Source organism: Ranitomeya variabilis, chromosome 4 (assembly GCF_051348905.1).
Source record: "Ranitomeya variabilis isolate aRanVar5 chromosome 4, aRanVar5.hap1, whole genome shotgun sequence".
NCBI lineage: Eukaryota > Metazoa > Chordata > Amphibia > Anura > Dendrobatidae > Ranitomeya > Ranitomeya variabilis.
Genome location: NC_135235.1, coordinates 628,910,167 through 629,014,609, shown reverse-complemented (window position 1 = coordinate 629,014,609; position 104,443 = coordinate 628,910,167). Strand labels below are relative to the sequence as shown.

At 45.4% G+C, this 104,443-nt stretch overlaps 2 protein-coding genes across 6 annotated transcripts; both read left to right on the top strand.

Annotated features, from left to right (window-relative positions):
- The first annotated feature begins 219 nt into the window (after window positions 1-219).
- Window positions 220-43,538, top strand: LOC143767282 (oocyte zinc finger protein XlCOF8.4-like). Of its 5 annotated transcripts, none has more exons than XM_077255497.1 (7): window positions 220-355; window positions 5,512-5,661; window positions 5,789-5,902; window positions 5,986-6,109; window positions 28,709-28,803; window positions 32,360-32,447; window positions 42,075-43,534. In XM_077255497.1, the coding sequence occupies exons 2-7, from the start codon at window positions 5,584-5,586 to the stop codon at window positions 43,025-43,027; spliced, it is 1,452 nt and encodes a 483-aa protein (XP_077111612.1). In that variant the 5' UTR covers window positions 220-355; window positions 5,512-5,583; the 3' UTR covers window positions 43,028-43,534. The 5 variants fall into 5 exon arrangements, with proteins under 5 accessions (XP_077111612.1, XP_077111608.1, XP_077111609.1 ...); XM_077255493.1 differs by lacking the exon at window positions 220-355 and adding an exon at window positions 389-636 and having other exon boundaries at window positions 28,709-28,818; window positions 42,075-43,538; XM_077255494.1 differs by lacking the exon at window positions 220-355 and adding an exon at window positions 391-636 and having other exon boundaries at window positions 42,075-43,535.
- Window positions 43,539-66,938: 23,400 nt separating this feature from the next.
- Window positions 66,939-95,332, top strand: LOC143767315 (uncharacterized). Its single transcript, XM_077255555.1, has 5 exons — window positions 66,939-67,594; window positions 67,724-67,837; window positions 67,923-68,046; window positions 68,128-68,225; window positions 94,559-95,332. The coding sequence occupies exons 1-5, from the start codon at window positions 67,406-67,408 to the stop codon at window positions 94,655-94,657; spliced, it is 624 nt and encodes a 207-aa protein (XP_077111670.1). The 5' UTR covers window positions 66,939-67,405; the 3' UTR covers window positions 94,658-95,332.
- The last annotated feature ends 9,111 nt before the right edge of the window (window positions 95,333-104,443 follow it).

The window sequence follows — 104,443 nt, the reverse complement described above, 5'->3', positions numbered from 1 at the left end:
ACACGCGGCTCCGCTCCGTACACCTTGTACACACATGGCTCCGCTCTGTACACCTCGTATACACACGGCTCTGCTACATCCATACTGTACACACTGTAAAATACCTCCAGACCCCACACAGAAACTTCCCCTCATCCAGCACCATGACAACCAGCACAGCAGAGTCCTGCATACACTGAGTCCCCTGATCATGTGACCCCTGACTCCTCCCCTCCATGTGACATCATCACAGGTCCTGGAAGGTTCAAGGTACATTTCACTCCTCTGAGGCTCCGCCCCTTCCCGTGACGTCACCCATCACCGAAAACGCGCCATTCAGACCGTATACCTGGTGTGTGCGTCTCTGCAGGTGGAGGTATGTGCCGGAGATTCCCCATTACTGCGCATTAACCCCCTCAGTGCTGAGGCTGTTTAGTTGCTCTTCCATCTCTGTAGTGTAACAGACATAACTTTCCTATACTTACTCGCTGACCTGTGAAGCGCAGGACACGTGTCCCCCACACAGTGTAATCCCCCCTCCCTCCACTATAGTGTGACTCCCGCGCTGAGAGCGGCAGCTGTACAGGCGGCTCCTGCACCTGGGGGGATGGTGACGTCATGGTGCGTGCTGCGCCCCCTCAGGTGCTGCAGATCCAGGTGATATCAGGGCGCCGACCGATACCCGGGATGGTGGCGGGTGAGGCCGCTCTCTGCACACTGTGATGGAGGCTCCTTGTCTTCTTAGGCCATGTTCACACTTTGCGGTGTGCTCTGCGGGTTCTCCCGCAGCGGAATTGATAAATCTAAAGGGCAAAACCGCTGCGGTTATCCCTGCAGATTTATCGCGGTTAGTTTTGCGATTTCCGCTGCGGGATTACTCCTGTACTATTGATGCTGCATATGCAGCAATATGCAGCATCAATAGTAATGTTAAAATAATAAAAAAAGGTTATATACTCACCCTCCGATGTCCGGATCTCCTCGGCACTGCACCCGGCGCTCCGTTCCAAAGATGCTGTGCCGAGAAGGACCTTCGTAACGTCACAGTCATGTGACCGCGGCGTCACCGCAGGTCCTGCTCGCACAGCAACTGAGTCCGGACGGCCGCGAGCAGCATCATTTTTTATTTTATTTCTTTTTTTTTTTTACACTATTTATGCTTCCCAGGGCCTGGAGGAGAGTCTCCTCTCCTCCACCCCGGGTACCACCCGCACATTATCCGCTTACTTCCCGCATCGTGGGCACAGCCACATGCGGGAAGTAAGCGGAACAATGCATTTCTATGGGTGCAGAATCGCAGCGATTCTGCACAAAGAAGTGACATGCTGCGGAATGTAAACCACTGCGTTTCTGCGCGGTTTTTCCCGCAGCATGTGCACTGCGGTTTGCCGTTTCCATAGGGTTTACATGTTAATGTAAACACAATGGAAACTGCTGCGGACCCGCAGCATCAAAATCACCGCGTATCCGCGGTAAAAACCGCAAAGTGTGAACATGGCCTTAGGCTACTTTCACACTAGCGTCGGGCCGAGGTTACCGACGCTAGCGTCTCCACCGCACAACGGGGGCAGCGGATGCATTTTTCCAGCGCATCCACCGCCTTATTGTGAGGTGCGGGGATGTGCGGGGAGGGGGGGTGGAGTTACAGCCGCCCATGCGCGGTCGGAAATGGCGGTCCATCGGCAGCAAAAAACGTTACATGTAACGTTTTTTGCGGCCGACGGTCCGCCACAACACGCGACGCGCGACGGGTGGCAATGCGTCGCTAATGTTAGTCAATGGTGAAAAAACGCAAACTGCAAGCACTTTTGCAGGATGCGTTTTTTAGCCAAAACGACGCATTGCGACGTATTGCAGTTAACGCTAGTGTGAAAGTAGCCTTAGGCTACTTTCACATTAGCGTTAACTGCAATCCGTCACAATGCGTCGTTTTTCAGAAAAAGCGCATCCTGCAAAAGTGCTTGCAGGATGCGTTTTTTCTCCATTGACTAACATTAGCGACGGATTGCCACCCGTCGCGCGTCGCGTGTTGTGGCGGACCGTCGGCCGCAAAAAACGTTGCATGCAACGTTTTTTGCTGCGTTGCGTCCGCCATTTCCGACCGCGCATGCGCGGCCGGAACTCCACCCCCCCTCCCCGCACCTCACAACAGGGCAGCGGATGCGCCGGAAAAATGCATCCGCTGCCCCCGTTGTGCGGCGGAGACAACGCTTGCGTCGGTAACCTCGGCCCGACGCACTGCGACGGGCCGAGCCCGACGCTAGTGTGAAAGACGCCTTAGGCTTCTTTCACACTTCAGTTGTTTGGCGTCAGTCTGCTCCGCCATAGTGACGGATCGACGGATCTGTCACAATTGTTGAGAAAACGGTTCTATTGGATCCGTTTGTTTGACGGATCAGTTACTTGTGGGTTGTCTGGGAAAAGTATCTACTTTTTGGAGCATGCACAATTGAAAAAGCGGATTGGGGCGACGGATCAGTCGAAATGACGGTCACGACGGATCCGTCGCCCATAGGCGCCCATTGTATGGAATGGCGGACGCGACAGATCCGTCGCGATCCGCCATTTCAGCGCAGACAAAAAACGTTGCAATGACCGTCAATGTCTAGATGACGTCCGCCAAATTTCGACGGATCCGTCGCATGAAGGATGGAACGGACGACCATCCGTCACAATCTGTCGCTAATGCAAGTCTATGGGGAAAATAACGGATCCGTCACAAAAAAATGACGGATCCGTTATTTGAGGAAAATGGCGGTTTTAGACTGACACCAAACAACTGAAGTGTGAAAGAGGCCTTAGGCTACTTTCACACTTGCGTCGTTTGGCCTCCGTCGCAATGCGTCGTTTTGGGAAAAAACGCATCCTGCAAATGTGCCCGCAGGATGCATTTTTTCCCATAGACTTGTATTGCCGACGGATCGTGACGTATGGCCATACGTCGCGTCCGTCGTGCACTGGATGCGTCGTGTTTTGGCGGACCGCCGTCACGAAAAAAAACGTTCAAGGGAACATTTTTTTGTATTTCTGGTCCGCCATTTCCTACTGCGCATGCGCGGCCGGAACTCCGCCCCCTCCTCCCCGGGACTTTACAATGGGCAGCGGATGCGTTGAAAAACTGCATCCGCTGCCCACGTTGTGCCGAATTTTCACAACGTCTGTCAGTATGTCGCGCCGACGCTTAGCGACAGCTCCATACCGACGCAAGTGTGAAAGTAGCCTAAGGCCTCTTTCACACTTCCATCTTTTTCCTCCCGTCGAAATCCGACGATTTTTGAAAAAACAGGATCCAGCAAATGTTTCCGCTGGATCCGTTTTTTCCCATAGACTTGTATTAGCGACGGATTATGATGGATGGCCATCCGTTTCATCTGTCGTGCACTGGATCAGTCGGAAAATTGCTGTCCGTCGGGCGGAGAAAACGTTCAGAAGAACTTTTTTTTCTGCACATCGGAAAATCGCTCACCGACGGACACTGACTGTGAAAAGCATGAATCCAGTGACCGGTCCCGTCTTTTCAAAGAGAGCATGCGCGGAAGAATTTCCCATCAGGGAAATGCTCTCTCGCGCTCTCTCTCTTTTTACTATTGATGCTGCTTATGCAGGATCAATAGTAACAAGATATAATGTTAAAAAAAAATCGCAATATTCTCACCTTCCGGCGTCCTGCGCAGCGTAAGGCTACGTTCACATTAGCATTGTTGTGTGTTGCATCGGCGACGCAACGCAAAACACATGCAAAACGCATTGTTTTGTGACGCATGCGTCCTTTTTTTGCTTGATTTTGGACGCACAAAAAATGCAGCTTGCTGCGTCCCCTGCGCCCTGACGCGTGCGCTGAAACAGACGCATGCGTCACAAAACGCACGACAACGCATGTCTATGCGCCCCCATGTTAAATATAGGGGCGCATGACGCATGCGTCGCTGCAGCAGCGCCCGACGCTGCGCCGCACAACGCTAATGTGAACGTTACCTTACCGATGTTCTCGGCAGCTAGGATTTAAGCCAGACAAGAGGTATTACAATTTATGGAGAGCATGGAGTGAAGACGGAAAGACCATGGGGACAAGTGTGAAGGGGTTAACCCTTATATAATAGTCTGCATGGGAGATACAACACAGGGAACAGCACAAAGGTTGCATGCAGAAAGGGAGGAAAGAGTTAATCCATTCACACAATGTTGAGAAACTATGAGGAGACAGTAAATTAATATTCAAGAGGGGAGCATAGAGAGAACAGTTTAGGGAGTAGAAGACAATAACGGTGGAGAAGGCAGGGTCTACAAGGAGACATTTTCTTTGCAGAGGACATGAGTGAGGGGCGCTTCACAACTGGGCCTTCACAACTGGGCTAAGTATTCACCAAGAACATTTAGCCCATACTTTGTAGTGCTCTTATTTTTCTGAGCCAACTGAAGTTGTAGGGAGACACAGCAGTGACAAATATAATTTATACTAATACAAATATATTTAATAGTATATATATATATATATATATATATATATATATATATATATATGTATATATTTGTATATAAAATATTCACTATGCAAAATAGGGGGTCAGTGACCTGTCAGAAGCCATAAAGATTAAACAACAACCGCAAGACGAATTTCATCAACCAAAGTATCATTTTATTTTAATGAGTATAACGGCATACACTATCTGTAGGTTACTCAGCACAATCCTGTTGACAGGTTCGCTTTAAAGGGAACCTGTCACGCCCCCCCCCAGGCGTTTGTAACTAAAAGAGCCATCTTGTGCAGCACTAATGCTGCATTTGGACAAGGTGGCTCTTTTAGTTATGCTCCTTGCACATGCTGAAGCAAACACTTATAAAATGAGCCCCCTCATACGCAAACCACGGCGATTAGGGATCAGCTGACACCGCACAGTCTGAAGAAGGCGGAGGAAGATGAGTGAGAGGCGAAGATATGCACTGCGCATGCCCATGAATCCCAGCCCCGCAGTGTGAATCAATCAGAAGACACTGCGGGGAGGGATCTCGGGCAGCGCAGCCGCACAGGCGCAGTAAGCCTGACATCAAATGATGTCATAAGATGGGCAGCGCTAACTAGTACGCATGCCCAAGGGATAACATAACAGCGCAGGCTCCAGGACAGTTTCAAACAACGCTGAGGAGGCGGCGCCAAGGGGACATGAATGACGGCTGTGCTGCGTCTAATTAGAGGGGAAAGGCCCGCCTCCCTGGCGATTTCGCGGTATGAGGGGGCACATTTTATAAGTGTTTATTTCAGCGTGTGCAAGGAGCGTAACTAAAAGAGCCACCTTGTCCAAATGCAGCATTAGTGCTGCACAAGCTGGCTCATTTAGTTACAAACGCCTGGGGGGGTGACAGGTTCCCTTTAATCTTTGTATTTCCTGCTCAGATGTGCATTAGCGATATTACTGATCTAAGCAGTTCCAGCCCTTATGAGAAGCGAGAATGCTCCTTCAACTTTGCCCTTATTTCCAGAAATTGTCTTCTTACAAGACGTTCTTCATGATTTTCCATCTTCACCTCATCCAGATTCCCATAATATCAGATGCTCTCAGTGGAAATCATCTACATAACAGAATTTTCCTAATTGACCCTTCAAAGATGGATAATGACAGGAACAAGATGGTGGAGAAGATATTAGATTTCACCCTAGAGATCCTCTTCCGGCTTACTGGAGAGGTGAGAGATTCTGATGACGTCACATTACATCATTCTTATCTATGGGAATAACATGGACAGAACTGGAGAGGTGAGGACTCTGGAAATGTCTGTAGTGAGATTTATTAATGTGTCTCTCCATAACCAGGATTACATAGTGGTGAACATGACTTCTAGTGAGCGCTGTCAGGCCCCTGTGTCTGAGGGGTGGGGAAGAATCCTAGAACTCACCCACAAGATGATTGAGCTGATGACTGAAGAGGTGACACTGCTGGGAATTCTGGGACATTATACAGTAACGCTACGAAGAGATCGGAGGGATGACTGCATTATTGTATTTGTCAGGTTCCTATAAGGTATCAGGATGTCGCCGTCTATTTCTCCATGGAGGAGTGGGAGTATTTACAAGGACACAAAAATCTGTACATGGACGTCATGATGGAGGTTCCCCAGCCCCTCATATCACCAGGTAATAGACAGGACTGATTACACATGGCCTATAATTATAGGTGCTTCTCACAAAATTAGAATATCATCAAAAAGTTAATTTATTTCAGTTCTTCAATACAAAAAGTGAAACTCATATTAGTCATTACAAACAGTGATGTATTTCAAGTGTTTATTTCTGTTAATGTTGATAATTATGGCTTACAGCCAATGAAAACCCCAAAGTCATTATCTCAGTAAATTAGAATACTTTATAACATCAATAAACGTGTGATGTAGCGGCGCTAATGTAAAAAAAGGGGGGGGGGGAGCATAAAGCAGCTGGTATAGCCCCTAAAACTACAAAGGGCAAAAAAGATAATCTATTACAGAAAAAATATATATAAGAGATATATATATATATATATATATATATATATATATATATATATATATATATATATATATATATATATATATATATATATATATACACCTGCGCTATGATATGCATACACAAAAAACCATAATAATTACCTATCAAAGGGGGGAGCGATGCTGAAAATGGTAAGATAATCCTCATATAAGTCCAGCTGGACCTCCAATTTCTGAGAACAAACAAGCATAGATTGGTAAGCAAGAATATGGAACTATTGCGACAGCTATAGTTTTAAAAAACAATTCAAGGTGATTTAAAAGCTGAGTTGCGGAACTAGATTGCACGCGATGGTAACCAAAGAAAAAAGAGAACGTGTTACATACTATTCGGCGTGCAGACACCTGATGTTGAAGAAAATCCAGTGGCGAAGACAAAGGTGCTTGAATGAGTTACTTTCCTTTCTGATGGTCAGCGATCTGACGAGATGGTAATCCCTCGGCGTACTGTCCCGGCCGGTGACAGCCGCCCGTGCAGGAAGAAGCAGATATGAAGTAAGCACTCGGTAACCAACGCGTTTCGGAATACCCTGAAGAAGGAATCCGTGTTTATTCCGAAACGCGTTGGTTAATTTTGGCTCCTATCGTGCTCCGTACCTTCAAACAAGGGCACCACGTGACGTGCTAGACACGTGACCCGAATATTCCGAAGGTCCTGTCAGCTGCAACGCTACCGAGCGCTTACTTCATATCTGCTTCTTCCTGCACGGGCGGCTGTCACCGGCCGGGACAGTACGCCGAGGGATTACCATCTCGTCAGATCGCTGACCATCAGAAAGGAAAGTAACTCATTCATCGTAATATTTTGATAAAAGCACCTTTGTCTTCGCCACTGGATTTTCTTCAACATCAGGTGTCTGCACGCCGAATAGTATGTAACACGTTCTCTTTTTTCTTTGGTTACCATCGCGTGCAATCTAGTTCCGCAACTCAGCTTTTAAATCACCTTGAATTGTTTTTTAAAACTATAGCTGTCGCAATAGTTCCATATTCTTGCTTACCAATCTATGCTTGTTTGTTCTCAGAAATTGGAGGTCCAGCTGGACTTATATGAGGATTATCTTACCATTGTCAGCATCGCTCCCCCCTTTGATAGGTAATTATTATGTTTTTTTGTGTATGCATATCATAGCGCAGGTATATATATATATATATATATCTTATATATATTTTTTCTGTAATACTTTATAACATCAGCTTGAAAAAATTATCAGTAATTGCACTCAATAATTGGTCGGGGCTCCTTTTGCATCAACTACTGCATCAATGTGGCGTGGCATGAAGGCAACACCTGCTGAGGTGTTGTGGAAGCCCAGGTTGCCTTGATAGCAGCCTTCAGCTCGTCTGCATTGTTGCGTCTGGTGTCTCCCATCTTCCTCTTGACAATACCCCATATATTCTCTATGGAGTTATGGACAGACACGTTTGCTGGACAATTAAGCGCTGTGATACTGTTGTTTTTAAACCAGCAATTGGTACTTTTGGCAGTGTGGACAGGTGCCAAGTCTTGCTGAAGAATGAAATTTCCATCTCCAAAAAGCTTGTCGGCAGAGAGAAGCATGAAGTGCACTAAAATTTACAGGTAGATGGCTGCTTGGTCTTGATAAAAAAGAGTGGACCTACACCAGCAGATGACATGACTCCTGAAACCATCATTGATTGTGGATACTTCACACTAGACCTTGGAAACCAAGGTGCCAGAGTCTGGAGGAAGAGTGGAGACAGACAATCCAAGCTGCTTGAGGTCTATTGTGAAGTGTCCACAATCAGTGATGGTTTGGGGAGCCATGTCATCTGCTGGTGTAGGTTCACTCTGTTTTATCAAGACCAAAGTCAGCGCAGGCATCTACCAGGAAATTTTAGAGCACTTCATACTTCCCTCTGCCGACAAGCTTTTTGGAGATGGAAATTTCATTCTCCAGCAGGACTCAGCACCTGTCCACACTGCCAAAAGTACCAATACCTGATTTAAAAACAACAATATCACTGTGCTTGACTGACCAGCAAACTCGCCTGACCTTAACCCCATAGAGAATCTATTGGGTATTGTCAAGAGGACGATGAGAGACACCAGAACCAACAATGCAGACGAGCTATCAAAGTCACCTGGGCTTCCATAACACCTCAACAGTGCCACAGGCCAATCGCCTCCATGCCACGCCGCATTGATGCAGTAATTGATGCCAAAGGAGCCGCAACCAAGTATTGAGTGCATTTACTGAATATACATTTCAGCAGGCCAACTTTTCGGATTTTAAAATCATTTTTTCTCTAGTAACCCCCCACTACAGCACACCTGGAGGATGTTACCCCTTTCCTAATAGGGACAGGAAATGACCAAGAGGTTAAATAACCCCTCCCTCATCCTCCCCCTCAGTGTTTTTTCCTTTACTAGGGATGAAGAGGTCATCCCAGGTGTACTGTGCCGGCAGCGGTCACCGGGGGATATAGGCATTATTGCCGGGCAGCTAGGGAGCGGACTTGCGTCTCTTCCCCGTGTGCTGCTCCCGTCTCCTCCGACTCGGGACTCTTTGCCACCATTCCGCACCTTCTAGGCAAGGTCTGGGGGCATTCTTCGGCTGGAGGCCTCTCAGCTCTTCAGCCCTTCTCCTCCTCCGGCGCGCGGCATGAGGACTTCCGGTCTGAAGCTGGCGGCAGGATGTGACGTCAGACGCCGGCCGGCTTCTGTGGATTGGAAGGTCCTTTAGCATTCCAAGCTGGAACGCAATGTGAACGGCATGGATTATGTCGGCGGTCTCCCCCCACATACATCCGGACATCGGAGGAGGAGGTCATCTATCCATGAGGACAGGTGCTGCGGTCCGGTCGCCTATATTAGGCCCCAGACAGGAAGACATCTCAGGTAGGACCACTGTGTGGTGAAGACCATGGAGATGTCCGCTACCTCGTGCTCTGCATCTGCAGATCCCAGCACCATCCCGGCCCCAGTGAGTAGTCTGGCCCAGGGTTTCCACTCTCTGATGCGGGTTGTAATCTTATGATTCCTTCTCCCCTTCTTTTTTAGGGGGACAAGGAACCCGCATCAGCAGGCAAATCTAAAACTACCCGCAAATGCGCAGTTTCTATGAAGAAGCTGTCATCTTCATACAAGAAAGCATTATGCAAAGAGTGCACAGAAAAAATTATCAGGGAAGAGCAGCCATCTCTGATGGAAGAGATCAAGGGCTTAATCCAGCACGAGATTAAAACCTCTCTGCCCACCCTTTCCCAACTTACACCTTCTCCTAGTGCCCCTCCTGAAACGAACCCCCAGAGGAAGGAGAATTATCCCTTGACTCAGAAACTTTCCAGCAAGAGAGATATTACCGTATATACTCGAGTATAAGCCGACCCCCCCTAATTTTGCCACAAAAAACTGGGAAAACTTATTGACTCGAGTATAAGCCTAGGGTGAAAAATGCAGCAGCTACCGGTGAATTTCAAAAATAAAAATAGATGCTCCATACCGTTCATTATGGCCCCATAGATGCTCCATATAAAGCTGTGCCACATATAATGCTCTGCACCGTTCATTATGGCCCGATAGATGCTCCACATAAAGCTATGCCACATATAATGCTCTGCACCGTTCATTATGGCCCCATATAAATTTGTGCAATATATAATGCTGCTGCAGTAAAAAAAAAAATGACATACTCACCTCTCTTGCTGCCCGCAGCTCCTCAGCGTCCCGTCTCGGCGTCTCTCCGCACTGACTGTTCAGGCAGAGGGTGGCGCGCAGATTAGTACGTCATCGCGCCCTCTGACCTGAACAGTCAGAGCAAGAGGACGGGAAGACGGAGCGGCGCCCGGCGTGTGGAACGCGGACAGGTAACTATGACATGCTTACCTGCTCCCGGCGTCCCTGGCTCCTTAAGCCGGCCAACTGGTCTCCGAGTGCCGCAGCCTCTTCCTCTGTCAGCGGTCACCGTTACCGCTTCATTAGAGGAATGAATATGCGGCTCCACCCCTATGGGAGTGGAGTCCATATTCATAACTTTAATGAGCGGTCCCACGTGACCGCTGAACAGGGAAAAGAGCTGCGGCACCGAAGACCGTGGGACGGGCAGGGGGAGCGCCGGGACTAGGTGAGTATGAGACAGTCCTCTCTCCCCCTCACCCTCCGACCCCACCGCCGATCATGACTCAAGTATAAGCCGAGAGGGGCACTTTCAGCCCAAAAATTTGGGCTGAAAATCTCGGCTTATACTCGAGTATATACGGTACTTCTCTTCGACTGACATAGAAAAACTCCGCACAGCAGTAAGGAAGACTATGGAAATTGAGGAAGAGAAAACGTCTGTCAGTACAGGAAGAGATTTTCGGGGGGCTTCGTTCTAAGAAAAGACAGGTGTTTCCCATTCATAAAAATATCTGTGATTTAGTTCTAGAAGAGTGGGAATCCCCAGAAAAAAGGCTGACTACTCCAGTAGAGATTAAGGACAGATTTCCGGTACATTGAAATTCAGAGAGTAGCTGACAGCACAACTGGCAATGGGATGCCCGTCCTAGTCCCACGGACCAAAGTGGAAGTGTACATACCCAAGAAAAATGAAGGACAGCATCCAATCCAGGTGAAATAACGCTTCTTTTATTGTGCCGAGTGCAACGTTTCAACCATCAAAGGTCTTTTTCGAGCATACAAAATGATTTAACCCCTTAACGACCGCCGATACGCCTTTTAACGGCGGTCGCTAAGGGTACTTAATCCACAGCGCCGTTAATTAACGGCGCTGTGGAAAAAGTGAATAGCGCCCCCCAGAGTCGGATTTTCTCTGGGGTCTCGGTTGCCGAGGGTAGCCGAGACCCCAGAGAACATGATTCGGGGGGTTTTTACCGACCCCCGAGTTGCGATCGCCGGTAATTAACCGTTTACCGGCGGTCGCAACAAAAAAAAAACAAAACGTGATTTGCCGTTTAATTTCTCTGTCCTCCGATGTGATCGCACATCGGAGGACAGAGAAATGTGGTCCCCGATGGCCCCCAATAGCCCCCCAATACTTACCTACCTCCCCCGGTGCTCCTCGTGTCTCCCCATGGGCGCCGCCATCTTTTTTCCGGGAAAAAATGGCGGGCGCACGCGCAGTGCGCCCGCCCCCCGGCACCCGGATGTTCTTTGGGGTCTCGGCTGCCGGGGGTAGCCGAGACCCCAAAGAACATGATCGGGGTCGGTTTGCACCGACCCCTGCTTTGCGATCGCCGGTAATTAACAGTTTACCGGCGACCGCAAAAAAAAAAAAAAAAAAAAAGCGATCAGTTATTTCTCTGTCCTCTGATGTGATCGCACATCAGAGGACAGAGAAATAGGGGGATTCGGGGACCCTATCATACTCACCCGGGGTCCCTGGGTCCTCTTCTGTCTTCTCCTGCCAGCCGGCTTTTTCATCATGGCGGGCGCATGCGCAGTGCGCCCGCCATCTGCTGCCATCTACCGGCCGGCAGGAGAAGACAAGTTGGGGCTAAAATTAGGGTTAGGGTTAGAGTTAGGGTTAGGGTTAGAGTTAGGGTTAGAGTTAGGGTTAGGGTTGGGGCTAAATTTAGGGCTAGGGTTAGGGCTAGGGTTAGGGTTAGGCTACTTTCACACTAGCGTTTTTTGGCTACCGTCGCAATGCGTCGTTGGAGAAAAAACGCATCCTGCAAAAGTGCTTGCAGGATGCGTTTTTTCTCCATTGGCTTGCATTAGCGACGCATTGCGACGGATTGCCACATGTCGCATCCGTCGTGCGACGGATGCGTCGTGCTTCGGCGGACCGTCGACACAAAAAAAACTACATGTAACTTTTTTGTGCGACGTGTCCGCCATTTCCGACCGCGCATGCGTGGCCGGAACTCCGCCCCCGCCTCCCCGCACCTCACAATGGGGCAGCGGATGCGTTGAAAAAACAGCATCCGCTGCACCCGTTGTGCGGCGCTTACAACGCTAGCGTCGGTACGTCGGCCCAACACACTGCGATGGGCCGAGTACGACGCTAGTGTGAAAGTACCCTTAGGCTTCTTTCACACTTGCGTCGGTACGGGGCGGTCGCAATGCGTCGGCCCGATGTACCGACGCACGTTGTGAAAATTGTGCACAACGTGGGCAGCGGATGCAGTTTTTCAACGCATCCGCTGCCCAGTCTATGTCCTGGGGAGGAGGGGGCAGAGTTACGGCCACGCATCCGCGGAAATGGCGGACGCGACGTACAAAAAAAAGGTTACATTGAACTTTTTTTGTGACGACGGGGGCTAAAGTTATGGTTAGGGTTGGGGCTAAAGTTAGGGTTGGGGCTAAAGTTAGGGTTAGAGTTGGGATTAGGGTTAGGGTTTGGATTAGGGTTGGGATTAGTGTTACGTTTGGGATTAGGGTTGGGATTAGGGTTAGGGTTGGGATTAGGGTTAGGGGTGTGTTGGATTTAGGGTTTTGATTAGGGTTATGGTTAGGGTTGAGATTAGGGCTGTTTTGGGGTTAGGGTTGTGATTATCGTTAGGGTTGTGATTAGGATTATGGATCGGGTTGAGATTAGGGTTAGGGCTGTGTTGGGGTTAGGGTTGGAGTTAGAATTGGGGGGTTTCTACTGTTTAGGTACATTAGGGGTCTGCAAACGCAACATAACGCCCGCAGACAATTCTATCAAAGTCTGCATTCCAAAATGGCGCTCCTTCCCTTCCGAGCTCTGCCGTGCGCCCAAACAGTGGTTTACCCCCACATATGGGGTACCAGCATACTCAGGACAAATTGGACAACAACTTTTGGGGTCCAATTTCTCTTGTTACCCTTGTGAAAATAAAAACTTGGGGGCTAAAAATCTTTTTTGTTGGAAAAAAATATATTTTTTTATTTTCACTACTCTGCATTATAAATTTCTGTGAAGCACTTGAGCTTTCAAAGTTCTCACCACATATCTAGATAAGTTCCTTAGGGGGTCTAGTTTCCAAAATTTGGTCACTTGTGGGGGTTTCTACTGTTTAGGTACATTAGGGGTCTGCAAACGCAACATAACGCCCGCAGACAATTCTATCAAAGTCTGCATTCCAAAATGGCGCTCCTTCCCTTCCGAGCTCTGCCGTGCGCCCAAACAGTGGTTTACCCCCACATATGGGGTACCAGCATACTCAGGACAAATTGGACAACAACTTTTGGGGTCCAATTTCTCTTGTTACCCTTGTGAAAATAAAAACTTGGGGGCTAAAAAATCTTTATTGTTAAAAAATATATATTTTTTATTTTCACGACTCTGCATTATAAACTTCTGTGATGCACTTGGGCATTCAAAGTTCTCACTACACATCTAGATAAGTTCCATGGGGGGTCTAGTTTCCAAAATGGGGTCACTTTTGGGGGGTTTCTGCTGTTTAGGCACATCAGGGGCTCTCCAAACGCGACATGGCGTCCGATCTCAATTCCAGTCAATTTTGCATTGAAAAGTCAAATGGCGCTCCTTTGCTTCCGAGCTCAGCCATGCGCCCAAACAGTGGTTTACCCCCACATATGGGGTGTCGACGTACTGAAGACAAATTGTACAACAGCTTCTGGGGTCCATTTTCTCCTGTTACCCTTGGTAAAATAACAATTTGGAGGCAAAAAGATCATTTTTGTAGAAAAAATGCGATTTTTTTATTTTCACGGCTCTACGTTATAAACTTCTGTGAAGCACCTGGGGGTTTAAAGTGCTCACCACACATCTAGATAAGTTCCTTAAGGGGTCTAGTTTCCAAAATGGTGTCATATGTGGGGGGTCTCTACTGTTTAGGCACATCAGCGGCTCTCCAAACGTGACATGGCGTCCGATCTCAATTCCAGCCAATTCTACATTGAAAAAGTAAAACGACACTCCTTCTCTTCCAAGCTCTGCGGTGCGCCCAAACAGTGGTTTACCCCCATATATGGGGTATCGACGTACTCAGGAGAAATTGCACAACAACTTTTGTGGTCTAATTTCTCTTGTTACCCTTGTGAAAATAAAAATTTGGGGGCAAAAAGATCATTTTTGTAGAAAAAATGAGATTTTTTATTTTCACGGCTCTACGTTATAAACTTCTGTGAAGCACTTGGGGGTTCAAAGTGCTCACCACACATCTAGATAAGTTCCTTAAGGGGTCTAGTTTCCAAAATGGTATCACTTTTGGGGGGTTTCTGCTGTTTAGGCACATCAGGGGCTCTCCAAACGCGACATGGCGTCCGATCTCAATTCCAGTCAATTTTGCATTGAAAAGTCAAATGGCGCTCCTTTGCTTCCGAGCTCAGCCATGCGCCCAAACAGTGGTTTACCCCCACATATGGGGTGTCGACGTACTGAAGACAAATTGTACAACAGCTTCTGGGGTCCATTTTCTCCTGTTACCCTTGGTAAAATAACAATTTGGAGGCAAAAAGATCATTTTTGTAGAAAAAATGCGATTTTTTTATTTTCACGGCTCTACGTTATAAACTTCTGTGAAGCACCTGGGGGTTTAAAGTGCTCACCACACATCTAGATAAGTTCCTTAAGGGGTCTAGTTTCCAAAATGGTGTCATATGTGGGGGGTCTCTACTGTTTAGGCACATCAGCGGCTCTCCAAACGTGACATGGCGTCCGATCTCAATTCCAGCCAATTCTACATTGAAAAAGTAAAACGACACTCCTTCTCTTCCAAGCTCTGCGGTGCGCCCAAACAGTGGTTTACCCCCATATATGGGGTATCGACGTACTCAGGAGAAATTGCACAACAACTTTTGTGGTCTAATTTCTCCTGTTACCCTTGTGAAAATAAAAATTTGGGGGCAAAAAGATCATTTTTGTAGAAAAAATGAGATTTTTTATTTTCACGGCTCTACGTTATAAACTTCTGTGAAGCACTTGGGGGTTCAAAGTGCTCACCACACATCTAGATAAGTTCCTTAAGGGGTCTAGTTTCCAAAATGGTATCACTTGTGGGGGGTTTCCACTGTTTAGGCACATCAGGGACTCTCCAAACGCGACATGGCATCCGATCTCAATTCCAGCCAATTCTGCATTGAAAAAGTCAAACGGTGCTCCTTCAATTCCAAGCTCTGCGGTGCGCCCAAACAGTGGTTTACCTCCACATATGGGGTATCGACGTACTCAGGAGAAATTGCACAACAACTTTTGTGGTCTAATTTCTCCTGTTACCCTTGTGAAAATAAGAATTTGTGGGCGAAAAAATCATTTTTGTGAAAACAAATGCGATTTTTTATTTTCACGGCTCTACGTTATAAACTTCTGTGAAGCACTTGGGGGTTCAAAGTGCTCACCACACATCTAGATAAGTTCCTTGGGGGGTCTAGTTTCCAAAATGGTGTCACTTGTGGGGGGTTTCCACTGTTTAGGCACATTAGGGGCTCTCCAAACGCGACATGGCGTCCGATCTCAATTCCAGCCAATTCTGCATTGAAACAGTCAAACGGTGCTCCTTCACTTCCAAGCTCTGCGGTGCGCCCAAACAGTGGTTTACCTCCACATATGGGGTATCGGTGTACTCAGGAAAAATTGCACAACAAAATTTGTGGTTAAATTTCTGTTTTTACACTTGTGAAAATTAAAAAAAATGGTTCTGAAGTAAAATGTTTGCAAAAAAAAGTAAAATGTTCATTTTTTTCTTCCACATTGTTTTAGTTCCTGTGAAGTACGTAAAGGGTTAATAAACTTCTTGAATGTGGTTTTGAGCAGCTTGAGGGGTGCAGTTTTTAGAATGGTGTCACACTTGGTTATTTTCTATCATATAGACCCCTCAAAATCACTTCAAAGGTGATGTGGTCCCTAAAAAAAACATGGTGTTGTAAAAATGAGAAATTGCTGGTCAACTTTTAACCCTTATAACTCCCTAACAAAAAAAAAAATTGTTTCCAAAATTGTGCTGATGTAAAGTAGACATGTGAGAAATGTTATTTATTAACTATTTTTTGTGACATATCTCTCTGATTTAAGGGCATAAAAATACAAAGTTTGAAAATTGCAAAATTTTAAAAATTTTCGCCATATTTCCATTTTTTTTCATAAATAATCGCAAGTAATATCGAAGAAATGTTACCACTAACTTGAAGTACAACATGTCACGAAAAAACAATCTCAGAATCAGCGGGATCCGATAAAGCATTCCAGAGTTATAACCTCATAAAGTGACACTGGTCAGAATTGTAAAAATTGGCTCGGTCATTAAGTACCAAATTGGCTCTGTCACTAAGGGGTTAAAAATGGCGGCTTTAAATAGAGAATGGTTGTAAATCCCACCAATCTCTTTACAAGAAACCGCCCATATAATTTAGATACAAATATATAATAAAGTGAACAATATATAAAAACACACATTAATACATCACATCTACCTAAATAAATGTGTCAATTCTTATTTATACGGAGCGATTCCTAATAAAAACGCCATAGATGTCCCTACTAGCACATGGAATACATCAAACGTAAATAAACAGAAACATGCTGTTGTATCTAAACCAATCGTTATATCAAACGGTGTTTTGGTCACTAATTCACTGCCAATAAGATGTAACATAACAAAGAGTGGTCACATGTCCAGTTTAACCCAATCAGAGCTCCAAATATATTAGCAAATCACAGCACTATCCCCAGCATGATCTGATACGAGGGCTGCCATTGGCTATCAACAAAAAGTGGTCACATGTCCAGTTTAACCCCTTAACGACCGCCGATACGCCTTTAACGGCGGCAGTTAAGGGTACTTAAACCACAGCGCCGTTAATTAGAGTTGGATTTTCTCTGGGGTCTCGGTTGCCGGGGGTAGCCGAGACCCCAGAGAACATGATTCGGGGGGGTTTTACCGACCCCCGAGTTGCGATAGCCGGTAATTAACCGTTTACCGGCGGTCGCAACAAAAAAAAACAAAACGCGATTTGCCATTTAATTTCTCTGTCCTCCGATGTGATTGCACATCGGAGGACAGAGAAATGGGGTCCCGGATCACCCCCGATAGCCCCCCAATACTCACCTGTCTCCCCTGGTGCTCCTCGTGGCTCCCGATGGGCGCCGCCATCTTTTTCCAGGGAAAAAATGGCGGGCGCATGCGCAGTGCGCCCGCTGTTCGGCACCCGGAAGATCTTTTGGGGTCTCGGCTGCCGGGGGTAGCCGAGACCCCAAAGAACATGATCGGGTCGGTTTTTACCAACCCCTGTTTTGCGATGGCCAGTAATTAACTGTTTACCGGCGACCGCAATAAATCCTGCGGATTTATCTTGGATGTACCGCGGTTTTTGTGCGGATTCCCCTGCGGTTTTACACCTGCGGTTTTCTATTATGGAGCAGGTGTAAAACCGCTGCGGAATCCGCAGAAAGAATTGACATGCTGCGGAATGTAAACCGCTGTGTTTCCACATGGACACAGCGTTTTATGTTTCCCATAGGTTTACATTGTACTGTAAACTCATGGGAAACTGCTGCGGACCCACAGCTGCGGAAACGCTGCGGATCCGCAGCAAAATCCGCAACGTGTGCACATAGGGTTAGGGTTAGAGCTAGGATTAGGGTTAGGGTTAGGGTTGGGGCTAAAGTTAGGGTTAGGGTTGGGGCTAGGTTTAGGGCTAAAGTTAGGGTTTGGGCTAAAGTTAGGGCTAGGGTTGGGGCTAAAGTTAGGGTTAGAGTTGGGATTAGGATTTGGATTAGGGTTGGCATTAGGGTTACATTTAGGATTAGGGTTAGGTTTGGGATTAGGGTTGGGATTAGGGATAGGGGTGTATTGGGACTAGGGTTAGGTTTTGAGGTTAGGGTTGAGATTAGGATTAGGGGTGTGTTGTGTTTAGCTTTTTGATTAGGGTTAGGGGTGTTTTGGGGGTTAGGGTTGTGATTAGGATTATGGATCGGGTTGGGATTAGGGTTAGGGTTGGAGTTAGAATTGGGGGGTTTCCACTGTTTAGGTACATCAGGGGGTCTCTAAACGCCACAGCCAATTTTGCGCTCAAAAAGTCAAATGGTGCTCCCTCCCTTCTGAGCTCTGCCGTGCGCCCAAACAGTGGTTTACCCCCACATATTGGGCATCAGCGTACTCGGGATGAATTGGACAACAATTTTTGGGGTCCAATTTCTCCTGTTACCCTTCTGAAAATAAAAACTTGGGGGCTGAAAAAAATTTTTTTGTGGCAAAAAAATATTTTTTATTTTCACGACTCTGCATTATAAACTTCTGTGAAGCACTTGGGCATTCAAAGTTCTCACCACACATCTAGATAAGTTCCTTGGGGGGTCTAGTTTCCAAAATGGGGTCACTTGTGGGGGGTTTCTACTGTTTAGGCACACCAGGGGCTCTGCAAATGCAACATAACAATTGGAAAACTGCTTACAAAAAAAAAATCACAAAATGAGGATGGAGACAACCATCAGGTCGCTGGACGCGTTTCATGCTGAAGTTTAAGAGCGCCTCTAGCGCTCGAAACGCGTCCAGCGACCTGATGGTTGGCTCCATCCTCATTTTGTGATTTTTTTGTTTTGTAAGCAGTTTTCCAATTTTTTAAGATGTTTGAATAAAATTTCTGATAATTTTACTCCTGGAGCTGGATTTTTTTTTCTCTTTTTGCTCACAAGCTGTAGCGTTGGACAGAAACACTTTCCGTGCTCGGATTACACTTGGACTATGAAAAATTCTGTTATGCGGGTGAGCTGAAATATAATGTTTTTTCTTTGAAATGCAACATAACGCCCGCAGACCATTCTATCAAAGTCTGCATTCCAAAACTGCACTTCTTCCCTTCCGAGCTCCGCCATGCACCCAAACAGTGGTCCCCCCCACACATGGGGTATCAGTGTACTCAGGACAAATTGGACAACAACTTTTGGGGTCCAATTTCTCTTGTTACCCTTGTGAAAATAAAAATTTGGGGGCTAAAAAAAAATATATTTTTTGTGGAAAAAATATTATTTTTTTATTTTCACGACTCTGCGTTATAAACTTCTGTGAAGCACTTGGGCATTCAAAGTTCTCACAACACATCTAGATAAGTTCCTTGGGGGGTCTAGTTTCCAAAATGAGGTCACTTGTGGGGGGTTTCTACTGTTTAGATACATCGGGGGCTCTGCAAACGCAACATAATGCCCGCAGACCATTCTATCAAAGTCTGCATTCCAAATCGGCGCTCCTTCCCTTCCGAGCTCTGCCATGCGCCCAAACAGTGGTTTATCCCCCACATATGGGGTATCAGCCTACTCAGCATAAATTGCACAATAAATTTTGGGGTCCAATTTCTCCTGTTACCCTTGTGAAAGTAAACATTTGGGGGTGAAAAGATCATTTTTGTGGAAAAAATATGATTTTTTTTATTTTCATGGCTCTACATTATAAACTTCTGTGAAGCAGTTGGGGGTTCATAGTGCTCACCACACATCTAGATAAGCTCTTTGGGGGGTCTAGTTTCCAAAATGGGGTCACTTGTGGGGGGTTTCTACTGTTTAGGTACATCAGGAGCTCTGCAAATGCAACATGACGCCCACAGACCATCCCATCAAAGTCTGCATGCCAAGCGGCGCTCCTTCCCTTCCGAGCCCTGATGGGTGCCCAAACAGTGCCCTCCCCCCACATATGGGGTATCAGCGTACTCAGGACAAACTGGTCAACAGATTTTGGGGTCCAATGTCTCCTGTTACCCTTGATAAAATAAAAAAATTGCAGGCTAAAAAATCATTTTTGAGGGAAAAAAAGGATTTTTTATTTTCACGGCTCTACCTTATAAACTTCTGTGAAGCACCTGGGGGTTTAAAGTGCTCACCACACATCTAGATAAGTTCCTTAAGGGGTCTAGTTTCCAAAATGGTGTCATTTGTGGGGGTTTTCCACTGTTTAGGCACATCAGGGGCTCTCCAAACGCGACATGGCATCCGATCTCAATTCCAGCCAATTCTACATTGAAAAAGTAAAACGGCACTCCTTCTCTTCCAAGCTCTGCAGTGCGCCCAAACAGTGGTTTACCCCCACATATGGGGTATCGACGTACTCCGGAGAGATTGCACAACAACTTTTGTGGTCTAATTTCTCCGGTTACCCTTGTGAAAATAAAAATTTGGGGGCAAAAAGATCATTTTTGTAGAAAAAATGTGATTTTTTTATTTTCAGGGCTCTACGTTATAAACTTCTGTGAAGCACTTGGGGGCTCAAAGTGCTCACCACACATCTAGTTAAGTTCCTTAAGGGGTCTAGTTTCCAAAATGGTGTCACTTGTGGGGGGTTTCCACTGTTTAGGCACATCAGGGGCTCTCTAAACATGACATGGCGTCCGATCTCAATTCCAGCCAATTCTGCATTGAAAAAGTAAAACGGTGCTCCTTCTCTTCCAAGCTCTGCGGTGCGCCCAAACAGTGGTTTACCCCCACATATGGGGTATCAGCGTATTCAAGAGAAATTGCACAACAAAATGTATGGTTAAATTTCTGTTTTTACGCTTGTGAAAATAAAAAAATATGGTTCTGAATTAAAATGTTTGCAAAAAAAGTTAAATGTTCATTTTTTTCCTTCCACATTGTTTCAGTTCCTGTGAAGCACATAAAGGGTTAATAAACTTCTTGAATATGGTTTTGAGTACCTTGAGGGGTGCAGTTTTTAGAATGGTGTCACACTTGGTTATTTTCTATCATATAGACCCCTTAAAATGACTTCAAATGTGATGTGGTCCCTAAAAAAAAAAATGGTGTTGTAAAAATGAGAAATTGCTGGTCAAATTTTAACCCTTATAACTCCCTAACAAAAAAAAATGTTGTTACCAAAATTGTGCTGATGTAAAGTAGACATGTCGGAAATGTTATTTATTAACTATTTTGTGTGATATATCTCTCTGATTTAAGGGCATAAAAATACAAAGTTTGAAAATGGCAAAATTTTAAACATTTTCGCCATATTTCCATTTTTTTTCATAAATAATCGCAAGTAATATCGAAGAAATGTTACCACTAACATGAAGTACAATATGTCAGGAAAAAACAATCTCAGAATCAGCAGGATCCGTTAAAGCGTTTCAGAGTTATAACCTCATAAAGTGACAGTGGTCAGAATTGTAAAAATTGCCCTGGTCATTAAGTATCAAATTGGCTCTGTCACTAAGGGGTTAACCCAATCAGAGGTCTAAATATATCAGCAAATCCCAGCGCTACCTCCAGCATGGTTTACTACAAGGACTGCCATTGGCTACCAACAAAGAGTGGTCACATGTCCAGTTTAACCCAATCAGAGCACTAAATATATCAGCAAATCACAGCGCTATCACCAGCATAGTCTGATACAAGGGCTGCCATTGGCTATCACGCCAGAATCTCAGGCCGACGCAGTGGAACCAACCCCACATCACCTGATCGGGGCCTCGCTCACCCGTCATATCCAGCAGAAATTCGGCCTCTCTCCAACGTGCGGTGCCAACTCCGGTATGCGAGTGCGCATGACACCCAGCTCCACATGAGCAGCGCCCATTGGACATGCCCAAGAGAGCCGTAAGACACGCCCACACACAAACACGGTGCCGGCTCTCGCACTGTAGGAGGACAAAGTTACATAATCATGGCATGTGATTTATATAAGTTTTCATACCCAGGATCGTAAATCTACTCCACCTAGGAAAATAAGGTATCACGCCAATACATCGAAGCGATATTAGCTTCGACAATGACTACAGGAGAATCACTATTTTAACTGGGCGTGTGCATACAACAAGAGGCTAATAAAAAGCCTCACCATTCAAAAAACCTATACCCCCTACTTACCTAACACACCATATCCATGGTTTCTTGAAAGGAAGGGGACCAATTTATCTTTATACACGCTATCCGGACAACCACCTGTTTTTTTCTAGTCAAAGGCCCCCAAGCCATCATACCGGGGATTCCCAGCCAGTCTCCCATACTGGTACTTGCTCAGCCTCAAGCTGCTTAGCATTTGCGATCTGACGAGGGCAGGCACATTTCGCTTAGAGTGGCCATTGCTATCTTATTAAAATAACAATGTAGGTAGTCTATGTTCAGACCCCACAATAATAAACCATAGGAAAACTCATATGATCAAGTTCAATTTTTGGACAGACTGGCTGGGAATCCCCGGTATGATGGCTTGGGTGCCTTTGACTAGAAAAAAAACAAAAAACAGGTGGTTGTCCGGGTAGCGTGTATAATTGCATATGAAGATAAATTGGTCCCCTTCCTTTCAAGAAACCATGGATATGGTGTATAAGTGTTAGGTAAGTAAGGGGTGAGGCTTTTTATTAGCCTCTTGTTGTATGCACATGCCCAGTTAAAATAATGGTTCTCCTGTAGTCATTGTCGAAGCTAATATCGCTTCGATGTATTGGCGTGATACCTTATTTTCCTAGGTGGAGTAGATTTACGATCCTGGGTATGAAAACTTATATAAATCACATGCCATGATTATGTAACTTTGTCCTCCTACAGTGCGAGAGCCGGCACCGTGTTTGTGTGTGGGCGTGTCTTACGGCTCTCCTGGGCGTGTCCAATGGGCGCTGCTCATGTGGAGCTGGGTGTCATGCGCACTCGCATACTGGAGTTGGCACCGCACGCTGGAGAGAGGCCGAATTTCTGCTGGATATGACGGGTGAGCGAGGCCCCGATCAGGTGAGGTGGAGTTTACTTTGGGTTGGTTGCACTGCGTCGGCCTGAGATTCTGGCACGATAGCCAATGGCAGCCCTTGTATCAGACTATGCTGGTGATAGCGCTGTGATTTGCTGATATATTTAGTGCTCTGATTGGGTTAAACTGGACATGTGACCACTCTTTGTTGGTAGCCAATGGCAGTCCTTGTAGTAAACCATGCTGGAGGTAGCGCTGGGATTTGCTGATATATTTAGAGCTCTGATTGGGTTAAACTGGACATGTGACCACTTTTTGTTGATAGCCAATGGCAGCCCTCGTATCAGATCATGCTGGGGATAGTGCTGTGATTTGCTGATATATTTGGAGCTCTGATTGGGTTAAACTGGACATGTGACCACTCTTTGTTATGTTACATCTTATTGGCAGTGAATTAGTGACCAAAACACTGTTTGATGTAACGATTGGTTTAGATACAACAGCATGTTTCTGTTTATTTACGTTTGATGTATTCCATGTGCTAGTAGGGGATATCTATGGCGTTTTTATTAGGAATCTCTCCGTATAAATAAGAATTGACACATTTATTTAGGTAGATGTGATGTATTAATGTGTGTTTTTATATATTGTTCACTTTATTATATATTTGTATGTAAATTATATGGGCGGTTTCTTGTAAAGAGATTGGTGGGATTTACAACCATTCCCTATTTAAAGCCGCCATTTTTAAATCATTTTGTATGCTTGAAAAAGACCTTTGATGGTTGAAACGTTGAACTTGGCACAATAAAAGAAGCGTTTTTTCACCTGGATTGGATGCTGTCCTTCATTTTTCTTAGATTTCCGGTAGATGACGAAACGGCTTCATGCTGGTCGGAGGTTCCAAAAGTGGACGTCCAGATTGCTAGGGTAGCCAAAAAAAACCACGCTACCATTCGAGGATGCCTCCCAATTGAGAGATCCTCTGGAACGTAAGATGGACGGAGTACTAAGGAAGTCGTGGGAAACGTCAACGTCCTTACTGAACATCTATTCCGTATCTACCTGTGTGGCTAGGTCAATGCATCGCTGGCTGGGGCAACTAGAAGAGCACTTGTCCTCAGGTACTCCCAGAGAGGATATTCTAGCCTCCTTACCTATCTTCCAGAAAGCAACAGGCTTTTTAGCGGAGGCCTCCGCAGAATCAGTGAGGGTGACAGCGAGATCATCTGCATTGTCAAACTCAGTAAGACGAGCACTCTGGCTAAGATCCTGGTCTGGTGATATGACTTCTAAGATGAGGCTGTGTTCTATTCCCTTCAAAGGAAAGTATATGTTTGGACCTGCCTTGGATGATCTTCTGGAGAAGGCCTCAGACAAAAAGAAAACTTTACCAGAACCTAGAAACCCTAGGAAAAGACCCTTCCGCACTCAGCAAGAGCATACTTCTCAATACAGGGGGAAGGGCAAGACGGGACGTTGGAGTTATCCAAAAGGGGGGAAAGACAGGAATCTTTTTCTTCCCCAACCCCAAAATCAAAGAAAGCAATGACACCATCACAGTGGGGGGTCGGATCTCGAACTTCCTCCCATACTGGCAAAAGATCTGCATTGATCAGTGGGCTTTAAGATTGGTCAGAGAGGGGATGAAGATAGAGTTTGTATCATATCCCAAAAAAAGGCTAAAGACAACAAATTTATCTACACCAAAGCTACAATCCACATTGATAGCGGGAGTACAGAATCTCTTAGTCAACAATGTGATCTCCACAGTCCTGGAGAACGAGAAGAACAAAGGTCATTATTCCAACCTACTCCTGATATAAAAAAAAACAAATGGAACCCATCGGATAATAATCAACCTGAAACCCCTGAATCAATATGTAACCTACAGAAGATTCAGGATGGAATCCGTCAGATCGACAGTACCCCTAATAGGACAAGATTTCATCATGGCGACTATACAGGATGCATATTATCACATCCCAATCCATCAAACTTATTGGAAATTCCTAAGAATTGCAGTCACCAGAGGGAAAGACATAGACCACTTGCAGTTCAATGTCCTCCCGTTTGGTCTATCCTCAGCCCCAAGGATCTTCACAAAGATCATGTCCGAGGTAATGGCCTACATCAGAGGTCGGCATATATGCATAATCCCGTACCTCGACGACCTCTTGGTAGTGGCTCCCACAGTTCCAATTCTACAGGAGCATCTTCAAACGACAGTCCAGATCTTGTCGTCTCTAGGCTGGGTAGTAAACCCCCAAAAATCGGATATGGTTCCGTCAACAACAAAGATCTTTTTAGGAGTCCTGTTAGACTCTCACAACCAAACATTTTTCTTGCCCGAACAAAAACGGACCCTGCTGACATCAAAGATAAGAATGTTGCGGGACAAAAAGATAGTATCTCTAAGATGCGCCATGTCAGTTCTGGGGACCATGACATCATGCATCCAGATGGCGGCATGGGCACAAGCCCACACCAGAATACTCCAAACTCATTCTGTCAGTCTGGGACGGATCCCCAGATTCTCTAGATAAAAAGATCCGAATACCACTGCGCGTAAAGTCCTCATTGACATGGTGGCTACAAAAGGAGAACTTAATCAGAGGAGTTCCCTGGTTGCAGGACCCAGCGGTGACTAAGAGTAGATGCCAGCGGAAAAGGTTGGGGAGCTATGGTAGACCAGCACATATTCCAGGGATACTGGCCAACCGAGATAAGCCAACGATCCTCGAACTTACGAGAACTAAAAGGTAGAGGAGGTTCTCAAAGCAGCAGTAACTCTTGTTCAGAATTCCATATAAAAATATACTCGAACATGTTCTCTCTCTATCTGCCCTACATATAAAAGGAGAAATAAATATACAGGCCGACTTCCTGAGCAGGACAAAGATCCATCCAGGAGAATGGAGCCTAGACCCGGAAGTCTTTCAGATACTGGCCAGAAGGTGGGGACAGCCAGAAGTGGACCTGTTCGGAAACGGTCAGAACACAAAGGTGGACCAGTTTTTCTCGCTAGATCCAACCAATCCGGGGCTAGGTGTGGACGCATTGGCCCAGCCATGGACATTTACACTGGCGTATGCTTTTCCTCCATTACCAATTCTACCAAGACTCCTACAGAAAATAAGAGCAGAGAAAGTCAGGGTGATCTTGGTGGCTCCATTTTGGCCCCAAAGAAGCTGGTTTGGGACCCTCATCAGCCTAAAAATAGATGGACCGATAACACTACCTCCGTTCAAGAACCTTCTCTACCAAGGGCCAATACTTCATCCAGATCCTGAGAGATTACACCTGAATGCCTGGCTTCTGAATTCTCAATTCTGAGGACCAGAGGGCTATCAAAGAACGTCATTAAAACACTACAAAATAGCCGAAAGACAGTAACCAATTCAATTTACCAAAAAATTTGGAAGACCTTTATCACATGGAGTGCTCCTGAACGGCCTAACCCAAATAGGCCGAACCTAGCCAGGATCCTGGATTTTTTACAGAATGGGCTGGAAAAAGGTCTCAGACCCAGCACCCTCAAGGTACAGGTGGCAGCCCTGAGCTTGTATTTTGACCAATCTTTAGCCGACCATAGATGGATAAGAATTTATGACGGCGGCATCCCGCATATCTCCAAGACCCATAAATATAGTCCCATCCTGGGACCTCAATATAGTCCTAAAGGGACTTACAATTCCACCTTTTGAGCCCTTGTCATCAATAAGTATGGATAAACTCACCTGGAAGACCACCTTCCTGGTAGCTATAACTACAGCCAGAAGAGTTGGTGAACTACAAGCCCTGTCAATCAATGAGCCCTACATGAAAATTCTACAAGACAGGCTTATCCTGCGATTGGATCCATCCTTTCTCCCAAAAGTCGTCTCGGATTTCCACAAGTCGCAGGAGATAATTCTTCCCTCCTTCTAACAGGAACCAAAGAATGAGGAAGAAGAACAATTCCATACTTTGGATGTTCGGAGAATGGTACTTTATTATCTTCAAGCTTCAGAGAAATTTAGGAAGGATCAGAATCTGTTTATTCATCTTCTCGGCCAGAATAGGGGGAAGAAGACTTCCAAATCTACAGTTGCGAATTGGATCAAAAGAGCAATCTTGGAGGCTTCTCAGATTCAGGGCCTTCCACTGCCAGAGAAATTCACAGCTCATTCTACTAGGGCAACAGCTGTCTCCTGGGCCGAGAAAGCCAGTGCTTCCATTGAGCAAATATGCAGATTTGCTACGTGGTCCTCGGTCCATACGTTTTCCAAACATTACAGACTAGACCTGATGTAAGAAGACTTAAGGTACCTTGACACTGAACAACTTAACAACGATAACGACAGCGATCCGTGACGTTGCAGCTTCCTGGATAGCGATATCGTTGTGTTTGACACGCAGCAGCGATCAGGATCCTGCTGTGACATCGTTGGTCGGAGCTAGAAGGCCAGCACCTTATTTCGTTGCTGGATCTCCCGCTGACATCGCTGGATCGGTGTGTGACGCGGATTCAGCGATGTCTTCACTGGTAACCAGGGTAAACATCGGGTTACTAAGCGCAGGGCCGCGCTTAGTAACCCGATGTTTACCCTGGTTACCAGTGTAAATGAAAAAAAAACAAACACTATATACTTACATTCCGGTGTCTGTCGAGTCCCCCGGCGTCCGCTTCCCTGCACTGTGTAAGCGCCGGCTGTAAAGTGAAAGCAGAGCACAGCGGTGACGTCACCGCTGTGCTCTGCTTTACGGCCGGCCGGCGCTGACACAGTGCAGGGAAGCGGACGCCGGGGGACACGACAGACACCGGAATGTAAGTGTGTAGTGTTTTTTTTTTTTTTTTTTACATTTACACTGGTAACCAGGGTAAACATCGGGTTACTAAGCGCGGCCCTGCGCTTAGTAACCCGATGTTTACGCTGGTTACCCAGGGACTTCGGCATCGTTGGTCGCTGGAGAGCTGTCTGTGTGACAGCTCTCCAGCGACCACACAACGACGAAACAGCGACGCTGCAGCAATCGGCATCGTTGTCTATATCGCTGCAGCGTCGTTTAATGTGACGGTACCCTTAGCCTTCGGAGAAAAAGTCCTTAGAGCTATTGTCCCTCCCTAAATGTTACTCTTGGGTACTGCTCCAGGTGTGCTGTCGTGGGGGGTTACTAGAGAAAATAGAATTATTCTTACCGTTAATTCGGTTTCTAGTAACCCACCACGACAGCAGGAGTAATCCCTCCCTTTGCTTGATATACGTTCTGGAAAGAATAAATATAATTTGAAGCATTCCTTCTCCTCTGGTCCTTTATAATAACACTGAGGGGGAGGATGTGGGAGGGGTTATTTAACCTCTTGGTCATTTCCTGTCCCTATTAGGAAAGGGGTAACATCCTCCAGGTATGCTGTCGTGGTGGGTTACTAGAAACCGAATTAACGGTAAGAATGATTCTATTTTCAAGCTGGTGTAAAGTATACTAATTTACTGTGACAATGACTTTGGGGTTTTCATTGGCTGTAAGCCATAATCATCAACATTAACAGAAATAAACACTTGAAATAGATCACACTGTTTGTAATGACTCTATATAATATACGAGTTTCACTTTTTATATTGAAAAACTGAAATAAATTAACTTTTTGATTATATTCTCATTTCATGAGATGCACCTATATATGTATATAAAGAGTGAATTCAGTCCCTGCATTTGTTTCCTTAAGTTATATCCAGTGAGAGAATAGCATCAGAGAGATGTCCCCGTCCTCTTCATCCACAGGATGGTCCAGATGAAAACCTCAATGTTCTTCAAGATCAGGTAGATGGAGAAAAGGTATCATAAAATGTTCCTGATGATGTGTAGAAGACTGTCAAGGTCTTATGTTCAGTCTTGTTTTGTCCACTACTATTAAGACCAATTTATTAGAGATACAATTGATTTCATGGAGCCTTCCTTTATGAACAGTAAACCTGTGACTTTGGACTGCAATACTGAAAACTGAAATTAAGTGTTTTCTAGGGTTCAGCTTTAGTGTGAATCCACGGTAGTGGAAAAATCTACTATTCTGAGCGACTTCAAATGAGACATTAATCATCAGTGCCAGATTAGCCAGGGCCAGTATTTAAAAAAAAAAAAAAAGCCTTTTAGGTTTTATATTTACAATCTTGTCAAGTGTTTACTGATTATATTGTGATGAAGGAAAAAGCATCTAATCAGAGTGGATTCTGTGGATGTAAACAACTCGTTAAAGGAAATTAAGAATCAATCTGTTGAGCATGAGGTCACCAACAAAGCTCTCCACAGTGCGGCACCCCCTTACATCTCCTCCCTCATTTCTGTCTATCGGCCTAGCCGACCATTGCGCTCTGCAAATGACTTTCGACTAACCTCTGCACTAATCCGTACCTCCCACTCCCGACTCCAAGACTTCTCCCGTGCTGCGCCAATCCTCTGGAATGCTCTACCCTAAGATATTAGGACCATCCACAACTTGCATAGTTTTAGGCGCTCGCTCAAAACACATTTGTTCAGAGCGGCCTATCACGTTCCCTAATCAAACTAATTTTATGTTTGTGTGTGTGTAGCCCATTCACTATCTCCATCTACCCCCCACTCGCTGAAGATGGCTGGACCATCATTGTATATACATCATTGTAAATACACACCTTTACTTTGTATCTCCCCACCTCATTGTAGATTGTAAGCTCTCACGAGCAGGGTCGTCTTATTTTGTCTTATTTTGCTTTATTACTGTATTGTTAACATTGTTACCTATGACTGTTGTTTGAAACTGTTAAACTGTAAAGCGCTGTGGAATATGTTGGCGCTATATAAATAAAGATTATTATTATTATTAGATGTACAAGTCATGCAACTGCAAATGAATAAAGCACTGGTGTCCAACGAATGTGTCTGAATACACTCATCCAGCATTCCTTATCACACATGGGCTACAACAGCAGACAGCCAGATCAAGTTACATTGATTCCTAAGGGAAACGGGGAAAATTTAATTGTGCAAAAGAGTGCAAAAATTACATAATTGAGCAGTGAAAAATATTAAATGGTCTCATGAATCCAGATTTCTGATGCATCTAGATTCCCTATCCATATTTATTAGCAGTGTGGGAGGAAACCAGAGTGCCCAGAGTAAACCTACGCCAACATGGGGAGAACATACTCCTTGCAGATGTTGTCTTTGGTTGGATTTGAACCCAGGATCCCAGTGCTGCTAGGCTGCCAGATTTCAACATTTCATTAGGTGCAGTAAGTGTGGGAGATGGTTTCTTTGTCCATTCTGTGACGTCTGTTAGCTGCAGATGATTGGACACCAGGACTTGCCAAAGTATCGTGCAAGACCAAGGTCATGCCTTCATGACAGCGGTTTACCCTATTGCAGAAGGACAATCAATGCACCCTGTCACAATGGTGGTATGACCACGGACTATTTCATCATGACAGTGCAGTGTTTTCTTTTTCTTGCTTCGCCGGCTGTTGTGAATTCTGCTCTTGGGCTCCCTCCGGTGGTTATAAGTGGTAGCGCTGCTGTCTTCGATCGCAGCATTTCATCAGGTGTGTCCACTTAATGCGGAATATGTTGGCGCTATATAAATAAAGATTATTATTATTATTAGATGTACAAGTCATGCAACTGCAAATGAATAAAGCACTGGTGTCCAACGAATGTGTCTGAATACACTGGGCTATTTAGCTTTGTTTCACCCTTTAGTCAGTGCCAGTTGTCCACTGTTCCTGGGGGATTCACATCTCTGTTTGGTCTCTCCTGCTTTGCTGTTTATTTCAACAAAGATAAGTTCTGGCTTTGTTTTTTGCAGTCCACATGCTGTGGGCTTTATAGTTCAGTGCATTTCTATGTTTTGTCTTGTCCAGCTTGGTCTGTATAAGGACTTGCTCATCCAAGCTGGTATCTCTGGAGATGCAGATATACCCTCCATACCTTTAGTTAGATGTGGAGATTTTGTATTTTCTGTGGTGGATATTTTCTAGTTTTTTAATACTGACCGCATAGTACTCTATCCTATCCTTTCTATCTCTTAGAATGGCCTCCTTTGCTAAATCCTGATTTCAGTCTGTGTATGTTAATTCCCTCTCCTCTCACAGTCAATATTTGTGGGGGGCTGTCTATCCTTTGGGGATTTTCTCTGAGGCAAGATAGTTTTCCGTTTCTATCTCTAGGGGTATTTAGTCCTCCGGCTGTGACGAGGTGTCTAGGGAGTGACAGGAACATCCCACGCCTACTTCTAGTTGCGGTGTTCAGGGTCCGCTGTCAGTACAGGTACCACCTTCTTCAGAGTACGTCTCATGCTGCTCCTAGGCCACCAGATCATAACAGCCGGCCTTCACAGTCCCTAGATCTTAATCCTGAGATGAGGTAATTGTGCGAAGAGCACGTCAGACCCATCTAATTTGGGGCATCTTCAGAAACCTATCCTGTCCGCATGGGCCATTATTCCTGCGGAATAATTTCACCACCTAAATGGAATCTATGACTCAATGAATTGCCAAGATTCTGAAGATCCAATGCACTACTAGTTGGGTGTCTGTCATGCACAGTGTGGGAAGACTGAGTGCAACACGAGGAGATGAGGGGGAGCCCAAACACTAGGGAAGTGAGGAGTGGAGACCCCTAGGGAGCTCTAACATCACCCCATCTGCCCTAAATGTCCTCCTATAGGTTCTGCACCTATCGCAGAGCAGGAACCTAATCTCTGACTGACCCTTAGCGATAGGCCCTAGTTAGGGAGAAGACGTGAGCACGAGTCAGTCCCCACTTCAACTAAAGACAGAGAGGATAGACGAACAAGGGGGGCACTTATCTTGAGCAGACTCAGAGAGGTAACATCAGACGTCCTCCAATAGCACCAGAGAGGAAGATAGCTGACAGCTATAGCTCCAAGCCTTCACAAGGGAGAAATGTGCATATCACTGACGATTCCCAGAAGCAGACTGGGAGTCTATAAAACCCAGGTCCAGGTGTGTCAATTAGTGCCGGAGGGAGGTTGCCACTTGATCCAAGAGTCAGAAGGATTAAGAAGGCATCTGCAAAGCCAAAGGCAGAGACCTTCTGCAGCCAGAGGCAGAGCGACTGTCTGCAGCATCTGACACACCCCTGACAGTGTCTCTAATTTAGTGGTTATTCAGTGCACGTTTTATTCTTGGTGGAGATGACAATGAATGAAACTTATCATAGACATTAGATGCTGTCTGGTTATGGAGACTGCTGGTTAGAATTAAGTCAAAAGGTTGGATTTATACATGAGACCTGTAGAGATTTACTGTCATGTTCATTTGTTATCTTTTGTTCTACGTTATCCTTCTCCATCTTTGAATAACTTTTGCAATATTTGTTTTAGGAAAAAAATCTGATCCTCATTAATACTACAGAGACATATGTCAGTGGTGATGAGCAGTGTAATGAGATTCCTACAGATAACCACACAGGTGAGCAGTACCCACTAAGTGCAGAGGAGTCAGTCTATTCATTTATTGGCTGCTATATTTATGTGTTGGCGTCTTTAAGGGTATGGTACATTATTTTTATGGTCATAGCTTGTTATAATAATAATAATAATAATTATCTCTTTATTTATTTTGGGTAGCTCTTTGTTTCCATGTCCCTGAACACTACAGAAAAGGGTACTTGACTGGGTGTGTGTTTTACCTCTTGTAGATGCAACTGTAAACCGCATACTGCTGCTTGACATGGCAGGCCAGGACCCTGTGAAATAGAGGTGATTGAGAGATACTGGAATAAGAAAATATACTTGATCAATCACCCATGACAGCACCACGAGAGAGGGAATCCACCCACCAAGGACAGGCAACCTATAGGCTAAAAAGGGTGGCACCTCTCCCTTGCATCAGTTGGTTTTCTTTCTTTGATGGGGGAACCTGGTGTAGGCTTACCTGTGATTTCTTAGAAGAAGAAGATGAGAGTTTCCTTCCCAGACCTGCAGGAATACTGGTAGTGCCACGGTGGGTCCAAGGGAGCTTTCACTTGTGTGTGGATGCAATGTGAGCAGAATCCCCTGACTGGTGATGGACAGCTCTGGCGTGACTCAGAGGGTCCGCGAGCGTTTGCAGTGTGCATGCCCTGCCCTGGATACCCTCCCCGCAACGATGTGTAGTGTGGCCGAAGCCAGAAGTGCCACACTCCTGGATGATTAGCCCGGGAGCAGGGCAGTATGACGAGGCTGGTGAGGCGGCCGGGGGGACGGCCAATGACGTGGCAAGTACACACCCATCTTCAGATAGTGTATCAGGTCTCCATTGTTTCCCACTAGAAGAAGTAGATAGACTGGAAAAATCAATCAGATCCACTATGGGCATTATGGACACTAAGCCTTAGAAATCAGTGCAAGAGATAATGTTCCGAAGCCTAAATCAGAGGAAACGAAGATCCTTCCCGTTGAATGAAATTATCCGGGCTCCAGTGCGTGGAAAATGGAAGAGGTCAGAAAGGAGATGCTCCCTACCCACTTCTTTCAAGAGAAAGTACCCCTTTGATGAACCATCTTTGTAATTATGCGACTTTGCAATAACCAAGTCTTTCAAAAGAGCTTCTTTACCCTTTGATGATATGAGGGCATTGAGAGATCCACTGGATAGGAAAGAAGACACATTTCTTAAGGAGATGTGGGAGACATCAGCTGGGGCCCTGAAACCGGCAGTAGCAGTAACGTGTACGGTCAGGTCCTTGATGATCTGGCTGGATAGTCTAATCCCAGTTAAAGGACTGGGTGGCAAGGGATCATATTTTGGCCACCATTCTGCTTACGCAGGGGGTAGCCAGATGCCTCAGCAGACTATAAGGTTTCCAACGCAGCTCGTAGAGCTTTGTGGCTGAAATGTTGGCCGGGGGACACCTAGGCCAGGTTGAGACTGTGTTCCATCCCTTGTGAGAGGGAGTATCTCTTTGGCCCTGACCTGGACTAGATTCTAGAGAAGGCCAAGAAGTGGTTCCCCAGTCTGTCTATGCCTAACTACAGAGATCCTTCTGAAGAAGGACTTTTGTCCGAAGCAAACCTTCCAGGGAGCAGGACAAATGGGAAGATCGGATAAGAAAAGGTAGAGGACTCATGTTGTGAACCTCTTCCCAGGAGGCCAGGAAATCGGGCCACTGACTCCCATCCCGAGTAGGGGGAAGGCTTTTGCCCTTCTTCCCTGCCTGGGAGTACATTTCGGCTAGTAACTGGATCCTCAACCTGATTAAATCAGGAGAGAGAATAGTCGTTTCCGCAAAAAAGATTTGTGTTGACCCCTCCTCGTTCTTCCTTGAGAGAGCAATTGGCACTAGAGACAGAAATCCTGGACCTAGTTTAGAAAGCGTCCTCCCGGAGTCTGAAAGAGGGAGGGGGTTCTACTCTCCTCTCTTTCTAATAACCAAATCAGAGTTCTGATTCAGAACTATAGTTAATCTGAAGGCTCTAAACAAGTTCCTGAAAGTGCAGACCTTTAAAATGGAATCCATTAAATTAGCAATAAAATTGCTTATTCTTGGTTGTTTCATGGCAGTCCTGGATTTGAAGGATGTGTATTATCATGTGCCCATACATATGGAACTCATTTGAAATCTTTGATGGAGGTGACAGAGCTTTATGTCAGTTAGCGGTGGGTCATCTCTCCCTGACAGCTCTGCTTATGAAAGGAAAGGGAAACACCAAAGCAGACTTCTTAAGCCACAATCCTCTAAGACAAGGGAAGAGGGAGCCGAATCAGAAAATCTTCAATCAGATAATTCTGATGTGCAGTCTCCCAGTCATAGACGTTTTTGCCAGCAGGCTAAACTGAAAAGTGATTGTGTTTTGTTCCCTGGACCCCAGGGAGGATCCCTTAGGGGTAAATGCATTTCTGGCCCCCTGGATTTTCAACCTGGAAATAACGCTAAATAATCAGGAAGGACAGATCGAGGATCCATGGTTTTCATGAGAATAATGTCAGTGTCCTATCCATGGGTTCTTCCAGAGGTGACGAATCTCCTTTATCAAGGTCCATTATTCCATCCACGAGCAGCCAGCCTACACTTGAAGGCGTGGAATTTGACAGGGTGCTGTTAAGGAGGGAGAGGACGAGTCTTTTGAAGCCATAGAATCTGCAACCCTTAAGGTTCTTTCACTCAAAACAGCCCTGTTGATAGCATTGACATCAGCTAGAAGAGTCAGTGATATTCAGGCTCTTTCTATAGCTCTACCCAGGGCCAGTTTTAGACAAATTGGGGCCCTGGGCAAAATTCAAAGTTGAACCCCCAATCCTGAAATATTCCACCAACAACACTGTTAGGCCCCCTTCACATGTCCATATAAAACACGTACGTGTTACACCGATATCGGTGTCACCAGTGTTTTCAATCAGTGTGCCGTCTGTGTGCCATCTGTGTTTTTCCGGTATGGATACTGGACATGAAATTACAAAGCTTCTCACATACTTTCCATGTTAAACTCGGACGGCAACGTACAGCACATGTACGGCACATGGATGGCATGTTTACACAGACCAATAGACTTGTCTTTTGTCCCTTGTCATCTTTGCTGCTGGGAAAACATGGACATAAGGGCAGCACCGTAGGTTAAATAGGGTACAAGTCGTGGCATCTGTGAAAAACATGATACACAGTTGTGTGAAGGGGCCATACAGTCAAATAATAGAAAACATTAGCAGAATTGCCGTCTTTTTCTACATCCTACCTCACAAACAGCAGAATAAAAAGCGATTAAAAAAAAAGTCCTACATGTCCCCCAAACTACTCTGCTAAATCCCCTCTGGCCCTGTGGCCGATGATTCGGGCCCCCTGATGGTTATTATTATTCACTTTGCAGCTATAATACAAGGTGCAGCTACAAGACCACTGCAGCCCAGTGCTGAGACTGGCAAAGACCCCCGCATCGTCGGTGTTAGAGCCGCAGGGGATTTATCATTTCATGCTAATTATTTTTACATTCTCAGAAAACCCCTGTAGTGTCTGTTCACACGCACCATTTTTGCTGTGGATTGACTGCATAATATATATATTATTCACTGCATAATTCATTGGGTTAAGTAGTAGGCACACTCAAACGCCTGGCACCTGCATCAAGCCGGCTGCTGCGACTAATAGCATGTCTGCTATTAAAAAGAAATTAATATTCCCTGCCCTCCGTGCCCATGGGCGTGGAATGGAGTAAATATTCATTTCTCATTAGCACTGGGTACAGGAGATAGCTGCAGCCATCGGGTCCTTCCTCTTGTGACCCGCTGCTACTAGGGAAAATAAGTATTTGATCCCTTGCTGATTTTGTAAGTTTGCTCACTGACAAAGACATGAACAGTTTGTAATTTTAAGGATATGCTAATTTTAACATTGAGAGATAGAATATCAAAAATAAAATCCGGAAAATCACTGTGTATAAATTATGTAAATTTATTTGCATTTTGCAGTGAGAAATAAGTATTTGATCCCCTACCAACCATTAAGAGTTCTGGCTTTTACAGACTAGTTAGACGCTCCTAATCAACTCATTACCTGTATTAAAGACAGCTGTCTTACATAGTCACTTTTATAAAAGACTCCTGTCCACAGACTCAATTAATCAGTCAGATTCTAACCTCTACAAGGTGGGCAAGACCAAAGAGCTTTCTAAGGATGTCAGGGATAAGATCATAGACGTGCACAAAGCTGGAATGGGCTACAAAACAATACGTAAGGCGCTGGGTGAGAAGGAGACAACTGTTGGTTCTATAGTAAGAAAACGGAAGAAATACAAAATGACTCAATCGACATCGATCTGGGGCACCATGCAAAATCTCACCTCATGGGGTATCCTTGATCATAAGGAAGGTGAGAGATCAGCCTGAAGCTACACGGGGGAACTTGTTAATGATCTCAAGGCAGCTGGGAACGCAGTCACCAAGAAAACTATTGGTAACACATTACACCGTAAAGGTTTAAAATCCTGCAGTGCCCGCAAGGTCTCCTGCTCAAGAAGGCACATGTGCAGGCCCATCTGACATTTGCCAATGAACACCTGGATGATTCTGTGAGTGATTGGGAGAACGTGCTGTGGTCAGATGAGACAAAAATTTAGGTCTTTGGCATTAACTCAATTTGCCATTTTTGGAGGAAGAGAAATGCTGCCTATGACCCAAAGAACACCATCCCCACTGTCAAACATGGATGTGGAAACATGTTTTGGGGTTGTTTCTCTGCCAAAGGCACTGGACTGCTTCACCACATCAATGGGAGAATGGATGAAGCCATGTACGGTAAAATCCTGAGTGACCACCTCCTTCCCTCCGCCAGGACACTAAAAATTGGTCGTGGCTGGGTCTTCCAGCAAGACAATGACCCAAAACATACAGCCAAGGCAACATAGAAGTGGCTCAAAAAGAAGTACAATAAGGTCATGGAGTGGCCTAGCCAGTCTCCAGAGCTTAATCCCAAAGAAAACTTATGGAGAAGTTGAAGCTCCAAGTTGCCAAGCGACAGCCTCAAAATCTTCATGATTTAGAGATGATGTGCAAAGAGGAGTGTACCAAAATTCCTTCTGACGTGTGCAAACCTCATAATCAACTACAAAAAACATCTGACTGCTGTGCTTGCCAACAAGGGTTTTGCCACCAAGTATTAAGTCTTGTTTGCCTGAGGGATCAAATACTTATTTCTCACTGCAAATGCAATTTATACACTGTGTTCCAAATTATTATGCAAATTGGATTTAAGTGTCATAAAGATTTAATCGTTTTGTTTTTCAAATAAACTCATGGATGGTATTGTGTCTCAGGGCTCAATGGATCACTGAAATCAAGCTTAAATACATGTGGTAATTAGTTTTCCAGGTGATTCTAATTAAAGGAAAACTACTTAAAAATTAAGAAGGCCACAGGTTTCAAGCAATATGGGAAATAAAAAGGATCTCTCTGCTGCTGAAAAGTGTTAAATAGTGCAATGCCTTGGACAAGGTTTGAAAACATTAGATATTTCACGAAAACTTAGGAGTGATCATCATACTATGAAGAGATTTATGACTGAAACAGAGTTCATGCAGATAAAGGCATATTGAGGAAGGTTTCTGCCAGACAAATTCATTGAATTAAGAGAGCAGCTGCCAAAATACCATTACAAAGCAGCAAAAAGTTATTTGAAGTTGCTGGTGCCTCTGGAGTCCCTCAAACCTCAAGGTGTAGGATCCTTCAAGGGCTTGCTTTGGTGCATAAACCTACTATTCGGCCACCCCTAAACAGTGATCACAAGCAGAAATGGTTGCAGTGGGCCCAGACATACATGAAGACTATTTTTCAAGCAGTCTTGTTTACTGATGAGTGTTGAGCAACCCTGGATGGTCCAGATGGATGGAGTAGTGGATGGTTGGTGGATGGCCACCATGTCCCAACAAGGCTGCGACGTCAGCAAGGAAGTTGAGGAGTCATGTTTTGGTCCAGAACAGCTGGTAGGGCCCTTTAAGGTTCCTGAAGGTGTGAAAATGACCTCTGCAAAGTGTATAGAGTTTCTGACTGTCAACTTTCTTCCATGGTATAAAAAGCAGAAACATGCCTTCAGGAGCAGAAGCATCTTCATGCTGACAATGCCCCATCTCATGCTGCAAAGAATACCTCTGAGTCATTGGCTGCTATGGGCATACAAGGAGATAAACTCATGGTGTGGCCACCATCTTCCCCTGACCTCAACCCTATCGAGAACCTTTGGATTATCATCAAGCAAAAGATCTATGAGGGTGGGAGGCAGTTCACATCAAAACAGCAGCTCTGGGAGGCTATTCTGACTTCATGCAAAGAAATACAAGCAGAAACTCTCCAAATATTCACAAGTTCAATGGATGCAAGACTTGTGAAGGTGATATCAAAGAAGGGCTCCTATGTTAACATGTAACTTGGCCTGTTAGGATGTTTTGGAGTTAAATAGCTTTTTTGCTCAGTGAATGTGACCTCCTAATGCTGCAAATTCTTCAAATGAGCATTTTCAGTTCTTTAAAACATATCAAATGTTTAGAAATTCTACTGTGCCTAATAATTTGGAACAGTGCATTTTGAGTTTTTATTCATTTTAGAGATTATACTGTTATCATTGGGAGGTTTCTTCAATAAAATTCGATGTATACTCTATCGGGTGATGACTTTTATTAGACTGATTGTCATTTGCACCAACCATTTACGAAAATCAGAGAAAAATGTCATTTGCATAATAATTTGGAACATAGTGTATAATTTATACAATGTGTTTTTCTGGATTTTATTTTTGATATTCTATCTTTCTGATTAAATTAAATTACCCTTAAAATTATAGACTGTTCATGTCTGTCAGTGAGCAAGTTTTCAAAATCAGCACTGGATCAAATAATTATTTCCCCCACTGTATGTGTGTGTGTGTGTGTGTTTATTAATATTGTATATCTGCAACTTTGTTGCCATAAAAGGAGTTGAGCCCAGACACCTTTCTTGCACAGGGGCCCCAAGCTGTCAGTGTCTGCCCCTGCTTGATCACGTGTTCATCTGGAAGTGGAAGCATAGAGACTGGTGGGACACCTAGCTAGCACTGCATGACAAGTATTAGGTCAGCTCTCTGCAAATTATTTTAAAATATCACAAAAAAGATCCTTTAACCACATAATGAGGGGGCAAGTTTTCTTTTTTTTTTATTTATTTTATAAGAGTTGTTGTCTTGTGGAACTAGATGTAGTTTTGAATTACACAATTTATTTGCCATATAATGTACTGGAAAATAGAAGCAAAAATATCAAATTTGCCAGTAAAATGTCCCCCCCAAAATATTTTACGGTTTTATATTTTGTTTTTTTTTTGTTACCACAGTTTGCAGTAAAGATTATTCCTTCAGTACGATTATGATGGTACCAGTGCTAAAAGTCGACAGTCGTGCAAATGTTTCCGTTAGCTTCCATCACATTAAAAAAAATACAAATGAACTTTTTTTGTTGTATTCACTGCTTAGTTAGCTTAAAGGGAACCTGTCACCCCCAGACTTGAAGGTGAGCTAAGCCCACTGGCATCAGGGGCTTATCAACAGCATTCTGTAATGCTGTAGATAAGCCCCCTGTGTATCCTGAAAGATGAGAAAAAGAGGTTAGATTATACTCACCCAAGGGCGGTCCTGCTGCGGTTTTGGTCCGATGAGCATCGCAGTCCGGTCCGGGGCCTCCCATCTTCTTACGATGACGTCCTCTTCTTGTCTTCACGCTGCGGCTCTGGCGCAGGCGTACTTTGCCTGCCCTGTTGAGGGCAGAGCAAAGTACTGCAGTGCACAGGCGCCGGGAAAGGTCAACAGGGCAGACAAAGTACGCCGGAGCCGCAGCGTGAAGACAAGAAGAGGACGTCATCGTAAGAAGATGGGAGGCCCCGGACCGGACCGCGACGCCCATCGGACCAGAACTGCAGCAGGACCGCCCCTGGGTGAGTATAAGCTAACCTCTTCTTCTCATCTTTCAGGATACATCGGTGCTTATGTACAGCATTACAGAATGTTGTAGATAAGCCCCTGATGCCGGTGGGCTTAGCTCACCTTCGATTTTGGGGGTGACAGGTTCCCTTTAAAGATAAAACAGAAAGAAACAAAACCAGTGCTTATTTGTACATAACCATACTGCAGATCCCATATTCCCAGCTCTGTGCTAAGCTACATGTAGCTGTCTCTTACAGTCTCCATTTAACATCTACGTCAAAACATTTGGTGACTCACAGTGGAGCATAAACCTATCGATAAGGAAACGATTGAAAGAGCACAAACTGGAAACATATCATCATCTACTATATAATTGTCTAAGGGCACTTCCGTCTTTCTGTCTGTCCTTCTGTCTGTCTGTCGCGGTTATTCGTTCGCTGATTGGCCTCGGCAGCTGCCTGTCATAGCTGCCGCGACCAATCAGCTACGCGCACAGTCCAGAAAAAAATAGCCGCTCCTTAGTCCCCGCACTCACTGCCCGGCGCTCGCATACACCCCTGCACTCACCGCTCACACAGGGTTAATGCCGGCAGTAACAGACCGCATTATGCCGCGGGTAACGCACTCCGTTACCGCCGCTATTAACCCTGTGTGACCAAGTATTTTACTATTGACGCAGCCTATGCAGCGCCAATAGTAAAAACATCTAATGTTAAAAATAATTTTAAAAATAAAAAATAATTATATACTCACCTTCCGCCGCCTTTCCCGCTCCTCGAGATGCAACCATCACTTTCCGGTAGCACGGATAGTCTGACAGAAGGACCTGTCATGACGTCACGGTCATGTGACCGCGACGTCATCACAAGTCCTGCGCGCCTGCGCTGAAAGGACCTGCCGAGACATCACGGTCACGTGACCGCGACGTCATCACACCCTGGGACCAGAAGCTGCCGGCTGCACGCGACACAGCTACAACGCGCCAGCGGAAGGTGAGTATGTTTATTTTTTAAACCTGTGTCATACGTGGCTCGGCAATATACTACATAGCTGGGCAATATACTACATGTGCTGTGCAATATACTACGTGGCTCTATGCTGTATACTACGTCACTGAGCAATATACTACGTCACTGAGCAATATACTACGTCACTGGGCAATATACTATGTAGCTCTGTGCTGTATACTACGTGGCTGGGCAATATACTACATAGCTGGGCAATATACTACATGTGCTGTGCAATATACTACGTGGCTCTATGCTGTATACTACGTCATTGGGCAATATACTACATAGCTGGGCAATATACTACGTGGCCTGTGCAATATTCTACGTGGCTCTGTGCTGTATACTACGTAACTGGGCAATATACTATGTCACTGGACAATATACTACGTCACTCGGCAATATACTACGTGGCTGGGCAATATACTACGTGGCTGGGCAATATATTACGTCACTGGGCAATATACTACGTGGACATACATATTCTAGAATACCCGATGCGTTAGATTCGGGCCACCATCTAGTAGATTATAAGTCTCATCTTTGTGGACTACGCTCTGTCAGCTGATAATTTATTGTATTACAGTTTTTATGGAAATGGTATATATTATAAATTTTAGCAATTGTAATGCAGTTTTATTTAAAAATGATCAAAATGTATTTTATTCTTGGCAGATGACTGTACAAGGAGCTCAGAGGGACATCTAATATTTTCAGATTTTGCAACAGATGAACGTGGTATCACACATACAAGTGAAGAACACGCCATTATCCCAGATATACTTCAGTTCCGTATCATAAAAAATCTGCCATCTGATCCTATTCAACAGGTCTTTTCTTCTGCTTCAGCAAAGAACAATATGCAAAACCAAAGTTGTGTAAGAGTTGATGAACACCCCATAACTCATATAGGGGAGAAACCGTGTTCTTGTTCAGAATGTGGGAAATGTTTTAAATCAAAATCGGTTTTACTTGTACAACAGATTAAAACAACAAGGGAAAAGCCATATTCATGTTCAGAATGTGGGCAATGTTTTAGTCGGAAAACAAATCTTGTTACACATAAGAAAATTCACACATGCAAAAAATCCAAACATATTACAAAACAGAGAATTGAAAAGCAAGCGAAGCTATTTTCGTGTTCAGACTGTGGGAAATGCTTTAAGACGAAATTAAAACTTGTTATACATCAGAGAACTCACACAGGGGAGAAGCCATTTTCATGTACAGAATGTGAAAAATGTTTTAGTCAGAAAGTAAACCTTGTTAGACATCAGAGAATTCACACAAGGAAAAACCAATTTTCATGTACGGAATGTGGAAAATGTTTTACTGACAAAGCAAGTCTTGTTAAACATCAAAGAATGTATACAGGAGAAAATCCATTTACATGTGAAAAATGTGCAAAATGTTTTAATTGGAAAGCATGTCTTCTTGTACATCAGAGAACTCACACAGGGAAGAAACTATTTTCCTGTGCAGAATGTGGGAAATGTTTTAATTGGAGATCAAATCTTATTAGACATAAAAAAATTCACACAGGGGAGAAGTTATTTTCACGTGCAGAATGTGGGAAAGGTTTTGGTGGGAAAACCAGACTTGTTACACATCAGAATTCACACAGGTGATAAACTTTTTCAAGTGCGTTGAAATTTCAAAAAAAAAGTGCAATACCACGATTGTTTTTTTTTTGTTTTTTCTTCCTAATTTAAAACCCCTTAGTGACCGGGCCAGTTTTGAAATCTGACCAGTGTCACTTTATGTGGCAATTTATGTGGCAATAACTCTAGAATTCTTCAATAAATCCCAGTGATTTTGAGATTGTTTTTTCATGGCACATTATACTTTATGATTCTGGTAATTTTAGGTCAATATGTTTTGTGTTTATTTATAAAAAAAAAAAATTGACAAATGTAAAAAAATTTGCAATTTTCAAACTTTGAATGATCCCAGATAGTCATACCACAGAAATGCATTAATAAATATTTCCCTCCCACATCTGCTTTACATCAGCGCCATTTGTAAAATGTTTTATTTCCATTACGTCCCTCAGGACAGCACCATGGAGGACGTCCTTCCTTGACCTATAGCGGGACAGGATCATAGAGAGGCTAAAAGGACCCTCCCACCTCCACCCTCCAGTGTTTTTCCTGTCCCTACAGGGACGGATGTATGAGAGGTTGCTCCTAGAGCGAAGATAGCCTGTGGATTCTCTTCTCCCTGTCAAGTGGTCCGTGGCCGACACCTCACTAGGTAGAGGACCCTCAGCTATCAGTGCTGTACCAGATGGACTCAGAGTTTGGGGGTCTCAACCTTCCCTTTTCCTGGTCAGATGGACTGTGGCCGACTCCTCTTTGAGAGGTTCCTCAGCCAACAGTCAGCCTGTGCAATGGGCTTAGGGGGATTGTGCGGCAGGTCAATCCTTCCCCCTGTCAAGTAGCCCAGGGTGGAAACTCCCCGGTGGGGAGTCCCTCAGCCCCAGAGACCAGTCGAGCGGACGGCCTCCTGGGTAGAGCCGCTTCCTCCCAGTGGGGGCTCTCGGCTCGGACGCCGACCAGCAAAACACCGCTACTTCCGAAAGTTGTGTGGTGTAGAAGGCCATTGCGCTTCCAGTGACATCAGAAAGGGGCGCCGGCACATAGGATCGGCGTGCGTTCCACGATGGAACACGGAAGGGGGCACAGGCAGTAATGCAGCATTCCTGACGGGACTCCGCTTCCTTCCACGGTAGGCTCTCCGCTTTACCAGCTCCCCCTGTCTTCTAACAGGTATGGAGCCAGCACAGGTGAGTGCATAGTTTAATGTTGCATTGATGGCCTGGGCCTCTGGGCTGACTCTAGTCTCATGCCTTTGTGCCAAAGCTGTACCTGGAACCCATTTGCAGCTAGGCCTTGGACCTCTAGGCTATGGTAGGGCCATATGTCCAGGCTACATCTCATGACTGGACTTCAGTTAGTTGCCGGTCTTGTCTGCATAGAGCCTTATGATTGGGCTTCAGAGTGACTTTTTGGAAGCATGCTTTCCATTTTCTGGTTCAATAAGCAAGTGTTTCACTTTTCTTTGCAACTTAACTACTCCATCCAGAGGAGGACACAAGGTGTTAATTCAGCACATTGTCTCCGTGAAGACTGCCCTCCAGCTGCTGCTCATTAATTAGCCCCTTCGGGTGGAGTTAGTCTGACAAATGAGATGTACTGTTCAGAGTGGAGATTTATCTGGAACTCTGATAGATGGCTCTTTTGCTTAAGGGATATATGGAAAAACAAAAAATGTGTCTAAGCACTAACAGGTTGATACTTCCTACCTACCTGCCTATAGTGCTTGGCACAGTTCGTCTCCGGCATAGAGGGATCACAGACGCTCCTGCCAAGGATTCCACTGCCTCTGCTGTCGCAACAGGGTGGGACTTCCGAGTCGATTTGATTGAGAGCCGGATCCCCCAGGCAGGGCCGTATTTGCCACTAGGCACTCGAGGGCACGTGCCTAGGGCGGGGACGATGCGGGGGGCGGTACCTGAGCAAGCGAGCAAGGTTTTTTTTTTTTTGTTTTGTTTTCCCACCTCCCGACCACCCCAAGCCCCCCCCCCCCCCCCGGGACCAGCCTCCCACCCACCCTCCGACCGCCGCCTCCCCCCGCCCTCCTTGAAGACGATACTCACCTTGCTCCAGCGATGCCTGGTCTCAGCTTCTGTAGCGCGTCCTGAGTGAGCGGTCATGTGGTACCGCTCATTAAGGCTCATGAATATGCGCATATTAATGAGCCTTAATGAGAGCGGTATCACGTGACCGCTCACGCAGGAAGAAGGAGCTGCGAGCTTGCGCCTGTGCAGAGAGCCGGAGGGATGTCGCCGTCGGCGCGCCCGCTTGGTGTGAGACAGCAGCAGCTGACAGGTGAGTATGAGGGACAGAGGACAAGGGGGATTGAAGGAGGACGGTAAGCTGCCCGTGCCATGGGAGAAGGAGCGGGGAGCGGAGGGGGGTGGTGGAGTGATGAGCCATACATGGAGGGGGGAGTGATGAGCCATACATACAAGAGGTGGGGGGGGTTATGAGCCATGCATACAGGGGGGGGGGGAATTATGAGCCATGCATACAGGAGGTGGGGGGGAATTATGAGCCATGCATAGGGGGATATGAGCCATGCATACGGGGGGGGGGGTGGAGAGATGAGCCATGCATAGGGGGGAATATGAGTCATGCATACAAGAGGTGGGGGGGATATGAGCCATGCATACAGGGGGCGGGGGTGGATATGAGCCATGCATACAGGGGGGGAATTATGAGCCATGCATATAGGAGGTGGGGAATTATGAGCCATGCATATGGGGATATGAGCCATGCATACAGGGGGGGGGAATTATGAGCCATGCATACGCGGGGGGATATGAGCCATGCATATGGGATGGGAGGAAGGTGAGCCATGCATACAAGATGGGAGGGGGGCATTATACACTATTGAGCATCATATGGGGTCATTATACAGTATGGAGCATCATGTGGGGTCATTATACAGTATGGAGCATCATGTGCGGTCATTATACAGTATGGAGCATCATGTGCGGTCATTATACAGTATGGAGCATCATGTGCGGTCATTATACAGTATGGAGCATCATGTGCGGTCATTATACAGTGTATGGAGCATCATGTGCGGTCATTATACAGTATGGAGCATCATGTGCGGTCATTATACAGTATGGAGCATCATGTGCGGTCATTATACAGTATGGAGCATCATGTGCGGTCATTATACAGTATGGAGCATCATGTGTGGCCATATTTTTTTGGTTATAATTATTGTATATGAAACAGTTGTGATCAGCAGTGCTAAATGGGTGTGGTTGGGACTTGGATATGGGTGTGACTAGTTGTGAAATGGGTGTGGTCAGAGGCGTGGCCTAAAATTTGCCGCAACGCACTACGTGCGCCGCAACCTTTATACCTCTTTCCCTTCAAGAGTTGGGAGGTATGGTACCGCATTTGCCAGATCACAGCAAGTGCCACAAATCCCATAGGGAATGAATGAAGCCAAACGCAGTGTTGCCGTAAGTGATCCGTTGTAAGTGATCCGTTACGCGGCAGATGCAAAAAAACTGCCCGATCTGCTGCAAAAGGCTATTTTCACAACAGCGATTCTTGCCAAAGTCACTGCCGATAGTGTCATACTCACCAATGGGGGAGGCAGCACTAAAAGTGCCTAGGGCAGCAGAAACTCTAAATACGGCCCTGCCCCCAGGTAAACAGCGGCAATAAGCATGACAGTCAGAAATGACATCGGCAGTCCCGCCCGGTCAATAGAGCTGAGCAGAAAAGAAGCCTCCACTCTGTAGACAAGACGTCAGCAGAGGCAGGTGAATATCTGGCAGGAGCGGTTCTGTGCAGGGGAACAATGACGCCAGGCACAACAGGCAGGTAAGTAGCCAAAAAGCTGGTATACCGTCAAAACACGCGTCGGGACACATGTCCTACAGCTAGAATTTATGTGAGGTAGTCAGGATCACTAATATGAGTCAATGGGGCATAGCGCAGCACTCGAGCTATATTACAGCCTGCTCTCAATTGAATCGCACCTTGTTGTAGCGGAGGATTCACGCAACAAACAGTATGTGCCTACTCCTGCTGCTAGCACTCCACATGTTACAGCATGACTGGGGAGAGATCGCGCTTGAAACATTAAGCAGCACATATACATTACCACTGCCGCAAGACAGCACTATCGGCAGCGCCTTTCAGGTAGTGATTACCTCCATCGGGTGTGCACCGCAAAATCAATATAATTCCCGGGTATAACTATGCAATGGGGTGTAATTGGCCCTTATTACTCCATAATGCATTAACCCAGTGCTGTATTCAATTGCTTGCTGCCTTATTGCAGGTTCAAACAGATGAGCACTGCACCGCTATACATGCGGACACATCTCTTACAGTTTGTATACCAAAGATCCTTCAGTGTTTGTGTCCTTTATATAATAAGCACTTAAAATTATACCTCTGTTTTTTTAGTGACCCTGACATATTTGTCATTGGGTCAGTCTGGGGACAACAGTCATAATCCGTTTGATTGTTAATACATCTCCCACATTCTTTCACCTATAGGAATCAGTGGGTCATTTCAACAAATTTTCTTTGTGATGCAATATACATCCCCATTGGATGTATGTACAGTAACTTTATACATATTACTTTAACACTTATGGAATGAAAGTTAAATTTTAGTTACACATTATCTTTTTTTTCTCTCTCTGTATTGTATCCATAATTTATCAGTGGTGCACACCAATGTGTAACTTTGTATCTGAGGATGCATCAATTATAAACCAGTAGTAGCAATTACCTGCCTGTTAGTGCTTAGGCCCTATTTTTTTCTCATAAAGTCCGGGATATCTCCTTTAACGATGGTTGAGAGAAAGCAGCGGCCACTTAGTGCATTTTTTTAAATTAATAAAGTTCATTTTTTTGATTATTGCTTTTTGTAATTAAAAAAACATTGCACAGATCTCTGATTGCTCAGTTTTGATAGAATTCAAATTTTCCTGTATGTGCATAAGTCTCTGCCAGTGACGGAGCGCAGCCGACAGAATCATCAGAATTTACATCACAAAAATGGTGAAAATTACAAGAAAAATGTTCTCCAGTGACCCTGGACATTTCTGTAATAATTTATTTCACTTCTGTGTTGTAGATTGTGATGACTGTCGGTTGCGCTCTTTCATGACTGTCGGCTGCACTCTGTCATGACTGTCGGCTGCACTCTGTCATGACTGTTGGTACCGCTCTTTTATGATGACTCGGTTGCGCTCTTTTATGATGTCTGTCAGTTACGCTCTTTTACGATGATTGTCGGTTGCGCTCTTTCATGATGACTGTCGGTTGCGCTCTTTTATGATGACTGTCGGTCGCTCTCTTTTATTATGACTGTCGGTCGCTCTCTTTTATTATGACTGTCAGTTTCGCTCTTTTATGTCTGACCATTGCGCTCTGTTATGATGACTGTCGGTTGCGCTTTCATGATGCCTGTCGGCTGCACTCTGTTATGAAGACTGTCGGTACCGCTCTTTTAGGATGACTGTCGGTCGCGCTCATTTATGATGATTGTCGTTCGCGCTCTTTTATGACAGTCGGTTGTGCTTTTATGATGATAGTTGGTTGCGCTCTTTTATCCCTCTCCCCGTAAAGAGCCACCCACTCCTCACAATGTTGCTGCTGAGGACAGGACAGACGGTAAAAGTCACATTCTGGTGACACCTAGCAATCAGCGCTGAGCGAAATTATTTATATTACCAAAAGCGACAATAAAAATGTACATTTTATAAATCAGGAAAAAAATGAATTTTGCCCAAATACATAAAATATAGAACAGTGTAAAAAAAAAATGTTCCTATCTGACCTGTGAGGTTTGCTCCATTAAAACATTGAGAAACTCTATAAAAAAAGCATTAAAAAGCCAGAAGAGGGGACTATAATGAAGTCTGTATGAGGAGCTCCAGGAGCCAACTCCGATCTGGTCGTTTCAGTGCTGAGCTGACTACATAGGAGGGGATTTTTTGAGGTCCTCCCTCCAGAAACTCCGATCTAGTGTCCAGGTCCCTCAGCTCTGAACTGTCTAGAGCGGACTTGTTAAAACGAGGTCCACAAAAAATCACCTCCGATCTGGACACAAGCATCACACACGTGCACTGCCGCTTCCTGGAGAGAGCTCCGCCCCTTCGTGTGACGTCATCATCACTGTTGCCGCTTTATTCAGTCAGGGGTACCAGCGTGCGGCTCTGCAGGTGGAGGTATGTTCTGTGGAGATTCCCCATTACTGGGCGCAGGGGACATTAACCCTCAGTGCTGAGACTGTTTAGGTGCACTTGCATCTCTGCATTGTAATAACTATAACTTTTTTTTAAATCTAATCTCATATGTATAACTAAGCATCCGGGATGGTGGGGAGGAATGGTGGATGTGTGAGGAGCCGTGCTCTGCACATTATGATGGAAGCATTGAGCCTAAATATAAATTGCTCTATGTTACTATTTTTTATTTTTTTTTGCTCTGCGCACCTGTGGTAAAAACGGCTGAGTGCCCCCTTCTGGCTGTGCTCACCTGGAATAAAAATGGCGGAGTGCCCCCTTCTGACTGTGCTCGCCTGAGGTTAAAACGGCTGAGTGCCCCCCTTCTGGCTGTGCTCTCCTGGGGTAAAAGCGGCAGAGTGCCCCCCTTCTGACTGTGCTCGCCTGAGGCAAAAACGGCAGAGTGCCCCGTTTCTGACTGTGCTCTCCTGAGGCAAAAACGGCGGAGTGCCCCACTTCTGACTGTGCTCGCCTGAGGTAAAAACGGTGTAGTCACCCCCTACCGTCTGTGCTCGCCTGTGGTAAAAACGGACGAGTGCCCCCTTCTGATTGTGCTTGCCTGAGGCAAAAACGGAATGCCTCCTTCTGGCTGTGCGCACCTGAAGTAAAAACGGCAGAGTGCCCCCCTACTGACTGCTTGCCTGAGGTAAAAACGGCGTAGTGCCCCCCTACTGACTGTGCCTGTCTGAGATAAAAATGGCAGAGTGTCCCCCTACTGAGAGTGCTCGCCTGAGGTTAAAAAGGAGGAGTGCCCCCTTTCTGACTGCTTGCCTGATGTAAAAATGGAGGAGTGCCCCCCTTCTGACTGTGCTCTCCTGAGATAAAAATGAAGGAGTGCTCCCCTTCTGACTGCTCGTCTGAGGTGAAAATGAAGGAGTGCACCCCTTCTGATTGTGCTCACCTGAGGTAAAAATGGAGGAGTGCCCCCTTCTGACTGGGCGCACCTGAAGTAAAAATGGCAGAGGGCCCATTCTGACTGCGCACCTGAAGTAAAAACTGCGGAGCACCCCCCTTCTGGCTCTGTGCGCCTGAGGTGAGAACAACTGAAAAGTCCCACACCCTCTGGCTCTGCTCGCCTGAGGTAAAACTGAGGCGGTCCCCCTCACTCTGTGCACGATCATTCGGTAGTCTGTGTATCACGATCTGAGTACGGACTGCAATTAGTGCTGAGGCGTTCAGAAACGATCCGGTACAAAGAGCCGCCTCCCTGCTGTGAACCATTGGAGCTGGCAACCCAGTGAGATCCACTAAATTCTTTGGCTCTCGTTGGGCGTAAAATTCTGGTGTTCGGCTGATGTATCTCCCCACACTCATCCATTTAATTGTTTACCAGCAAGTGGCCGGAATTTTAGCCATGGGTGGACGGGGTTTTGGCCTCATTAATGTCAAGTTAAACATTTGTTCACCTTTTGTGAACACATATTTAATAGGAATCATCACTAACTGCAATACAAATACTGGCCGTAGTTCCCCTCACCTTAACTTGACAGTCTCATGGATATATTTGAGGCAACCAAGTCCAGGTCATGAGACATGCAGCCAGTCCGTGCATCGCGGTTTGTACTCAGACTGCAATACGTACATACTCATACCTCCCAACTTTTGAAGAACAGAAAGAGGGACAGAAAATTGCACGTAGCGCGACCTGTCAAATTTTGGCCACACCCCAATCCACGCTCATTTACCATTTCTTTCTACCTTGGCAGGAGGAGATGTCAGAGGGGTGGTGGTAGTAAGGGAAATTCAGCAGACGCTTGAGACTGCAGGTCATAGACCGAAATTCGGGGCTGTCCACTGTATCCAGGACAATTGGGACTAGAGATGAGCTGATCGATTCACGGTACTGTGGTCCAGCATCCAGGTCAGTGGTGACTGATCGGGAGGCCGAAATCTCTTGCTTTCCGGCGTGTTCAGCATGGCGATTGATCACCCAGGGCCGGTGGGACATCATCTGTGCATCCTGCTCATCTCTAGTTGGGACCTGTGGATTATTTTTTGTTCCTTCATTCACAGTCTGAGACACCAGAACTTTCTCATCTTTATGTAGCTTCACTATACATCAGGCTTTTTTGTGTCTGTAAGACTGTGTTCACTCTTTGCAGAATTACTGTGTGTTTTGTTTTCTGCAGGATCCGCACCAAACTACACAATAACAATCTTCTCCCCCTTAGGCTACTTTCACACATCAGGTTTTTTGTTTCAGGCACACTCCGGCAAGTTTTGAAAAAAAAGGGATCCGTGTTTTTTTTCCCAGAGTTGTATTATCACCGGATTGCACGTGATGGCCAGATGTTTCATCCGTTTTTTGCCGGATCCGTCCAAATAGTTGTTTCTGGCGGACAGAGAAAACGTCCAGATGAACGTTTTTTCGTCCGGCGAAAAAAGCGCACAGTGACGGAACCGGACAAAAATGTGTGAAACGGACATGTCAAAAGATGAATCCGGCCTCCGAATCTGGTTTTGCAAGCATTTTCCATTGAAATCATGCAGATTTTCCATTCCGTTCTGAGGTCTCTCTCTTTGTGCAGCACTATATGGGGCAAATATATCTATGGAGCATCTTATGGGGCCATGATCAACGTTTGTGCAGCATTATATGGGGACAGATATCTCTGGAGCATCTTATGGGGCCATAATCAACATTTGTGCAGCATTATATGGGGCAAATATCTCTATGATGCATCTTATGGGGCCATAACCAACATTTGTGCAGCATTATATTGGGCAAATGTCTCTATGGAGCATCTTATGGGGCCATTATTAACTTTTGTGCAGCATTATGGGCATATTTTATGTGGAGCATCTTATGGGGCCCACCATGAACTGTATGGAGCATTATATGGGGCTCCTGATTCAATATGGATATTCAAAAACGGGTTGTCCACTACTTTCAATTAACCCCCCCAATGTATCCCCCCGGGGCCCCTGATGAATTGTGTAATTACCTTCCGTTACCATTTTCGCCTGTGAGCGGCGCTATTCCGGCGGCTGAGTCCGAGTCACGTGACCCCCAGGCTGCAGCCGCCGCTTATTTCTGCCGACGTCACGTCAATTTCCAGACTCTGGAAATTGACGTGACGTCAGTAGCAGGCGTGAGCCAGCCTCACAGTCAGCAGTCACTCATCAAGAATGACTGGGCTGTGGGCGGGGCTGCTGGCTGCAGGGCTGTGCTGGGGGCGGGCGGGGCTAGGCAGGGATGTGCGGGCGGGGCTAGGCAGGGATTTTATGTGCGGGCGCTGGTGCTGTGCGGTCCGGCGCTGTGCGGGCCGGCGCTGTGCGGGCCGGCGCTGTGCAGGCCGGCGCTCTGCGGTATGTGCTGGGGGGTGGTCTTTGGGGGTGTGTGTGTGTGTGTGTGTGTGTGTGTGTTTGTGTGTGCGTGTGTAGGCATCGTCCGATGGGACTACAAGTCCCATCGGGCTCTGCCTGCTACAGTGACAGTGAGTGACACATTAGCCAATGATGGGACAGTAGTAGTCCCATCATCCGGCTAATGTGTTGAATGTAAAAAATAAATAAATAAATAAATAAATACACATATACAGTACATACATACGTACAACACACACCATGTGACAACATGCACCATGCGATATGCGAAAACATGCAACATACGACATGCACCATGCGACGACATGCACCATGCGACGACATGCACCATGCGACGACATGCACCATGCGATGACATGCACCATGCGACGACATGCAGCATGCGGCAGACATGCACCATGCGTCGTAATGCGACATGCACCATGCGTCGACATGCACCATGCGACGACATGCACCATGCGACGACCTGCACCATGCGATGACATGCAACATGTGACATGCGACATGAAACATGCCACATACAGTACGTACATACATACAACATACAACAGACATACAGTACATGTAACATACAGTACATACTCACCATCACTTGTCACTTTGTTCCCTGAAGCCATTGTCATCTGTAAAAAATATTAAAATAATAAACAACCAATATACTCCCTGATCCGCAGAAATCCAATTAAAACGAGTGTCCCTCGACGATCTCCCGTGGAGAGCAGGAGCATCTGCTGATGCGACTGCTCTACAGGGGCACCAGGAACACAATGAGGGGAGGAAGGTATCCTTCCGCACTGTATTCCCCACAATGTATTCCTACGCCCCTGTGAGAAAATAGTCCCTAGTCTCACTTTATGCCATTGCTGTTGAGAAATTTTCACAGGCAGCAATTGCCATAAAGTGAGATTTGTCCTAAGGTAACCTCTCAGTGATGCACTGCAGGAGCCATTGTCTCCTGTCAGTGTGTAACTGAGGGTCCTATAGAGCAGTGACATCACCCGATGTCACTGTTCTATAGGGGAGATCGTCGTGGGACACTCATTATTAATTGGACTACGGCGGACAGGTAGTATACGGTTTATTATTTTACGTTTTTTGCAGGCTCTGAAATATGGTAAGTATGGTTAAATGAAGAATATTAAAATACTTTTTTCCTAATGTGTGTGTGTTTTATTAACCCTTTATTAATATTGGATTAGTAATGGATAGGCGTTTTATTGACGCCTCTCCGTTATTAACCCGGCTTAATGTCACCTTACAATAGCAAGGTGACATTAACCCCTTATTACCCCATATCCCACCGCTACACGGGAGTGGGAAGAGAGGGGCTAAGTGCTGGAATTGGCGCATCTTACTTATCTTGCGCCATTTCCGGAGCAGCTGCGGACTGGTATTTGTAGCCGGGGGGGGGGGGGGGGGGGGACACCAATATCCATGGCCCCTCTCTAGGCTGGGGGACCCCACGTCATTTTTTTTTGGGGGGTCCCCCTATATTAATAGCCAGTAAAGGCTACGCAGACAGCTGCAGGCTGATATTCATAGCAGGCTACAAATATTGGCCCCCGGCCGTCGGCTTTCCCCCTCTGGCGCCGAAAATTGCGCGGGAGCCCACGCCGTTTTTTTTTTTTTTTAAATTACATAAACATTGTTAACCCCTTTCTGCCAGCTGACGGAATAGTACGTCAGCTGGCAGTATCCCCCACTTTGAGGTGGGCTTCGCGGTGAGCCCACTTCAAAGCTGCAACATGTCAGCTGTTTTCAATACAAAAATAAAAAATGTACTTGATCGCTAAACGGCATAGTGAGAAAAAAAAAATCAAAAGCCAAAATTATGTTTTTTTTGGTCGCCGCGACATTACATTAAAATGTAATAATGGGCGATTAAAAGAACGTATCTGCACAAAAGTGGTATCATTAAAAACGTCAGTTCGGCGCGCAAAACCCTCACCCGACACGATATCTCAGAAAACATAGACGCTACAGGTATCAGAAAATGGCGCAATTATTTTATTTCTTTTTAGCAAAGTTTTGAAATTTTTTTTTACCACTTAGATAAAAAACAACCTAGACATGTTTGGTGTCTATGAACTCGTAACGACCTGGAGAATCATAATGGCAGGTCAGTTTTATGCTGTATGCACACGTTGCAGATTTGGGTGCAGAATTGTCTGCACAAAATCTGCATCTCCTTGCAGAAAACGGAGCTGCGTTTTGGATGCATTTTTTTTCATGTTTTTGCGCGGTTTTGATGCGGCTTTTTTTGTGTGGTTTTGATGCTGTTCTTGGTGCGGTTTTTGGTGTAGTTTTTGCGCTGTTTTGATTCAGTTTTTGCTGCAGTATTTGGTGCGTTTTTTTGCGTGGTTTTGATTCAGGTTTTTTATGCTTTTTTATGCAGTTTTTGGTGAAGATTTGATGCAGTTTTTGGTGCGGTTTTGATACAGTTTGGTGCGGTTTTTGCGTGTTTTTTGTGCGTTTTTGTATGCGTTTTTGAAAGCTAAAGATGTATTATTGAACATTATTGAGTGTCATTTCTGTCCAACCTCCTCTTTTACATTTGTCCAACCCACACTCAACACACACAGATAGATAGACATATAGATGATAGATGAAATGGATAGACAGAGCTACATATAGATAGATCTATAGATGCATACATCTATCTATTCCTATATCTATCTATAGATATATGTGGATAGATATATCTATTGATAGATGTATGGATAGTGTAGGGTGCGTGTCCACTGTCAGGATTACATCCGAATTAGCTGCAGATTGGATGCTGCGTACTTGTAGTCCTATTGGATGATCCCCGCACACACCCGAACAGTCCCACACACACCCGAACAGTCCCCCACAGCGTCACACACACCCGAACAGTCCCACACACACCCGAACAGTCCCGCACACACCCGAACAGTCCTGCACAGCGCCACACACATCCAAACAGTGCCCCACAAACATCCGAACAGCCCGCAGACCCCGCACATACCTGAACAGTCCCGCACAGCGCCGCACACATCCGAACAGCCCACAGACCCAGCACACACATACACGCACACCGTCACTGCCCACATTCCACCCACCAGGGCCGGACTGGCCATCGGGCACTTCTGGCAAATGCCAGAAGGGCCGGTGCCAGTCGTGGGCCGCTCGATCCGCCTCCCCCTGCCGCCGCCGACTCACCCCCCTGCCGTCGCATTCAACTATACCGGCGTCTATGACGCCGGTACAGTTGAATGCAATGATGGAGGAGAGAGCGTCTACAGATGCTCCCTCTCCCATCATTCCCCGCTCTGCCTCTGACACTGCGGGTGCGCGATGACGTCATATCATCGCGCACCTGCTGTGTCCCGGGCAGACTGCAGCCGCCGAGACAGGAGCAGGAAGCAACACGGGCAAGAGGAAAGGTGAGGAGTGTTGTGTTTTGTTTTTTTTTTTTTACTGGAGTGTGGGGACATTCTCGGTGGGGGGAGGAGGAGGAGAGATGCGGGCTGTGCTGTATATACCACTGTGCGGGCTGTGCTGTATATACCACTGTGCGGGCTGTGCTGTATATACCACTGTGCGGGCTGTGCTGTATATACCACTGTGCGGGCTGTGCTGTATATACCACTGTGCGGGCTGTGCTGTATATACCACTGTGCGGGCTGTGCTGTATATACCACTGTGCGGGCTGTGCTGTATATACCACTGTGCGGGCTGTGCTGTATATACCACTGTGCGGGCTGTGCTGTATATACCACTGTGCGGGCTGTGCTGTATATACCACTGTGCGGGCTGTGCTGTATATTCCACTGTGCGGGCTGTGCTGTATATACCACTGTGCGGGCTGTGCTGGATATACCACTGTGCGGGCTGTGCTGGATATACCACTGTGCGGGCTGTGCTGGATATACCACTGTGCGGGCTGTGCTGGATATACCACTGTGTGGGCTGTGCTGGATATACCACTGTGCGGGCTGTGCTGGATATACCACTGTGCGGGCTGTGCTGGATATACCACTGTGCGGGCTGTGCTGGATATACCACTGTGCGGGCTGTGCTGGATATACCACTGTGCGGGCTGTGCTGTATATACTACTGTGCGGGCTGTGCTGTATATACTACTGTGTGGGCTGTGCTGTATATACTACTGTGCGGGCTGTGCTGTATATACTACTGTGCGGGCTGTGCTGTATATACTACTGTGCGGGCTGTGCTGTATATACTACTGTGCGGGCTGTGCTGTATATACTACTGTGCGGGCTGTGCTGTATATACTACTGTGTGGGCTGTGTTATCTACTATGCGGGCTGTGCTATATACTATGTGGGCTTTGCTATATACTATGGGGAGTATATTATCTTCTATGGGGAGGCCATGTTATGTACTATGTGGCTGTGGTATATACTATTGTAGGGGTATATTATATTCTATGGGGGAGGTTGGGTTATATACCATGGGGGAGGTTGTGTTATGTACTATGGGGGGCTGCATTATATTCTATGAGGGCTACATTATATATTATGGGGAGGTGGGCTGTATTATATTCTATGGGGTTACATTATACTCTGTGGGGTGGCTGCATTATACTCTGTGGGGTGGCTGCATTATACTCTGTGGGGTGGTTGCATTATACTGTGGGGTGGCTGCATTATACTCTGTGGTTGCCGCATTATATTCTGTAGGGTGGTGGCTACATTATACTGTATGTGGGCTGCATTATACTGTATCGAGGACTATGGGGAATATGTTATACTATATGAAGGACTATGGGGTGCATTATACTATGGGATGTGAATTGTACTACATGGATGACTATGGCGGTGCATTATACTATATGGAGCACTATGAGGAGTGTATTATGCTATATGGAGGACTATGAGGAGTGTATTATACTATGTGGAGGACTGAGCAGTGTATTTTAATATATGGAGGACTATAGGGAGTGTATTATACTATATGGAGGACTGTGGAGCACATTATAATATATGGAGGACTATGGGGTGTATTTTACTAAACAAGTAAAATGCTGCATATTCAGATTGTTTTTGCCGGAACAAAAATCCTTGTTCTCAGCAGCACATCGCCGCTGTAAACTGTAGATGTGCTGCTGATAACATGATACTGTATGGGGATCGGTTAGTGATCTGTTAGTGATCGTTCTGTCCCATCATTCTTTCTCAGACGGTGGAAAGAGGAAACAAGAGTTGAACAACTTCAGTACTGTCGATCAAACTCATTTAGCGTCCTGAGATCAGCGCATGTAAATACAACCGAAATGCTTTTGTGGGATGTGCAATATGTTAGCATTTGGGGCCCCATTTTAAACTTTGCCTAGGCGTAGGGCCCCACTTTGCCTAAAACCGGCCCTGCCTACAAGTGTACAAAGATATTATACAGTCACCATGTGACAAGTGGGCCTGTGTAACTTCAAATGCCATTGCTGAATTTTAGTCCCAGTCCGGCCCTGCCGCCCACACACTTCCCTCCTCCCAAACTGCAGCATTTCTCGGACCCACATCCGCATCTAAACTGCAGATCTTTTTTACATCTGCGGTTTTGCTGCGGATGTGCCCGACTCCATAAAAGTCTATGGGTGCAGAAATGCTGCAGTTCGGCACAAAAGAAGTGACATGCTGCAGAGAAAAAAAACGCTGCGTTTCGGTGCGGCCTTTTCCGCAGCATGTGCACAACAAGTCTGCGTCTCCCATAGACTTACATTGGTTGTTGTGCTCTACACTGCGGATTTGATGCAATTCTGTGCAGCAAAAAACCCTGCGGATCTGCAATCAAATCCACAACGTGTGCACAGCATTAGCATTTAGTGAACCTAGCAAAAAAGCCAAGCAAAAAACAAGTGTCGGATTGCACTTTTTTTGCAATTTCATTGCACTTTGCCTTTTTTTGCACATTTTCTGTTACACGACATGCTAAAACCAATGGTGTCGTTCAAAAGTAGATCTTGTCCCGCAAAAAATAAGCCCTCACATGGCCATATTGATGGAAAAATTATGGCTCTGCAAAGAAGGGGAGCGATAAACGAAAACAAAAAAGCTCCAGGGGTGAAGGAGTTTAGAAACATGGATATGGACATATCTATGGAAATAGACATAGATATATCTGTATGTATCTATCTATCTATCCGTCCGTCCGTCCGTAAGTAATGGAGTGTGGGTTGGACAGAAATGACATCACAAATCTTTTTGAAGCTAGAGGAGGGAGGGGTTTGGGTGTGTTTTGGAGTGGGTGTGGTAGGTTCCTGCTTAGTAGCAGTGCAATGCATCATGGAACTTGTAGTATTAGAGCACAATAACTCAGGAGAAAGGAAGTTGTCGATTAACCCCATGAGAGCTGGATCCAGCACTGAAAATGTGCTGCTACAGCATGATAAAAGGTAATATTGCTAAAATAAAGACAGTGGATGTTTTCAGTGGCACATAATAGCAAGATTTATGGAAAAAAAAAAGTTTATTGTAGTGGACAACTTCTTTAACCTACTGATGTCTCAATTAATTTTACTTTTATTGGTACCTATTTTTATTTTTGAAATTTACCGGTAGCTGCTGAATTTTCCACCCTAGGCTTATACTCGAGTCATTAAGTTTTCCCAGTTTTTTGTGGCAAAATTAGGGGGTCGGCTTATACTTGGGTCGGCTTATACTCGAGTATATACGGTAATTGGGATAAAGAAAAAGGGGTAGACATATAAATGCACAGTAATATAGACGCAAACAAGAACAAAATAAAAGCAAAAAAGCTAAATTTAATCCCTTCCCGACATGTGCTGTACTAGTACTGCGCTGCGTGAACTGCTTTCCTGCAAACGGCAGTACTAGTACAGCGCACCTCACGCTCTGCGGCGGTCGCGTGCGGGTGTCGCTGCGGGGTGTCGGCTGTCACATACAGCTAACACCCACGATTGGTGCTTGCATTGATCGTTGGCATCTCTGATGCCGCTGTCAGTAGACATAAAGGGGCATCGTGCAGGGAGTGGGCTCTCATCAGGACAACCCGATGCGATCATGTCCTGATGGTCTCCATGGAGACCCCCGGTGCAAAGATGGCCACGGGATTCTTCCAGGTCCTGCAAGGAAGGTGGCTTGTGAGCGCCTCCTGTGAGCAGTTGCTGCCGTGCCTCCTTCCCTGCCTGTCAGATCCTGATGTGATACTCTGCGGTGGCAGCCCTACTGTTCTGGATGCCTCCCCCCAGCCTGCTGTCATATCCCGCCGTGGGCAACGAAGGCGAGAGATCCCTGCCTCTGATACCATGAGGCATGTTGACATGAGGGTTCTCAATTACCTGTCCAGGGCTGCCCAGGATGAGGGTGTGGTGGCATATTCCCGCAGTCTAGCCCAGTAATTCCGTCCTCTACCCTGTGAGGTGAGGCTACGTGTGCCCCATAACCTGCTCCGAGTTAACAGATCAGCGATCTAACACAATACAGTGATGTCCCATCCTGGGACAATGTAAGAAAAAAAATAAAAATTGTAAAAATATTTTTTTTTAAAATCCCTAAATAAAGAAAAAAAGAAATATTTTTCCAATAAATACATTTATTTATGTAAATAAAAATAAAATAAAAGTACACATATTTGGTATCGCCGCGTCCGTAATGTCCCGCTCTATAAAACTGTCCCACTAGTTAAGCCCTTCAGTGAATACCGTAAAAAAAAGAGGCATAAAACCATTCTTTGTAATCATACTGCTGAATAAAAAGTGCAATAAAACGCTATCAAAAAGACAGATGTAAATAAATCGGTACCACTAAAAACGCATCTTCTCTCGCAAAAAAAACAAGCCGCCATACAGCTCCATTAGCATAAAAATAAAAAAGTTATAGCTCTCAGAATAAAGCGTTACAAAAATAATTATTTTTTCTATAAAATAGTTTTTATTGTGTAAAAGCACCAAAACATAAAAAAAACATTTTTAATGTTTGACTGTTGCATGATCTGTGGACTGATCAGTTTGATGGATTTTTTCATTACCTTTATTTTGCGACTTCTGTGCAGCTTCCAATTCTTTATAATGGCATTGTGTTATATCAACACATGACAGCTGCAGCAATCACACATGATAACACGTTTTTCAGAAGTCCAGGATACAGAGATAGTCAATAAGTTTTGCAGCAAAAAAAAGTTTATCACGTTACATGGCCTGTAACGTTTTTTATTTCTTTATCGCTTCATTGGGGGACACAGGACAACCATGGGTGTATGCTGCTGCTGCTAGGAGGCTGACACTATGCAAAAAAGGAAAAGGCGTAGCTCCTCCCCGGCAGTATACACCCACCGACAGGCACCAAGCACCTCAGTTTGTGCTTAGTGTCTGTAGGAGGCGGACCTGGATCTTCAGATCCGCTGCTAATCTTGATTCCTTTACAGGTTTTGTTGTTTTTATTAACGATTTTGGCTTTCTTTTTCAGATACAGCATTCAGGGATTCAGGGTGCAATCTTCCACCCTGCCTCCCCAGGAGGGCGGCTGAGCGAGCATTGTGGTGTCGTCCGCATCGCAGCTCTCAGACCGCCGGCAGGACATTATCACCTGTCACCCTCCCAGGTGCTCCAGGGTCTTTATGGTGGCGGTCCTTGCCAAACAGTCCCCCTCACCCCTCTCCTCGGAGAGGGCTGAGAGGAAGACGGTGGTCACCAGCGGTGACCCTCCCCCTTGTTTTGGGGTCGAGGCCGTCTTCTGGAGGAAGGATTCTGTTTCCAGCGACCCCTCTCTCATTGGGCCCCTGGTCGATCCTCTCTCCCTCTACCTGTGGAACCGGAACATGCAGGTACCAGCGCTTCAGCAGCCGCTCCCCCGCAGCAGTATTTCCCTGTCTGAATGTACAGTGCTTTCACACAGAGTCACGGCCGTTTTTTTTAACTTTTACTTTCACTTTCACCGCGGCGGCAGGCCACGCCCCCTCCGATAGGCCACGCCCCCTAATCGGGTGCGCTTTTTCGGCGCTCTTTTTCTCCTCCACTCAGAGGGGCTTTTACATCCCGGGCACACCCTTCCCTTTCGGTGCGGCCCTATCAGGAGCCTTGGCTTATTCCTCTCATTACAGCACCGCCCTTTCTTCTCCGCTGGCACTTCCTGCTTCAGCAGCTCCGTGCACAGGAGACATCGTGTGTTGGGGGACACAGACAACTCTGCTCTGCGGTGTGGTAGGATTGCAACGCTATATTGGCCACTCCCTGGTATTATCCATACCACTGTAGGCCCTTTAGTCTTTTCTGTAGTATAGTGCTGCAGAATATCCTTATGTCCAACTCTTCTGTAGCCTTCCTTACCAAACCTACCATAACTCACTACGCCTGTGCTCCTTGTAAGATAAAGTGGTCTGTAGGCCAATCGTCACCTCTCTGCCAGTCCTGCAGTCCTCCTGCCATGTCTGCCCCGCAGGAAGCTTCTGACTCTCGGGATGGGGGGCGCTTCCCCTCCCCCTGAGTGGGCTGTTGCTATCTCGCAGTCGGTCTCTGATTTGACTAAGGTATCTTAGTCCCTGGTCCATGCACTTGAACGTCTTCCACAACCTCCTTCAGCCACCAGCGCTCCGACTGTCTTCCATGGCGAGTCAGCCGCACCTGACCCTGAACCACAGGGAGACAAATCTGCCAGCCACTCTAGAAAAAGGACTCTGTCTGGCTCTTCGTCTGGTTCTCCAGGTCCCTCCACAGCGCTCAAGCTGCTCTCCTCCTCCCAATTCCCCTCTTCGGAGGACATTGGGTCTGATGTGGATTCCCAGTCCGGTTCTGACTCCGATTCAGACCAGGCTTCTAGCATGCAGGCTGTCGTAGATAGTCTTATTTCGGCTATATCGCTAACCCTCAAACTAAAACAAGACGAGGTTTCCGCCCAGGATTCCTCTGTCTCCTTTAAGCGGGTGAAGCGTCCCTCTTGCTCCTTTCCTACCCATGAGGAGTTTGAGTCTACCCTGTCTAAACACTGGGAACATCCTGAAAAACGTTTTTCGGGTAGAAAACATCTGGACGTGCTCTATCCCTTTAGCGCCGATCTTCTCTCCAAGTGGGCTGAATCTCCCAAGGTCGATCCACCGATCTCCCGTTTTTCCTCCAAGACTGTTCTCTCCTTACCGGACGGCGCGTCGCTTAAGGACACATCGGACAGACAAATTGAGGCGCTGGCCAAATCAGATTTTGAGGCAACGGGTGCTTCCCTCTGCCCCAGCTTTGCTTCCACCTGGGTGGCTAAGGCCATATCTGCCTGGGCCAAGATTCTCCGCCGGGGCATTTTGGCTTCAGCCTCCCCTACCGAGCTGGCTGACCTCGCAGACCAGATTAACCACGCAGGGAAATACCTTCTCACTGCCTCCTTAGATGCAGCAGCCTGTTCAGCCAGGGCAAGCAGCAACATTGTCGCTATTCGCCGCATTCTTTGGCTCAAAGCATGGAATGCAGATGCTACTTCCAAAAAGTCTCTCACCAGCTTGGCGTTTCAAGGTTCCAGGCTTTTTGGCGCTCGTCTGGATCAAATTATCTCAGACGCAACTAGGGGCAAGAGTACCTCTCTCCCCCAGTCCAAGCCAAAACGCTTCTTTAACCCAAAGGGTCCTCGAACATTTTGCCCCTTTCGTCCGTTTGCAGCCTCAGATTCCTCTTCGCAACAAGAGCGACCCGCTACCACGGGTGAACGTAGAAAACCCTCTTACAAGCCAGATCCCAGATCCAGGGCTCCACCTCCCAGGTCTTCCGGACCTCATTCCAACAGATACCATTCCAAGTGACGGGTCGCCCCCACCTGGGACTCTTTCCAGGGTGGGAGGCAGGCTTCTTCTCTTCAAAGACACCTGGCTGTCAGTGATCAGCGACACCTGGGTCAGAGAGATCATCACCTCCGGGTACAAGATCGAATTTTCTACCCTCCCGGAAAATCGCTTCTTTCTCTCTCGCCCGCCAAAGCAACCGTCCCATTTACACGCCTTGCTTCAAGCCGTAACGTCTCTGGTCGCCGCCGGAGTCGTAGTTCCCGTTCCTTCCGAAGAACGTTTTTCCGGATTCTATTCGAACCTTTTTGTAGTCCCAAAGTAGGACGGGTCTCTTCGCCCTATCCTGGATTTGAAGCTTCTGAACCGCCACGTCTGACCTCGCCACTTCAGAATGGAATCCCTGCGGTCAGTGATCGCCGCCATGGAACCCGGGGAGTTCCTCTGCTCGGTCGACATCCAAGATGCGTACCTTCATGTCCCCATCTGCATACGGCATCAGAGATTCCTTCGGTTTGCTGTCGGGGACAATCACTACCAGTTCACGGCTCTCCCCTTCGGTTTAGCGTCTGCCCCCAGGGTCTTCACCAAAATCATGGCGGCGGTCATGGCCCTCCTTCGTTCCAGGGGGATCCTCGTTATCCCCTACCTGGACGATCTGTTGATCAAGGGGTCCTCTCGTCTAGACTGTGCCCACAGTCTCCAGGTCTCCCTGGACACCCTGACCCGTCTCGGCTGGATTATCAACCGGACCAAGTCCTTCCTGGGCATGGTGTTCGACACGAACTTAGCTCGGGTCTTCCTCCCAGAGGACAAGTTCTCAGTACTCCTCAAGGCGGTCTGCCTTCTCAAACGCCCAGTCCCTCAGTCACTTCGTTTCTGCATGGGAGTCCTGGGAAAGATGGTGGCCTCCATGGAGGATGTTCCTTTTGCCCAGTTCCACACCCGCCCCCTCCAACTATTCCTCCTATCCACCTGGAACAGGTCCTTGGACTCCCGGGACCGTCCCGTCCACCTTCCTCTCCAGGTCCGTCAGTCCCAAACCTGGTGGACGCTGTCCTCCTCTCTCCTGAGAGGAAGATCATTTCTTCCCCTTCAGTGGCAGGTCATCACCACCGATTCCAGCCTTCTCGGGTGGGGAGCAGTCTTCCGACAACACACGGCTCAGGGCCGTTGGACCACCCAGGAAGCTCTCCTTCCCATCAACCTTCTGGAGATCAGGGCAGTCTTCCTTGTGTAAACTGTAGGCCTCTATTCACACAGCATGCATATTGTAGCACTGGGCAGCCCGCATATATGTGCGTCAGTAATAGGCTGTAAACCAGATGCTTTGCATTGCCTGTGTGAACAATGCCACATACAGACTATTATCGCTTATCTTTTTTTGTGCACTAATGCCAAACAACCAATACTGGATTGAAAGTGGTTGTTTCATCGGTATTTTTTGCACTTGTGTTGTTGCCATCATTAATCGGGTCCGATGCGCCCTGCTGGTGCATTTGTTTTGAGGCTTCAGCAGGTAACATCTCTGCTTTTCTCTCTGTGATTTTTTTCGTTAATCCGCTGGCAGTCTCTTCTGTCGAATCTTCCTGTCCGCATCCAGTCGGACAACGCCACGGCCGTGGCGTACTTAAACCACCAGTGCGGGACTCGCAGCGGCCAAGTAATGGCAGAAGTGGCAAAGATTGTTCGGTGGGCGGAACGCCACGTTCCGGCCATATCAGCCGTTCATATCCCCGGGGTCGAAAACTGGGCAGCCGACTTTCTCAGTCGCCAGGGCCTAGCAGCGGGCGAGTGGTCTCTCCACCCCACAGTCTTCAATCAAATTTACCTCCGCTGGGGTACGCCAGACGTCGATCTTATGGCGTCTCAGATGAACCACAAGGTCTCTCAGTTTGTCGCCAGGTCCCGGGATCCTCTTGCCGTCGGCCACGATGCCCTGGTAATTCCATGGTCCCAGTTTCAGTTTCCCTACCTGTTCCCACCCCTCCCCTTGATTCCAAAGGTGGTAAAGAAGATCAAGTTGGAAGGGATTCCAGTCATACTGATAGAGCCGGCCTGGCCAAGGCAGCCATGGTACGCCGAGCTCGTAAACATGCTCGCGGACACTCCTTGGAGACTCCCAGATCGGCCAGACCTCCTCTCGCAGGGACCTCTCTACCACCAGAGTTCTCAGTCGCTGAGTTTAATGGCATGGCCATTGAGGCCGCAGTCTTGAAAAACTCTGGTCTCTCTTCCCAGGTCATACAGACCATGATCAGAGCCAGAAAACCGGCTTCTTCCCGTATCTACCACAGGTACTGGAAAGCGTTCTTTCGGTGGTGCGAAACCTATTAAGTTTTTCCTATGTCCTTTTCTCTTCCGGATCTTCTCGGTTTCCTCCAGTCTGGTCTCGATTCGGGCTTATCCCTCAGCACACTCAAGGGACAAGTGTCCGCTCTGTCGATTCTCTTCCAGAGTGACCTTTCCTCCATTCACCAGGTTCGGACTTTTCTACAGGGAGTTGCGCATATCGCCCCTCCTTTCCATCCTCCCTTGGAACCTTGGGACCTTAACCTGGTCCTTGGCGCTCCTCAGGCTGCTCCCTTTGAGCCTCTTCATGACGTGCCCTTTTCCCTTCTCTCTTGGAAGGTCGCCTTCCTCATTGCCATTACATCCATCAGGAGGGTCTCCGAGTTGGCAGCCCTGTCATGTCGTTCCCCTTTCCTGATTCTTCATCAGGATAAGGTCGTTCTTCGACCGGTTCCCGAATTCCTTCCCAAGGTGGTCTCTGCTTTCCACATCAACGAAGACATTGTCCTTCCATCATTTTGCCCTTCTCCGGCTCATCCTTTGGAGAAGTCCCTTCACAAGCTTGATGTGGTCAGGGCCATTCGGGTCTATCTTTCTAGAACCGATCCTTTCCGTCAATCCGATTCTCTCCTTGTGGTTTCTGAGGGTCGTCGCAAGGGCTTTCAAGCCTCTAAATCCACCATTTCGCGCTGGATTCGCTCGGCAATTTCAGGATCGTACCGTGTTCATGGGGCACGTACTCCTCCGGGGGTGTGAGCTCACTCCACCAGAGCTGTCGGAGCTTCTTGGGCTGTTCGCCACCAGGCCTCCGCCTTACAAGTTTGCAAGGCCGCAACCTGGTCGCCTTTGCACACGTTTACGAGGTTCTATCGAGTTCATACCCAAGCCTCGTCCAATGCAGGTCTTGGTAGGAAGGTACTGCAGGCGGCGGTCGCACACCGGCCGACCTGAGACCTTTTCTCATTTCCTTTCTACCCACCCTTTTCCAGGACTGCTTTTGGACATCCCATGGTTGTCCTGTGTCCCCCAATCAAGCGATAAAGAAAAGAGGGATTTTTGGTACTTACCGTAAAATCTCTTTCATGGAGCCTTCATTGGGGGACACAGGACAACCATGGGTGTATGCTGCTGCTAGGAGGCTGACACTATGCAAAAAAGGAAAAGGCGTAGCTCCTCCCTGGCAGTATACACCCACCGACAGGCACCAAGCACCTCAGTTAGTGCAAAAAGCAGTAGGAGAAGAAACAGAACTCATAACAGTAAAAGTACCAACTCAACTAGGGTCTCCAGGCCCCAAACACGGTACCAGAAGAAACCAGTAGGGAGGGTGCTGTGTCCCCCAATGAAGGCTCCAAGAAAGAGATTTTACGGTAAGTACCAAAAATCCCTCTTTTCTTCCAACTGAGCTTTGTGAGGGCTTGTATTTCTTGAGCGCATGGTTTTATTGATACCAATTTGGGGCACATGTGACATTTTGATTGTTTTATTAAACGTGTTTTTTAGAGAGGACTGTGTAATGACTGAAAAATACAATTCTGTGATTTGTGTTTTTTTTTTATTTATAGCATTTACCAGAAGTTATTAATTTTATATTTTGATAGGCTGAACTTTAATGGCCACAGCAATGCCAAATGTTTTAGTTTTTTTTAAGGAAAAAGACTGGTGATTTGAATTTTTATATATTTATTTGGTGATGATCTTATTCCAATTCTGCCTCAGTCTTGTGTTAATATTTTGTATTTTCTGCTCGAACATGTATTAGCGACATTAGTAGCCTAAGCAGTTACAGTCCTTACGAGAAGTGAGAGTGCTTCTTCATATTTGCTCTTATCTCCAGAAATTGTATTCTTACATGGTGTTTTTCATGATTTTCCATCTTCACCCCATCCAGATTCCCATAATATCAGGTGCGCTCAGTGGAGTTCATCTATGTAACAGAATTTTCCTGATTGACCCGTTAAGGATGGGTGATGACAGGGACAAGATGGTGGATAAGATATTAGACCTCGCCCTAGAGATCATCTTCCAGCTTACTGGAGAGGTGAGAGATTCTGATAACGTCACATTACATAATTTTTATCTGTGTGAATAACAGATGGACAGAGCTGGAGAGGTGAGGACTCTGGAAATGTCTGTAGTGAGATTTATTAATGTATCTCTCCATAAACAGGATTACATATTAGTGGAGAAGTCCTCTAATGACCGCTGTCAGGCCCCTGTGTTTGAGAGATGGGGAAGAATCCTAGAACTCAGCCACAAGATGATTGAGCTGATGACTGGAGAGGTGACACTTCTGGGATATTATAGGGACATTATACAATAATGTTATGAAGAGATTGGGGTTATTACTGTATTATTGTTTGTGCCAGGTTTCTATAAGGTGTCAGGATGTCACCGTCTATTTCTCCATGGAGGAGTGGGAGTACTTAGGACGACATAAAGATCTGTACAAGGACGTCATGATGGAGGTTCCCCATTCCCTCACATCACCAGGTAATAGACAGAACTAAATACACACGGCCTAATCTGTATGTAAAGAATGAATTCAGTCGTCCCTGTATGTGTTTCCTCCAGTGCTATCCAGTGAGAAGACATCACCAGAGAGATGTCCCCGTCCTCTTCTTCAACAAGACTGTAAACAAGAAGATCCCAATGTTTCTCAGGATCATCAGGTAGATTGAGAGGTTTCTTAAAATCTTCCCTATCATGTGTAGAAGGCTGTGATGGTCTTGTGTTCAGTCTTGTTTTATCCACCAGTATTATTGCCAATTTATTAGAGATATCACCCATTTCCATAAACGGCAAAATACATGAACCATGGTCACATGGATTGCATAGATAGTGCATGATTATTTCTCAGATAGAGAGACACATGTATAAATAATTCCCCTATGTATACAGATGAACCAATATTGTAACCTATTGGAAAACCAAGACGTGTGGCAAACCAAATAATATTGAAGCTGAGTAATGCATATGCATATGATAAGATAATATCAAAATATACAATATTTACACCAGAGTATGTCACCTCAGCTGGTGGCAGAAGAATATAGAGAATGCTAAAGCAGATCACAGCCACATGTAATTTGTTAAAGAGCAGAATGTCAAGATGAGGAGAAAGCTGCTAATGGAGGCTCGAGGTCCGAACTCATGGTAGAGAAAGGACCGATATACCTGCTGACACCTATACAGAGTGACCCATGGGGACTGTAAGGGTATGTTCACACGATCCTGATTTCAATCCTTTTTTTTCAGGACAAAAACCGCAGCTCTTGGCAGAAAACGCAGGTGCGTTTTTGGTGCGTTTTTGATGCGGTTTTTAGTGCGGTTTTTTATGCAGTTTTCTCTGCAGATTGTCTGTATTTGACACAAATAAAGCTTTAACTGCAGTGGGGGAAAAAAAAAAATGATGTCATTTCCTTGTCCAACCCTTTTCTTCTTCCATCCTCCATTTTGGGACTAAACACCAAAATGAGTGGACGTGTTTTGAATGACAGCGCTCCGCAGAGTGCTGAGCGTAGGCCAGATCACAGCCCGCGGATCCAGCTCTATCCAGCTATTTAAGTCTACGTTCACATTTGCGGTCTGCGCCGCAGCGTCGGGCGCCGCATGCGTCATGCGCCCCTATATTTAACATGGGGGCGCATGGACATGCGTCGCACTTGCGTTTTGCGCCGCATGCGTCACTGCAGCGCACGCATCCGGGCGCAGAGGACGCAGCAAGTTGCATTTTTGCTGCGTCCAAAATCAATCAAAAAAAGGACGCATGCGGCGCACAACGCAAATGTGAACATAGCCTAAGTGCCACGTATCAAAGTGCCACGTATCACGTATTTCAGTGCCACGTATTTCAGTGCCATGTGCCACGTATTTAAGTGACACGTGCCACGTATCAACGTGCCACGTATCACGTATTTCAGTGCCACGTGCCACGTATTTCAGTGCCACGTATTTCAGTGCCACGTGCCACGTATCAAAGTGCCACGTATCACGTATTTCAGTGCCACGTATTTAAGTGACACGTATCACGTATAAGTGCCACGTGTCACGTATTTAATTGCCACGTATTTAAGTGCCACGTATCCCACGAAGATTTTCCATGGAGAACAGACACATCCAGAGATATGTCTGCTCTCCACGGCTGCAGCAACACACTGACAGGAGCCATAGTTCCTGTCGGTGTGTCACTGCGCATGCGCGAGCGAGTTTACCGGCGGTCATTGACCCCGGCACTCTCGCTTAACGGCAGTGCTGCGTGGGAAAGTTCAACGCAGCTGTACTGCTGTTAACCGAGACGCCGGAGTCATTGAACTCCGGGACAGTACGCGATACACTGCTAGGAGCTTCGCTCCTGGCAGTGTATTGCCGGAGAGCAGGGGATCGGCGTGGGACACTCGTTTTATGGATTCTGCGGACAGGGAGTATGAATTTGATTTTTTATTTTGTGATTTTTCCCTGGAGGATCGAGGGCTTCGCCTACAAGTGTGCTGTTGGTGAGTATATACTCTGTGTTATGTGTTGTATGTACTGTACTGTGTGTCATGTATGTGTATTGTGTGTAGGTGTTTTGTGTAACTTTACAACTGTGCTAAGTCGCCGGACACAGGGACAACTCTCCCATCCTAATACCGGATGGGAGTAGTAGTCCCATACGGCGACTTAGCACAATGGTGGCACTAGCGTTGCATGGGGACACGCACACACACACACACACACACACACACACACACACACACACACACACACACACACACACACACACACACATACCAAATCAATCACGATCCCCATGCGACGCTATGCCTCCATGTCTCTCCGCCCAAGCACTTCCGCCCACGCACTTCCGGCCGCTTCCCCGCACTTCCGGCTGCAGCGGTTCTGCACCACAAACAGCAATAAAACCCGCAGATATATTTTTGATCTGCGGGTTTTACTGCGGGTTTGACCTCACAATGGAGGTCTATGGGTGCAGAACCGCTGCTGTTTCGGGCAAAGAAGTGACATGCTCCTTCTTTTTTCCCGCAGCTATTCAGCGCGGCTTTTTTTTTTTTAATTCAGGATCATGTGCACAGCGGTTCCTGTTTTCCATAGGGTACAATGTACTGTACCCTGCATGGAAAAAAGCTGCAGTAAAAAACGCACTGTGTGAACATGGCCTAAGAGTAGAGGGAATGCAGAGAGGATCCCACGCGTATCGCTGTGACACGCACACCTTTGTCAGGGGAATACGGTTTATGAGTCACTCATCAAACATATATACGTTTATGCAAATTAACTAAGTACATACCGTGGTGAATCATGTGGTTGGGATCCATTGGAGCGACAGGAGACGCCGTATACGCCCTATAGGTGTTTGATGTTCATTTCTGGACAATATGCAGTGTGTGCCGTGCAGGAGGAGGAGATGGGTAATTTGTTTCTAAGCATTACCTGTGTGAAGGGGCAGGGCTGTATGCCATGCCAAGACAGCGGTGGTACGCTTGCGCAGTCATGGAGAGACTGAGGCCTCCCCACTCATAGACATCATAGATCCATGCGTGTGCATATCAATAACATCAGCCTGTAGGTGGCCACCATAGATAAATGACAGATATATGACAAGGAGAGTGTGAACGGTATATGACCAGGGGAGGAAGAGTGTGTGTATGTGTGTGCGCTATATACAGTGGATACGGAAAGTATTCAGACCCCTTTACATTTTTCACTTTGTTTCATTGCAGCATTTGGTAAATTCAAAAAAGTTCATTTTTTTTTCTCATTAACCCTTTCATGACCCAGCCTATTTTGACCTTAATGACCTTGCCATTTTTTGCAATTCTGATCAGTGTCCCTTTGAGGTAATAACTCAAGAACGCTCCAACGGATCCTAGCGATTCTGAGTTTGTTTTTTCGTGACATATTGGGATTCATGTTAGTAGTAAATTTAGGTCGATAATTTTTGCGTTTATTTGTAAAAAATTGGAAATTTGGCGAAAATTTTGAAAATTTTGCAATTTTCAAATTTTGAATTTTTATTCTGTTAAACCAGAGAGTTATGTGACACAAAATAGTTAATAAATAAATAACATTAACCACATGTCTACTTTACATCAGCACAATTTTGTAAACAAAATTTTTTTTTTTGGCTAGGAAGTTATAAGGGTTAAAATTTGACCAGCGATTTCTCATTTTTACAACAAAATTTACAAAACCATTTTTTTAGGGACCACCTCACATTTGAGTTTGAGGGGTCTATATGGCTGAAAATACCTAAAAGTGACACCATTCTAAAAATTGCACCCCTCAAGGTGCTCAAAACCACATACAAGAAGTTTATTAACCCTTCAGGTGCTTCACAGCAGCAGAAGCAACATGGAAGGAAAAAATGAACATTTCACTTTTTAGTCACAAAAATGATCTTTTAGCAACAATTTTTTTAATTTCCCAAGGGTAGAAGGAGAAACTGGACCCCTAAAGTTATTGTACAATTTGTCCTGAGTACGCCGATACCCCATATGTGGGGGGGAACCACTGTTTGGGCGCACGACAGGGCTCGGAAGGGAAGGAGCGCCATTTGACTTTTTGAATGAAAAATTGGCTCCAATCTTTAGCGGACACCATGTCGCGTTTGGAGAGCCCCCGTGTGCCTAAACATTGGAGCTCCCCCACAAGTGACCCCATTTTGGAAACTAGACCCCCCCAAGGAACTTATCTAGAAGCATAGTGAGCACTTTAAACCCCCAGGTACTTCACAAATTGATCCGCAAAAATGAAAAAGTACTTTTTTTTCACACAAAATTTCTTTTAGCCTCAATTCTTTCATTTTCACATGGGCAACAGGATAAAATGGATCCTAAAATTTGTTGGGCAATTTCTCCTGAGTACGCCGATACCTCATATGTGGGGGTAAACCACTGTTTGGGTGCACGGCAAGGCTCGGAAGGGGAGGCGTGCCATTTGACTTTTTGAATGGAAAATTAGCTCCAATCGTTAGCGGACACCATGTCGCGTTTGGAGAGCCCCTGTGTGCCTAAACATTGGAGCTCCCCTACAAGTGACCCCATTTTGGAAACTAGACCCCCCAAGGAACTTATCTAGATGCATAGTGAGCACTTATAACCCCAAGGTGCTTCACAGAAGTTTATAACGCAGAGCCGTGAAAATAAAAAATAATTTTTCTTTCCTCAAAAATGATTTTTAGCCCAGAATTTTTTATTTTCCCAAGGGTAATAGGAGAAATTGGACCCCAAATGTAGTTGTCCAGTTTCTCCTGAGTATGCCGATACCCCATATGTGGGGGTAAACCACTGTTTGGGCGCACGGCAGGGCTCGGAAGGGAAGGCACGCCATTTGGCTTTTTGAATGGAAAATTAGCTCCAATCATTAGCGGACACCATGTCGCGTTTGGAGAGCCCCTGTGTGCCTAAACATTGGAGCTCCCGCACAAGTGACCCCATTTTGGAAACTAGACCTCCCAAGGAACTAATCTAGATGTGTGGTGAGCACTTTGAACCCCCAAGTGCTTCACAGAAGTTTATAACGCAGAGCCATGAAAATAAAAAATAATTTTTCTTTTCTCAAAAATGATTTTTTAGCCCACAATTTTTTATTTTCCCAAGGGTAACAGGAGAAATTGGACCCCAAAAGTTGTTGTCCAGTTTCTCCTGAGTATGCTGATACCCCATATGTGGGGGTAAACCACTGTTTTGGCACACATCGGGGTTCCGAAGGGAAGTAGTGACGTTTTGAAATGCAGACTTTGATGGAATGCTCTGCGGGCGTCAGGTTGCGTTTCCAGCGCACCTGATGTGCCTAAACAGTAGGAACTCCCCACAAGTGACTCCACTTTGGAAACTAGACCCCCAAGGGAACTTATCTAGATGTGTGGTGAGCACTTTGAACCCCCAAGTGCTTCACAGAAGTTTATAACGCAGAGCCGTGAAAATAATAAATGTGTTTCCTTTCCTCAAAAATATTTTTTAGCCCAGAATTTTTTATTTTTGCAAGAGTAACAGGAGAAATTGGACCCCAAAAGTTGTTGTCCAGTTTCTCCTGAGTACACTGATACCCCATATGTGGGGGTAAACCACTGTTTGGGCATATGCCGGGGCTCGGAAGGGAAGTAGTGGCATTTGAAATGCAGACTTTGATGGAATGGTCTGCGGGCGTCACGTTGCATTTGCAGAGCCCCTGATATGCCTAAACAGTAGAAACACCCCACAAGTGACCCCATTTTGGAAACTAGACCCCCCAAGGAACTTATCTAGTTGTGTGGTGAGCACTTTCAACCCCCAAGTGCTTCACAGAAGTTTATAACGCAGAGCCGTGAAAATAAAAAATAATTGTTCTTTCCTCAAAAATTATGTTTTAGCAAGTAATTTTTTATTTTTGCAAGGGTAACAGGAGAAATTGGACCCCAACAGTTGTTGCCCAGTTTGTCCTGAGTACGCTGGTACCCCAAATGTGGGGGTAAACCACTGTTTGGGCGCACGTTGGGGCTTGGAAGGGAGGGAGCACCATTTGACTTTTTGAACGCAAGATTGGCTGGAATCAATGGTGGCGCCATGTTGCGTTTGGAGACCCCTGATGTGCCTAAACAGTGGAAACCCCTCAATTCTAACTTCAACACTAACCCCAACACACCCCTAATCCTAATCCCAACTGTAGCCATAACCCTAATCACAACCCTATCCCCAACACACCCCTAACCACAACCCTAACCGCAACACACCCGTAACCCTAATTCCAACCCTAACCCTAATCCCAACCCTAACCACAACTGTAACCCCAACACACCCCTAACCCTATCCGTATGTTATGACCCCAATGGCGAGGGTCTCAGAGGAACGTGGAAGTCTGCAGAATACAAAAATCCAGCTCATAGGGCAGTGGTAGCTGGGTTGACCATATATCTACTCCTAACGCCAACACTAGAAGTAGCCGGGGATCATTCCTACGTTGATTCTAGATGACACGCTCCAGCCGGAGAATCTAGCTACCCCTAGTAGAGGAAAACAAAAGACCTTTCTTGCCTCCAGAGAAGGGGACCCCAAAGCTGGATAGAAGCCCCCCACAAATAATAACGGTGAGGTAAGAGGAAATGACAAACACAGAAATGAACCAGGTTTAGCACAGAGAGGCCCGCTAACTAATAGCAGAATAAAGAAAGGTAACTTATATGGTCAACAAAAACCCTATCAAAATCCACACTGGAAATTCAAGAACCCCCGAACCGTCTAACGGTCCGGGGGGAGAACACCAGCCCCCTAGAGCTTCCAGCAAAGGTCAGGATATATATTTGGAACAAGCTGGACAAAAATACAAAACCAAAACAAAATAGCAAAAAGCGGACTTAGCTGATATAACTGGAACCAGGATCAGTAGACAAGAGCACAGCAGACTAGCTCTGATAACTACGTTGCCAGGCATTGAACTGAAGGTCCAGGGAGCTTAAATAGCAACACCCTTAACTAACGACCCAGGTGCGGATAAAAGGAATGACAGAAAAACCAGAGTCAAAAAACTAGTAACCACTAGAGGGAGCAAAAAGTAAATTCACAACAGTACCCCCCCCTTAGTGAGGGGTCACCGAACCCTCACCACGACCACCAGGGCGATCAGGATGAGCGGCATGAAAGGCACGAACTAAATCGGCCGCATGAACATCAGAGGCGACCACCCAGGAATTATCCTCCTGACCATAGCCCTTCCACTTGACCAGGTACTGAAGCCTCCGCCTGGAGAGGCGAGAATCCAAGATCTTCTCCACCACGTACTCCAACTCGCCCTCAACCAACACCGGAGCAGGAGGCTCAGCAGAAGGAACTATAGGCACAATGTACCGCCGCAACAAGGACCTATGAAATACATTGTGAATAGCAAACGACACAGGAAGATCCAGACGAAAAGATACAGGATTAAGGATTTCCAATATCTTGTAAGGCCCAATAAAACGAGGTTTAAATTTGGGAGAGGAGACCTTCATAGGAACAAAGCGGGAAGAAAGCCATACCAAATCCCCAACGCGTAGTCGGGGACCCACACCGCGGCGGCGGTTGGCAAAGCGCTGAGCCCTCTCCTGTGACAACTTCAAGTTGTCCACCACATGATTCCAGATCCGCTGCAACCTATCCACCACAGAATCCACCCCAGGACAGTCAGAAGGCTCCACATGACCCGAAGAAAAGCGAGGATGGAAACCAGAGTTGCAGAAAAAAGGCGAAACCAAGGTGGCGGAACTAGCCCGATTATTAAGGGCAAACTCAGCCAACGGCAAGAATGTCACCCAATCGTCCTGATCAGCAGAGACAAAACATCTCAAATAAGCCTCCAAAGTCTGATTGGTTCGCTCCGTCTGTCCATTAGTCTGAGGATGGAAAGCAGACGAAAACGACAAATCAATGCCCATCCTACTACAAAAGGATCGCCAGAATCTGGAAACGAACTGGGATCCTCTGTCTGACACAATATTCTCAGGGATGCCGTGCAAACGAACCACGTTCTGGAAAAACACAGGAACCAGATCGGAAGAGGAAGGCAGCTTAGGCAAAGGAACCAAATGGACCATCTTTGAGAAGCGATCACATATCACCCAGATAACGGACATGCCCTGGGATAGCGGAAGATCAGAAATGAAATCCATGGAGATATGTGTCCAAGGTCTCTTCGGGACAGGCAAGGGCAAGAGCAAACCGCTGGCACGAGAACAGCAAGGCTTAGCTCGAGCACAAGTCCCACAGGACTGCACAAATGACCGCACATCCCTTGACAAGGAAGGCCACCAAAAGGACCTGGCCACCAGATCTCTGGTGCCAAAAATTCCCGGGTGACCTGCCAACACCGAGGAATGAACCTCGGAAATGACTCTGCTGGTCCACTTATCCGGGACAAACAGTCTGTCAGGTGGACAAGACTCAGGCCTATCAGCCTGAAATCTCTGCAACACACGTCGCAGATCCGGAGAAATAGCTGACAAGATAACTCCATCTTTAAGAATACCAACAGGATCAGCGACTCCAGGAGCATCAGGCACAAAGCTCCTAGAAAGAGCATCGGCCTTCACATTCTTTGAACCTGGTAAATACGAGACAACAAAATCAAAGCGGGAGAAAAACAATGACCAGCGGGCCTGTCTCGGATTAAGGCGTTTAGCAGACTCGAGATACATCAGATTTTTGTGATCAGTCAAGACCACCACACGATGCTTAGCACCCTCGAGCCAATGACGCCACTCCTCAAATGCCCATTTCATGGCCAACAACTCCCGATTGCCCACATCATAATTTCGCTCGGCAGGCGAAAACTTCCTAGAGAAAAAGGCACAAGGTTTCATAACAGAGCAACCAGGGCCTCTCTGCGACAAAACGGCCCCTGCTCCAATCTCTGAAGCATCCACCTCAACCTGAAAGGGAAGTGAGACATCGGGCTGGCACAAAACAGGCGCCGAAGTAAACCGGCGTTTCAACTCCTGGAAAGCCTCCACGGCAGCAGGAGCCCAGTTAGCTACATCGGAGCCCTTCTTGGTCATATCCGTCAAAGGTTTCACAATGCTAGAAAAATTAGCGATAAAACGACGGTAGAAGTTAGCGAAACCCAAGAACTTCTGTAGACTCTTAACTGACGAGGGCTGAGTCCAATCAAGAATAGCTCGGACCTTGACTGGGTCCATCTCCACAGCAGAAGGGGAAAAAATGAACCCCAAAAAGGGAACCTTCTGTACACCAAAGAGACACTTTGAGCCCTTGACAAACAAAGAATTTTCACGCAAAATTTTAAAGACCAACCTGACCTGCTCCACATGCGAATCCCAATTATCAGAAAAAACCAAAATATCATCCAGATAAACAATCAAAAATTTATCCAGATACTTCCGGAAAATGTCATGCATAAAGGACTGAAAAACTGAAGGCGCATTGGAGAGCCCAAAAGGCATCACCAAGTACTCAAAATGACCTTCGGGCGTATTGAATGCGGTTTTCCATTCATCACCTTGCTTAATGCGCACAAGGTTGTACGCACCACGAAGATCTATCTTGGTGAACCACTTGGCACCTTTAATCCGGGCAAACAAGTCAGACAACAGCGGTAAAGGATACTGAAATTTGACAGTGATCTTATTTAAAAGCCGATAATCAATACAAGGTCTCAAAGATCCGTCCTTTTTTGCCACAAAAAAGAATCCCGCACCAAGAGGGGAAGAAGACGGACGAATATGTCCTTTCTCTAGAGACTCCTTGATATATGAACGCATAGCGGTATGTTCAGGTACCGACAGATTAAACAGTCTTCCCTTAGGAAATTTACTGCCTGGGATCAAATCTATAGCACAGTCACAGTCCCTATGAGGAGGCAGTGCACTGGACTCAGACTCACTGAAGACATCCTGATAATCAGACAAATACTCCGGAACTTCCGAAGGCGTAGAAGAAGCAATAGACACAGGCAGGGAATCCCCATGAATACCACGACAGCCCCAACTTGAGACTGACATAGCCTTCCAGTCCAGGACTGGATTATGGGTCTGTAACCATGGCAGCCCTAAAACAACCAAATCATGCATTTTATGTAAAACCAGGAAACGTATCACCTCGCGGTGTTCAGGAGTCATGCACATGGTAACCTGTGTCCAATACTGCGGTTTATTTGCTGCCAATGGCGTAGCATCAATACCCCTAAGAGGAATAGGATTTTCTAATGGTTCAAGAGTAAAACCACAGTGCTTAGCAAATGACAGATCCATAAGACTCAGGGCAGCACCTGAATCTACAAACGCCATGACAGGAAAAGACGACAGTGAGCAAATCAAAGTTACAGACAGAATAAATTTAGGTTGCAAATTACCAACGGTGACAGGACTAACAACCTTAGCTATACGTTTAGAGCATGCTGAGATAACATGTGTAGAATCACCACAGTAGTAGCACAAGCCATTCCGGCGTCTATGAATTTTCCGCTCATTTCTAGTCAGGATTCTATCACATTGCATTAAATCAGGTGTCTGTTCAGACAACACCATGAGGGAATTTGCGATTTTTCTATCACATTGCACCGAATTAGGTGTCTGTTCAGACAACACCATGAGGGAATTTGCGGTTTTGCGCTCCCGCAACCGCCGGTCAATTTGAATAGCCAGTGCCATAGTATCATTCAGACCTGTGGGAATGGGAAAACCCACCATAACATTCTTAATGGCTTCAGAAAGGCCATTTCTAAAATTAGCGGCCAGTGCACACTCGTTCCAATGTGTCAGCACGGACCATTTCCGAAATTTTTGGCAGTACACTTCAGCCTCGTCCTGCCCCTGAGACATAGCCAGCAAGGCCTTTTCTGCCTGAATCTCAAGATTGGGTTCCTCATAAAGTAAACCGAGCGCCAGAAAAAACGCATTAATATCAGCCAATGCCGGATCTCCTGGCGCCAGCGAAAAAGCCCAATCCTGAGGGTCGCCCCGTAAGAACGAAATAACAATTTTTACTTGCTGAGCAGAGTCTCCAGATGAACAGGGTCTCAGGGACAAAAACAATTTACAATTATTCACAAAATTCCTAAACTTAAACCTGTCTCCGGAAAACAGTTCAGGAATCGGTATTTTAGGTTCTGACCTAGGATTACTGATAACATAGTCTTGTATGCCCTGCACACGAGTAGCCAGCTGGTCCACACTTGTAATCAAGGTCTGGACATTCATGTCTGCAGCAAGCATAGCCACCCTGAGGTAAAGGGGAAGAAAAAAAAAAAAAAAAAACTCAGAATCTTCTTTCTTATAATCCCTCTTCTGCAATGCATTAAACATTTAATACTGGCCTGGCAAACTGTTATGACCCCAATGGCGAGGGTCTCAGAGGAACGTGGAAGTCTGCAGAATACAAAAATCCAGCTCATAGGGCAGTGGTAGCTGGGTTGACCATATATCTACTCCTAACGCCAACACTAGAAGTAGCCGGGGATCATTCCTACGTTGATTCTAGATGACACGCTCCAGCCGGAGAATCTAGCTACCCCTAGTAGAGGAAAACAAAAGACCTTTCTTGCCTCCAGAGAAGGGGACCCCAAAGCTGGATAGAAGCCCCCCACAAATAATAACGGTGAGGTAAGAGGAAATGACAAACACAGAAATGAACCAGGTTTAGCACAGAGAGGCCCGCTAACTAATAGCAGAATAAAGAAAGGTAACTTATATGGTCAACAAAAACCCTATCAAAATCCACACTGGAAATTCAAGAACCCCCGAACCGTCTAACGGTCCGGGGGGAGAACACCAGCCCCCTAGAGCTTCCAGCAAAGGTCAGGATATATATTTGGAACAAGCTGGACAAAAATACAAAACCAAAACAAAATAGCAAAAAGCGGACTTAGCTGATATAACTGGAACCAGGATCAGTAGACAAGAGCACAGCAGACTAGCTCTGATAACTACGTTGCCAGGCATTGAACTGAAGGTCCAGGGAGCTTAAATAGCAACACCCTTAACTAACGACCCAGGTGCGGATAAAAGGAATGACAGAAAAACCAGAGTCAAAAAACTAGTAACCACTAGAGGGAGCAAAAAGTAAATTCACAACACCGTAACCCTAACCACAAGCCTAATCTTAACCCTATTTCCAACCCTAGCCCTATTTCCAACCCTAACTCTAATTCCAACCCTAACCCTAAGGCTATGTGCCCACGTTGCGGATTCGTGTGAGATTTTTCCGCACGATTTTTTAAAAATCTGCAGGTAAAAGGCACTACGTTTTACCTGCAGACTTACAGCAGATTTCCAGTGTTTTTTTGTGCGGATTTCACCTGCGGATTCCTATTGAGGAACAGGTGTAAAACGCTGCGGAATCCGCACAAAGAATTGACATGCTGCGGAAAATACAACGCAGCGTTTCTGCACGGAATTTTCCGCACCATGGGCACAGTGGATTTGGTTTTCCATAGGTGTACATGGTACTGTAAACCTGATGGAAAACTGCTACGAATTCGCAGCGGCGAATTCGCAGCGGCTAATCCGCTGCGGATCCGCGGCCAATCCGCTGCGGATCCGCGGCCAATCCGCTGCGGATCCGCGGCCAATCCGCTGCGGATCCGCGGCCAATCCGCTGCGGATCCGCGGCAATCCGCTGCGGATCCGCAGCCAAATCCGCACTGTGTGCACATGCCATAACCCTAACCCTACCCCTAACCCTAACCCTACCCCTAGTTCTAACCCTAGTTCTAACCCTAACCCTAGTGGAAAACGAAAAAAAAAAAAAAAAATTTCTTTATTTTATTATTGTCCCTATGGGGGTGATAAAGGGGGGGGGGTTTATTTATTATTTTTTTTATTTTGATCGCTGTGATAGAACCTACCACAGTGATCAAAATGTACCTGTAAGGAATCTGCCGCCTGGCAGATTCGGCGGGCGCACTGAGCATGCGCCCGCCATTTTGGAAGATGGCGGCGCCCAGCGAGGAGACGTACGGACACCGGGAGGATCGGTAAGTATGAAGGGGTGGTGGGGGGGGTGGATCGGAGCACAGGGGGGGTAATCGGAGCACAGGGGGGGTGAATACAAACAAGGAGGGAGCGGACAGGAGGACGGGGGAGCCGGCAGGCGGACGGAGGGGACCGGACCCCATAACGGAGGACTGGGGGGGCGATCGGTGGGTGTGGGGGGGGGGTCACTTGAGTATTTCCAGCCATGGCCGATGATATTGCAGCATCGGCCATGGCTGGATTGTAATATTTCACCAGTTTTTTAGGTGAAATATTACAATTCGCTCTGATTGGCAGTTTCACTTTCAACAGCCAATCAGAGCGATCGTAGCCACGGGGGGGGTGAAGCCACCCCCCCTGGGCTGAAGCACCACTCCCCCTGTCTCTGCAGATCGGGTAAAATCGGAGTTAACCCTTTCACCTGATCTGCAGGGACGCGATCATTCCATGACGCATACGCTGCGTCATAGGTCGGATTGGCACAGACTTTCATGACACAGCGTATGCGTCAAAGGTCGGGAAGGGGTTAAAGAGGTCTGAACACTTTCCGTACCCACTGTATATATTAGTGTCATGTTACATGAAATGCAAAGGGACATGAATAGATAGCCAAATAACATCAGCTTGCACCATATTGCCACAATTCATTCCGTATTGAAAGACTTGGTCCCTGATATTAACCCCTTTCTGACCACGGACAGGATAGTACATCCGAGGTCAGAACTCCAGCTCTGATGTGGGCTCCGGCGGTGAGCCTGCATCAAAGCCGGGACATGTCAGTAGTTTTGAACAGCTGACATGTGCCCGCAATAGCGGCGGGTGGAATCGTGATTCACCTGCCGCTATTAACTAGTTAAATGCTGTTGTCAAATGCTGACAGCTGCATTTAACTAGCGCTTCCGGCCATCGGGCCGGAAATGTGCGCATCGCTGACCCCCGTCATGTGATCGGGGGTCAGCGATGCGTCGGCATGACAACCAGAGGTCTATTGAAGACCTCAATGGTTGTTGATGCCGGATTGCTGTGAGCGCCACCCTGTGGTTGGCGCTCATAGCAATGCTGTAATTCAGCTACATAGGAGCGATCTGAGCATCGCTCCTATGTAGCAGAGGCGATCAAGCTATGCCAGCTTCTAGCCTCCCATGAAGGCTATTGAAGCATGGCAAAAGTTAAAAAAAAAAAAAAAAAAATGTTTAAAAAAAAAATATTAAAAAAATATAAGTTTAAATCACCCCCTTTCGCCCCATTCAAAATAAAACAATAAAAAAAAATCAAACCTACACATATTTGGTATCGCTGCGTTCAGAATCGCCTGGTCTATCAATAAAAAAAAAAAAAAAGATTAACCTGATCGCTAAACAGTGTAGCGAGAAAAAATTTTGAAACCCCAGAATTAAGTTTTTTGGTCGCTGCGACATTGCATTAAAATGCAATAACGGGCGATCAAAAGAAGGTATCTGCACCAAAATGCTATCCTTAACCCCTTCACCCCCAAGGGTGGTTTGCACGTTAATGACCGGGCCAATTTTTACAATTCTGACCACTGTCCCTTTATGAGGCTATAACTCTGGAACGCTTTGACGGATCTTGGCGATTCTGACATTGTTTTCTCGTGACATATTGTACTTCATGTTAGTGGTAAAATTTATTCGATATAACTTGCGTTTATTTGTGAAAAAAATGGAAATTTGGCGAAAATTTTGAAAATTTTGCAATTTTCCAACTTTGAATTTTTATGCCCTTAAATCACAGACATATGTCACGCAAAATACTTAATAAGTAACATTTCCCACATGTCTACTTTACATCAGTACAATTTTGGAACCAAAATTTTTTTTTGTGACGGAGTTATAAGGGTTAAAAGTTGACCAGCAATTTCTCATTTTTACAACACCATTTTTTTTTAGGGACCACATCTCATTTGAAGTCATTTTGAGGGGTCTATATGATAGAAAATACCCAAGTGTGACACCATTCTAAAAACTGCACCCCTCAAGGTGCTCAAAACCACATTCAAGAAGTTTATTAACCCTTCAGGTGTTTCACAGGAATTTTTGGAATGTTTAAATAAAAATGAACATTTAACTTTTTTTCACACAAAATTTATTTCAGCTCCAATTTGTTTTATTTTACCAAGGGTAACAGGAGAAAATGGACCCCCAAAGTTGTTGTACAATTTGTCCTGAGTACGCTGATACCCCATATGTGGGGGTAAACCACTGTTTGGGCGTATGGCAGAGCTCGGAAGGAAAGGAGCGCCATTTGACTTTTCAATGCAAAATTGACTGGAATTGAGATGGGACGCCATGTTGCGTTTGGAGAGCCCCTGATGTGCCTAAACACTGAAACCCCCTACAAGTGACACCATTTTGGAAAGTAGACCCCCTAAGGAACTTATCTTGATGTGTGGTGAGCACTTTGACCCACCAAGTGCTTCACAGAAGTTTATAATGCAGAGCCGTAAAAATAAAAAATCATATTGTTTCACAAAAATGATCTTTTCGCCCCCAATTTTTTATTTTCCCAAGGGTAAGAGAAGAAATTGGACCCCAAAAAATGTTGTGCAATTTGTCCTGAGTACGATGATACCCCATATGTGGGTGTAAACCATTGTTTGGGCGCATGGCAGAGCTTGGAAGGGAAGGAGCGCCATTTGACTTTTCAATGCAAAATTGACTGGAATTGAGATGGGACGCCATGTTGCGTTTGGAGAGCCCCTGATGTGCCTAAACATTGAAACTCCCTACAAGTGACACCATTTTGGAAAGTAGACCCCCTAAGGAACTTATCTAGATGTGTGGTGAGCACTTTGACTCACCAAGTGCTTCACAGAAGTTTATAATGCAGAGCCGTAAAAATAAAAAATCATATTTTTTCACAAAAATGATCTTTTCGCCCCCAATTTTTTATTTTCCCAAGGGTAAGAGAAGAAATTGGACCCCAAAAAATGTTGGCCAATTTGTCCTGAGTACGATGATACCCCATATGTGGGTGTAAACCATTGTTTGGGCGCATGGCAGAGCTTGGAAGGGAAGGAGCGCCATTTGACTTTTCAATGCAAAATTGACTGGAATTGAGATGGGACGCCATGTTGCGTTTGGAGAGCCCCTGATGTGCCTAAACATTGAAACTCCCTACAAGTGACACCATTTTGGAAAGTAGACCCCCTAAGGAACTTATCTAGATGTGTGGTGAGCACTTTGACCCACCAAGTGCTTCACAGAAGTTTATAATGCAGAGCCGTAAAAATAAAAAATCATATTTTTTCACAAAAATGATCTTTTCGCCCCCAATTTTTTATTTTCCCAAGGGTAAGAGAAGAAATTGGACCCCAAAAAATGTTGGCCAATTTGTCCTGAGTACGATGATACCCCATATGTGGGTGTAAACCATTGTTTGGGCGCATGGCAGAGCTTGGAAGGGAAGGAGCGCCATTTGACTTTTCAATGCAAAATTGACTGGAATTGAGATGGGACGCCATGTTGCGTTTGGAGAGCCCCTGATGTGCCTAAACATTGAAACTCCCTACAAGTGACACCATTTTGGAAAGTAGACCCCCTAAGGAACTTATCTAGATGTGTGGTGAGCACTTTGACCCACCAAGTGCTTCACAGAAGTTTATAATGCAGAGCCGTAAAAATAAAAAATCATATTTTTTCACAAAAATGATCTTTTCGCCCCCAATTTTTTATTTTCCCAAGGGTAAGAGAAGAAATTGGACCCCAAAAAATGTTGGCCAATTTGTCCTGAGTACGCTGATACCCCATATGTGGGTGTAAACCATTGTTTGGGCGCATGGCAGAGCTTGGAAGGGAAGGAGCGCCATTTGACTTTTCAATGCAAAATTGACTGGAATTGAGATGGGACGCCATGTTGCGTTTGGAGAGCCCCTGATGTGCCTAAACATTGAAACTCCCTACAAGTGACACCATTTTGGAAAGTAGACCCCCTAAGGATCTTATCTAGATGTGTTTTGAGAGCTTTGAACCCCCAAGTGTTTCACTACAGATTATAACGCAGAGCCGTGAAAATAATTTTTATTTTTTTTCTCAAAAATGATTTTTTAGCACCCAGCTTTGTATTTTTACAAGGGTAACAGAATAAATTGGACCCCAAAATTTGTTTTCCAATTTGTCCTGAGTACGCTGATACCCCATATGTGGGGGGGAACCACTGTTTGGGCGCATGACAGAGCTCGGAAGGGAAGGAGCGCCATTTGGAATGCAGACTTAAATGGATTGGTCAGCAGCCGTCACGTTGCATTTGCAGAGCCCCTGATGTACCCAAACAGTACAAACCCCCCACAAGTGACCCCATATTGGAAACTAGACCTCCCAAGGAACTTATCTAGATGTGTTTTGAGAACTTTGAACCCCCAAGTGTTTCACTAAAGTTTATAGCGCAAAGCCGTGAAAATAAAAATTCTTTTTTTTTTTCACAAAAATGATTTTTTAGCCCCCAGTTTTGTATTTTTACAAGGGTAACAGGATAAATTAGACCCCAAAAGTTGTTGTCCAATTTGTCCTGAGTACGCTGATACCCCATATGTGGGGGGGAACCACTGTTTGGGTGCATGACAGAGCTCGGAAGGGAAGGAGCGCCATTTGGAATGCAGCCTTAAATGGATTGGTCTGCAGGCGTCACGTTGCATTTGCAGAGCCCCTGATGTACCCAAACAGTACAAACCCCCCACAAGTGACCCCATATTGGAAACTAGACCTCCCAAGGAACTTATCTAGATGTGTTGTGAGAACTTTGAACCCCCAAGTGTTTCACTACAGTTTATAACGCAGAGCCGTGAAAATAAAACATCTTTTTTTTCCCACAAAAATGATTTTTAGCCCCCCAAATTTTTATTTTCCTAAGGATAACAAGAGAACTTGGACCCCAGAAGTTGTTGTTCAATTTGTCCCGAGTACGCTGATAACACATATGTTGGGGTAAACCCCTTTTTGGGCGCACGGGAGAGCTCGGAAGGGAAGGAGCACTGTTTTACTTTTTCAACGCAGAATTGGCTGGAATTGAGATTGGACGCCATGTCGCGCTTGGAGAGCCCCTGATGTGCCTGGACAGTGGAAACTCCCCAATTCTACCTGAAACCCTAACCCAAACACACCCCTAACCCTAATCCCAACGGTAACCCTAACCACACCCCTAGCCCTGACACACCCATAATTCTAATCCCAACCCTAATCCAAACGTAAATGTAATCCAAACCCTAACCCTAACTTTACCTCCAACCCTAGCCCTAACCCTAACCCTACCCCTCACCCTAACCCTAAACGTGACTGAAATACGTGTCACTAAAATACGTGTCACTAAAATACGTGGCACTGAAATACGTGGCACTGAAATACGTGGCACTGAAATACGTGGCACTGAAATACGTGGCACTGAAATACGTGATACGTGGCACTTAAATACGTGGCACTGAAACACGTGGCACTGAAATACGTGATACGTGGCACTGAAATACGTGGCACTGAAATACGTGGCACTGAAATACGTGGCACTTAAATACGTGGCACTGAAACACGTGGCACTGAAACACGTGGCACTGAAACACGTGGCACTGAAACACGTGGCACTGAAATACGTGGCACTGAAATACGTGGCCCTAAAATACGTGGCACTGAAATACGTGGCACTGAAATATGTGGCACTGAAATACGTGGCACTGAAATACGTGGCACTGAAACACGTGGCACTGAAATACGTGATACGTGGCACTGAAATATGTGGCACTGAAATACGTGGCACTTAAATACGTGGCACTGAAATATGTGATACGTGGCACTGAAATACGTGGCACTGAAATACGTGGCACTGAAATACGTGGCACTGAAATACGTGGCACTGAAATATGTGGCACTGAAATATGTGATACGTGGCACTTAAATACGTGGCACTGAAACACGTGGCACTGAAACACGTGGCACTGAAATACGTGGCACTGAAATACGTGGTACTAAAATATGTGGCACTGAAATACGTGATACGTGGCACTGAAATACGTGGCACTGAAACACGTGGCACTGAAATACGTGATACGTGGCACAGAAATACGTGGCACAGAAATACGTGGCACTGAAATACGTGGCACTGAAATACGTGGCACTGAAATACGTGGCACTGAAATACGTGGCACTATGACTGTCAGAAAATGTTCATTAAACGGTTAGGGGTGAGGTTAGGGGTAGAGTTAGGGTTAGGGTTTGGATCCCTTTATCACCTTGATGGTGGTGGGTGGCTTTTCAGTGTGTTTTCTGTTTTTTTTTCGATAAAAATGCATGCGTTTTTAACGCAAACAAACGCATGTGCTTAAAAACACAAGAAAATACTGCAGGTTGTATTTCTGAAAATGAACGCATGCAGAAAAAAAACGCATGCGTTTGAAAACGCGACCAAACGCGTACAAAAAAAACGCATGCGTTTTCAATGTTAAATATAGGGAAAAAACGCATGCGTTTTTTTGTGCAAAAAACGCTGCAGACAAAAACGCAAGTGTGAAACCAGCGACGCTTTTTATAGCAAAAAAGTTTTTGCGTCTCCACATTTTGAGACCTATAATTTTTCCACATTTTGCTCCACAGAGTCATGTGAGGTCTTGTTTTTTGCGGGACGAGTTGACGTTTTTATTGGTAACATTTTCGGACACGTGACCGTTTTTGATCGCTTTTTATTCCGATTTTTGTGAGGCAGAATGACCAAAAACCAGCTATTCATGAATTTCTTTTGGGAGAGGCGTTTATACCGTTCCGCGTTTGGTAAAATTGATAAAGCAGTTTTATTCTTCGGGTCAGTACAATTACAGCGATATCTCATTTATATCATTTTTTTTATGTTTTGGCGCTTTTATACGATAAAAACTATTTTATAGAAAAAATAATTATTTTGGTATCGCTTTATTCTCAGGACTATAACTTTTTTATTTTTTTGCTGATGATGCTGTATGGCGGCTTGTTTTTTGCGGGACAAGATGACGTTTTCAGCGGTACCATGGATATTTATATCAGTCTTTTTGATCGCGTGTTATTCCACTTTTTGTTCGGCGGTATGGTAATAAAGCGTTGTTTTTTGCCTCGTTTTTTTTTTTTTTTTCTTACGGTGTTTACTGAAGGGGTTAACTAGTGGGGCAGTTTTATAGGTTGGGTCGTTACGGACGCGGCGATACTAAATATGTGTACTTTTATTGTTTTGTTTTTTTTTATTTAGATAAAGAAATGTATTTATAAGAATAATATATATTTTTCTTTTATTATTTATTTAGGAATTTTTTTTCTTTTTTTTTTTACACATGTGGAAAATTTTTTTTAAAACTTTTTTACTTTGTCCCAGGGGGGGACATCACAGATCATTGATCTGGCAGTGTGCACAGCACTCTGCCAGATCGACGATCTGCTGTGCAGGGCTGCAGGCTTACCAAGTGTCTGCTCTGAGCAGACACTCGGTAAGCCACCTCCTTCCCTGCAGGACCCGGATGCCGCGGCCATCTTGGATCCGGGACCTGCGGCGAGGAGGGAGGTAGGAGACCCTCGGAGCAACGCGATCACATCGCGTTGCTCCGGGGGTCTCAGGGAAGCCCGCAGGGAGCCCCCTCCCTGCGCGATGCTTCCCTATACCGCCGGTACACTGCGATCATGTTTGATCGCGGTGTGCCGGGGGTTAATGTGCCGGGGGCGGTCCGTGACCGCTCCTGGCACATAGTGCCGGATGTCAGCTGCGATATGCAGCTGACACCCGGCCGCGATCGGCCGCGCTCCCCCCGTGAGCGCCGCTGATCGATGATGACGTACTATCCCGTCGGCGGTCATACGGGCCCACCCCACCTCGACGGGATAGTACGTCAAATGTCGGGAAGGGGTTAAAAACTCCAGCTTGGCACGCAAAATATAAGCCCTCTCCCAACCCCAGATCACGAAAAATGGAGACGCTACGGGTATCGGAAAATTGCGCAATTTTTTTTTTTTATAGCAAAGTTTTGCATTTTTTTTTTTACCACTTAGATAAAAAAGAACCTAGACATGTTAGGTATCTATGAACTCGTAATGGCCTGGAGAATCAAAATGGCAGGTCAGTTTTAGCATTTAGTGAACCTAGCACAAAAGCTAAACAAAAAACAGTGTGGGATTGCACTTTTTTTGCAATTTCACTGCACTTGGAATTTTTTTCCCGTTTTCTAGTTCATGACATGCTGAAACCAATGCTGTCGTTCAAAAGTACAACTCGTCCCGCACAAAATAAGCCCTCACATGGCCATATTGACGGAAAACTAAAAAAGTTATGGCTCTGAGAAGGAGGGGAACGAAAAACGAAAATACCCTGGGTCATGAAGGGGTTAAACCTCCAAATTATATCAGATATCGTCATAGGCCATGATTTTGTTTGTCGTAAAAAAAAAAGGTGCGAACCTAAGTATCCTAATAACATTAGTTTACGTCCTACATCATAATTCATTCATTGTTAGCAAGTATGTATCGAGATACTGAATATCCCAGCTGCAATAATGACTATTCAATAACAGTGCACAGTGTTCTAACCACCATTATATACACAGTTACACCCACTAATTAACAAAACACCAATAGGATATACACATAATTGTGAACACAATCCCATCACATTAAAAAAACACATCTAATATATAAAGCTGAATGTGTGTGTGTGTGTATGTATGTATGTATGTATGTATGTCCGGGATTGGCATCTGAACCGTAGCAGCTACAGCCACAAAATTTTGCACAGTCACACGTCTGGACCCCGAGAGCGTCATAGGCTATGTTGTGAGGTGAAATTTTAACCCCGCGCTTTCCAATTCACCAAACAATTTTGCCCCTATCTACATAATGGGGAAAAAGTGAAAGGAAAAGTGTTGGAGGCGTCGCAGCTACAGGCACAAAATTTTGCACAGTCACACGTCTGGACCCTGAGAGCGTCAAAGCTATATTGTGAGGTGAAATTTTAACCCCGCGCTTTCCAAGTCACCAAACAATTTTGCCCCTATCTACATAATGGGGAAAAAATGAAAGGAAAAGTGTTGGAGGCAAATTAACAGCTGCCAGATGTGAACAAGGGGGACTTAAAGAATGACAGCGATGGCACCAAAGAGTATATACTGTACAGTTGCTAAGGTGGGGCCCCAACATGGGATAATCACACCACCACGGGGATATGAACACACACACAAAATGCGCCACACACTACCACGTGCTCGAACACATATACCACCCTCAGTGCACATTTCACCACACATACACCAACCTCGCCACATAAAAGTAGAAACACAAAAGTCGCCGCTCAAAACTCGCCACGCGCAAAACTCTCCACATGCAAAACTCGCCACACGTGCAAAACTCGCCACACGCAAAACTTGCACACGCAGAAAAATTGCCACACGCAGAAAAATTGCCACATGCACAAAAGTTGCAACACATGCAAAAGTTGCCTCACACAAAACTTGCACATACTCAAAAGGCACCACACATAAAACTCGCCACGCGCAAAACTCGCCATGCGCAAAACTTGCTGCACACAACTTGCTACACTAACCTGTCACATGCAACTCGACACACAAAAAGTTGCTACACGCATGTCGCCACACAAAACTCATCTCACAAAAGTCCCTACATGCATGTCGCCACACGCAACTCAACACACACAACTTGACACACGAAACTCGCCCTAAAACACACACAAGTCTGGTATCCTTCAAAAATAAAAATCTGATTAATAAGCAGACAAACTACAAGAGCAACAAATGTACCATATAGGAATCCGGCAGCTGTCAGTCACATGACCAGTCTATTATGTGTATGTGTGAGCTAATATATACTGCCAGGGGGTGGGCTTACTGTTGGCTGGGGATTTATCAGGCTGCCATTTTAGCTTACAAATACTGAGGTAAAAATACTGACCAAATAACGTGTGAACGAGGGCTAATACAGGAGGAGATGGCATACAGCTATATACTATATACAGGAGATGACACACAGGTATATACTATTTACAGGGGAGATGACACACAGGTATATACTATATACAGGAGGAGATGACACACAGATATATACTATATACAGGAGAGATGACACACAGGTATATACTATATAGAGGAGGAGATGACATACAGGTACATACTACATACAGGAGGAGATGACATACAGGTATATACTATATACAGGAGGAGATGACACACAGGTATATACTATATACAGGAGCAGATTACCTACAGGTATATAGTATATACAGGAGGAGATGACACAGGTATATGCTATGTATAGGAGGAGATGACATACAGGTATATACTATATACAGGAGATGACACACAGATATATACTATATATAGGTGAGATGACACACAGGTATATACTATATACAGGAGATTACATACAGGTATATCTAATATATAAAGCTGAATGTGTGTATGTATGTATGTGTGTATGTCCGGGATTGGCATCTGTACCGTCGCAGCTACAGCCACAAAATTTTGCACAGTCACACGTCTGGACCCCGAGAGCGTCATAGGCTATGTTGTGAGGTGAAATTTTAACCCCGCGCGTTCCAATTCACCAAACAATTTTGCTCCTATCTACATAATGGGGAAAAAGTGAAGGGAAAAGTGTTGGAGGAAAATTGACAGCTGCCAGATGTGAACAATGAGGACTTAAAGAATGAGAGCGATGGCGACAAAGAGTATATACCGTACAGTTGCTAAGGTGGGGCCCCGACATGGGATACTCACCACACACGGGGATATGAACACAAACACAAAATGCGCCACACACTACCACGTGCTTGAACACATATACCACCCTCAGCACACATTTCACCACACACACACACCAACCTCACCACATAAAAGTCGAAACACAAAAGTCACCACTCAAAACTCGCTACATGCAAAACTCGCCATATGCAAAACTAGGCTCACGCAAAACTCGCCACACGTGCAAAACTCACCTCATGCAAAACTCACCTCATGCAAAACTTGCACACACAGAAAAATTGCCACATGTACAAAAGTTGCACCACATGCAAAAGTTGCCTCACACAAAACTTGCACATACTCAAAATGCACCACACATAAAACTCGCCACGCGCAAAACTCGCCATGCACAAATCTTGCTGCACACAACTTGCTACACTAACCTGTCACATGCAACTCAACACACAAAATGTTGCTACACGCATGTCGCCACACAAAACTCATCTCACAAAAGTCGCTACATGCATGTCGCCACACGCAACTCAACACACACAACTTGACACATAAAACTCGCCCTAAAACACACACAAGTCTGGTATTGTCCTTCAAAAATAAAAATCTGATTAATAAGCAAACTACAAGAGCAACAAATGTACCATATAGGAAATACGGCAGCTGTCAGTCACATGACCTGTCTATTATGTGTATGTGTGAGCTAATATATACTGCCAGGGGGGAGGGCTTCCTGTTGGCTGGGGATTTATCAGGCTGCCAATAGCAACCAATCACAGCTCAGCTTCTATTTTGCTACAGTTAATTAACCTGAGCTCTGATTGGTTAATATAGGCAACAAAGACATTCTCAGTATAACAAAGCTAATATATGTTGTGAAATGCTTCTATTTGCTTAGTTTTTGCCTTTTAATAATTACATTTCTATCTATTTGTTTTGTGGTTTTTGTGTGCAGAATACATTTTTGTTAACACATTCTATTTTGCTAACAGCAGTCATTAACCCGGGCGAAGCCGGGTAGTACAGCTAGTATACAGATAAAAGCAATCCCACCGGAGCATCTACTATATTATCGCCTGATCTAACATCAAACCGCTATCTCTGATCGTTCTTATGCACATAATTTAAAGCATAACAGCACAAAAAGAGTCCCGTTGGTAAAATGTAAACAAACAATCCCCCACCTATCACTGCAAAGCATTTCCAGTAGTCATAGCTACAGCCACCCCACAATCATAGTGAAGCACAGTACGTCACATGACAGTGCTCTCCAGATACACAGAGCTGTGCATGTCATAGTTCTCCTGCAGCTTCTACAGGGGTCGCAAGGTTCCATGCTGCGTCGTCCATCCCCACTGCGCAAATCAATGTCCAGCACCCATCCTTACTGCGCAGGTCATAATGTCCAGCATCCATCCTTACTGCGCAGGTCATAATGTCCAGCATCCATCCTTACTGCGCAGGTCATAATGTCCAGCATCCATCCTTACTGCGCAGGTCATAATGTCCAGCATCCATCCTTACTGCGCAGGTCATAATGTCCAGCATCCATCCTTACTGCGCAGGTCATAATGTCCAGCATCCATCCTTACTGCGCAGGTCATAATGTCCAGCATCCATCCTTACTGCGCAGGTCATAATGTCCGGCATCCATCCTTACTGCGCAGGTCATAATGTCCGGCATCCATCCTTACTGCGCAGGTCATAATGTCCGGCATCCATCCTTACTGTGCAGGTCATAATGTCTGGCATCCATCCTTACTGCGCAGGTCATAATGTCCGGCATCCATCCTTACTGCGCAGGTCATAATGTCCGGCATCCATCCTTACTGCGCAGGTCATAATGTCCGACATCCATCCTTACTGCGCAGGTCATAATGTCCGACATCCATCCTTATTGCGCAGGTCTTAATGTCCGACATCCATCCTCACTGCGCAGGTCAATGTCTGGCAATAGTAGTTCTCGATTATTTCTCTCTTACTCCATCCTGAGTGTTATCAGGATTATGCAGATCCAGGTATCATGTGATACTCCCGGAACCCTCTCTGTTATCGCATAGATTATATCAAACTCCAACCATTAACGTTACCACTTCCATGTGCCATAATCCAGACACTATATTATGACTGTGCAGGCAGAGACATCATTACAGGGGACAGCAGAAAAATGACCTAATATACAAACAGGGAGGGTATCTGTGGAGGATATACAAATCTGAAACAGACCATTAGAAAGGATGCAAAAATATACATACACTTCATCCTTAACATTGCTACCCATGGGACTCCACAAAATATATATTGCTATACAATACTAGCACTGAACATGCCCAACACAGACACAATCCCTGGCTAATACAGGGGACATAAGCTCTTTTTAGGGGGCTAAGGGCATAATCAATACCCAAAAAAATAGGGAAGATTTCTCAATGATTACTGGTTTTGACGTGCGCCTCTTGGTCTTTAAAGACTTGGACACTTCAGGGTACAAAAACTTTTTTTGTTTGGATATTCAATAACAGTGTCATTAAATTATTTTAAATGTTCTTTTACGTGTTACTCAATAAACTTTTGTATATTATATAGGTGTGCACATCCATATGTGCTGTCTTTTCTCCTTTATGCCGTTATAAATTTTCTACACATGATGTAGCACCCTCTCTCTCTCATCTTATTGACTGGTGGTGCACTCTCTCTTCTTTGTTTGACATGTTGGATATTATACAAGACCTTTATCTGTTATAACAACTGCTGTCATGTAGTTTTTGGTTGTCATGTTCATTTATGATCTTTTCTGTTCTGCGATATCTTTCTCCATCTTTTGATAACTTTTACAATATTTGTTTTAGAGAACAAATCTGACTCTCATTAATACTACAGAGACATATGTCAGTGGTGATGAGCTGTGTAATGAGGAGATTCCCACATATAACCACACAGGTGAGTAGTAACCACTAAATGCAGAGAGGTCAGTCTTTTTGTTCATTGACCGCTGTCATTATGTGTTTGAGATTTTTAGGGTATGGTACTTTTTTTTTTTTTTTTTTTTTAACCCCTTAAGCCCCGAGGGTGGTTTGCACGTTAATGACCGGGCCAATTTTTACAATTCTGACCACTGTCCCTTTATGAGGTTATAACTCTGGAACGCTTCAACGGATCTTGGCGATTCTGACATTGTTTTCTCGTGACATATTGTACTTCATGTTAGTGGTAAAATTTCTTCGATATAACTTGCGTTTATTTGTGAAAAAAACGAATATTTGGCGAAAATTTTGAAAATTTCGCAATTTTCCAACTTTTAATTTTTATGCCCTTAAATCACAGACATATGTCACACAAAATACTTAATAAATAACATTTCCCACATGTCTACTTTACATCAGCACAATTTTGGAACCAAAATTTTTTTTTGTGACGGAGTTATAAGGGTTAAAAGTTGACCAGCAATTTCTCATTTTTACAACACCATTTTTTTTTAGGGACCACATCTCATTTGAAGTCATTTTGACGGGTCTATATGATAGAAAATACCCAAGTGTGACACCATTCTAAAAACTGCACCCCTCAAGGTACTCAAAACCACTTTCAAGAAGTTTATTAACCCTTCAGGTGTTTCACAGGAATTTTTGGAATGTTTAAATAAAAATGAACATTTAACTTTTTTTCACACAAAATTTATTTCAGCTCCAATTTGTTTTATTTTACCAAGGGTAACAGGAGAAAATAGACCCCAAAAGTTGTTGTACAATTTGTCCTGAGTACGCTGATACCCCATATGTGGGGGTAAACCACAGTTTGGGCGCATGGCAGAGCTTGGAAGCAAAGGAGCGCCATTTGACTTTTCAATGCAAAATTGACTGGAATTGAGATGGGACGCCATGTTGCATTTGGAGAGCCCCTGATGTGCCTAAACATTGAAACCCCCCACAAGTGACACCATTTTGGAAAGTAGACCCCCTAAGGAACTTATCTAGATGTGTGGTGAGCACTTTGACCCAACAAGTGCTTTACAGAAGTTTATAATGCAGAGCCGTAAAAATAAAAAATCATATTTTTTCACAAAAATTATCTTTTCACCCCCAATTTTTTATTTTCCCAAGGGTGAGAGAAGAAATTGGACCCCAAAAATTGTTGTTTAATTTGTCCTGAGTACGCTGATACCCCATATGTGGGTGTAAACCATTGTTTGGGCGCAGGGCAGAGCTCGGAAGGGAAGGAGCGCCATTTGACTTTTCAATGCAAAATTGACTGGAATTGAGATGGGACGCCATGTTGCATTTAGAGAGCCCTTGATGTGCCTAAACATTGAAACCCCTAACAAGTGACACCATTTTGGAAAGTAGACCCCCTAAGGAACTTATCTAGATGTGTGGTGAGCACTTTGACCCAACAAGTGCTTTACAGAAGTTTATAATGCAGAGCCGTAAAAATAAAAAATCATATTTTTTCACAAAAATGATCTTTTCACCCCCAATTTTTTATTTTCCCAAGGGTAAGAGAAGAAATTGGACCCAAAAAATTGTTGTGCAATTTGTCCTGAGTACACTGATACCCCATATGTGGGTGTAAACCATTGTTTGGGCGCAGGGCAGAGCTCAGAAGGGAAGGAGCGCCATTTGACTTTTCAATGCAAAATTGACTGGAATTGAGATGGGACGCCATGTTGCGTTTGGAGAGCCCCTAATGTGCCTAAACATTGAAACCCCCCACGAGTGACACCATTTTGGAAAGTAGACCCCTTAAGGAACTTATCTAGATGTGTGTTGAGCACTTTGACCCAACAAGTGCTTCACAGAAGTTTATAATGCAGAGCCGTAAAAATAAAAAATCATATTTTTTCACAAAAATGATCTTTTCACCCCCATTTTTTTATTTCCCCAAGGGTAAGAGAAGAAATTAGACCACAAAAGTTGTTGTGCAATTTGTCCTGAGTACGACGATACCCCATATGTGGGTGTAAACCATTGTTTGGGCGCATAGCAGAGCTCAGAAGGGAAGAAGCGCTATTTTACTTTTCAATGCAAAATTGACTGGAATTAAGATGGGATGCCATGTTGCGTTTGGAGAGCCCCTGATGTGCCTAAACATTAAACCCCCCCACAAGTGACACCATTTTGGAAAGTAGACCCCCTAAGGAACTTATCTAGATGTGTTTTGAGAGCTTTGAACCCCCAAGTGTTTCACTACAGTTTATAACGCAGAGCCGTGAAAATAAAAATTATTTTTTTTTTTCACAAAAATGATTTTTTTAGCCCCCAGTTTTGTATTTTCACAAGGGTATCAGGATAAATTGGACCCCAAAAGTTGTTGTCCAATTTGTCTGGAGTACGCTGATACCCCATTTGTGGGGAGGGACCACTGTTTGGGCGCATGACAGAGCTCGGAAGGGAAGGAGCGCCATTTGGAATGCAGACTTAAATGGATTGGTCTGCAGGCGTCACGTTGCATTTGCAGAGCCCCTGATGTACCCAAACAGTACAAACCCCCCACAAGTGACCCCATATTGGAAACTAGACCCCCCAAGGAACTTATCTAGATGTGTTGTGAGAACTTTGAACCCCCAAGTGTTTCACTACAGTTTATAACGCAGAGCCGTGAAAATAAAAATTATTTTTCTTTTTCACAAAAAATGATTTTTTAGCCCCCAGTTTTGTATTTTCACAAGGGTATCAGGATAAATTGGACCCTAAAAGTTGTTGTCCAATTTGTCCTGAGTACGCTGATACCCCCTATGTGGGGGAGAACCACTGTTTGGGCGCATGACAGAGCTCGGAAGGGAAGGAGCGCCATATGGAATGCTGACTTAAATGGATTGGTCTGCAGGCGTCACGTTGCATTTGCAGAGCCCCTGATGTACCCAAATAGTACAAACCCCCCACAAGTGACCCCATATTGGAAACTAGACCTCCCAAGGAACTTATCTAGATGTGTTGTGAGAACTTTGAACCCCCAAGTGTTTCACTACAGTTTACAACGCAGAGCCGTGAAAATAAAACATATTTTTTTTCCCACAAAAATGATTTTTAGCCCCCCAAATTTTTATTTTCCCAAGGATAACAAGAGAACTTGGACCCCAGAAGTTGTTGTTCAATTTGTCCCTAGTACGCTGATACCCCATATGTTGGGGTAAACCCCTTTTTGGACGCACGGGAGAGCTCGGAAGGGAAGGAGCACTGTTTTACTTTTTCAACGCAGAATTGGCTGGAATTGAGATTGGACGCCATGTCGCGTTTGGAGAGCCCCTGATGTGCCTGAACAGTGGAAACTCCCCAATTCTACCTGAAACCCTACCCCTAACCGTTTACTGAACATTTTCTGACAGTCATAAGTGCCACGTATATAAGTGCCACGTATATAAGTGACACGTATATAAGTGCCACGTATATAAGTGCCACGTATATAAGTGCCACGTATATAAGTGCCACGTATTTAAGTGCCACGTATTTAAGTGCCACGTATTTAAGTGCCACGTATTTAAGTGCCACGTATTTAAGTGCCACGTATTTAAGTGCCACGTATTTAAGTGCCACGTATTTAAGTGCCACGTATTTAAGTGCCACGTATTTAAGTGCCACGTATTTAAGTGCCACGATATTTCAGTGCCACAATATTTCAGTGCCACGTATTTCAGTGCCACGTATTTCAGTGCCACGTATTTCAGGCACTGAAAAATACGTGGCACGTAAATACTTCAGTGCCACGATATTTCAGTGCCACGATATTTCAGTGCCACGTATTTCAGTGCCACGTATTTCAGGCACTGAAAAATACGTGGCACGTAAATACGTGGCACGTAAATACGTGGCACGTAAATACGTGGCACTTAAATACGTGGCACTTAAATACGTGGCACTTAAATACGTGGCACTTATATACGTGGCCACTGAAATATCGTGGCACTTATATACGTATATACGTATATAAACGTATATTTTAGTGCCACGTATTTCAGTGCCACGTATTTCAGGTTAGGGGTAGGGTTAGGGTTTTTTGTTTTTTTCTTGTTTTCTTGTGTTTTTCTATAAAAACGCGTTTTACCGCGTTTACATGCATTTTTTCACACATGCGGTTTTTTTAAAAAACGCATGCAGATAAAAACGCAAGTGTGAAACCAGACTAAAAGACGCTTTTTATAGCAAAAAAGTTTTTGCGTCTCCACATTTTGAGACCTATAATTTTTCCACATTTTGGTCCACAGAGTCATGTGAGGTCTTGTTTTTTGCGGGACGAGTTGACGTTTTTATTGGTAACCTTTTCGGACACGTGACCATTTTTTATCACTTTTTATTCCGATTTTTGTGAGGCAGAATAACCAAAAACCAGCTATTCATGAATTTCTTTTGGGAGAGGCGTTTATACCGTTCTGCGCTTGGTAAAATTGATAAAGCAGTTTTATTCGTCGGGTCAGTACGATTACAGCGATACCTCATTTATATCATTTTTTTATGTTTTGGCGCTTTTATACGATAAAAACTATTTTATAGAAAAAATAATTATTTTGGCATCGCTTTATTCTGAGGACTATAACTTTTTTATTTTTTTGCTGATGATGCTGTATGGCGGCTCGTTTTTTGCGGGACAAGATGACGTTTTCAGCGGTAACATGGTTATTTATATCCGTCTTTTTGATCGCGTGTTATTCCACTTTTTGTTCGGCGGTATGGTAATAAAGCGTTGTTTTTTGCCTCGTTTTTTTTTTTTTTTTCTTACGGTGTTTACTGAAGGGGTTAACTAGTGGGCCAGTTTTATAGGTTGGGTCGTTACGGACGCGGCGATACTAAATATGTGTACTTTTATTGTTTTTGTTTGTTTTTTTTAGATAAAGAAATGTATTTATGGGAATAATATTTTTTTTTTTATTATTATTTATTTAGGAATTTTTTATTTTTTTTTTTTACACATGTGGAAATTTTTTTTTTTACTTTTTTACTTTGTCCCAGGGGGGGACATCACAGATCGCAGGTCTGATAGTGTGCACAGCACTCTATCAGATCTGCGATCATACTTTCATCGGAGCAGGCTGCAGCTTTCATCTGCAGCCTGCTCCGACCCGGAAGTGCTCCCTGCAGGACCCGGATACAGCCCCTCGGCCATTTTGGATCCGGGGCCTGCAGGGAGAAGACGTTCGGTACGAGGTGAGTACATCACCTTGTACCGATCGTCTCAGGGAAGCACGCAGGGAGCCCCCTCCCTGCGCGATGCTTCCCTGTACCGCCGGTACACCGCGATCATGTTTGATCGCGGTGTGCCGGGGGTTAATGTGCCGGGGGCGGTCCGTGACCGCTCCTGGCACATAGTGCCGGATGTCAGCTGCGATATGCAGCCGACACCCGGCCGCGATCGGCCGCGCTCCCCCCGTGAGCGCGGCCGATCGCGTATGACGTACTATACCGTCACCGGGAATTAAGGCCCACCCCACCTCGACGGTATAGTACGTCATATGGGATTAAGGGGTTAAATATATGTGTATGTGTTTAACAGAGCCAATTTGCTACTTAATGACCAGGCCAATTTTTACAATTCTGACCGCTGTCACTTTATGAGGTTATAACTCTGGAACGCTTTAACGAATCCCGCTGATTGTGAGATTGTTTTTTTTGTGACATTGTATTTCATGTTAGTGGTAAAATTTCTTCAATATGACCTGCGTTTATTTATGAAAAAAACGGAAATATGGCGAAAATTTTTAAAATTTCACAATTTTCAAACTTTTAATTTTTATCGATAACCAGAAGGAAAAATAGGTAGCACTCACCGATCCTTTAAAACAGTATTTCCTTTATTCAGTCACAGTAAAAACTCTTTATAGCCCGGGAGTGTGAGGGCAGGAGTGTGCAGGTGCTGACGACGGCCGTTTCGCGCTAGTATAGCACTTCCACGGGTCAACCCTAACTTTAGCCCAAACCCTAGCCCTAACTTTAGCTCAACTCACTCTAGCCCAACTCTAACCCTAATGGGAAAATGGAAATAAATACATTTTTCTCTCTCCCCCCATGACGGCACCACGGAGAGAGGGGTTCCGCCCGGTCGGGACAGGAAACCTACAGTTAAAAACGGTACCCCTCTTCCGCATCAGTTGGCTTCCTGTCCCGAGGGAACCATACAGCTACCAGACGTACCTCTGTCACCATGATACCGGGGCCGGTCAGTTTGGTGCAGGCAGGGAAGTTCCCTGCCTCTACTGGGGCGGCTTCCGAAGCGCTACCGCCAGGGTCAGCGGGCCCTTGAGGGGTGTGCAGGGAGAGGTTGGCAGAAGAAGGAACAGGAGACCACCTCTCCCGGCGCTTGTGCGGCGTCCCTCATGGCTGCAGTTTCCGGAGCTCCGGAACAAGAGGGCGCACGCGTGAGTTAGGCAGCCACTATGCATTGCTGAGTACGCTGTAATGAGGCATGCAGCTTTCCCCTATCGAAACGGAGGCTGGGGGAGGTCCGGAAGCAGCTTTGTAAATCATTCAGCAGGTGCTTCTTAGAGAGTCGACATCCCTCTTGGGTATGAGCGACCAGAAGCTCCCAGTAGAGCAGGCCCCTGTGGGACACTCTCCCAGCCAGGATTTCGCTTGGCCAAGCCTTCAGCAGCAGCCACGACAGCAGAAGAAACTGACTGAGAAGGATCCTTCCCATAGACGCTGCAGCAGCAACCGTTCAGGCTTTTAACGCAGTAAGAGCCCTATCGTGGTCGTCAGCGGGAAGACAATCCATCTTCGAATAAAGGATCCTCGTATCCGGTATCCTTCCGTTCTCTGCTGGGTGGTAAGTGGACTTCGTGAAAGTCACTTTGTAATTAGGGCCTATTCCTCTTGTTTTCTAGTGGAAAAAATGTGCCACCAAGACTAAACATAGCATATGTGCATTATGTGCTGAGGATCTACCCACTACTTGGGCGAAGAGGCTTTGTAACTCCTGTATTCAGCAAACAGTTTCTGAATAAGCGCCAAACTTCACCTCAAACCTTACGTCCCTAATTAAAGATCAGGTGGAGGACTCTCTTAAGTCCTTTAAAAAGAAGGGGAAAAACGGCAAAAAACTAAGTACATGTTCCCTGTTTCTGAATCCGGTAGTTCAGAAAGCAGGAGTGAGTCAGATTCTGATAGGTCACCGTCTTCTGCCTCGTCATCTTCTTCCGAGGATGATCGGTGCTGTTTTCCAATAGGGGAAACAGGTAACTTAATTAAAGTAATTAGATTCACCATGGGTCTTGTAGATTCCCGGCCAAATAAAACCATTCAAGATAAAATGTTTAGCGGGCTTGAACAAAAAAACAGAAGTTCTTTTCCATTGAACGAAAAAGTCCATGACTTGGTTGAAAAAATGGAAAAAAACAGAAAAAAAGGGCCTTTTCACCCCCCCAAAAAAATACCCCTTTGAGGACCCTATGTGTTCCTTCTGGGGAAAAGCCCCAAAATTAGATGTGGCTATCGCCAAAGCCTCCAAAAAATTTGCACTTCCATTTGAAGATATGGGAACATTAAAAGACTCCATGGAAAATGGCTGATTTTTTTTTTTCTTAAAAGGTTCTTGGAATGCCGCTGGGGGTGGACTAAAGTCTGCAGTTGCAGCCACCTGTACGGCTAGAGCTTTAATGATATGGCTTGATCAACTTGAAACACAGCTGAAGGAAAAGACCTCTAGGGAGAGAACTTTAAACACTGTTCCTATAATGAGGGGCGGCGGCTTTTTTGGCAGACGCCTCCGTGGATTCTGTCAGACTAGCCGCTAGGTCAGGTTCTTTTTCAAATGCAGCGAGGCGGGCATTGTGGCTTAAAACTTGGCCGGGGATCTCCAAACTAAATAAAAATTATGTTCTATCCCCTGCGAAGGTGAATTCCTGTTTGGGCTCAATTTGGATGATATTTTAGATAAAGCAGGAGACAAAAAGAAATCTTTCCCTAATCTCTTTTGGGTACCCCTACAAACGGCCCTTTCGGGGTAGGTAATTCGGGAACAGGAAGCCTCCCAAAAAGTGGGTGGAGAGTTCCTGGGAAGGATGGGGGGATAAAAAGAACAAATCCAAGCGGTTCATGTTCAATAAACCCAGCAACCCCAAAACTCAGTCCCAGTGAGGTGTTCCCCTGGTGGGGGGAAGTTTAGCTTTCTTTCTCCCGGTTTGGGAAAAGATTTCCAACAGCACATGGATTATAAATATAATAAGATTAGGACTAAAACTAAAATTCCTTTACCCTCCTCCGCCATCTCTCATAGTGACCCCCCCAAAGACCCTCAAAAGAGGAACAGCTGGCCCTTCAACAAGAAATACTAGGCCTAGTGGAAAAAAATGTTCTCCAGGAGGTTCCCCATCAAGAAAAAGGCAAAAAGTTTTACTCTGCACTTTTTCTAAGAAAATAGCTAGATGGAACTTTAAGGACTATCGTAAACCTAAAAAAATGTAACAAATTGAGACAATAAAATCTGCAGTAAAAATGCTGTTTCCTTCCTGTTTTATGACCGTGTTAGACCTGAAGGATGCGTATTATCACGTCCCCATCCAGAGGATTACCGAGAATGCCTCAGGGGGGCACTCATGATTCAGGGGGATGTAAAGCACTTTCAGTTTGCGGCTCTTCCATTCTGGTTAGCCATCGCCCCAAGAGTCTTCACCAAGATAATGGCGGAAGTGATGGCCCACCTAAGGGAACAAAATATTTTGATAGTCCCGTACCTAGACGATCTTCTCATAATAGGCAATTCCCCAGATCACTGCAAGGACCAACTAAACAAGGTCATGACAGGTCTGACCAGCCTAGGTTGGATTCTAAACCTGCCAAAATCCAAGATCGTTCCAAGCCAGGTACAGGAGTATTATGGCATATTGCTGGACTCAAACAATCAGGAATGCTGTCTCCCGGATCGAAAGATCCAAAATATGGCAGAACTGGCATCTAGAGCGATAGCCTTCCCCTCTACTACCCTGCGGAAGGCTATGTCACTCCTAGGTACTATGACCTCTTGCATCCTTGCTGTCCAGTGGGCTCAGGTCCATTCCAGGAAACTACAGTGGGAAATATTGGCAGCAAAAAATTCCCTAAAAGGGAATTTAGAAGGGCGGTTAGAGATATCATCAGAAACAGCCCTCTCGCTACAATGGTGGACAAACACAAACAACCTAATTTGGGGTGTTCCTTGGACTTTGCCAATTTCCAAAATTTTAACGACAGACGCAAGTCCCAGAGGGTGGGGGGCTCACCTATTAGCCCAAGGAGTTTGGGAAAGAAAAGTGAGTTCAGCGTCCTCGAATATGAAGAAGCTCCTAGCCGTAAAATTCACCCTGATTCATTTCCTCAGTTCTCTCCAATCCCACCATTTGAGAATGATCTCGGACCATCAGGTAGTAGTGGCCTATCTCAATCACCAGGGGGGCACCAGATCCTGCTCTCTGATGGAAGTAACAGGGTCAATCTTTCAGATTGCCGAAAACAGCTTGAGTTCCCTGTCAGCACAACACATAAAGGGGTAAGAAAATCCAACAGCAGATTATCGGAGTCGAACCCAGCTAAGACCGGGTGAATGGGAACTGAAACAGTCGGTTTTCGACCAAATCTTGAGGGCATGGGGTTATCCAGCCATAGACCTGTTCGCAAACAGCAAGAATCTGAAAGTCGACACCTTCTGCTCTATAGATCCCCTGGGAACCCCTTTTGCTCTAGACGCCCTCATGATACCTTGGGATTACTATCTAGCATATACTTTTCCACCCTTTGTCCTGATTCCAGCAGTTCTGAGGAAGATTCGGGAGGAAA

Excerpts from the sequence above, each read along its gene's own strand:
- LOC143767315 (XM_077255555.1), top strand. The coding sequence starts at position 67,406 with ATGGTGTTTTTCATGATTTTCCATCTTCACCCCATCCAGATTCCCATA. Across the intron at positions 67,595-67,723 it reads TCTTCCAGCTTACTGGAGAG|GATTACATATTAGTGGAGAA; the intron begins GTGAGAGATTCT and ends CTCCATAAACAG. Across the intron at positions 67,838-67,922 it reads TTGAGCTGATGACTGGAGAG|GTTTCTATAAGGTGTCAGGA; the intron begins GTGACACTTCTG and ends TGTTTGTGCCAG.
- LOC143767282 (XM_077255493.1), top strand. The coding sequence starts at position 598 with ATGGTGCGTGCTGCGCCCCCTCAGGTGCTGCAGATCCAG. Across the intron at positions 637-5,511 it reads CTCAGGTGCTGCAGATCCAG|ATTCCCATAATATCAGATGC; the intron begins GTGATATCAGGG and ends CACCTCATCCAG. Across the intron at positions 32,448-42,074 it reads TCCTACAGATAACCACACAG|ATGACTGTACAAGGAGCTCA; the intron begins GTGAGCAGTACC and ends TATTCTTGGCAG.